Source organism: Lissotriton helveticus, chromosome 2_1 (assembly GCF_964261635.1).
Source record: "Lissotriton helveticus chromosome 2_1, aLisHel1.1, whole genome shotgun sequence".
In the NCBI taxonomy this organism is placed as follows: domain Eukaryota; kingdom Metazoa; phylum Chordata; class Amphibia; order Caudata; family Salamandridae; genus Lissotriton; species Lissotriton helveticus.
In genome coordinates, this window is record NC_136059.1 from 448,600,786 (window position 1) to 448,744,964 (window position 144,179).

Below are 144,179 nucleotides of genomic sequence, written 5' to 3' on the forward strand. Positions count from 1 at the left end.
TCATGTCACAAGGAGGGCGGAGGGAAAACTTTTGCATCACTGTTTTATTGCAGTGATGCAACAGTTTGCTTAAATGAGGCCCTATGTATTTGTGTGCGGGGCATTGCAGTGAAGTCATATAACAAGTAGAAACTTCATATCGGCCAGTGGTTTTCATAAGTACAAGAATACCGAGCTGGCGTGCCACTCTGCTAGCAGCACCAATTAAGCTTTCATATAATTCTTGCAATGCCATGTAACATTCACCTGGAACTTTTTAATGACAAGCGAATGTACCTGTTTTGTGAAATAATAGTAAAAAAACACCTTGAAATAAAAAAAAATCTGAAACTGATTTGAAGAAGTGTATTCATATCACCTAAGGTTAATAGTTTATTAAAGTCAATTTACACAACTGCTGATCATGGTCCCTTCTCTTGGGGAAGGTAGGGCCATTTAGACATTTCTGGCAGATTTGCATTGATTGTAATTCTTTGTAATGGTCACTCCATGAAATCATAGACAGAAGGGTATAATTCATTTATTGCATCTTCTGACTACTTGTTTTAAAAGTGATATTTACACATCTCACCAGTGCATATATGCAAAGCACTAGCAGAACTCAAAGGCTTGTAGGTGAGATAGAATCAGCTGAGTTGACATGATGCTCGATGAGACTGGGTTCCGTAATAAAGACTTTGGGTCGGGGTGAGTTTAAGGTGATTGATAAGAACAACCTAGCTGTGCACATCTGACAGAGAAGCTCCTCTGTAGATGCTCAGAGCGGCCATGTATTTTAAAGTTGACTTGAAGGAGTTCTTATATTTTTGGGTCTAGTACCACGTTATATTCGCTGCTTGAAAAGTGTTCATTTAGACATGGAGAACTAATAATGTAAAAAAGAGATGGTAGGGCTATTGCAAAGCTGGTTCAACACAGCATCCCATTCACTTTATTTGGGTAATTAGTAATTCCATTTTCTTAAGACAGAGTCCCCTATAAACTGAGAAAATTCTTACAAAAAGGAAAACATTTTGGGGTTTCTTATTAAACAATATTAAATGTATTTACAAATAACTGTTTACAAAAGGCCCAAATAAATGTACAGTTTGTTAACAAAAGAAAGTCTCTTTATATACAACCAAGACTAAATAGAGGAGTTTTCTGTACTGCTTAATGCAGCCCTTACTCTGCCCAGCAGAACGTTGTTGTGAGGTGAAATGAAATTACGTCAAATCTAACCTACATCTGCTGCGTTGTATCCTGTAGGGTGTGATTGGGAGCCTCAAGCCAGGCCAGGGGTTTCAAATCAGGTGGCAGAGGTCGCAACGGGATACCTATGTGTCGCTGTGGCGACCCCTAACGACATCCAAATCACATCAAACCTAAACTCGACAGCAGGACCCCTAGTAGAGACCGAACCTATCCTGTTATCCCCAATCTGTCAAGAGAAATACCATGTACCTGAATTGTGCACACAATTACAGCACCTGCTGCCAAGGTGCAGCCCCACAGGAATATATAGGTTCAAATAAAGAAAATGGTGCACCATGAGATAATTGTATTTCTTTTTTTTTTGTTTAAAAAGCTTTATTGAGTTGAAGTAAGCAATGTAAAACATCAGTACAATAGCACAAATAAAGAGCGATACGTGGTAAAACAACTGTGGGGAAAAATGTGCCAAGAAACAAGAAGGGCCCCAAAAGGGGAAAGCACTATACAAAGAAAAAATGCTTTTATAACTTTTCATTTTGTGGGGAAGGAAGAGAGAAAGAAAGAGGGGAGAAGAGGAAAAAGAAAAGGAAATAGAAGGGGAACAGCAGTAGAAAAATATAAGGGAAGGAAAGTAAAGAGGCATGAAATAAAGAGAAGTTCACAGTAATAATGATAACAGTAATACTAAATATAACCATAACATATAATCAAGAGGCACTTTTAGATAAAAATACTGTTAAAGGGGACCAACGTAAGTCACGTTTTATCAACAATGGATTAGAAGAAGCACAAGCACGATCTAGTCTGTGATGATGGCAGAGTAAATTCCACCAAGCATTATAAACCACGTTTGTAGTGTCTTTCCAATTTGTTGTTATAATTTGAAAAGCAATAGCCATGCAAAGATCAATAAATTTACGAGTATGGAGTGGGACATCCCAAACTGGGGCCAAACCACCCAGGAATACAGAAGAAATAACAAAAGGAACATTAGTAGCTAAAATCTTATTAAGTGTGGACCAAATGCGGGACCACATAAGGTGGACCTTAGGGCAAAGAAAAAACATATGAACAAAATCACCAGGAGAACATAAACAGGACCAACACTTCTTATTGTCTAGCAATTTAAATTTAAACAAATCACAGGGAGTATAATATAATCTATTATAAAAAAATAAAGGGTTTGTATGGTACTAGCGGAGCGAGAGGTGGAATGAAGTTTGGACCAAATAGAGTCCCAGGTAAGTGAAGGGAAAGTGTGATTGAGATCTGATTCCCAGAGAAGTTCAAGAGTAGTTTTGGGCCTATCAGGAAGTGGGGGAGAGAGTATTTTATAAATAGCAGAGGCCTTAAGGGGAACCTGAAAGTTGGGTGGAGAAGCAAGGAGGGGAGGTGAAGAGGACGAAGGAGTATTGTTGAGGATAATAGTGGATAGTTTGGGCAGAAGTTCATGAAAGTGTGTGCAGTATTTATTAGAGATACCAAAGGAATCACGAAGTGCTGAAAAGGTTAATAAGGAATTATTAGAAAGAAGATGTTGGTAAGTGAGAATTCCTTTGTCAATCCATTCCTTCCAAAAGAGTGCACGATTGCGTAATTTAAGAGATTTATTATACCAAAGTGGAGTATTCATATGAAGGGTAGATGGTAAAGAAAATGATCGAAAGAGGGCAAGTGTTAAAGCTTTGGAGTGTTTAGAAATAGGAGAAAGCAGCTTAGGAGGTGGTTGAGTGAGATTGGAGGCAGTAAGGAAGGAGAAGGGGTGAAGTTGAGCCAGTTCCAGAGAGCTCCAAGCCGTGGTAAGAGGAGACAAGGATTCAAGAAGAAAAGGCCAAATTTGCTTGAGAGTAAAAGCAGAATGAAAGCGTGAGATATTGGGGAAGTTAACACCACCAAGATGTTTAGGTTGTTGAAGACGGAGGAGAGAAACTCGAGCCTTGCGCTTATTCCAAAGGAATTTGGAAAAAAGACTATTGATAGACTTAAAAAAGAAATGGGGGAGAGAGATAGGAAGCATAGAGAGACAGAAGTTCACAATAGGAAGGAGCATCATTTTAATAGTGGAGAGACGACCCCACCAGGAAAGAAAAAGAGGGGACCAGCGTTCTATAAGAGAAGAGAGCTTTTTAAGGATATCAGAGTGATTAATTTTGATAGTTTCTCTAATAGTGTTAGCGTATAAAACGCCAAGACATTTGATAGAACCTGAGTTCCATTGGAAACCAGAACCGTGAAACATGTGAGGAAGGCAAAATTTATTAAGGGGAAGGACTTCAGTTTTATCAATATTTAATTTATATCCAGAAACAAAGGAGTATTGATGTAATAAAGAAAAAAAAGCGGGAAGGGCAACAGCAGGGTTAGAAATGTAAAGCAAAATATCATCTGCATAAGCGGTAAACTTAATCTCAACATCTTTATAAAGAAAGCCAGAATAGGAAGGGGATTGTCGAATTTTCTCAAGGAAAGGTTCGAGTGCCAGAATAAAGAGAAGGGGGGAAAGAGGACAACCTTGTCTGGTACCTCTATGAAGGGGAAAATAATCGGATTGCATACCATTAAGCCATATAGAAATAGAAGGAGCAGAATAAAGCAACTGAACAAATTTAAGAAAAGTGGGACTGAAACCGTGCCAGCGAAGGGCGCCAAACATAAAATCCCAGTTGACACGGTCAAACACCTTCTCGGCGTCTAGAGTAATGGCGGCCAAAGGGATATCCGTTTTAGCAGAAAGATGAATGATATTAGGAAGGGTTCTAGAATTGTCTGTAATGGACCTTCCTTTAACAAAGCCGGATTGATGAATGTTAACCAAATCGGGGACAATGGAATTAAGCCGTAAAGCCAGAATTTTCGCATACAATTTACAATCAGTATTAATGAGGGAGATGGGTCGGTAATTTTTACATAGAGAAGGGTCCTTATCTTTCTTGGGGAGAAGAACTAGCATAGCCTGCGTAAAAGAACCTTTAGATTCACCAGAAGAGAGAAAATGGTTAATTAACTGAAGAAAATAAGGAATCAAGATAGATTTAAATTGGAGAAAGAAACGTACAGCAAAGCCATCAGGGCCAGGTGTCTTATCTTTGGGGAGAAGGGAGAGAGCAGCAAGGATTTCCTTTTCCGAAATCGGGGCATCAAGAGAAGAGAAATTCAACACAGGATTGGGATATTTAGGGACAGAAGTAAAGAAAGAATCTAATTGCTCTGCAGAGGGGGAAGACTCAGGAGTATAAAGAGAGGAGTAAAATTGAACAAAGCAATCCAGAATTTTGGCGTCAGCATACTGAAGCGAGCCTTGTGGATCTTTAATCGAGACTATTTTCGATTTTTGTTTTTTAATTTTGAGATAATTTGCCAGAGCCCTGCCAGCTTTATTACGACCACCGTATATCTTCGCATTAAATTGAAGAAGCTGATTAGAGGCCGATTCCCAGGAATGTTTATTAAATTGCAGTTTAGCGGAAATGAGAGAAGACAGAGATTCAGGAGAGTTGGAAGTGTAGTAAAGATGCTCTAGTTCTTTAATGCGTTGTAGATAGGAGGAAGCTTGGGATAGCGCTTTCTTTTTTTTCGTGAAACAAAATCAATAATACAACCCCTGGCAGTAGCTTTAAAAGCATCCCAAAGAAAGTGAAAGTCAGAGGTGGAGGATAAGTTAGTAGTGAAAAAGTCATCCATAAAATGAGTGAAGTGTTCAATGAAAGTGGGATCAAGTAAAAGGGAGTTATTAAAGCGCCATCTGCGGGCCTGAGGCGTGGGAGAGGGGTAATCCAGATCCAAAATAACTGGGGCATGATCTGAGATGAGGATACAGCCTAATTCTGAGTTGGTCATAAATTGGAAAGCATGGTGGGAGAGAACAATATAATCAATACGGGAAAGGGAATTATGTACAGGGGAAAAAAAGGAAAATTCCAGAGAGTCAGGGTGGGCCAACCTCCATGAATCTATAAGGCCTCTGGAGGAGATGGCTTTGTGGAAGGACTTTTGCATTTTGTTGGGAATGTAGCGAGCTTGTGATTTGCGATCTAAAAAAGGGTCCATCAATTGATTACAATCCCCCCCAACAATCAAATCCTCATTAGCATTAGAAGAGAGAAGGGAGGAGAAATCATTCCAAAAGGAGGAATCAATGCCATTCGGACCATAGACATTGCAGAGAGAGAGATGAACATCATTAACAATGCAATCAAGGAGCAGCCATCTTCCATTAGCGCCAATAGTTTCATTTAGAATTTGAACAGATAAGGCTTTATGAAATAAAATAACAACACCATTTTTGTGATTAATAGCAGGAGAGCAAAAAACATCCCCAACCCATTGTCTACGTAACATCGATAACTCTTGAGTAGAAAGATGTGTTTCTTGTAAAAAGGCAATTTGACATTTTAAACGAGCAAGATGAGATAAAACACGTTGTTTTTTGATAGGGTTACGAAGACCCTTAACATTCCACGAAATGAGTCGGAAACTTTTCATATGAGGAGATTAAAGGAAAGTAGAAAGCGAGAGTAATACAGGTAAAAAAAAGAGAATATATAGAGAAAATAGCAAGGAGAGATAGAAAATAGCTAGATGAAGGAAAAAGAAGAACGATGGAAATAGTAGAGGAGCCCAAGTAGAGAGAGCAAAAGGAAAAAGGAGCAAGGCCATCGTAGGAAAGTGAAATGAGAAGAAGTGAAGAGATAAAAATGGAGGAAAAAAGGAATGAGTGACTAACATCACAGTGCCAAAAGAAAGGAGGAAGGAAGCAAAGTAAGGTGGATAAAGTCGAAAAAGCCGAATAGGGCAAAAAAGGAAAGAAAAGGAGGAGAAAGTGAAGCAGGAAGGAGGAAAGAGGGAGCCTAAAGCAACCCAAAAAAAGACAGCAAAAAGAAGGACGGCAAAAAGAACCAAGATGGTTCTAGCCATACAGAACATGTAACAAAGAAAAACAATGAAGTGAGAGCGGGAGCAACAAAAAAAGACGACCAAATAGAAGGGAATAAGTCAAGAACACAGTCCCAGGAACGAAAGAGAAAGAGCCTAGGGAGAGAGGAAAAAATGTACAGAGAACCTGGAACTGGGAACGACATAAGGAAAAATGAAGGAGACTTACCAAACAGATATGCAGGAAAAAACAGCATACTGGGATGACGGAGACGTACGATAAAACATAACAATGCAGAGGAGGACTATCGAGACATCAGGGAACTCACCTAAGAAGTAATGGAAACAAAAAAAATAAACGGAGGTGATGAGAGGAGAAACAACAAATCCAATCAGACAATTAAAGAAACACAGACAGGAAACTATCAAATAAATGAAATGTAGTGCTGAAAAATAAAGGGAAAAAAGAACAACACGTATCAGAGCACGAAAAGGTGCAGCAAAAATTTTTCAGACAAAAGGAAGAAACAATTAAACATTAAGTGCCGCTGTGTTTCATAGAATCCTCTTTGTGAGTATTGATGAACTTCCGCAGGTCTGCTGGATCATCGAAGCTGAAAGACCTTTCTTTGTATGTGACCTTGAAGAAACATGGATGAATAAGCCCGTATCTAGCATTCATGGCACGAAGCGTGGGACGCAAGTCCAAAAATTCCTTGCGACGGGCAGCAGTCAGCTTTGATACATCTTGGGAGAAAAATAACTTGTGACCGGACCACACCAGCTGCTTGTGCTGCTTAGCTGAATGAAGAATAGTCATTAAGTCAGAGTAGAGGAGAAAATATGCAATAATACCCCTGGGTTTTGAGGAAGCAGAAGAATTTTTAGAGCCAAGGCGGTGCGCTCTCTGAATATTAACGTCCAGATGTTTAGGGATACCAGTGATAGGCAGTACTTGGGACTTCAGAAAGTGGATGATATCAGACCCCTTCGAATTTTCTGGAACACCATAAATACGCAGGTTGTTGCGCCTATTTCGATTTTCCAAATCCTCAGAGGTCTTTTTGAGGAATTCAACTTCTTTGGTGAGAGTGGCGACCTTGGCGGCAACATCCCTGGCATCACTTATCTGCTGCTCGACATCAGTTACTCTTTTGTCTAGAGTAGACCATTTCTCGTCAAGTCTCTGAAGAGTTGTGGTAGTATCCACCATGAAGGGGCGAATGTGACGAAGTTCCTCCATAATGTCCTCAAGCGTCACAGGAGATGGAGACTTGGAAGGAGAAGGAGGGTCTTTTTTAGGGCGCTTGCCAGTAGATGTGGGGTCTTTGCGCGTTGTAGGTGCCGCAGAGGAGGCCTTGGAATTCTGTGTGGGTTCCATTGTATAGGCGTGAGAAGCTCGCTAAAAGAGATGGAGCAGGCAGCTCATATAAATGCGCCAGCAAAAAGGAGATATACAGAGGCCACCACAAAAGGTCAAAAAACGTATCAAGAAAGGCAGTAAATGCGTAGAGCAAGCAGGAGCTCATACAAAGCAACTGAGGTAGCAGGTTTGAATGTTATATTGCAAATCTCTGGAGGAGGGGTACCATAGATAATTGTGAAAAAGCCTTAGACAGCATACAGGCCAATGACATGAGGCAAGGGCATTGGACCATGTCAATAAAAATGAAAAGAAAGCAGATTAATTCCCCCTTCGCCACGAGAAAACAAAATGGCGGCCATTATCCAAGAAATTAACTCCCACATGTAAATCTGCGAAAAGGAGCACTTCAAAGGCAGCAGTCCCACAACAGTGTAGCCAGCAGCTAGAGCAGTCCCTTCTGAAGAAAAACGCCAAGAAAACTAAGTTGGTTCATGTAAAAATGCCAGCAGAACTGTAGAAAATGTAGGGGGAAAAAAAACAAAATGGCGGCCGTTCACAAAAAAGTCTGTTTTTACCTCAGTGCGCCATGAATGGAGGAGCACCAGGAGCCACAAGCATATCTTCGGACGCAGGAGAACTTCCGACGTCCAAATCTGCCGTGGAAAGAGGGAAAAGCCGACTAGAAACGGTCCCTTCGATCTCGGAGCGCCGCCGAGGTTGCGGAGCTCACGGAGGAGCGGCCATCTTGGCTGCCGCGTCGCGCGCTCTCCCAGATAATTGTATTTCTGATATCAAAATCACTTAACAGCACAATACGATTTTCAAAGATGCGTGCAAGTCTTCCCTTTATTCTGTGAAAATTCATATATGAGAGGCATGTACAGCAGAAAACAGCCAACATGTTTCGTCCAGAACACTGGACTTCTTCAGGGCGAGAATCATAATGAAGTAAATAATGGCGATGCTTCAACTCACTGTCAGAGCTGTCAGAGCTCTGCGTTGTCTTAGCGCTTTGTAATAATCGCGTCTTAGATAACAGACCCTCTGTTCAATAGTACCATAGGTAAACAATGGCGTGAGTAGACAATTTAAGTCCACCCTTGATTCAATTTAAATGTATTCTGCTGTACATGCCTCTCATACATGAATTTTGACTAAATAAAGAGAAGACTTACACGAATCGTTTGAACTGTTTCGTGACTTTAATATGAAAAATACAATTATCGAATGGTGCAAATTTTTCTTTCATTTGACATCCACGACTATCAAGCCAAAGAGGAGAGATAAAGAAGTGCAAAGATCAAGTTTAACGTATTCATCCGGAAGTCTCACCACGTCTTCCCGGGCTTCACACTGACACTTAGGTCCTTCATTGCCAGGAATCTGCATCCACCGCCCTCACGTTACCTCCAGCTCGTGTGACGCTGCAATATTTCCGTGGTACCTTCTATGATTCACGTCCTTCAGGCCCACATCAGAGCGAGAAAAAGCCACAGGGCGCGAGGCTAAGAACGAAACTGAGCACTGAACAGTTCGTGATGCTTAGCCCCCAACGCGACTTGACCAGAACCCGCACCACATCCTCCCCTCACCAATATATGTGAGGCCACCTGCCGCCCGAGGCAGCGAAGAAGAGAGGTCCGACTCCGGAAGGATGCGTCTTTCAGTCAGCCTCGCTGCTGCTTCTGCAGCCCTTGTATTTCTGCTCATTCCTGGAGGTGAGTATTTCTCGAAAACACACAAGCACGCACGAACGCAGACTGTCACACACGCGTGCATACGTACCCATGCACACTCACAATGGACACCTACACATGCGTTCTCATGCACACTCGCAGACGCGTGCATACAAACTCACAGACAACCCTGCACTGCAGACCCACTCTCACTACCACGTCTGTACCTATACGTACTATTGGAACTACACAAACGCAAGCTCGCACACCTCTCAGACACACTCTACACCTCTGCTAGAACATACAGCACTGACCGACTATAAAGTTTTCATTTAAGTCTCGCGCAGATTATGTTTTCACGTGTGACACGCTGATGCATGCAGTGCTATCACTCTGCACGGAGTAAATCAAGGTGTTTACTCTGTGTACAGGAAAAGACGTGCTTGTTTGTATAGGTGGTGTGCCTTTAATTGTAATTGTTTCCATCAAAAAAGCAGAAGTTTCATTTCTCAGAACTATATAAATACCTTAAAATCATGTTTCGTTGTGTACTGATGAACATTCTGAATTTGGTACAATTATACATAGGGATCTGGTATGTGCTTTCTTCGAAAACACCTCTACTTCTATTTTATTACTTAGTGCTATATTTATAAGTTTTGCGATTTGCAACCATTTTATCCTCAACACCAGCTGCAAACTTTGTATAACATAATTGACAGTGAGTTATGTTTTACACAGTGAACGGTCCAGTGAGTTACAGTCTGAATATGAATCTTTACATATTTTCTTTAGCAGAGGGAGTATTCAATCCCTATTGCATTTTCTTGTACTCTATTCAATGTTTACATGATCAGTTAACGCCTGTAAATGTAATCGTATGCTCTTAAATACTACAAACGTGCATTTAGCTCTGTCGATGTACATTCATTGAAATACATTGTTTTCTTCGCAGCAATTGTCATGTGCAGGTAATACTCTACTTTGTTGGTTAAAGTGTAGATTAGTTAGACAACATCTACAATTGTCTGTGGGTTAATCTTAAAAGCAAGTTCAATGTATTCCCGAGAGTTAATTAAGTGGGCTTTGTACCAACTTCTTTATGTAACGCCAAACCAATCCTGCAACACATGAGCAGGCGAATATTATGAAAGGTGATGTTAACAACTTTTAGAAAATTGTGCCTCTGAAATACCTGAGCAATGTGCAGCAAATTGCACGTGTAAAGAAATGAAGATTGTATGAGGTTATTCAAAAAAAATACCAATGAGGGGTGAGGATGTTCTGGTGGCAAGATGATCAACCATGAGCCTGAGTGGTTTGTGAATGTCACCAGCACCTCATAGCCTGTTACCCGTTATTAGATCTCTGTTATTACTGGTTTTTTTTTTAATAGGGAAATTGGATTTGAAAGTAGTACTGCATAATACTGTACATGTTGTAGTGTAGCACTACTTTCTAGGATCATTGATCGTTTGCATCCATTATTACCAGGAATAATTATAAGTTCTGAAAGACAAAGTTATGGGGAGTCAATTATTCATGAGTGTTACATCATTCTTACGAAGTTTGGTTTTGAAACCACTGCTGGCAGAATATTTCAGGTTATAATCTAAACCTGTTTTTTATGTCAGGCAGTCATGGTTGTGTATTATACCAGTATAGTTACCGTGTAAAAATGTTTAGCAACATAAACCTGACCACACAAAATATGTATTCATCAGAACTAACTCTACTAAAGGTACATAATGTTAATTTTTAGACATACCAAAGTTGGACCAAATTTCTTGATTTCTAAAACGGTTGATCCCCGGAGCATTTACTCTCCCTTACGCCTCCTCATGGCTCACCCAGGCTTCTTCGTGGTCCCTCAGATACAGAATCTTAGAGCCAGACCTGCAAAATATAGACGACGACCTGTTTATTTGCTGTATACAATAGTATATACTAATCAAGTGATCTCATTGCACATTGGTTTTCTTGTTATGCTGGTTGTTGGCAACAGCATGGAAACACTGGGGTTAAGTACAAATATCAGAAAATGACCAAACTGAGCTGAGGGCTGCATTTGGGAAGCCCTTGATGGCCCTAGCCGAGGCATTGTTCCCACAGTCCACCCCAGGCTCTTCATACATGCCTTTTTTCCACGAGTTAACAATTTAATTGCAGCACCTTGTAAAATATAGGGCTTGGTAGAGCATGTTTGTGAAGATTGCTGCTGAAGTTTAACCATGTGTTACTGGGTTGTGTTTTCGCAGATCAATGCATGGAAATCATTGGTGGGAAAGAAGTGGTTCCACATTCCAGACCCTACATGGCTCTGATAAAGGACAACAATTTCCTTATTTGTGGAGGAACTTTGATCAAAGATGAATGGGTCTTAACAGCTGCGCACTGCAATATGTAAGTAATTTAATAAAAAAATGACAATATGTTTCGGCACAGTTGATAGACATGAAAGCAATAATTGTACTTTGAAGTTTGCCTTCAAAGGTGGAAGTGGGGGATAAATGGGTTTCTGTCCTGGCTTATAGTACTTTTACATGGTACAGCTTATGCCTAGCACCCCAGTTGAACCATCACATTCACATGCAAGGGTCATACACATACAAGGCAGCGAGTATAGAGATGGGAGATACATTTTGCTCCGCCAGAGGAATTGGTGGAATTTTCGCCACTCTGCATTACACATATAACAGAGTTCCGTCCAAATTCTGCCAACCACCGCATGGTGGAGTTTTTTCTCACAAGCGACTCAAAAACAGTAGGTCGACGAGCGAGATTTGGCATCCCCTAGCATGATTTTCAGTCGCTAGGAGGACACTCGGTAGATTTCTCCAACTTGGGCAATCACGGGCAGTTTCGACCATTCATAGCCTGAAAGCTACAGCTTGAGCAGAAAATCTACTTGAGCAGCAGAAAAATCAACTCGAGACGCTGTGCGCTATGGCGCGCCACATGGTGCAGCTCGCAAAAATTCGTCAGCACGGAACAATCACCCGGCGCTAAATAACATCATGAGCAGTACGATATGTCTATTTATGCCCATTTGTGGAATTCCGCTAAATCTTGCAGAGCTTTTCTGTAACTCTGTGGAACTCCATAGAATAAAACTCTGCAAGTTCTGCCCAGGCCTAATTCTAACATAAAACGGTGATCTCCTTACTCTGCTCAGGTGGACTGGGAGTAAAACTCAGTATCAGATCAGTCCCCAGGATCGGAACTGTTCTGATAGTGCTGTCAGGTGGGGGTCAGTGAAGCCTTAAACGTGCTCTAATCCCAGTGAGGCCACCCAAGGACAGGCACACATAATCTGGGCCTGGTTTATAAAAGCAAGTACTAAGGCTCACATTAATAACCCATTTACTTAAGTCACAGGATCTGTATTTAAAGGGCAAATACGTATAAACATCAGAGCTACTCAGAAGGTCGTTAAGGGTTGGGGTGGGAGAGAGTGTGTTTGGGATTAGTAGAACAGGTAAAACCGTGGATATTGACAAACATGTTGCAGGCTTTTCCCACTGTGTAACATTCCTAGGGTTACTCCAATACCAGGCATTACCACATGCGTGTCCAGTATGGCAAAGGGAAGAGATCACCTACGAATTTCATGGGGATGAATTTATCCACAGGGAAGAATATTTCCCTCGTGGAAAAAAGGGTTTTGAAGATACACAAATCCTCTTCACTTACACATGCGGATTATCCTGTGGAGCATGGGTGGTGGAGGAGCACAAAAGGAAATCCACAATGTGCATAGATTTCTAAGCATACCAATGATTCTGTAAATATCCATAAAGGCAGAATTGCCTGCTAAAGCACAGGCACACATATTTCTAACTTTTTCAGAATTGGTCACTTTTGAGAGCAACAGGACACGGTCTTACTTACATTATACCATTGAAAGGATGAATATTTTGCTGTTAATGTGTCAAAGGAAAAAATATTTTCCAAGTGTTCTTTCCCCCTCTGTGGTTAAGTGGAAACATTATTAGTGACAACGGATCCAAAAGAATAACTCAGAAATGACATGAACACAAATTAACACGTAAAAACCACAAACTTAGCAAATAACTTCTAGACTCTAAGGGCAAACTAAGAATCACACAGGCAGCTATGACATTTTGCTTTGTCACGAGGCCAGGGACTGAGAAATGTCCTTAGCCCTGGGCTCCGAAATGTCTTCATTTTAAGGCAGGGCAGGTTGCCAGAAAGAGATTTATTAAGTTTCCACATACAAATTGATCTCATTCATGGTATGGAGCATGAACAAAGACAAGAAATAAAAAAAGAAATGTTATCTTTGCATCTCACTTTATCTCAAAATCTGTAAATATGGCTCCTGAAGAGTGCTAGACATAAGAGGGTGACATTACTTTCTGGAAAATTGTGCTCTCCACTGGCATGCTCAACTCTGTAGGAGATGGGAGTCAAACTCTTGACTAGTGGTTGAAGGAAATGATTCTAGCTATAGTGGTCAGAGTGTTGCCTTTAACCCTAGTGTGGAGAATGCCTACCAGCCCTATGTGGTAAAATTCACAACCAATTCTGCCATGATTGGATCAGTCATCCTGCCGCCCCTTTGGGTGAGATGTCTGTGGTCAGATAGCTATACTCACCCCAGTCAAGAGACTAGCTGCAATTAGGTCTGAGGATGGGCACTGGGAATGTCATTTCTGAGTATCGCATAACAATAATTTAATGTTTACCTAGAAACATTTAAAAAATAATTTCCGCATACATAATATCGGACCGCTGCCTTTTTAAGATCTTAATTTTTAATGTTTTTGCAATTTTTCATTTGCATCAACAAACTTCCTTTTTTGAAAGGCTTTTAGGTTTTACAATCTGAAAGCCTTTATTAGTGAAGTTGAAATACCTTTTATGCCTTCCCTCTGTCTACTTCATTAATGCCACCCTACTCAAGCAGCAACCACATTCCTTGTCAGGGTTAAGTCACAAACAAACCCTAAATTAAAATGTGATCAACCCTCGGGTGACTTGGTATAGAGCAGTCAGGCAATGTGAAAGTATTTGTACAACACTTCAAATATTAACACAGTGAAAAAAATACCTGGTCTAACACAGGCAAGAGGGCAGCAGGTCTGCACAGACGGGCAGCAGTACTTCAGAGCCGCAGCAATCCAGCAGAGTGGCAGTCATTTCAGCAGTACATTAGTCCTTTTTCCTGGCAGAGTATTCGCAGATCCAGAAGTTTACTGAAGAGTTGGTGTCTGAGGTCCAATATTTATGCCCAATTCTGCCTTTTGAGTGGGAGAAGCTTCTATAGGTTTCCCTTTGAAGTCCCCAGGCATCCTGCCTTCTCTGCTGTAGCTCCAGACTGCCTACAGGGGGTATGCAGCTGTTTGTGTGGAGGCAGGACACAGCTTACTGAAGTTTAGGTAGGGATGTGCCCAGCTCTGCCCTCCCATCCTGCCAGTGATAGTCCATCCAGGCATACATAAGCTCTCTACTATATGTGATTTTCTAGGAGGAATACACAAAGCCCATCTGTCAGCTACAGACAGTCATGTGATCCATGAAGAGGACACAGGCACAAAATGGCTGAGCAGGAAATGCTAACTTTCTACAAGTAAGTGAGGTCAGCCCGGAGGCATGTCCTAGAACTCAAGGTGCACTACTGAGGTGTCACTTTATGCAAAGTGTACTTTTAAGGAATCGGAATGCTTTTAGTAATTTATAGCATTTTTTAAACAAGTACTCAAAGAATCAGTTCCCTCAACAAATGTACTCAGTACATCACTGAAGCATTACAGCCCAAAGAAATGATCAATATCTACTTTTATTCAATCCGTAGGAGAGTTTCTTCAAAAAGGAAGTGATGATGCTTTTCTCAGCATAGTAAATCAGATAACAGTAATATTTTCATTTCCCAATGCATTTAGGGTGAAAATCTGCCCTTCATCAGGGAAATCTACAACATCAATAGTTATAATGAATATTAAAGCATATAATACTCAAAACTATAATCAAAATGCTCACATATTATTGTGCTCATACAAACAAGCAAACAGGACTCCAGATGTGGCTCACAGAGTAATACTAGAACCTGTTAAAGACCAGAAAAAAGTGTGACCAAAAGTGTAACAGAGTGTGAAGAAATAGTGCAAACACAAAACGATAAAGTCTGCTTTCCACATGAGGTACTTGAATCAGTAAAGGAATATGGTGATAGTGTGCAGAGTGTATAACGTGACTCTAAACACGAGTATTTATAGACATGTAGAATGAGTGGTATGATGAGAGAAAGTATGCCGTAGCCCATAGAAATCAAATCCTGCAGAGAAAAAGTACCTTAACTATTTGCCGAGAATTCATAACCAAGACCGATGTCAACTGTTGGAAATAATGATAATGAAGTGAAATGCAGTGAAATACCAAGATAGATAGACTGAGTCTCCAGGATTTAGTGTAAAGTGATTACCTTTATGTTGACGGTGGGTGGCCGAAAAACAATGTTAAATGGCTGTGAGAGAAAGGCTGTGAGGGAAAGGTGAGTATGTTTAATACAGCTTGATTGACACAGTGGTTTACCTCATGTACTGTTTTGCAGCCTTTAGCTAAAGAAAGTACACTGAATAGTTAAATACACTGCATTCCTGCCCTTTCCCTTTCACGCAGCAAAGCAAGGTAACTTGCTGAACAGCGTGACTTTGCCTTTAACATGGTGCACAGTTCAAGAAAAATGGAGCAAGTTTTTTCTGTTTACAGCTATTCTTTTGGAGTGGGATAGATTCAGAAGCGGCCGGCTCCGGTAAGCGCAGTGTGGTGGTAGGGCAGTGGAACGGGTCAGTGCGTGGCAGGGGGGAAGCCAATGGATGACAGAATAGGTATTATTTATTTCTTTAATTATACCTATTCCGTCGTCTGTCGCCATCCCCCATGCATGCCCTGCCCTGCCGCATTGTGCTTAACTGAGCCGGTCGCCTATGGATCGATGGTAAAACAGCAAAAATTGCTTTCATTACCTGACATATAATTAAACCCCATACAAAAATATCATATATTGAATCACTGTTAGAAATGGGATTTTGGGTTGGCTGGGGAATGCGACTAAGCCAGGCAGAAACCACCACTCTAGTCAGGGCAAGGGAGTTACACACTGAAGATAACCCCTGCTCACCCCCTTGGTAGCTTGGCAGAGCAGTCAGGCTTATCCCAGAGGCAAAGTGTAAAGTGGTTGCGCAACACACTCATACAGCAGCGACACACTAGGCATACCACAAAGGAATCTCCACACAAGGTTATATAAAAAATGGCCGTGGTACGATGCATAAAAACACATTATAACATAATCACATATATACACCGTTCCATCAGGCACTTATCATGACTTTACAGATTACACAAATCTTTAGGCCAACTCACAGTTAGTGAAAGCAAAAAGTAACTACTGGTGAGGGTGAACTAAGCACACCACCTCTAGGCATAACATATCATCAGCAGTGCACCATAGGAACCACTCACAGCTGTGCACATATCCTGAATACTATAAGTACATCAGGCTCCACTTAGGCGTAAACTACACAATAGGTTATGCATACACAACGTCATCAGGTAAAGAAGACAAGCCCACTTCTCAAGCTTAGGGGACGACTTGCAAAGCACACACCACGCGCTTCTAGTGGGCAGGATCCCAAACCTTCAGGGGTACAAGAATGCAGTGCTCCCCACTCTTTCTCCCTAGTGGCAGGAGAAAGGGGCTCCACTCCACTGGCTACTCTCTCCAGAAAGCGCTCCTGAGGTGCAGAACACAGCACTCGTTATGCGCTTGGCTGAGGGTCACCCCCATACAGGGGGAGAAAAGAAAGCACAGCGCTCTCCAATTTCCTCCAAGGCCAGCCACACAGCCCTGGTAAATCCCAGAGGACCGGGCTCTGGCAGGCCAGCACTCCGGTCCTTTCCACAGAGAAGCAGTCCCTTCAGATGCCAAGCAGGGCAGTAGGTCAGTCCCAAGTAGCGGTTCCTTCTGGCACACTGCAGTCAATGCAGTGTGCTCTCCCAAGTTCCAGAAGTTCTGTGAGTCCAACAGAAATGGCGTCACAGCCCCAATATATATACCACCTAGTACCTTTGTTCTTCCCCCCTGGCACAGGGCTCAGCCTAGTCCAAACCAGTTCAAGTTCACATCCACTTCTATTGTAAGTATAGGCCCTGGTCGCAGGCACACGACAGATGAGCGGAGCCCTCATTGTGGAAGGCAGGCACAGTCCTATTCAGGTTCAGGTGCTACCTCTCCCAATACTCGGAAAGCAGATGAGGCCTATTCAGCCTGGCACTGACTCACCCAGACTCTCTGGAGCCATCGCACCTCCCCAGCCCATGTCACTCCAAGGCCAGACAGTCAATACACAACAGGCAGGCACAAAGACACATAGTACACACAAATGTCTACTTCTAAAAGTGGAATTTCTAAAATAGTAATAATAAATCTGTGAACTCCAGTATGCAGCATTTATAACCACTATTCCAAACATACCACACTTGATCACGATACTCCTCTCATGTCAGGAATTACCACTGAAGCACATATCAGGGAATCTCCAATGTATTCCTATGAGAGGGCAGCCTCACAGCAGTGAGAAACAAAGTAGGCTATTTGTCACTACCAGGACACGCCATACAGTTAAGGCACATGTCCTACCTTTTACCTACACCGTACCCTGCCCATAGGGATAGCTAGGGTCTACCTTAGGAGTGACTGATATGTAGTAAAAGGGGAGTCACAGACGTGGCAACCACTTTATGTGCCACATCACAGCTGCAGTTAACTGCTCGTGCAGGCCCTGCAGTGGCAGAGGCCTGAGACAGTTTTGAAAGGCTATTTTGGTGGGGGGCGCAAGCAGTGCTGCAAGCCCACCAGTAGCATTTAATTTATGGGACCTGGGTATCTGAGATATTACTGTACAAGGGACTGGCAGGTAAATTAAATATGCCAAACAGGTGCAGACCAATCTTACCAGGTTTACCATAGAGAGCACATGCAATTATGCACTGAATAGAAGTGATAAAGTTCCCAGAGTCATAAAACCACCAACAACAGGTTAGTAATAATACCTTGATGAGCTTCCCTGCTTGGGGTGATCGAACATGGATGCAGGCCCACAACTGCAGGTGCACACTCCAGTTCTACCTCAATTTGAACCCATGTGGTTCCCTCTGTCTAAGCTCCCAGGACCCACTAAGCTACCCCACTGGAACTCCTTAGCTGTCTGTGGCCAGGCCTTAGGCCATCCAGATGGCTCTGGTCCTTGCCATCTCACAGAGTGGGGGGCAGTAGCCCCAGGTATATAGTATCGATTCTCCACTCTACCTCTCATCAGTGCAATCCTGTCTTGCCACTGATCCCTCAACCTAAGTTCTGCACCATCAGGCTGACCAGGAGTCACAGGTGAGGCTCTTCTCCCCCTACCCCTTCTACTGGGGTTCTGCACTCTCCACCTAGGAGAGGCACTCTCAGAACACAAAACTGTCAGGACGCTGGAGCCAGCCCTCCCACACAATTCTCCCACCAGTTCAGAACCTTGACCCTGCAACTGGTCTCCCAACCCAGAGACCAAACCCTCAGGTTGAACCGAGGCCAGAGACGAGAACTCCCTCCCTTTGCACCCCCTTGCAGTGTTCTGCACCCTCCCATCTGGAGTGGTACAACCAGAAGACAAAACGGTAGGGACACTGCTTGCAGAAGTCTTTCCCTCCAGGTAAGGCATAACTTCTTGATCCTGGCCTCCCAACCCAGGGACTACACCCTGTGGCTGACCACTTGCCTGGCACACCAGGACTTCCTGGGGAACACGCATGCCCCCCGCCAAGGGTAACACGTATCTCATGTGTTGCGTGATAGTCTGTCTGGCACTGATCACAACCATGCCCATCTGACAGTGCACATAGACCCCCAAAACAGAAGTAGTGTCACCATGGTAACTTCTAGAAGGCTCGGCACCTGACCCATTGGCTCTCCCACTTGTGACAGCATCCCCCTCTCACCCCTCCACCTCCACCGCCATACACCAGAACTGGTGAAGTTCTGCTTACAGACGCTCCAAGTTCTCCTGACACTAGGCGATCCCCCTCAAAGGATGGCCTACCAGTACAGCCTAGGCTCCGCACCTGGTGTTCCCTTAGGGAACCCTCCAGGCCCTGAGACTGGGTTTCGGGCACCTTGGGACCAATCCCATTCCCAATCCTTCTCCGCAGAGTCAGGATGTGAGTCCCTACACCTCTCCCACTACACCGGGACCTATCTGGGCGACTAAGAACCTATCCTACCCCTCTCAATTGGGAAATACCTGAGCCATTCCCCTTAGGGTCACTCCCAAATGCCTTTCCAGACCCTCTGGCACTCACCCAGAGGTCTGCCTCTCGTGCAAGCTCCCTGGGATCAGAGAAGTCACACTCCAGCAGGTGTTGGTGTAACCCTGGAAAACAACAATGGAACATGTGCTCTCTGACAATCATATTGAACATCCCTTCTAAATTGATTGCCATGCTACCCATCACTCAACCTTCCTGTGCACTACAACATTCATCCACAAACTACCCCCAAGACTGGTGAGACAGTTTCCTACTGCCCCTGAACCCCAACCTATACCCCTCAGGTGTGACAGCTTCTTCCTGGGAACTAGGTACCTAGCTCTGGGATCTGGGAGTGGAACTTCCTACACTGGACTCTATATTGCTGCCACCATTGGACCCCACCCTCACTGGTGAATCCAGAACACTAAAACTATACTCAGGGTACATATTCTCAAGAGCTAGCTTCTCTCTGGTGAAGGCCCTCTCTGCCTCCCTCATTCTCTCTTGCGCTAGGACCCTTTCAGTCTCTAACTTTTTCTTTTCGAAGACCAGCTCCTTGAGACTCAACTCCTGAGCCAACAAGGCCTTTTTCTCCTCTAAGGCTCACTGGGCCTCTCTTTGCCCCGCATCCAGCTGTGCTGCCCCTTGGCATTCTCCAATTTGAACTTTTCTAATTCCAGCTGGTGCTCCATTTCCTTCTGCCTGTCCACCAACTCCTCTGGGGACCACGAAAGGGACGGGCCACTACCCCTGGCACGAGACCCAGCAAAGGACTCCCTCTCACTACCTACTGGCATCCCTGCCCTGTCATTTTCTTCCTCCTGCACAGATTCTTCAGGGCCACCCTCAGACCCACCACCCTCTTGGAATGCAGACTAGGAACCCTTCCTCTCATGGTCCTCCCATGCCCATTCATTCTTTTGCCATCGGAGTAGGGTTTCCTGAAGGTCTAGTTGGGTGCCTGACCCACTCACTGCTATGCATCTCTCCTCACAGAACTCCTTTAACTCCTCCATAGTGTATGTGAGCAGATCCCTTATGATAAAGGCACATTCCATTTTGGTAAGGCCCTAAAAACACAAGTGCAGCACAGGGGACCTAGATTTAAGAGCTGCAACAGGAGTACACAATTCAAAAATGACACTGTGAGAAGAAATGAAAAAATCAGGAGAAATCCCAAAACATGTGATTGTCTAAATACAGAGTTTGTTTTGCAACCATGGGTCACTGTGGTACTGCTCAAACGCATGTCCTATCCTCACAGCTGACAACAAATGTTAGAAATGGGATTTCTGGTTGGTTAGGGCATGCGCTTAAGCCAGGCAGAAACCACCACTCAAGTCAAGGCAAAGGAGTTACACACTGAAGATAACACCTGCTCACCCTCCTGCTAGCTTGGCGGAGCAGTCAGGCTTATGCCAGATGCAATGTGTAAAGCGTTTGTGCAACACACTCACACAGCAGCGACACACTAGGCACACCATAAAGGAAACTCCACACAAGGTTATATAAAAAATAGCCTTTGTATTATGCATAAAAAAACATTAGAACATAATCACATATATACACAGTGCCACCAGGCACTTATCATAACATGTATTTGTAAAGCGCACATCCACCCGTAGGTCTCTTGGCGCTGAATAACAGATGTTTATTGTTACCCAACTCAAGGGTACTCATTTTATCGACCTCAGATGGGTGAAAGGCTGAGTAGACCCCCCAGGATTTGAACGTGTGACGATGAGGTCGAACACAGGCCCCTGCAGTGGATGCATTAGTCCACTGAGCCACCAGACCCGGCTGATGACTTTACAGATTACACAAATCATTAGGTCAATCGGGTCACTGTCATAATCATCACAACTCACAGTTAGTGGGAACCACCAGGTGAGGGTGCACTGAGCACACCACCTCTAGGCATAACATATCATCAGCAGTGCATTATATGAACCACTGGCAGCTGTGCACATATCCTGAATACCATAAGTACATCAGGCCCCTCTTAGGCGTAAACTACACAATAGGTTATGCATACAAAACATCATCAGCAATACACCATAGTATAACCCTTGTAAGGTGCACACATTACAACCACATCGGGCATTAGGCATTGCCGTCATAGTTGCACATATCATAAAAGCCTTGGTGAGAGCATTATGCAGAACACCAATAGGCTGCATATGGGCCATCCAGGGATGCACCATTACATCTGGGCATCCGGTGGAGCAGTTTGGTAAGGGAGGGAAAACAGCTTCCTCCCACCATTGGCTGGAGACTTCCCTCAGGCCCCTCCGCCTGGGCAATGGCCGAAACACCAAGATAATTCCCCCAGGAGTGGCCTCTGTGGTCTTAATGCCAGCAATACAGGGATTAATGTACTAGAGAGGGCCAAAATGCGGTGGAGCCCCTATCATGGCTCGACAGTAGTGCTCCTTTATGTCGGCCAGTAAAAACTGGGAGGCCGCACTGGGTCCCCCGCGCAAGGAGAGAATTCAGTGGATCTAGGAGCCTCGTAGAGAGGGGTCAGGTAGCAACCAACACAGTCCCTGCTCTCTCCACCCCCCTCCTCCATGCTCGAAAAACAGAGTAGAGGCAGACACCTGGGAAAGCCTCTCGGGCCATCTCCACCCATTGAGACGGTGTCGTAACAGGGCCTCGCCAGCCCCGGTCTCACTTGGCCACCAAGTGCTCCACCTTCTGACGCGAGTACCACATGCACCACCCCGCCCCTCAGGGCACCGATAGGACCATCTCATTTCGGCCGTGGGCCCCACTCAAGTCAGGGGTCGAGGCGGCCTGCTTCTTGTGGACCTTGTAGTCCCTGGCTGTGTCGGACCGTGAGACGCGGCTCCCTCCTGTTGCGCACTTGTCTGCTTCCTCCTTCCCGGGGGAGGTACGTCCACAATCAGGCTCCTTCCTCAAGGGAGCCCCACCTACAGTCAGGCTTTCCCTGCCTGACTTCCGGTTTGCGGGCTGCTTTCGCTGCATAAAGAAGTAGAGCCCACTTCTCGGGCTTAGGGGATGACTTGGAAAACGTTCACCAGGCGCTTCTAGTGGGCAGGGTCCTCACACTTCAGGGGTACAAGAATGCAGCGCTCCCTACTCTTTCTCCCTAGTGGCAGGAGAAAGGAGCTGCCCTCCACTGTCTACTCTCTCCAGAAAGGGCTCCTGAACAGAACAGCAGAACACAGCCCTCACCACTCGCTGGGGTGAGGATCACCCCCATATAGGGGGGGAGAAAAGAAAGCACAGCACTGCTCCAATTTCCGCTAAGGCCAGCCACACAGCCCTGGTAAATCCCAGAGGACTGGGCTCAGGCATGCCAGCACACTTGGTCCTTTCCACAGAGCAGCAGTCCCTTTAGCTGCCAAGCAGGGCAACAGGTCAGTCCCCAGTGGCAGTTCCCTCTGGTACACTGCAGTCCGCGCAGTGTGCTCTCCCAAGTTCAAGAAGTTCAGTGAGTCCAACAGACATGGGGTCACAGCCCCAATATTTATAGCACTTTAGGACTTGGCCCTTTTTGGTTAAAGTTCCCTTAACGTTTTGTTTTCCCCCTAGACCTTTTTTCTGACATGGTGTTGCCAACTTAGATGCTTTGGGTACTTTGCCACTGCTGATTAGCGTCAAAGTGCAAGTGCTCCCTGTGTAAAGTATAATGGTAATTGGTTGTCCATGATTGGTATGTTTGCCTTACTAGTAAAGTGCACTATGTGAGTCAGGGCTGGTAATGCAAATGTTACTAGGGAACTCAGGCCTGCCATTGCAGTGCCTGGGCGTGGTTTGTTAACCTGCCATGTTGTTCCGACAAGTTCACCCACTTTCTAGACCTTACTCTTCCCTTTCTATGCACATCAGACACCCCTATGGTAGGTCCAGGGTACTCCCTGGGCAGGGTGCAGTGCATGTGAAAGGTAGGACATGTACTGAGGTGTGTAACAGGTCCTGACAGTGAAATAATCTCCATTTCGTTTTTCGCTGTTGAAAGGCCCATCTTGCCCATAGGACAGAATGGGGAGGCTGTGTAATATGTTTCCAGCCTATCTTCCGAAAGGTTTAAGATGGAGAGGTGAAGTTTCGTATGCCTGAAATCACCATGTAATAACACATCTTTCTATGAAGGTGATTTTTGCATTGTGTGTTTATAAGCCACTCTTTTAGAAGTGGCTGGGGTTTTGTGCTCTAACATTTCTGTGTGTCCCTGCCTGGATGTGGATTGACTTTCTGGATTTGAAAGAAATAGGTTCTGGGGAATGTGTTGACCCAGGGGAGGAGGTGAGACAGCAACAGGCTGACCTGCATATGGAGTGTAGGGTGAGGAGTAGCCCCGAGAGGTGAAGAGGCCTGGGTTGCTGCCGTAAAACAATTGTCCCATCTCCTTCTGAGTGACTGAGAATCCAGACCCCCACTAATCAAAGGAAGAAGGTGTCACTGGCAGGGAGGCACCCAGAACTGGTTTGAACAGGGGTCAGTGCCCCTTTGCGCACAAAGACTTCAAAGCCATTGAGGAGTATAAATATGAGAGCTGAAGCCCCTGAACTTTGGAGAATGGCTTGATCAAGATTGAACAAGACTGGAGCTACTTCGTGGTGAAGAGGAATCTTTGCCAAGGAAGAAACAACTGAAGAGACTGAAGGAAAGGACTGACCCCTGTTGTGTGTTCTGGGGCTGGCCTACAGTTTGTTGTTTTAACCAAGGAAAGGCTAAAGGGACTTTGCTGTGTGCTATGTCCCCCTGCTTGAAAGGACTTTCCTGTGCTGTGTCCTGAAGTAACTTATCCCCAAGGGCCCGAGGTCAGCTGGCTCCCTGTTGCGGAAACACAGGAGCACAAAAGTTTCCAGGAGAGTCTCAGCCACGGTGTGTGTGTGTGCTTTTTGCCGCCTGAGACCCTTGTAAGGTGGGCCCTGTGATATTGGGCACCTGGAGTCCAAGCGAGGCTCAGCGACGCTGTGTGCGTGTGCTTTTTGCGGCCTGGGACCTTCATGAGGATTGCCTTGTTAGCATGCATACCCGGAAACCAAGTGAGTCTCAGCTACGCTGTGTGCATGTGCTTTGTGCGGCCTGGGATCTTCATGAGGATTACCTTGTTAGTGTGCACACCCAGAATACAAGTGAGTCTCAGCAAAGCTGTGTGCGTGTGCTTTGTGCAGCCTGAGACCTTCATGAGGTTTGACTTGTTATCGTGCTCCCAGAGTTAAAGTGACTCTCAGCGACGCTGTGTGCATGTTCTTCGTGCAGCCTGAGACGCTCATGAGGAGTGCCCGTTGTCCGTGCACCTGAAGCTCAAGTGAGTCTCAGCGATGCTGTGTGCATGTGCCCTGTGGCAGCCTGAGATCTTCGTAGCAGTAGCGCCCGGCAGCCCCGGAGAAACTGAGCCGCCGGTCCGAGCCCGCCGTTGCCAGTTCACAAAGATTGAATTGGAGGCCTAAGTCACTGGAAGAGGAGAGGAGAGTGAGGTCGCACCCCCCAGGTAACGTATGTCGACACCTGGGGTAGGATGCGGGCTCAGAGGGAGACACTCTCGGCCTCCCTCTCATTCCGGCAGTGCAAGCCTCTGCTTCGGTTGGTATTGTGGCCCGTACTTGCCCAGGGAGTGGCAGTAACAGGGCCGGAGTGCACTTACCATACCTGTGTTGGGGCCAAATGTTGACAGAGGTTAACTGCGAGTCAGCACGAGTGGCGGAGAGACCGCCTAAGGCACCGTGATCTGTGCTGAAGTGTATTACGCATTAATTTATTTCTGCATAACGGAGTACCTGATTGTCGTTTGGCGCATTGCATTGTTTCTGCATAATGAACTACATGATTAGCGTATTACGCATTGCATTATTCCTGCATAATGTACTTCCTGATTAGTGTATTACGCATTGCCCTATTTCTGCATAACGAAGTACCTGATTGTTGCGATACGCATTCTATTACTTTTCCATTGCAATGAGCCTGGTTCTAGCATTACAAACTGCTTAACAGGGTATTAGGACTACAGTGGAATGTTTAGAAGTGTTCAATAATATCTCTTGGGAATATTTACAAGGGCTTTATCTCTGCTTTTTTAGCTTAAAAAGCCAAAAAAGCAGAGATAAAACTATCACCCTATTTACAAGAGGGTGCTAACATGCATAATCACATGTTAGCACCCTTTTTCCCAACGCCTCCCTTTGCATCTCTAATGAGAGGCAAAGTGTGCGTCACTGGGCGTACCCCGGATGGACAACCTTGCAAATATCGCTGATGTTCACATCACGATATTTAGAAGGCTGCCCCAGCATTTTAGCAGACGTTAGTTTTTGGGGAAACAGCTGTTTTCTCCAAAAACTAACGTCTGCTAAAATGCAGGCTTACCTTTCCCCAACATTGGGGGTGGATTATGCTGATACGACCCTGTGGGTTGTATCAGGAGGGTTATCGCTGTTTTGCAGGGTACATCGCTGGAAAACCAGCGATGTTCCCTGCAAAATGGCGATAACCTCGCTATCTCTAGAATTTTTATCGCCCTGGAGAAATGCGTTGTTCATAACGCGCTACCAGGGCGATACATTCCAGAGATAGGCTGCGATAATAAAATTATCGCTAAGCACGGCCAGCGATAATTATTGCTGGCTGTCGATAATATGCCCCTCTAGAACTTAAAAGGGCTGGCTGGCCTAACACCAGCCAGGAGGAATATTACACATACTCATATGTTGGATTTATATTGTGTGGTCTTATCGTATATCTTTTTATATAAACTTTATACTTGTTTTTATAAAACTCGTGAGGAGTAACCCTGGGCAAAGCACTAGGCTACGCTCGCGTAGTTTGCAAAGTTTGCGCTACTTCGCACTACACGAACTGCAAGAAGCACAGTGCAAACACGCGTAGGGTAGTGTAGTGCAGCGGCCATTTTTTGCTTGCTCGCGGTCCTCAACGTCAAGTTGGCGACAGAGAGCAAGCAAAATGACATCCCGGCAAGACTTTTCCTCGTTTGAGATCGGCAACATCAAGTTGCCGATTGCGAGCGTGGAAAATAAACCTCCCGGGCGAGATTCTCAACGCGGGGAGGTCAGGTTTCTCATTGCCTGTGGTCGTGTATGCTCGCGACCGCTCGCGATGAGAAACTACGAGTCCGTGTTCAGAAAGCTGCCGCTCGAGTAAAAATCTACTTGAGCGGCAGAAAACTACAGCTCGCACTGTGCAAGATGCCGTTTTCAATGATTGCACAGTGCCGGACCGGATGCTTGACCGCACTATGCAGTTATTGAAAACGGCATCTTACACAGTGCGAACAGGGTACTGCACAGTTCGCGTAGTGCCACGCGTATCTTGCATAGTGCGAAGTGCACTTCGTGTAGCTACGCGTAGCACTACTACCCCCGGGTTTAGGTTGGAGTCCATTTGTGGTGTCATTGGGTTGCTGAGCTTGGTTGCAAATACTTTACACATTTACCTTGAAGATAAGCCTGGCTGCTCGTGCCAAGCTACCAAGGGAGTGAGCAGGGGCTATCTCAGAAGGTGTCCTTCCTTTCCCTGACGTGGAAACGAGGGTCCCTATTTGGCCAAATTACCTACCTCAGCCAACCAGGGAAGCTGGGTCTAACAACCCCCAAGTGCCTTTGTTCTTCCCCCTGGCACAGGGCTCTGTGCCCAGTCCAAGTCAGTTCTAGGGAGCACTTACACACCTCTTTTCAAGAGCACATCCACCTCTATTGTTAGTGTAGGCCTTGGCCCCAGACACACCACAGGGGGGGCGGAGCCATCATTGTAGAAGGCAGACACAACCTTATTCAGGTTCAGGTGCTACTCCTCCCACTACTCCAAATGCAGATGAAGCCCTTTTCAGCCTAGCGCTGATTCACCCAGACCCTCTGGAGCCACTGCACCTCCCCAGCCCCTGTCACGCCAAGGCCAGACAGTCAATACACAACAGGCAGGCAAAAAGACACATAGTACACACAAATGTCTACTTCAAAAAGTGCCATTTCAAATATAGTGATAATAAATCTGTGAACACCAGTACGCAGCATTTATCACCACTATTCCAAACATACCAGAATTTAAACCCTCGACTCCTCTCGTGTCAGGAATTACCACTGAAGTACATATCAGGGAATCCCCAATGTATTCCTATGAGAGGGCAGCCTCACAGCAGTGAGAAACTAAATAGGCTGTTTGTCACTACCAGGACACGCCACACAGTTAAGGTACATGTCCTACCTTTTACCTACACTGCAACCCTGCCAATAGGGATAGCTAGGGCCTACCTTAAGGGTTACTGATATGTAGTAAAAGGGGAGTCACAGACGTGGCAACCACTTTATGTGCCACATCACAGCTGCAGTAAACTGCGCGCACAGGCACTGCAGTGGCAGAGGCCTGAGGCAGGTTTGACAGGCTACTTTGGTGGGTGACGCAAGCAGCGCTGCGAACCCACCAGTAGCATTTAATTTACTGGCCCTGGGTATCTGAGATACCACTCTACAAGGGACTGACAGGTATATTATATATGCCAAACAGGGGTAGACCAATCTTACCAAGTTGACCATAGTGAGCACATGCACTTTAGCACTGAACAGCAGTGATAAAGTGCCCATAGTCCTAAAACCACCAACAACAGGTCGGAAAAAAATACCGGAGGAAGGGAAAAAGTTCTGGGATGACCCTGCAAAAAGGGCCAAGTCCAACAATCACCTATTGTTGGGGTTTACTCCATATTCCCAAATTGCTCAGGAATTGACTTGTGAACAAGAATTGTTAAGATGTTTGCAGAAATTCGTGGTGCCGGTCACTGTTTGCAAAGGCGTTAGCTCACAAAGGATATCCGGGTATTTGTGCTATGAAACAGAGGTTATGGGAGGAATTTTGGTGGCCGGGATAGACAAAGCAGTGGAGGTGTACATCTGGGACTATGTTGGCTGTGCTATAAGGGATAAAGCACAAGTCATGCATCACTTCCCAGTTATGCCTGTGTATTTGCCAGTGGTTCTTTGAAACAAGTTATTTTTGGACATTTCTGGTCCACATAAAGTTCTTGGTGAAACTGCTAAATATGCCATATTTAATCAAATGGCCAGAAATGGATTTTGTGAGTAACACAAATACTCAAGTTGTGATACATTTTTTTGCAGGAGGTGTTCAGGAAAGAGGGATATCCCTCAGTTCTGCTAACTGTCTATGGGACGCAGTTAGCAGCCGCGGCTCATGCAAGTAAGAGCAGTAGTGAGGTGGGGCCTGGTGGGGCAGGGTTTCGACAGACGATGATAAAAGAAAAATTAAGTAAATAATTAGTTTTCCGTCGTTCTTGTCCGTCAAAGTCATCCCACTTCCCCCACCGCCCCACCACGCTTACTTGCAAGAGCTGCGGCTGGCAGTTAGTGTCACATGAGATGATAATGTTTTTAGAAGAAATGAGAATTAAACACGTCAGAGCTCCACTTTATCATTCCAGAAGTAATGGGTTGCATACTTTGAAGGGGGCAGCTGTAGTTGGCCTTCTTTAACAAGTTGAATTGGAAGGATGTTGTTAACAACATGTTTTGGTGTGTCTTCTTTCGTTTTATTATATGGACAAGTGCCTTGTACTAAGTTGAATTAAGAATGTATGGGTCCGTCTTCCATTCATCCTAAGCTATTCCAAGATGTGGAGGATATCAGGAAATGTATTCATTTGAAATAAGGATGGAGGTGTGATCGAAGACATAATTAGGAAAGGTTGTTGGGTACGTGTTAGAAATGGGGGTCTCTAGTTGGCAGAGGTAGGCACCGTTGTCCAAATAAGGACCCTTGCTTCTAGTAAGGGTAAGGGGGATACACATTTTAGACAACCCCTGCTCACCTCCTTGGTAGCTTGGCACGAGCAGACAGGCTCATCCCAAAAGCAATGTGTAAAGTATTTGTACCAACACTCACCGTAACACAGTGATAACACCACAAATGTACACCTTACCAGTTTAGAAAATAAAGCATCTTTATCTAACCTTAACAAGACCAAAATGACAAAAATCCAACATACAAGTAGTAAGAAAAATAACTTTCAAAAGGTTTTAGCAACTGAGTCCATAGAAAACTATTGATGCGTGATTTCTTGCAAAGTAAATGTTGTTGCGACAAAGTTCACCAAGCCAAACAGCTGTAGCGATGAGAAGCGTAAAAAAACAAAGAGATGCATCGTTCCTGAGACCTTTGTGGATGCGCTGCAACAGTTCTGATGGAGCGATGCGCCGGGTCTGGTCTGTAGGGGGAAGCGATGCATCAGTTCTGAGATGACTCTGATCCGCTGGTGATGCGTCAGGGAAAACATGCGGCACAGGGACAATGCATGGAAATCCGGGATGCGTAGGCAAATGATGTAGCAGCGGGGAGCGGCACTGCATCGACCTTTCCAGCCGTGATCCCTCGATGCGTTGATTCTTGCAGCGGTGACAGGAGCTGCGTCGGTTTCAGCAGCGGCACAGCGGTGCGGTGCGATTCTTCTTGCACACGGCGTTGCGTCGGAAACTGTTGCCAGAAGAGCGATACACCAACTTCCTTGTTTGTTGCATTGCTTTCCAGCTCCCAGCCTGCAGAAACCACCTCCAGAGGCCCCACAGGCACTCTAGGCAGGTCAGAACTCCCAGGAAGGAAGTTCAGGGAAGCTGGGCTTGAAGTCTTTGTGTTCCTGAGACTTCAAAACAGGAGGAAAGCTCTACTCAAGCCCTTCCTCAAGCAGGGGACACAGCACACAGTAAAGTACTACTCCTTTCCTTGGCAGAAACAGTAACTGCAGTTCAACCCCAGACGCACAGCAAGGGCAGTACATCTCCTCAGTTTCTCCAGCTCTTCTCCTTGGCACAGGTTCCTCTTGATACCAGAAGTAGTCTAAAGTTCAGGGGTTTTGGGTGTGATACTTATACCCCAAAATGTCTTTGTTCTCTCCGTGCAAGGGGCTCTGAGCCCAGTTCAAACCAGTTCTGGAGGCCCCACTGCAAGTGCCCAACAACGTCCATTGTCAGTATGAGCCTTGGCTCCAGGCACACCACAGGGCGGTGGAGCCGGCATTGTAGAAGGCAGGCACAGCTCTATACAGGTACGGGTGGTACTCCTCCCATCAATGCATATCAGGCCTATTCAACCTAGTGCTGACTCATCCAGACTCCTGGGGCCACAGCCACTGCACCTCCCCAGCCCCTGTTACTCCACAGCCAGACAGTCAATCCACAAACAGGCAGAGGCACACAGGATGGTTGAACAATAAAATAGCCACTTTCTAAAAGTGGTATTTTCAAACCCAGAATGTAAAAATCACCTTTCCCAAAAGATGCATCTGTAGATTCTGAGGGCAGGCATACTAAACTTTATTTTCCTATCTGGTCCCAATGGTAAGTTATATTTATAAGATGTTATAAATTAACTCCCATGCTTTCCCATGGGGACAGATAGCCTTACAATAGTGAAAAATGAAATTGTCTGTATTTCACTATCAGGACATGCCAAACACATCAGGGCATGTCCTACCGTGCACATACACTGCACCCTGCCCACAGGGATACCTTGGGCCTACCTTAGGGGTGACTAACATGTAAGAAAAGGGAAGGTTAGGTCCTGGCAAGTCAGCATGCCAGTTAACAACTGCACACATACACTGCGGTGGCAAGTCTGAGTTACTGTTTCAGGACTACTCATGTGGGTGGCACAATCAGCGCTGCAGGTCCACTAGTAGTATTTGATTTACTAGCCATGGCACACTCAGTGCACTCTACTAAGGACTGCCCAGTAAATCAAATATGCCAATCAGTGAGAACCAATCATAATAACAATTTACACAGGGAGCACTTAAGCCAGCAAAAACTAAATTCAACACAGCATGGGAAACCACACCAAAGATGCCAAGTCTAATATTAAGAATTAACAAAATAGGGTTGTGTCACATATAGGGAATCAAAATGTAGTTCTCTCTTCTAAGTTGTGAAGGTGTGGTCTAGCAATGTGCATATAAGTGATGGTAGGGTGTAAAATAAAGACAGAGTGGTAAGAGTTCCTGATTACCAAGTTGAATTTGCGCATCAACAAATGGAGGGTAAGGAAAAAAAATGGATCACTCAAAATTCGCTTCCAACTCAAGTGTTTCTTTCATGAATGCTTTGAAGATTTTATGTTGAAGTGAGATTCGCATTTCTCCTTGTATGTATCTGCAAGTGATGTTGCAATTCACTTCCTTTTCTTTATTTCTTAGATTTTAATTACTTTTATGCTAAGTTTGATATGTTGATTTTGTTTTTTATATTGTTAAAGGGGGGAGTTATGTGTGGCTTGCTTAGAATGCTATGAAGATATAGAATTAATTCTCGGGAAGGATTGGGGGGTGACAGTTGGTAGGGGTGCTCCTTCATTGGAGTGGAGGAGTGTCGACCAACTTAAGTGCACTCCAAAATAAGATGGTAATTCATTAACATTTTATTTTTAATCAGCCCACCCTAAACCAAGCGTCAGGATGTAGTGGGGCCTGCTGAGTGACTGCAGAGAGGAGAGGTTTGCAGAGGGCTGCCTTTGCACTGTTTAAAATGTGCATGTCTCTGTGGCCAACCGTCTGGCAACACCATCCCGACATGCGCACTTTAAATCTCTCCTTCCAGATGTATTAAGACATGACAGCATGTGCAGGCCACCAGTGCACTGGGGCGCCGTAAGCCGTCGCTTCCACCAATCAAGGACCTACTCACAGGCTGATTAACAGCATGTGAGCAGGCCAGGATTGGTTGTCGGACTTTACCGGGGCTTGCACTGCAGTCCTAGCAAAAGCGGTCTGGAGTGAGGTGGACTTTGTCTGTCACAATCCAGTAAGTGTTTTCCTTATTTTTTATTTTGTTTTCCTATGCTCACACCCTCCTCATTTTCCTGCCGCCCCTCAGCAGATGCCAACTGACAGTTGGTGATTAATACTGTACAGTGAAGTGTTGGTGGTCACTTTGCTTGTGCTGATAATAAACTCACCTCCTAATTCACAGCTGTGGTGTAATGGTGTCACCATAATGCCGATTTATTCATATGACGATTGCCACTGATTCATATAATGGCTGCCAAATAAACATAGATTTTTATTTTTAGTATTATTGCTATTATCATTATTTGTATTGTTTGTGTATGTTTGGTATAAAAGTAGCTGTGGTTTTTGCAGTGTTGGTAACAGAAGTACCAGTTGTAGGTGTATAAAAAGAATTATAAAAGAAGAGCTCAAATAAATCATAGCATATAGTCATCCTTTTTATAATGGATGAAACAGGATCGCGGACAAGCTTCCCCACTGTGCAATCACCACAAACTGCATTTTTCTATGGAACTCCGGCACTTGCGAGCTCCAAGTAGTGCAGCAGAGTTTTTTTGCCACTTTGCGGAGTTCCGAGTAGCGCAACTCCGCGAACTCCGCCCAGGGTTAGTAATAGCACGTGGAAATGGGCGGTATCACACTGATGTCTACATGTTTATCCCACTAGAGGCCCCTTGAGGGATTATTTGTAACATGCGGTAAGAGCAGAACTGAAAACCAGCAATAGCATTACTATCACTAAACAGACGATGGGGGAGGAAGGATTGGTGTTTTTGTGGTTCATCATGCACACACATCACAGTGTTGTTATTGTAAAGTCCCACACTGTACCCAATATCCGTGTACAGAGAATCTGAATATAAAAGCAATTTTTTATTTCCAATTGTAAAACCATTGTATCTTGGGAGCTCTAGCATCTATCAGAGCGTTATTAATAAATATTCATTTCTTTTCAGATCAAAAAAAACAATCAAGGTTGTTCTTGGAGTTCACTTCCAGTTTAAGAAAGAAGCAGAGCAGCAGACATTCACAATCAAACAATATATTCCACACCCACGATTCAACTGGCCCAAGCATACCGATGACATCATGCTTCTGCAGGTACAGTTGATATCCTTTTGTTTGATACATTTTTAATCACGTTACCCAGTTTCCTCTACACTGGAGCTTGTCACATTGATCCTTTGTAATTTTGTAATTTGTAGTGGTATTTATAGAGCGCAACGGTCGCTCCGAAAGGAGCATCTTGGCGCTGACATTTCTCTGTGTAGGATCATATCAAGTAGTAGGGGGAAAAGAAATTATATGGCGGATTTGATGTAATCATCGTTGAGGCTGAAGATCCAGGTTTTGAGCAGTTTTCTGAAGGGTTTTTCGTGGGTTACGAATCTCAGGTTTTTGGGCAAAAGGTTCCAGGCTTTAGAGGCCAAGTGGTATAAGGTTTTGCCGCCTTTTGTGTTCAGATTTAACTTGGCAGGGAGGATGAGTTTGTCGTGGGAGGAACGTAGAGATCTAGATGGGTTGTAATGAGGGAAACGTTTGGTAAGGTATCGAGGGCCGGAGCTATTGAAGGCCCGGAAGGCGACAAGCAGCATTTTGAAAAATATTCTCTTATGAATGGGGAGCCAGTGCAGAGATTTTAAGGCAGCGGAGATGGACGAATTTCTAGGCAGCTTTAGGACGAGTCTGGCTGCGGTATGGAGGACACTTTGGAGTTTGTTAAGTGTGGACTTTTTCGCTCCTGCGAGGAGACCATTACAGTAATCCAAGCGCGATTTACAGGCAAGTTAAAAAATGCTGTCAATTCCATGCATAGTCATTTATGAGGAGTAGCCATTGTGTTGTAGCTAGGAAAATAACAGGAGATAGCCACAACAGTGTCCACCTGGTTTTCAGCTCAACCATAAATTATCAAATACAGGTCTATTTCGCGCCAGGATACTCCGGCAGTAATTGAGCGCGCTATAAAACAGCTTAATAATAAAGGTGTAACACCGTCATTGAAAGGTGTTTCTTAAAATTTGTACAACAAAGAAACAATGTCCTGAGAGGTAAGGATATGTAGACAATTAAACATGCATGCATACAGCATTACTTGTAAGGAAAGAAGGAGAACACTCATAGGTATGAGAAAAGATAGTCAATCATCTTTATAGTATGACATTAATTTCATGGTCGGACTTATATACAGTTAGAAGCAGCACTGCATAGATTGAATTAGTGACAACCATATATGTGGAAGAGGTGTGGCGCCGCGGCCAGGGCAACTGACGCTGGAAGCTGGGGACCACGGTTCGATCCCCGGCTACGGCGGCAGGTCAGCCCAGCACCATGTGACTCTGGGCAATAGCTCGCTTAATCTTCCCGACGGCCCCCCAGCGCCTAGAGACCCTTACGGGTGATTGTGCGCTTTACAAATGTGGACTTTACTTTATATAATACTCGGTGCACAAGGTGTTCAAAGTGAAGGTGGCGAGGGAAGTGAAGAAGTGAACAGCACGGGCGGCGCACTGTGAGCAAAAGTGCAAATATTTTACAGTGAGTGGCTCAAGACACATGTGACAGTGTGATATCACAGTAATCAGTAGATCTTTCAATTCAATGTTGAGCCACGAAGAAGGGGTGCGCCTATTGTTGGGCTGTTAGGTTGACGGCGTTTTGATCCTCATTAGTTAGGATTGTCATCAGGACTTGGTTGTCTGATTTGGGGCGTGCTGCAAGGGAAGGAGAGAGGTAGTGGGCGATTTTAAAATGTCGGGATGGGGGTCAGGGTGAGGGTGGGAAAAGAAGAGGGTTTGACACAAAGGGGGGGGAAGAAAAGGGGGGGGTGGGGAGGGGCGGCGCAGGATGTCAAGTTACCTTGATAGTAGTCCGGTAGCCCAAATGATGGGTGGCTAGTTAGTAAAACATCACGATTAAGTGGGGCCGCCTGCGATACATGGGGCCGGCCCGATCAAGGAGTATCTGGGACCTGCTGTTGGCAATGTGGGAAGAAGGAGGAAGGGAGGGCCAGTGAAACTCTATATGGCACTGCTGGACTGGCACGTCGGGACTGAGGATGCGTCCGTCTTTATATTACCTTGGACCCGGCAGAGGCTATGGGGCTTTAAACCTGCAGGGGCTCTGCTGTTAAACGATCAATTTTGGATAGGAGGTAAGCGCGACGGCTGGGGAGCGTAATCGCCACATACCTTATATGAATCTGTGCCCGAAAAGGACATCAGTGATCTGGCCGTGGTTCAGCACGTAATCTGTGGGTAAATTAATGCGGTATTAGACATCCGGTCATGGATCCGATCGGGACACTGTAGTAATGCGATCCGGGGGTGGGCTGGTGGAGCGGGCATTTACCTGAATTATTCGGCGTGCCGGTGCAGGAAAAAATCTCCGCCTGTGGAAGCCGGAATCAGTCTCCGCGTTTAAAGGCCGGTAGCGGCCGGGCGTTTGTATATTACTTCCGTGGCTGGGCGGGGTCGGCGGGAGAGCGCGCGGTGTGGGCATTCCGGTAGGCGTGCCCGGGGGACGTCAGAGACGGGGAGCCTGTTTTACTAACTAGCCACCCACCATTCGGGCTACCGGACTACTATCAAGGTAACTTGACATCCTGCGCCGCCCCTCCCTCCCCCCCTTTTATCCCCCCCCCTTTGTGTCCAACCCTCTCCTTTTCCCACCCTCACCCTGACCCCCATCCAGACATTTTATAATCGCCCACTACCTCTCTCCTTCCCTTGCAGCACGCCCCAAATCAGACAACCAAGTCCTGATGACGATCCTAACTAATGAGGATCGAAACGCCGTCGACCTAACAGCCCAACAATAGGCGCACCCCTTCTCCGTGGCTCAACATTGAATTGAAAGATCTACTGATTACTGTGATATCACACTGTCACATGTGTCTTGAGCCACTCACTGTAAAATATTTGCACTTTTGCTCACAGTGCGCCGCCCGTGCTGTTCACTTCTTCACTTGCGTAGCCACCTTCACTTTGAACACCTTGTGCACCGAGTATTATATGGTTGTCACTAATTCAATCTATGCAGTGCTGCTTCTAACTGTATATAAGTCCGACCATGAAATTAATGTCATACTATAAAGATGATTGACTATCTTTTCTCATACCTATGAGTGTTCTCCTTCTTTCCTTACAAGTAATGCTGTATGCATGCATGTTTAATTGTCTACATATCCTTACCTCTCAGGACATTGTTTCTTTGTTGCACATTACCTACCCAGTCCTGAATTGGTATATGGGTTACACTCCTGTAAAGTCTACATAATCTTAAAATTTGTAGACATTCCAAAACAGTCTGCTCATCAAGATCTGTCCTTTTATGAATCCTAACTTATTACCTTGCATGTGCCAGACCTCAAGGCCTGCACCTTCACCACTCTGCTACATGCAGCGTGACAGGTAAGAGCGGTGGGGCGGTGGGGCCGTGTGGGGGAGGATTTCGACAGATGGCGAAGGGGAAAAAGGAATTATTTTGTTAATTTTGCCTTGTGGTTGCCTGTCGAATATCTGCCCACTGTCCCACCATTCTTACCTGCACAGGCCCCGGCTGGGCCTCTGCTGACCTCAATCGCCATTCTACGGGTGGAGGTTCAGCCTGGGCCGGACTAGGGGGGGTGTTGCGGGGTGACCAAGCTCTGTGCCAGGGCTTCTTCTCGGCTCAGTAAGCCATACATCCTTCCAAACCAGGGCCGGACTGGGAACCAAAACTGGCCCTGGCAAAGTGCTCGTTGCCCCCCTTCCCCGGGGGGTTGTGGGTGCCGCCGAGCTCTTTGCCAGGGGCGGTTTTCGGCCGATTTTGTTACAGGGACGATTTTGCAGCTATGCTGCACAAACGCCCCTGTAACAAAAACGGCCCCCAGGGTCCCAAACCAGCCCCCACCCTTGCGGTGCACCGGGTATTGCCCGGTGCCCGCAACGGCCAATCCGGGCCTGGGTTCAGCACACCACGAGGCACATTCCAAAGGGATGCTTTGCCTCTTCTCTCATGAATCCTCCCCCCCCTCCGCACTCAAGAATGGTAATAAATAGCATATTAGGTTCAAGGCATCTGCATATACAGCACACACACACAAATAGAGCATATATGCAGTGGTGCAGAGTGCAATATGCTATTTATTACTATTATTGAGTGAGGAGAGGAACCATGCCTCACGAGAGGCGAAGCCTCAAATGAGTCATGATGCCCCTTCCCTCACTGTCTCAACAACAGTAATAAAAAGCAGTTTATCCTCTGTGCATCTGCTTATATGGTTCATGCCCTGGCATTTTTCCATATGTATTTGTTTTAAAACATGTATTTAACCAAAACCAGGATGCAAGGGGTTACAATTGTTCAGCAAGGCAACATAGCACTTAAGAGATTTTGACTATTAATGGAGGTATGCCCATTTTTTAAGTAATTGAAACATGCAATTGTGAGGCAGTACAATGTATTTTACTCAAGTCATTGTTGCTGTACATTGGTAATAGACTCAAATTTGCCCTTTGCTCTGTAGTAATAAATGTATGACTGTGTGTTTATTAGTACAGCTGCTCTAAATAATGGATTATTAGGCCACATTTATTTTAATTGTGGATGGATGGGTGGGTGTATGTGTGGATTGTCAGATGAATGAATGGTTAGATGGATGGATGGGTGAATAGATGGGTTAGATGGGTTAGAGGCTATGGCCCACGGTAGGGACTAGCACAAGATTTACAAGCAATGAAAGGGAAATCCATAGAAAAAGAATCAAGCACATGAATGACAATAAATCCAACCAATGGTATTCATTGGACGAGTTTGGAAGCCTATGTATATTCTTGGTAAGCCCGGAATAGGTATTTTGCAACCAGATCATTTGCACTGTTTTGAAAGCTCCATCTAACAAAGTTATTCTTACTGTAACCAAATTTCGTTTACCCGCACAAGGCTGTACCATGTTTTAAGAAGGAGTTTTCAGCATGTGTAATGTTCTCCCTCTGGACAACAGACTGGCAACCGTAGTTCCTGTTTCAAGAAACTGCACTAGACTAACTTATTTGGCTAGGAATGTTTGCTGTGATTGGCTCTAAGAAACCCGGCTACCTAGTGTGTGCTATAGAATTGTTGTGGTCAATCATCAAATGGCCATAGGCGCTGGAAGTATTGCTGCTGGGGGAGCTGCAGCACCCCAGAATAGCCATGCGGGAGTTCAGGTGGAAAATGAGCAATAAAGATGCTATTGCATATGGATTTTATGGTGTCACATTTGCTATGCTTCAAAGACAGAGGTCAAAAGTCAGGGAGTGTTTTCTGTCAAATTACTGCTAGTTATTTTAACTTGGAGAATGGTGTTTACTTCTCTTTATCTGACTACAAAGTGAAAGGATTTATTGAAGTAAACTATGTGACAATTTACTGGTGTACAGTAAGTAAGAAAGGAAAAGATATAGGATGTCTATTTTTTCCTAACACAAAATGTGAATTACCAGTAGATGAACTCTACAACTATTTCAAACTGTATCAGCAGTTAGAAAAGCACAAATGAAACACAGTTTTTTGTTATTCTGAAGTGTGATGGGAAAGAAGGTTTTACTACACCCCCCACTTTTATTTGTTGTGTGTTTCCTAAACAGTTTTATGAGTAAAGTTCCATGTCTGTGCAAATGAAGTACCCATTACAATGAAAGTATGTTATTTGTAAATGACAGTGCACTACCCCACTGTGCTTTAGTAATATATTGCCAATAGTGTGCTCCAAAATGCACCACTGTCTACGTACCACACCACTCTTCTGCTTAATGGGTGTGTTCATTTCCTACCCTTGTTCTTTGTGTGTGTTGCAAAGTCATCCTTTTGCCCTGGGCACCCCAATTTTGTTTGACGACAGGTACTGGTGGTAGCTGACTCTGACTGTCCCTGGGCTCTGCCTAACCAGGCCCAGGGCCAGTGCTATGCTGAAAAGACACTTAGGATACTGTGAAAACACCTACATACGCTAGGGTACACTATAGGTTAGGGTACCTCTATGATTGTGATTGGCATGATCTCCTCTAAAAGGCCCTAATACATACGAGTGCAGGGAGAGCAACACTACTTTTAAGTAACTAGTATATAATAAGGCATCGAAGTTGAGAAGCCAGAAGCCCTTTTTGCACTTGCATGTGTGCACTGCTGAGACCTGAGGTCTTTTTGAAAACAGCCCTCTGTCGCCGAACTGCTTTTAAAATGCAAATGTTGCCCATCTTTGACATTTGTGTTTGGGGCACTTAAAAATTAATAAACTACACTGTTTTTGCAAATTCCTCTAGGTGTCGCAGTGGTTGGAGCCAGGTATTTATAAGAAGAACCCTTATAAAATAGATTTTATATGCCTTCGGTTTAGTGAAATTGCACATTATACTCCCACATTGTAGTAAGGTGCTTCCCAAAATCGGCGTTTGTGCTAGGAGCACTGTGAAGTGAGGATCTGCAATATTTTTACATATTTCAGAACTGCCAAAGTCTCCCCTAGGTATCCCAGGGGTCTGTGACCCTGTAAATATAGGCAGGGCCCTTATAAAAGATGTTCTATAAGCCCTGATGTTGGAAAAAGTGCCCAAGTCATTTTCCTCATTACAAATCCCCAGCCACACAGGTTAACATGGCAAGAAGTTATTCTTTACTAATCCCTGCAGGAGAATCTGGAAAATATTATTCAAGGACTCACTAGAATGTTATTGATAAATGCAATAATATACTAATGTTGAACTTATGATAAAATGTACAGACAAGAAGTTATAAGACTTTCTTGTGTGTTAACCAAAATGCAGCCTTCCAGTGCTCTATCCTGATTGGCCATTGTTTAGTGGATCGGCCAGGCTGCTTTAAAGAGGTGATAAGTAGCCCGTGGGGTTCAAGAGCTATTCCGGGAGGAGAGGTTTCTGCTCCATAGGAATGCCACAGCCAGGGGGAGGGGTCATAAACAAAAATCTTCAGTAGAAGGAGGAGACAGGCAGGATAAATCAGTTTCTTTTACACCCCTACTCTTGGAACCCAGTCAGATGGCAGGCTTAAGGAAGGAAAGTGCAGAAGCCAGGGGGGAAGGAGAATATGGAGACTAGCCATCCTGGAAGTTGGTTTAAACAGCTATTTCCTCTCTGCTGGAACTTCAGCCATATTGAATTTTGGATAAATAGTGCTTTCTGGGAGACCATTGTGCCACACTTTGGATGAAATGATCATACTGTGAGGTGTCGTCCTGCACCTTACTGGACAGAAGTGCCCTCCTGTGTGACCCCGGAGAACACTGAATATTTATCTGAGAGGGGCAGTGCCTCTCAAATCTGCTGCTTGAAACTAGATGAAGAAGAACAGTCCATGCTGGAAGTTTGATTTGCATGAACCAGGCCCCGCACTCTGACTGACTGCGCCTGCTACTCAATCTGGAGCTACAGCCCTTTGGATAAAACCTGCTTCAAAAGGACTAAAGAGTGGACTCCCTGCAAGCAACAAGTTAACAGAGCACACCTGGACATCACCACCAAGAATCCCCAGCCTGGAGTACTACCAGTGGATTTGTAAGGGTTTTGTCCAAGTGGGTTGTGGGAATTGAAGTCCCAAACTTTCAATGACCCTCTTGGAGCTTCCAGACCCTAGGAGTACATTTTGGACACGTTAAGACCCCCAAACGAACTTCAGGAAGAAGTTCCAGAAGTTTGAAGAAGTTTGGAGCAACTTTGGAAAAAAAGCTCCATCAGTGGACCTACGCAACTTGGCCAGCCAACATGGCGACCCTCAACCGCGAGCCAGCCTGCCGTCCAGGTTCGTCCCGCTGAAAAGTACTGCAGGTCCGACTTCCAGAGTTTGACCGGGATTTGGTGGACACCCATTTCTGCAAACCCTCACCGAATCCGAGCTGTTGAAGAGCATCAAGGGACAAAATCAATCAATCAATCAATCAGAGTACTTGTAAAGCGCGCTACTTACCCGTGAGGGTCTCAAGGCGCTGAGGGGAGGAGGTGCTGCTACTGCTCGAAGAGCCTGGTCTTGAGAGTATTCTGAAGGGGAGTAGGTCTTGGGTCTGCCGTAAGTGGGTAGGGAGGGTGTTCCAGGTCTTGGTGGTGAGGTAGGAGAGGGATCTGCCGCCAGAGGTTGTACTTTGGATGCGGGGGACAGCGCCGAGGGCGAGGCTGGCGGAGCGGAGCTGGTGGGTGGGGGTGTAGAAGCTGAGTCTGCTGTTCAGGTAGGCTGGTCCGGCGTTGTGGAGCGCTTTGTGTGGTGGGTGAGGAGCTTGAAGGTGATCCTCTTGTCGACGGGGAGCCAGTGTAGGACTCTCAGGTGGGGGATGAAGTGGCTGCGGCAGGGGACGTTGACTATCAGTCGGGCAGAGGCATTTTGGATGCGTTGTAGTCGTCGTAGGTGTTTGGCTGGGATTCCTGCGTAGAGTGCGTTGCCGTAGTCCAGTCTGCTGCTGACGAGGGCCTGTGTCACCGTTCTTCTTGTTTCGGTCAGGATCCACTTGCAGATCCTGCGGAGCATGCGGAGCGTGTTGTAGCAGGGAGGAGTCGAAGATGAATCCTAGGTTGCGTGCATCGTCGTTGGGTGTTGGTGCTGTTACCAGGGTGGTCGGCAACCAGGAGTCGTCCCAGGCTGAGCGGGTGGATCCGAGGATGAGTACCTCCGTCTTGTCCGAGTTTAGCTTCAGACGGCTGTTGCTCATCCAGTCGGCGACAGCCTTCATTCCCTCGTGGAGGTTGGTTTTGGTGGTATGCGGGTCCTTGGTGAGGGAGAGGATGAGCTGGGTGTCGTCGGTGTAGAAGATGATGTTGAGGTCGTGTTGGCGGGCCACTTGTGCGAGGGGGGCCATGTAGACGTTGAACAGCGTCGGGCTGGGGGATGAGCCCTGGGGGAAGCCCCAGATGATGTCGGTGGCTTCGGATCGGAAGGGCGGGAGGCAGACGCTCTGGGTTCTGCTGGAGATAAAGGATGTGGTCCAGTCAAGGGCCTTCTCTTGGATTCCGGCTTCTAGGAGGCGTGTCTTTAGAGTGCGATGGCAGACCGTATCAAAGGCGGCAGACAGGTCCAGGAGGATGAGGGCTGATGTTTCGCCGTTGTCTAGTTGGCGCCTGATGTCGTCTGTGGCGGTGATGAGGGCTGTCTTGGTGCTGTGGTTTTGTCTGAACCCGGACTGGGACAGGTCCAAGATGTTGTTGTCTTCCAGTTGGCGGGCCAGTTGCATGTTGCCGATTTTCTCGATGACCTTCACCGGGTACGGGAGTAGGGAGAAGGGCCAGAAGTTCTTGAGGTCCTTGGGGTGCGCCTTGGACATCCTGAGGAGGGCGTTGATTTCAGCGTGTTTCCAGCTTTGCGGGAATGTCGCTGTTTTGAAGGAGATGTTGATGACCTTCTGTAGTTGGGGTGCGATGGCTGCATCTGCTTTGTTGAATACGTGGTGTGGGCACAAGTCTGACGGAGATCCTGCATGGATGGAGTTCATGACCTTGCGTGTCTCGTCGTCGTTGCCGTTGGACCAGAAGGTCAGGCGGTTGGTGCTGGTGGTGTTCACAGGGGAGGTGGGGTCTGGCACAGTCGGGGCGGTCATGGTGTTGAAGCTGTCATGGATGTCAGCGATCTTGCGGTGGAAGAAGATGGCTAGTGAGTTGCACAGTTCTTGTGAGGGCGGTATGTCGTTGGTGTTGGCACTGGGTTTGGAGAGTTCCTTTACAATGCTGAAGAGCTCTTTGCTGTCGTGTGCGTTGTTATCCAGGTGGTCTTTGAAGGAGGATCTCTTGGCTAATCTGATGAGGTGGTGATGTCTGCGGGTGGCGTCCTTGTGGGCTGTGTGGTTGTGTGGTAGTGCGTTCGTGGAGCCATATCTTCTCCAGTTTCCGGCATGCGCGTTTGGAGGTCTGCAGCTCATAGGTGAACCAGGTGGCTCTCTTGCTGGCGGGGTTGTTGGAGGGTTTCTTGAGTGGGGTAAGGGTGTTGGCACAGTCGTCGATCCACTGTCTGAGGTTGCGGGCCGCGGTGTCTCGGTCGGTGGGGTCGGTGGGTGGGTTTTGGGTGAGGGTGGTGATCAGCGGGTCTTCGGTGACTTTGTTCCAGCAGCGGCGAGGTAGCTGTTGGGTGCGGTAGTGCGTGGTTGGTTTTTTGAAGGTGAAATGGATGCAGCGGTGGTCGGTCCAGTGGAGTTCGGTGGTGTGGTTGAAGACGACGTGGGTGCCTCTGGAGAAGACGGGGTCCAGCGTGTGGCCGGCGGCGTGGGTGGGTGCGGTGACGAGTTGTCTGAGGCCGAGGTTGTCAATCAGGTCGGCAGAGTTGGCATCGTTGTTGTTCTCGAGGTGGAAATTCAGGTCCCCGAGGAGGATGTAGTCCGTGGAGGCAAGTGTGTGGGTGCTGGCGAGGTCGGCGATGTAGTCGCTGATCTGAGCCCGGGGTCCGGGGGTCTGTAGATGAGTGTTCCTCTGAGGGTGGTGTTAGGGTTGGTGTGGATCCAGAACTGCAGGTGTTCGGCGGTGTTGAGGGTGTCGTCTGCGTGGGTGGCGACCTTGAGGGTAGACTTGTAGACGATGGCTATTCCTCCTCTGATTCTGTTGGCGCGATCCCTGCGGGTGATCTTGTAGCCGTCCGGGATGGCTATGCGATGTCGGGCACCGAGGAATCGTTCCACCATGTCTCAGTCAGGAAGGCGTTGTAAAGTCAAAGGGCGATCCCTGGACAAGTTAATATCAGACAATTGTATAACCCTCACTAGCAGTATATATTCCAAATAATATTGGGATCACTGATCACAGACTAGTTTTTAACGTTCACAGTTTTTTATTAAAAAGACAAATGTATTAAAATTTCAGTATGAAAACATTTATACTGAAAACATAAAATATAAAACTATTTTTTACACCAGCACAACACAGTATACAATAAAATTAAAAACAGGAGGACATTGTCATGTTAAACTATACAGCACAGAAAATATAAACAAATACACATTTTCTAAATTAGCAGCACACTTTCGTCCTCAAAGAAAAAGATAAGCAAAGGAAAGGAGAAAGACCCCACATACAGGAAAAATACCTAATTTTTCGACAGATAATTCAATCCAACCGCCTATAAAGTAATATACTGAGATTTCTGGTATTACAGTATGCAAAATATCCAGAATCCCAGGGGCTTGAATTCATGTAAGGACAAAAAGCGTCGACGCGTTTCGGTGTATCCGACCGTAGATATGGTCACACCTTCGTCAGGACAGTTTCATTTGGGGTCATCTGGTTCAGTTAACTGATATCCTTGCGTTTTCAGATGAAAAGATTTTGTAAATATTTCTTCATTCACTTATTTTCTCGAATTTTAGGCTCCCTGGTAGTGGGAAATTTCCTCAGTTTGTTGCGTGCGGGAACCCTTAGAATATTAGTGGTGTCCCCTTCCCCGTGGTTCACTTTGTATTTCAGACTCGTCTTTTACCTCGTGATAACGATTTGTAGATATTCACGTATGTCTCTTAGTTCTTCATGCAGCGCTCGCCACGGGTACATCCGTTCTTGTATTTTCCGACCAAACGGAAAATACAAGAACGGATGTACCCGTGGCGAGTGCTGCATGAAGAACTAAGAGACATACGTGAATATCTACAAATCGTTATCACGAGGTAAAAGACGAGTCTGAAATACAAAGCGAACCACGGGGAAGGGGACACCACTAATATTCTAAGGGTTCCCGCACGCAACAAACTGAGGAAATTTCCCACTACCAGGGATCCTAAAATTCGAGAAAATAAGCGAATTAAGAAATATTTACAAAATCTTTTCATCTGAAAACGCAAGGATATCAGTTAACTGAACCAGATGACCCCAAATGAAACTGTCCTGACGAAGGTGTGACCATATCTACGGTCGGATACACCGAAACGCGTCGACGCTTTTTGTCCTTACATGAATTCAAGCCCCTGGGATTCTGGATATTTTGCATACTGTAATACCAGAAATCTCAGTACATTACTTTATAGGTGGTTGGATTGAATTATCTGTCGAAAAATTAGGTATTTTTCCTGCATGTGGGGTCTTTCTCCTTTCCTTTGCTTATCTTTTTCTTTGAGGACGAAAGTGTGCTGCTAATTTAGAAAATGTGTATTTGTTTATATTTTCTGTGCTGTATAGTTTAACATGACAATGTCCTCCTGTTTTTAATTTTATTGTATACTGTGTTGTGCTGGTGTAAAAAATTGTTTTATATTTTATGTTTTCAGTATAAATGTTTTCATACTGAAATTTTAATAAATTTGTCTTTTTAATAAAAAACTGTGAACGTTACAAACTAGTCTGTGATCAGTGATCCCAATATTATTTGGAATATATACTGCTAGTGAGGGTTATACAATTGTCTGATATTAACTTGTCCAGGGATCGCCCTTTGACTTTACATTGTCCCTAGTACCCTGTTCCCTGGAACTTGTGGGGTCTTCTCTCAATTTATTGACTCAGTCAGGAAGGCCACATCTGGGGCGGAGGTGTCGAGCAGATCCCTGAGCTCGACGGTGTGCGGAGCGGGTGTTGAAGAGTATGAAGTGGTGGTGGTTGGGTCCAGTCCTAGGAGGTTTGGTGGTTCTGTCGCAGGTGAAGCTGCAGGTGTGGCAGGTGAAAGGTCCGTGGGTCTGTTTCGGGGCGGCTTGGAAGCAGGTGTGGTTTCGGCCTGTGTTGAGTGCATAGAGGGTGCTGGTGTCGTAGCGGAGTCTGGTGTTGTGGCGTTCGCGGGGTCCAGGGGTTCTGGCACTGGGCGCGGTCCAGGCGCGGACGGGCGCAGAACGGCTTGCCTTTGGCGCGCCGGCGGCACGCCAGCGGCGCGCCTGCTGCTCGGCCTCCATAGGGGGGAGATGAAGGGAGGAGCAGCTGGGAGGCGGGAGCAGGGTTGCCAGTGGGAAGCAGGAGGGTGGGACTGCAGGGACGCAGCGGCGGGAGGAGCAGGAACAGCGGGGAAAAAAGGTGGGCGGCAGAGAACAGGCACGAAGCAGCTAGCGGCTGTGGGGTGGCGTGGGGAGCGACCTGCCTGCAAGCAGGGTCGCTCTTTCACCACTGCACGGCCTCCTTAAGAGGGGGAGAGGGAGAGAGGAGCAGCTGGGAGGTGGGAGCGGGGTGGCCAATGGGAAGCAGGGGGGCGGGGCCGCAGGGACGTAGTGGCCGGAGGAGCAGGAACGGCGGATCAAAAGGCGGGCAGCAGAGAACAGGCATGAAGCAGCTGGCGGCTGTGTGGTGGCATGGGGAGCAACCTGTCTGTGAGAAAAAGCTCAGTAACATACAGGAGGTGACCAGGACCAACCGCCCACCTTCAACCGAGAGCCGGCCTTGATCTCTGGTTTGTCCTGCTGGAAAGCTCCTCATTCCAGACGTTCACAAGTTTGACTGGGGGCTTGTCGCAAGGCAAGCCGGCTAACCCTCACTGAATCCGAACTGGCTGAGAGCTTTGAGGGACCCGGGAAGAGAAGCTCCAGAAAAGTTTCTAAGTCTGAAGGTAAAAACTTTGACTGAAACCTACCATCGCAGTCAGCCTGAGACTTTGACATTGTCCCAGTCTAATATGACCAGATGTCCCAATAGGTGCTATAGGTTTCTATGTGCTATATAGTACTAAACCTTTAAAGAATCATATCTCCGGTAACCTACATTGGATCTTTTTCATTTTGGTGTCATTTTATAGATAAAAATATTTTCTATTTTTATAAATTGGTGTTAGATTATTATGGTGTGTTGTGTCTTAATTATTTTACTGTATTAGTGTTTTAGAATGCTTTACATACCTGTCTTTGAAGTTAAGCCTACCTGCTTTCAGCCAAGCTGCCAAGGGTTGAGCATGGGATAATTTTCTAAGATCTATTCTGAGCCCTATATTATGTTATTGGTCTTATTGCCAGTGGTAGATGCATATTTACCACTACTAATATCCCACTTGCCAACAGCGTGGCAATGAATCTTTCACAATCCCTATTTTTGCAGTACTGTAACATTCATAGCTGCAACCACACTCTAAAAATTGTTCCAACACCACTGATGTGGCATCAAATGACTCTGCAGCTATATGGAGGAAGTGTTGCTTGTGACCTAGAAGACATCATGGCAAATGAATCCATCACATAAATGAGTTCCTTTAAAGCACTAGGACTGGTGATTGCAACACACTGATAGTCTTCATCAGCAAACATGTATGAGTCGCCAGCTGATTACTACAGCTGCTGCAGGAAGGCATGCATTGGAAAAGGACCGTGCAGCTTTCAGAGGGTTGTTGGCAATTCTCTTTCTGCAGCAGCTCAGCTTAACCTCTTAAAAGGTTCAATCCAGATCTACAAAGAAGCAGTAGGATGACTCCAATAAATTTGGGGTTTTTAGTTTTGCATAAAACGCAATTCTCTACCTTTTAAAAGAAAATGAAATTAAAAGTACACAGTCCATACAGTGTAAATTATTGTATAAATTGAAATCAGAGAAACACATCTGTTTTCCATAACCATGTTTGAATTTCATGGGTTTTCATTGCAGCTAAATAAGAAAGTGAAGCGCAGTAAAGCTGTATCTCCATTTCCACCACCGGGGAAAGCTGCTGATGTCAAGGAAGGGACAGTGTGCGAGGCAGTAGGATGGGGTCGGAAAAAAAATATGGACAAAAATCCTTCAAAAGCGTTAATGGCAGTCAATGTCACCGTCATAAGTAGAACCACCTGCAAAGACCACTACAATGCAAAGCCAATCATAACAATAAACATGCTGTGCGCGGGTGACAAGCAAGGTGGGAAAGACACATGCAGGGTAAGTAATATTTATACAATGTCATTTCGCATAAAACAGTCAAATAAAATACTTCAAATGTAAATGCATTCTACAGTTAAATCTTTTCAATATTGTAATTTGGATATGGAAAACAGCAATTGTCATGCTGTACAAAAGCAGCAGAGTGTGGCAAATGGGGTATAACATCCGAAAAAGAAGCCAAGAAAAAAAATGTGTGTGAAAGGTTTAATAAACAAAGTGATAGCAGGAAGGGGGGATGGGGTAAATTGAAGGCCCTAAGGTGGGATAGGTTTGTGGCATTTTATTTGGTTTAAAAAAGGTGTAAAACATCAATCTTTTGCAGCGCTGATACGTTTGCCACAATTAAACGGGAATTAAAATATTAACACTATCCATGACTGAAAATCTCGTGAATATAAATAAACTTGGGGTGTGAAGAAAAATTTAAATTTTAGAAAAATTCGACCTGATCTCTGAGTTTGAATTGCTGTGCGGATGTATGTTGAGATATGTTAGGAAGCTGTGGTCCAAAATGATGCTCAGCTGCAAAACAAGGGGGCAGATTTATGTTGGGAATGCGCCACGTTTGCATCACGCAACTGCGGCGTAAACGTGGCGCATCCCTACAACCCATTTACAACGTGACGCATCCAGGCAGATGCGTCACGTTGTAAAGCCCTGCGCCACTTGTGGGCGTTCCGGCGCAGGGTGGGCGTTCCGGGGCAGGTGCGCCTCGCAAAAGTGGCTGAGTGAAATCTATAAGATTTCACTCAGTCACTTTCAGGCCAACGCTGCGTCAAAACCCTGCGCCTGCTTGAAGCAGGCGTAGGTCTTGACGCAGCATTGTAAAGATGGGCCACCCCCGAGCCTTGCTGGAAAGATGGGCCACCCCCGAGCCTTGCTGGAAGTGCGTCGCGCTTGCGACGCAACTCCAGCAATGCGCCACCTTTTTGCCCCATGGTGCGCCGCATTGTAAATGCGGCGCACCATGGGTGTCGGAGCAGCGGCGCAAAATAACTGGCGCATCCCTGGGGATGCGCCAGTTATCATAAATGTGACCCAGAGTATTTTTCCTCTTGGGGCGACAAACCAGTGGCTTCAGTTAGGGCTAAGCGGAGTGTGGAACTCAGTAAGCCATAAATCCTTCTGAACCAGGGCCCGACTGGGAACCAAAACCGGCCCAGGCAAAGTTCTCGTCAATCCCCCTAAACCCCCCCCCTCTTCCCCGGGGGGTTGTGGGTGCCACCGAGCTCTTTGTCAGGGGCGGTTTTCAGCCGATTTTGTTACAGGGCCGATTTTGCAGCTATGATACAAAAACGGCCCTGTAACAAAAACGACCCCCAGGGGCCCAAAACCGGCCCCCAACCATGCGGCGCACCGGGGGATTGCCCGGTGCCTGCTACGGCCAGCCCAGCCCTGTTCTGAAACACCCAACCCACGGTTTTCCGGCTCTATTTAGTGTTGGGGAACTACAGGGTTTCTGTTTCGCGGCTGCCACCGAGTGGGGGAGACTGAAAAATAAATTAAAATATACTTACCTTGCTGCCAGCCGCCAGACCGCAGCCTCGCCTCACGTCATCCTCTGAAGCGGAAGTACAGGCTCCCTCCCCTAAGCCAATCAAAATGCTGAAATGCTGCAATGTAGAATTGTGATTGTGATATGTCTAAGCACCGCGGATGGGCGCTCAGACAGGTAATGGGAGCCTGTACATGTTCCTCACCAGGCTGCATAATGCAGCCTGATGAGGCCAAAACAGTCCACACATCAGCCAAGACAGTCCCAGCCATCAGGCAATGTAAGGGTTTCTTCACACGTGGCAGGCATGTTAGTTGTGCACTTTCAATGTGCTGGAACATTTTAGCCTGGAGACACCGGAATCAGGTGATGGGAAGCTCACCATTAGCTGTGTGCCATAATAATATATTCCAAGTGGCCACCTATTTGGTCTCTGTAATGTGTCGGGGGCTGTACTAAGTATGGTAAGGACACCATGCTTACTCATGAAAATCTACCCTTTCCTTGGCAGTCTTTCTCGGAGGTAGATCCACCAGAAAAGTTGACTAATCAGATTATACCTACTGAGCAGCTGTTCATCACCATCCATGGCAGTTACCTCCTAACCTTAGCTTGATGATGGAGCTGGAGGAATCTGCGCTACAGATTCCATATATAGGTAACTCCATATTTGGGCAGTTGGACCACTAGTGGAGCAGAAGGAAAATCTGCTGCTTTTAGACTGGTGTGCCATTACAGTCCACCTGTGAATCATTCTGCAAATCTTCTCTGACATGCAAACTAACTTTGGCATTCATGCCAACATTTTAGAACAGGAATGTGGGACATTTTTTCAAAATATAATCAGGAAGGTGTATTTTCCCCATAAACTTCTATTGAAACAGAGACCATTTTAGGTGGGAGACAGCTGAAATAAAGCCATTTTGGCTTAAAAAAACGTGAGTCTCCCATCTAAATCGGGTCTGTTGTGCAGTTTTGTATTTTCATATATGCATCATAAATCGGGAAAAAGATGGTTGCCTAAAACAATAGCTGATTAAGTTGCATTTTGAAACAACATTTGAAGATAAGTAAAATGTATTAAAAGTATCATATATTGAAACTACTTAAGACAAATGGTAGCAGAACGATTGTGATATAGCATTACTACGCTCTGTATCGTTCCCACAAACAATATGTGCTCACTCTTAGGGCCAGTCGTCCACGAGATCCTAAATTTAACAAAAATAGAAACCGGGTGAAAAGCACACGCATATATATGAGTCAAAAATGTGAATTTCTCATGCAGGAAGAGGATCCCTCCTTGGAGGAGTTACATCAATAGTGCAACCAAGGAAGTCAACATCACTAAGCATTTAGCTTTTTTCTGAAAATTGATATTTTATTTTATTTCATGCACTTTAAAAGCAAGGACAAGGATACAGCCAACGGATTTAGGGGCAGATTTACAAGCCCCCTGCGCCACTTTTACGCCGCCGTTGCGTCACTTTTGTGATGCAGCGGTGGTGCAAAAGATGCGGCATGGTGTAGGGTATTTACAACCTGGCGCATCTCCCAGATGCGTCACGTTGTAAAGCCCTGTGCTAGAAGGAGGCGTTCCGGCGCAGGAATGCCTCCCAAAAGTGGCTGAGTGAAATCTACAAGATTTCACTCAGTCACTTTTGGGCCCATGCTGCGACAAAATCCTGTGCCTGCTTGAAGCAGGCATAAGGATTGACGCAGCATTGTGGAGATAGGGCCCCCCAAAGCATTGCTGGAGCTGCGTCGTGCTAGCGATGCAACTCCAGCAATGTGCCGCTTTCACGGCACAGATGCATCTGTGCCATTTTTGCCCCATGGTGCGCCGCATTGTAAATGTGGCGCATCCAGGGTGGCGGAGCTGCAGCGCACAATAGCTGGTGCATCCCTGCTTATATGCAGGGATGCGCCAGTTATTGTAAATCTGCCCCTTAGTCTCTAAACACCTGGGTACCCATTTATGAAAAGTGACGCATCGCTGCGTGAAAACAGCGATGCGTCACTTTTCATTGCGCCCTCTTTGCGAAATGCTGGATGCGTCATATTTACAGTTGATGTTTCACGTCACAAGGAGTTACAGATACATCAGTATTTCTGGCGTATCTGTAGGCGCAAAAATGACGCATTACTGGAGTGTGTCACAAAAGTGATGTAATTTCATCAATGGGTCATTTCACACGGGCAAGTTCCATTTCATATGTGCCTGTGTCAGTCTTACGCCTGCTGTGAGGCAAGCGTAAGATATTGACGCATTTGCCTCCTAGAAATGATGCAGTGAAATCTCATAGATTTCATCATAATCATCATTTACTTTATTTCGACCATAGGATCATAAAAGTACACACAGCATGGCAGTTAAAAGTGATCGATATGAAGTAAAGGTAAAAAAAATTAGATAATATACAAAGATAAAATAAGAATAAGAAAAATGAGTGGGCCGTCATATAGTCCGGATAGAATGATCATATGTTGCTTCAATAGGATTTAATCTAAAGACCATATCGATTTTGTCCATCACTTTACAGCATCCATCAGGGCAAACATTTAGACCTTTTCAACCACAGCGCATACCAATATCTAGACAAACCAAAAACCACAACTCTGCTTGTATCCGTGCTCAGAGATCTAAGCACCTCCAAGTAATGTCCGGTCCCAACAATTTTGCAGAGTGGAAAGATCCACTTGTCCCTCAGAGATTTATACATCAGATAAAAGAATAGGAGGTGGATGATGGACTCAGCACTTGCATTACAGGCGGGGCATTGATCATCGTTCTCTATATTCTTCCTCCATTTTTTACAAAAAGTTTTAAGGGGTAGTGTTTTATTACAGAACTGGAAAAACAGCTGCCGGGCCAAGGGAGGGGCAATTTCATCCAATGTGTCCTCAAAACGAGGAACGCATTTAAAATTGAGGAAATTAGTGGTGAAAATGCCCTCGGCGTCAAGAGCAGTTTGCAGAAGTGTTATTTTCCAAAACCTTTCCTTTAGCTGGGGTCTCAATATGGAGTTCATACTGCCTGGGTCAGACCAAAACCCCAACATAGCCTGCCTAGACAAACCTTTAGGGCTCTAAACCAACAGATTGATAAAATAGAGGGCATTTTCATGAGCTTTAAAAGTGGTTCCCAGTAGCGGCAGAGCTCTTCCATGGTCCACAATCTATACCAAAACATCAGGAGCTTATAGCTGATCTTGTGGGCCAGCTGTCTGTGTGATAAATCAAGGCAAAGGGGTATCAGTGGTGTGCTTGCAGGAAGATCTGTCAGGGATCTGAGAAAGGAATTTTCTACTAGTGAAAGGGGATTACTTGAGCCTGTGCCCCATAGTTCTGCCCCATAAAGTGCGCCCCCTAAGATTTTTGTGTTGTAAATTTTGAGGGCTGGCGCTAGCTGCCTTGAAAATGTATTTCTATGTATTTTGGCCAAGTTTGCAGCCGGTGTATGAGTTGCATCTTCACCTTTTCAATATGTTGATCCCACCTAACTGTTGGAGTTAGGCAAATGCCCAGATAGTCAAAGGTGTCGACGCGTTCTAACTTGCTACTGCCGGGAAGGACTTGTCTTTTGTTTCATTTGGCCTTGCACTTCCTAAAAATCATATATTTGGTTTTACTTTCACTCAGCACCAGGCCTTACTCGTCACAAAACATAATGAAATCATTTAAGAGCTGCTGAAGTACCTGTGGAGTCTTTGCGATTAAAATGGTGTCGTTGGCAAAGAGGAGAGCAGGAACTCTCCTACTGCCTACTTTCGGCGCATCACACCCATCCCTATCTAAACACTTGATGACATCATTGATAAAAATAATAAAAAGTGTGGGGGCAAGGACACCACCTTGTCTCACACCACACTTGACTGGGAAAGTGTCAGTGAGTTGATTGTTCCCACCCCATCTCACCTGTGCTGTGTTGAGTGTGAGGAGTCTGAATAAAATATCTAAAGATTCTGTGGCACACCTTGCTTCTTAAGAACCCTCCACAATTTTGCTCTGGGGACTTAGTCAAAAGTAGACCGTAAGTCTACAAAAGCCATATAGAGTTCCCCTTCTTTGATATATACTTCCTTTCCAATATAGACATTACAGACGAAAAGTTTGGTCTAAGGTGCTTGTTTTGGCTCGGAAGCCTGCCTGGAGGTTACTCAAAACTTCAGACTCTATGATCCATTTCTGCAGCCGAGCTAGGATCTGCTTGCAGAAGATCTTTTGTAGGGAATCAGTAAGACTTATTGGCCTGTAGCTAGATGGCTTCGCTCTGTTCCCTTTTTTGGAGATCGGAACGATCTCAGCATTTTTCCACAACGGAGGAATGGGGCTGCCTCTGAGGATTGAATTAGATAATACATTGATGTATGGACCCCAGGGAGCCACATCTTCTTTGTAGAGGTCATTGGGAATTCGGTCAGGGCCAGGCGCGCGAGCCAAGGTGCAGGAGGCAATTGCTGCTTTGGTCTCTTCTAGCATAATATGGAGGTCGATTGCCCCCACAGCATTGCTGGTCAGGCCTTCGTCTTGTCCCACAGGTACCACATAACTGGGTTCATATAAGGTACCAAAATGGGTTTCCAAGGCCTCAGGGTGTACTATAAACTCCAATTGTCGCTTGTTACCATTTAACCAATATGCTGCTAGACTCCAGAAGTTTTTCGAATCTCTGTCTAGCAATGCTCTCCTCGGAGATGACCATAGGGAACTCTCCCACTCCCTTTTGGCAGATTCGACTATTTGTTTATACTTGCCTCTGCAAGACACTATTTCATGGTGAGATTTTTGTTTGACTGCCTTTAGTAGTTCCTGCTTGGAGGGCCTACATGACTTGGTATACCATGTACCCTGTTGCTCTTGTGTCAGTTGTAGGCTGTGTCTTTCCGCCTTATGCCAGTTTCCATGGCAGCCCAGTAGATCCCTAATTTCTTTGCATAGCAGTTCATGACTAAATCCTATCACCTCATCAGCCTGCTCCACAGTTGAGCTTGCAGCTTTCTCAAGAAATGTGGAAACCTTCCTCTTTACTGCGCCTAGGGTCTCTGGGTGAGCCTCAACCCACTTCCACTTAATTCTCCTCTGATTGTTTGCTGCTGATAGTATACCAAAATCTGGCGAACCCAGGTTGACAGTCCCCACAAACGCTTGATTTGTTAGGGTGAGAGCAAGAGTGTTCTGGACCTTTTGACCACTGCCATATCCAAGACAAGGTGCCAGTAGTTTAAGGATATTAGGCAATAGTCAATTCTGCTTTTCTGAGCTGTCTTATTGAAAGTGGGGTCCCCTATAGTGTCTGATGGGGTCCTTCCATTGGTTGCCCTAAGATCATGTTGCATTGTGAGAGCCAACAACTGCGCTCCTCTCGCACTCAACCTTACCAGGAGCAAGTCTAATTGAGGGACCTGACATTCACTGTCCCATTCATCAGTCAGGTTAGGGGGAATTGGAGCCAGCAGTTCAAATGTACAATTAAAGTCCCCACACACCAATAACTGGGAATTGTTCGAGTGTTGCATTAATGCAGTATCAAGGATAAACAGAGTACCCGTTTCTGCCATACCCTTCTGTACCCTATTGTAAACATTAAAAATTCTTATTCTAGTGCCACTTTGAAGCTGACTTCCAGAGCTAGTATGTCTTCCGACTCCACCTGCAATGGTCTAGCTATGCACCCTAGTTCAACATTCACCTAGACAGCTAAACCTCCTGAGGGTCTACCTCTCTCTTTTCTATTTGCATCTTTGGCGTGAGTTGAGAAGCCAGTTCTTTTACGGGCACGTAAGGCTCCATGTTTCTTGGAATAAGATGACATTAAAGGAGTCTATGAATGTACCCCAATCTTGTTCTGCCCCACCACGTTCCAAACCAGTACCCTAAGGGGAGATGGTTGCGGCAGGACCCCTTTGGTACCCTCAGGTATTGTTGGTTGTCCTCTGCGCAAACCTGCCTCCGTCCCGGGTTCACCAATGACTACACAGTCAGTGTGCATAACTACAGATGGTTCCAAAACCCAGGATGGTCCGGGCTGGCCCAAGGTAACGGGGGGACAAGTCCTCCAGTGGGCCGAGAAAGTGTCAACACCCGATCATAACCCGCTGGAGCCACAAGTTCCCGATGCCCAGCAGCAAGGACAACAGAAACCCCACGCCGGCAGCCACAACACAGGAAAAAGGGCAGCGGGAGCAACAATCACAAAGCAAGTATGTTGAGCAGATAAATCTCACCAGATGGACAGTTCCTCGCCTTTTTAGTTGTTCCCAGAAGGTTGGCTTCATCTAGTGCGGAACCAAGGGGGGGTAGCCCTGCCCTGCCTTGTCCTGGTATGGACGGGCCCAGATGGGTCCGCACTTGGCCTGGACTTGTCCCGGACTTGGCCCGGGCACGCCCTGGCACGTGATGCATCTGGTGCTACCAGATAATGTGAGCGACCAAGCGCCGCAGAAACACAGGCAGCCTAGGCTTTGTGGTCCTCCCGGACCGAATGAGGCGAAGAACAGCAGGCGGCAGTGAACACGTGACCCACTTCTATGAAGATTACTTGTGCCAGAACACCCACACTGCATACATTATACCTGGCGCAGGTATAATGTGGGGTAGGGGTTTACAAAGTGACGCATCTACCTAGATGTGTCACTTTGTATATATGACGCAACATGGCGCATTTTCTCACCCTGCTGGTGCGTCACAAAAAGTGGCACACCGGCAGCGCAAAAGTGATGCAAGGGCTCATAAATAAGCTCCCAGGGACCTCTTCAGGGCTGAAAGTTCAGAAACATGCGCGGGTGCCCAAAACGATGATTCCAAAGGTGACTAGGTACCTCGCCATGTTCTCACACCTAGGTATGAAACCAAAGAGTAAGTTTATTTTTACAAGTAGACCAAGCTTCAGACTTCAATCAAGTCTCGATTTCCAAATCAAGTCACAAGCCCTTGGCCTCCTGAGCCAACAGGCTTCATGGACCTTTTTCCGGTCTCACCACGTGAGCCTACCCTCCTTCTCTGCCCTGTGCCAAGTCCCTAGTTGCTGAATCCCTGCCTGCACCCCATCTCGGTTCCTTCACCTGCCCTCTTCTCATCTCATCACCTGCCTTGCTTGTTTCCGCCGAAAGATTCAGGACTCCAGGTCCGACTTTGGTGTAATCGAAATGTTTTGACAGGATAATCCTTGGTCCAAACCCTATTTACTTCGGTACAGTATAGAGCGGCGCTGTTGCTGATCCAGTCCCTTGTCATCCTTCTGTCCCAATGTCATCAAAACCCCATTCAAGAAAAGGTAAATTCATCGAAGTCTTCTTTTAGTAGTGACACACTTAATCAAATGTGAGCTACCCAGGGAAGAGTTTCCCAGGCAGATCTTAATCAAACATATTTGTATTGAATTAATTACTTAAATTGTATTTCTAAAGCGCTCCTGCTACTCCAAAGGGTGTTGAGGCGCCGGAAAATCTAAAACACTCAGGGGCAGATTTACAAGCCCCTTGAGACATTTTTGCGCCGCAATTGTGTCACTTTGTGTGACTCAATGGCGGCATGAACAATGCGCCACGTTGTGGCCCATTTACAAAGTGATGCACCTAGGGAGATGCTTCCCCTTGTAAAACCCTCCTCCACATTATACCTGCATCATATATAAGGGGTGGGTGTTCCCATGCAGGAAAGCCCTAAAAAAGTGACACAGTGAAATCTACAAGATTTCACTGAGCCAGTTTTAAGATGCCACTGCGTTAAAACCCTGCGCCTGCTTAGAGCAGGCATAAGGAGTGATGCAGAGTATTGGGAAAAGGCCTCCCCGTGCATTGCTGGAGCTGTGTCGTGCTTGCGACACGACTCCAGCAATGCATGACTTTTGCACCAACAGATGCGTCTGAATGTCTGATGAATCTGTCAATCCTTGCGCCATGGTGCACTGTATTCTAAATGGGCACATCCATGGTGGCGCAAGGGTTTCGCAAGGAGGCACAGATAAACTGACGCATCTGTATAGATGTTTCAGTTTCTTGTAAATCTGCCCCCTAATGCAAATTGTGGAACTAATGTAAAGATCGATTAATGTAAAGACTCTTCCTTGTGTTATTTGCAAGAACAGTGATTGAACCCATGCACTTAAGGTGATATAGACACTTAATTGACTTGTGAAATTTCCTCTCAAGGATGAAGGAGGATGAGGAGAAAGTCAGGACAAAGAGTGATTGGGGTGACTCGGCAAAGACTTCTGCAGCTCTTGAAAATTAGCTTTGTGGGTTACTTTGCAGTGCTGTATCTTATATTGAATGTACCTTTCAAACTACAGTTATCTGAATTTTCAAGAAACAATGGCAACATATAGTGAAAAATTACAAAAAATTGTCACCCCAGCCCTCATATTTGATGGCCCGGGACTTATTTTTCAACATCAGACTTTGATCCAGGACAACAGAGAGCTATATAGTTAAGGGAGAAATAATGAGGGAGAGAAATGGAGAACTACATTTTTACAAGAAATTGGTGTAAGGCAGCACTGGAAATAATTTTGCTGCGCTCTCCTATACCAATTGGAAAGGACAGGTAGGCACCGCATTTACAAGAGATGGCGCATTTCTGTCTTTTCAGCCCTCGCCGTAGTGCATTTTGCAGCAGTGCGCTAACGCAGGCACCCTTCCACCATGGGTTGTTAGCATGATTGTTTTTATGTAGGAAGGAACACCTTCCTGCATGTTAGAAATGAGGGGCTCTAGTTGGCAAGGGCTTGCACCTTTATCCATGTAGGGACCCTTCTTCCTAGTCAGGGTAAGGAGGATACACTTCTAAAATAACCCCAGGTTACCCCGTTGGTAGGTTGGCATCAGCAGACACTCTTATCTCAGAGGCAGTGCGTAAAGTATTTGTGCATGCATACAGTAACACAGTGAAAGCACCACACCAGTTTAGAAAAATAAGCAACACTCTATCTAAATCAACGAGACCCAAAAACAACAAAAATCCAACATACAATACTGTAAAAATAGTTACTGTGCAAAATAACCATTAAATTGCAGGAATAACATGAAAAACACAGTTCCTCCGACTCAGTAGCTCCTTCGGGGGCTACCGCTATACTGAACACAACAGAGTCTAACAATTCCAGTCAACTGCGTCGGTACGGATTAGCGAAAGCGTCAACAGACTCGGAGACAGTACCTTTCTTGTTGCGGCTGACATGATGGTACGAGCTGGTCAGGGACAACCGCCGCAGTTGCGATGTGAGATGGAAGCATGGCAGCGGGTGGTGTCCTCACAACTCGGTGCAGGCAGCAGCTCATTGATGGAGTCGGTGACACCAAGGCTTGCGTTGTAGGGTGAGGTGGTTCTGGGGTTTAGGCCCCAATATTCATACAGCAAAATCCTCTGTTCTCCGAAGGCAGATAGTATCTGTGCCCACCCACAACCAGTTCAGTCCACCCTGGTTCAACATCCTGGCAGGAGGTGGAGACAGCATTGTGGAAGGCAGGCCAGGCCCATTCAGAAGAAAGGAAATCTCCTCCCCCTACTCTAAATGCAGCCCAGGTCTATTCAGCCCAGCCCTAACTCATCCAGACTCTCTGGAGCCACTGCACCTCCCCAGCCCCTGTCACACTAAAGCCAGATAGTCAATACACATCCTGGCTGAAGCACACTGGATGGTTAAGAAAGAAAATTCCTACTTTCTAAAAGTGGTATTTTCAAACACAGAATGTGAAAATCACCCTCACTAACAGATGCATCCTAACATTCTGAGTTCAGGCCTATCAAACTATCTTATTAACAGGGGTAGTTATGTTTATTAAATGTTATAAGCAAACTCCCCATTCTATCCTATGGGAATTGATAGCCTGCAATAGTGAAAATTAAATGGGCAGTATATCTTTCACAGGACATGCCACACACACAGGCCATGTCCTACCTTTCACATACACAGCACCCTGTCCACAGGGGTGCCTTGGGTCTACCTTCATATGTAAGAAAAGGGAAGGTTGGAGCCTGGCAAGTGGCTGCACTTGCCAGGTAACCATGGCAGTACCAGACTGCCACAGGCTCTGCAATGGCAGACCTGAGTTACATTTACAGGCTTCTTATGTGCTTGGCACACTCAGTGCTGCAGCCCACCAGCAGCATTGAATTTACAGGCCCTGGGCACACACAGTGCACTGCACTAGGGACTGACTAGTAAATCACATATGGCAATTATGGAATCACTAATCCATAGCAATAATTTACAAAGGGAACATGTTAGAACTGGGGATCTCTAGTTGGCTGAGGTTGGTACCTTAGTCCAAATAGGGACCCTTGCTTCTAGTGATGGTAAGGAGGGACACACCTTTAGATAACCCCTGCTCACCCCCTGGTAGCTTGGCACGAGCAGCCAGGTTTATCTCCAAGGCAATGTGTAAAGTATTTGCAGCCACACTCCCAGTAACACAGTCATAACACCACAAATGACACCACACTGTTATAAAAATAACAATGTCTTTACAAAAAAGGAATACGAAGAGATCAAACGATAGAAAAGCAACATATGCGTATTCGTAATAATTCACTTGGCCGGTAACTAGGCCAGCAATCACTTGTAGGTTCTTGCGGTATTAATGAGCAACAACCGATCTCCAATGCAGTCCTAATGTAATGATATGCAGTTTAGTATGTAATGATAGGACAGACCTTAATGTAATAATAATGTGATTCGTAATGCAAGAATCAGGCAGTTCATATTGCAATAATAATGCGATTCACGAAGCAAGAATCAGGCAGTTCATAATGTAATAATAATGCGGTTTGTGATGCAATCTGCGTGGTCAACTCGGACCCCCACTATGCCCCAACAGCAGAGACAATGGTCATAGACTTACAGGGGCGGCCCTGTCCTGCTGTGCAGGTCTGGACCGCTCGGGGGCTCAGCGCATCTAATGCGGAGCAGCGGGAAAGAGCTCTGAGCACTCCTGTACTCATCCTGCAGGCCTCCCCAGGCCACACACGCTTGCAGCTCCCGACCTGAGGAGGGGTAGTGCGCTGCCTCGCTCTCTCTCCCTGCTCGTCGGAGGTCCTGCTGGGCAACTCCCGATCTCGTTGCAGCTCTGTTGCTAGGCGGCGCTGTAGCCGGACAGGTTACGGCGCTGCCTTCTCCGTTGCTGATGATCTTGGGCCGATTCCTTTCGACGACCAACGATCACAATCCGTTTCACCTCGAAGCTTCCTTAGCTACAAGCAATCCTTTTAGCACGTTGTGGCTCGGGCCGGCGGCTGTGATCCTCACTCACAGCCTCAGTTACAATGATGGCTCGGGCCACAAACAGCAAAACAGCAGCGGGGACGATGTTTCATTCTGCGGGGGCCATGCGATCCCGGGGCACTGATGTTTGGCGTTTTAGATTCCAAATGGATTTTCCCGATTCATGCCCTTATATAGGTACAATTCATGTTGCCCTTATATAGGCATAGAAATCAAGCCCTTATTTAGGCACAGCCCATGCAACCCAATTACAGGCATGGCCATTTCCATCCGTTCACCAAACGTCACAACGATTTCTTGGAAAACCAGCTTTAGCCGTTAGGGACTTCCCCTTGCTTAAATATTGATTTTTCCAAGAACTCAGTTAGTTTAACAATGAACATCTATTACTTATGGTTCATTCATGACGTTCACATGCCCGACTTTAAGTCAAACATGGCATTTCTAAACACCTTCAAGGTGTAAATATACTTCACTTGCTATGGCAAAGCACGGTGGTTCGGAGCAGTTCGACGACCTACTTGCCCAACGCAGCTCGCTACAGCAAGTGTTGGAGGAAGCCGACTCTCCAGCTGATGCATTGATCAGGAAGCTGCCCTCCTCTGCTGAGAAATCCAGCTCCAGTGTTTCTGACTCCCCTTGCGGGGTGTTGGGAAATCGAGTCCTGAGACAGAGATACCAGACCTCCTTCATTCTAAAGTATGGAGCTGATTAGCACCTAGAGAAACCTTTGGTAGATTTGTGGCAAAAACTAAACCTATGCTAAAGACCATACTTACTTCTTCCCTCATACTAGACCTAGGTTAGGTACATTGGGGTAGGCGTATTTTAGAAGCGCCTGTTGAGTATTTTAGCCTGTGTTATTTATGTATGTATTTTTATATGGCTTAGAAACCATACAATGCTATTACAGTATTATTTTATAATACTATTCTCGCTGTACACATTATACTTTGCATTCTGTCTAACGATTGTAGCAGTTCACCTCTCTTGCATGAGAAAGAAGACTGTTCAATAAACCTTTTATTGAAAACACCCGTCTCACTATTTCTCTGCAACTCTGTAGAAACGAAGCATGCATGATTGACTGTGTGAAATACTTATCTATGGTTTCTATGACTCTGAAGATAGTTATTCCAGTCCGAGGGAAACAAAGTTGTCATGTTTATGCGGTTGTCAGAAACGAATCCCTTATTGTGAATTCAAGAACGTTTCTAGTGACCTCTGAGCAAGCTGGCAATCACAATTAAGTTTAGTATATTCGATAGAGACCTACTGACCCCCTACGTCATATCTATAGGATATATTATTCCAATGCGCAGAGCCTATTGGGAATATAGGAACTCCACTAAAGCACCTTGTAAACAGTACCACAGACCATACAGCAGTCTCTGAGACACAGTCCTCATTTCCAAGTACCCCGTAAGCACATTGCAGCTCGGGCCCGCGGCGGCGATCTTTACTCACAGCCTCTGTTACAATGACAGCTCGGGCCACAAACAACAATACAGCAGCGTGGACGATGTTTCACGCTTCGGGGGCAATGCGATCACGGGCACCTCGTCAACAGTACCAAGGACCACACAGCAGTCTTAGGCATGCAAGAGCACCACGCACACAGCTTCAATGAGACACATGTCTTAGTTTCAAACAGTCCTTTAGCACGTTGCGGCTCGGGCCGGCGGTGGTGATCTTTACTCACAGCCTCATGTACAGTGACGGCTTGGTTCACAACAGCAAGGCAGCAGTGGGGGCAATGCGATCACGGGGCACCTCATAAACAGTACCATGGACCACATGGCAGTCTCAAGCGTGCAAGAGCACCACGCACACAGCGTCAGTGAGACATGGTTGGAAACTTTTGTGTTCCTGAGTTTCCACAACAGGGGACCAGCTCTCCTCTGGCCCTTGGAGACACGCTACTTCGGGACACAGCATACAGCAAAGTCCTCACAAGCAGGGGGACACAGCACACAGCAAAGTCCCTTGTCCTCTCCTTAGTCAAATCAGCAAACTACAGGCTAGCCCCAGAACACACAGCAACGGCAGTCCTTTTCGTCAGTCTCTTCAGCTGTTCTTCCTTAGCAGAGGTTCCTCGTGATCACAAAGTAGGTTCAATCCTTTTTCAGTATGGATTGCAGTCTTGAGTTTAGGGATTTCAGCTCTTACATGTATACCCCTAAATGCCTTTGAAGTTTTTGTAATCAGGGGCTCTGAGCCCAGTCCAAACCAGTTCTGGGTGTTGTCCTGCCAGGGCAAACCTTCTTCCTTTGATAGTGGGGGTCCAGACACTCAGCAGGAGGTGGAGCCATCCTGTTGTGGCAGCAAAACAGCCCTCTTCACATCCGGGGGCTACTCCTGCCCCCTAAATCAAATGCAGGCCCAGGCTGTTTCTGTCTCACCTTCTCCTCCCAGGGGTCAGGACACTTTCCAGACCCTGTCACATCTAAACCCAGGCAGACGATACTTAAAAATTGGCATCTACTTGAGGGATTAGAATGTCCATTTCCACGCCCCCTTTTCGCATATAAGAAAAACCAGAGCATAGGGCAACAACTTGTGCGAGCAGATATCTCGCTATCAAAAAACAAAAACACCTTGTTATCCCATTGGAATATGAAACCAGTAGAAGATCACCACAAATGTGGGAATTGTGTGGCCTGCCCTAACACAGTGGAGGGGACTGAATTCGAACATAGGGGAGTTAAATGGAAACACTCTTCCTTTTCTAATTGTAAAACGAGGAATGTTGTTTACGTTGTTACTTGCCCATGTAATAAGATCTACATTGGGAAAATTACCCAGCAAGTGAATATGAGAATTACCCAGCACAGGTCGAGGCTCAAAAAGAAAGTAGCCACGGCCCCAATGGTAGAACATTTTGAAGAGAAGGGTCATTGTGAAAACGATTTTAAATGGTCTGTTCTTTTCAGTATGAATAATACCAAACGCCCTGCTGATGTAGAGAGAGTACTTCTGCAGAAGGAAGGCTATTTAATTTTAAAATTTGATACAAATCAGACTGGACTTAATAGCCTTTCTGAAATATCTAGGCTATGATTTCCTTAAAGACTGTCATGGCGCCCTTTAGTTAAAGATACTCCCGCTGTCCTAAATTCCACTCCTGAATTAGTCTGTCATCTAGATGGATTTTTTTTTAACATAAACATTAAAAACACATTGGTCTAGATAGGCAGCGCCGGGTGACAATTTATTATCATTGATATCCCTCCCGTAATGAAACTACGAGTACCATAATCCTAGTGGCTCTAGGAAGCACGTATAACGTAAAAAATCCAAGATGGCCGTTACTGCAGTGCGAGTCGAGACGGGACAGCTTCATGAGAGAGGGGTTGGGGAGAGGGGTTGGCCTAACGGCTAAGGCGCTCGACCTCGGACCTGGGGATCTGGGTTCGAGTCTCGGTAACGACGCCAAAAACCCCCTGTGATTCTGGGCAAATCACTTAATCTCCCCGTACCTAAAATGAATGTGTGTCAGTCCTAATGTAACGTAACTGGTGCTATGTAAAGCGCTCTGATAACTGATTCGGTTCGGTTCTAGTTTGCGCTATATAAAACTCCGGAAAAAAAAAAAAAGAGAGAGGTAACACGCTCCCACTCCTTTTTAAAAAACATAGATACATGGTAGCGAGGGCGCAATAGATATTGACTAAATGTGCGTGTTTCCTATTGCATTAGGACCGAATGTGACTGATACGGCTGCTCCCAGCAATAGATATACGGCCGAATACGGCATTACGTCAAGAACCAGGTATGATCCAAAAAACATAGTTCTGGCAGGGGTGGTTGTAGTTGTCATGAGATCGGGCAAAGATTTATTGTATATACGGCATTTTGCTTCGTAGAGGTAAAAGAATAATTCGATAACACAAGGAGCGGTTTTCGGATAACAACGCCCTCCCCTCCGTGCAAGGTAGGAAGGCATGCACCTTATTTTTATTTCCATGTCACAACAAGCTGGTAACCATATGTAACTGCATGGTATCGACTCCCCCAGATCCTTACGGGCTGAGTGTGAAGCAGGACTTCAACCCAGAGATCTTGTACAATCAAAGCCAGTCCCCGCCAAAATAAAGGTAGGACCACCCTTGACACTATTAGCATCACCACATTGGCATGTTTTAATCTAAATAGAATCCCCACTTGCTCAAAAAATCCTTCCTTTCTGTTACAGACAAGATTGATATAATCAAGGTGCCAGTAGGAAGTCAATTCGAGTCTCAAGAAGAGACAACTGGCCCATTCACTGCAGGTAGATACAAAACCAGTTCAGTAACTTAGGACGAAAGAGGAAAAGAGAGGCTTTTTGCAACTAACATAAAAACACCATTGTTGTTTACACCTATTGCAGATAAGTGACAAAGCCCTGATGAGAATCCAGGAAGTACCTTACTTGGATTCGAAACGCGTCGGCACAAGTTTAAGGAGTAATTAATATCATTTGTCGTAGGAACTAGTGGTTGCTAGTTCTCAAAAAACCGCTCACCATTTGGTGACTTTGACTCCTTTCTTTGACTTTGTCTATCATTAATCTTTTTGAATATTTATTGTTTTGTACGAATATATATTGTTTGTATTGCATGTAGGATGTATATATTGTATTTATTTTGTCCTTTAAAGTGAAGTATTGTGGTTGTTACATGTGTTGTATATATTTGTGTAAATAGCTCTGAATGTGTATATGTTTCTCTTTTCATTCATTAAGAAGAGATAAGTTCATAAAAAGAATTGTGGAAATTTGAAGGGGTATAAATAAAAGTACCTGGACAAAACTGAAATTTATTTGTTTTGACCTTGAAATAATTGCTTTGTAATTTTGGTTGGTGTGGGCATTTTTGTTGTATTATTGTTAATAAGGTCCAGCCCACCCCAATATTGTAGGACCTAACTCCCTAGTTATAGAAACTTTATACAGGGAGCACTTACACTTTCACACTGATCAGCAGTGGCAAAGTGCCCAAAGCATCGAAGCCAGTAAAACAAAATCCATGACAGCATCAAAAATAGAGGGGGTAGAGGCAAAAAATCAGGGGTAACCTTGCCAAGAAATGCCAGGTCTAACAGAACACTTGCACTTTGGCACTGAACAGCAGTGGCAAAGTGCCCAAAGCATCTAGACCAGTCCAACACACAGCAAAAACACAGGATGCAAAGGCAAAAAATACAGGGGAAACCCACGCCAATGGTGCCAGGTCTAACACTGCACAGGTGACTTCCTCTTTCTATGGGTGCTGCAGAATGCAGCACGTGTGGAAAGAGGAAAAAACGAGGAGAAATGTAGACATTTCTCCTTGTTAAGACTGCTCCAGGGAAGTGCAAGGTTTTGGTGCTGCCCCAGGTTTACCTGATTTTGTAAGTCTGGGGCATGGTCAATTTACCTAGTTTTTGAGTGGGAACACCCACAGTAGCACCCATGGAACGCCTCTTTAATGTAGAGTAAGGCAAGGCAGCGACTTGCACTTCCTTACCATACTCCATAACTCCAAAGCAGTGAAAAGCCATGCAAGGTGGCTTTGTCCAGCCTTGTAGATATGCTCCTGCACTGTGCCCCACCGGCACATCAAAAAACAGTGATGCTTCGGTGGCGCAAGGGGCTTGCAAATATGCCCCATAGTGTGAAAGGGAGAAAGCAGGGATGTGAAAGGACCTCACACTAGCAAGGTAGAGAAACATTACGGCCTCATTTACAAGAGGCCTGCACTGCTGGAGCATCTTTTCTTTATGATGCTCCAGTGGTGCATGCCTCTTAATCATATTTGAGGTGACACAAAGCCACTATGCTTGGCTTTACATGGCTTCATGGATATGGAGTAATGCAAGGCAATGCAACGTGCTGTGTTGCCTTATTCATGTCAAGAAGGTGTTCCATGGAGATTACTGTGCGTTTTCCAACGCAACACGCATGGATTTTGACACATTCTCAGATTTACATGAATCAGAAAACCTGGGAATTAATCAAAACTGTGCGCCTCCCCAGGGAAGGCGTAAACAGGAGAAATATCTTTATTACTCCTTGTTTTTTCATCTATGTATTGGTGTGGCATTCTGCAGCACACATAAAGGAAAATGCCTCCATTGATTGTTTTTGTGCAGGAAGGTGTCCCTTTCTGCACAAAAACAATTGTGCCAACACTGCAGACAGTCTTTCACCATGGTGCAAGGGTACCTGCGTTGGCACTAGGCACCAATTTGTTTGCTGGCACGGGCAGAAAGGACAGGAATATGCCATATTTCATTAATACGACGCATTCCTGCCCTTTTGTTTTGACGCAGGGCAGCAAAGTGACTTGCTGCACTGCCCTGCATCAAAAACCCATAAATGAGGCCCTAAGTGTAGAAACGTGGAAGAAAGAGTTATGAGGTGGAATCCAGACTAGGCTGCCTTGATATTGACCTACTCTGGCTTTTGGTAAAACTTTATTTATCGGTTCAGTGATGGTCTCCCAGGAAATACATGGGGCCTCTACACGTATTTATATTTTATAACTTTAAGAACTGTTGGCTATCATTCTATATGTCATTCTCACTGTTTCTCTTTCTCTCTGGTTTTGGTCCCCTGCACAAAATGTTTAAGAGCTCAGAGGCTAGGCATTTGGAAATGTAGGCCTACCTAGCCCAAAAGTCCACTCTCAGGCTACATACTGTGGACAGGGCTGTTGATTGTCAACTTCCTAATGTTTCCCAACCAGAAAATCTGGCAGTCCTCTAATATTTGGAGGCACCGTATTGCAATATCCAGTTACTGAATTTTCAGATGTTTTAGTCAGAATAAGACCTAAACCTCTTAGTTGCATATCTTGTCCTTTTATTATTAAGCCATTAAGATTCACTTATTGGAGTAATCACTACTGTATTCCTAAACCATTGCATATGATGTCTTAATTCTACTAGTGATAATACCAGGATAACTTAGTAAGGTAACTGAGCACTTTTGAGGCACTATTTCAGTGATTCAATCAGCATATACGTGCTTTCAATACACTTTTCATTGACTGAACCTTTTGGAGATTTAAGCAACTCCTGACTAGTAGATTTGAGACACAACTTTTGGAAGTAAAACATGTGCCTTAGCCTCTAGGTCTGCAGTGGCATTATTTATTTATAGCTTATACCTGACAGTCTTAGGGAAGTCTTCCTCCCAACGTTTTGCCTACTGCCTCCATTTTTCTGACCTTGTTTTTGTTGGCTTTAGTACTCTGTGCACTTTACCTCTGCTAATCATTGCTAAAGTGCTCTTTCCCTAAACGCAGTAATTTTGGAACCCAAATAGGCATATATAATTTACTTAGATGTCCCTAGTAAAGAGTACTATATATGTCAGTAAATTAAATGCTACTAGTGGGCCTGCAGCACTCATTGTGCCACCTACTTAAGTAGCTTTTTAATCATGGCTCAGGCCTGAAATTGCAGAGCCCCTTTTTGCAGTTTACACTGCCATTTCGACGTGGCAAAAAATAAACATCTTGCCAGGCCAAAACCTTCCTTTTATATACATATAAGTCACACCTAAGGTAGGCCCTGGGTAACCCAGAGAGCAGGGTGAAATGTATTTAAAAGGCAGGACATGTACTTTTATGTTTTACATGCCCTGATATTTAAAAACTCCCAAAGTCGTTTTACTACTGTAAGAACATTCCCCCACATGCATCATTGTAGGATTTTGCGATTCCTAAATTGCGAAAATTAAGGAATCGCAATTTAGGAATTGCAAAATCCTATGCATCAAGAAATCTTAAAAGTTTTTGGGATTTCTTAATTTTCTGTATTTGCGATTCCTTAATTGCGAATCGCAATTAAGGAATGGCATTACATTGATTCCTATGGGCCTAGAGGCCCATAGGTATCAATGCCTTTTTGCAATTTTTATTTTGCGAATCGCAATTTGTTGATGCATTTCAAGGGTGCTGAGGGGGGTCCAAAGGACCCTCCCCCTGCACCCTTGAAATTTTTTTTAAGTGCAAGTTTCACACACACATGTCCAAAGGACATTTACCCTTAGGGGCCACCCTTCAGGTAGTGCTGAACATTTATAAGTTGTGATTATTTCTTCCTACTACAATAATTTAAAATACCTTTGGGTTACTTGTACGTGATTTTTGGAAGACCACATTAGAGATTGGTGATCAACACCTTTTCTACCCCTTTTCTAAGAGGAACTCAAAATGTTTTTTATTGCGCTGTAATATTTATAAAGAACTACATATCCCTAAGTGGGGCAATAAAGCGAATGTTCAGATGCACAGCATGACACACTATGGAGGAGAGCATGGTTGGTGTATTGTGATCGCATGTGGGGAGCACTTTGGTGTCTTGTGTGTGTGAACAAGGAGGGGCTCTAACCTTGGGGCAAAGCACTTAGCAAGATGATGGAGAAGGGTGTGTGAGAGATAGACACACAAATTATAGTTGTAGTTAGGACTCAAATATATATGCAACTATACAGCACCAAGGCATTCATGGGTTCAGTGGGGTGCTGTATGTTTATACCACAAAAGGGTTAAACAAGAAAAGACCCAGCAATTCAAATAACATGTGCAAGGCAGCGATGCTGTCAAATGAGTAAGTGATGCCAATGGGCAAAAATAGAATTAATAACAAGACACTTAGGGGTGCATTTATAAAATAATGGCACAGATTGGGTCCCCAAGCCATCTTGCAGCGCTGAGCTATGCCATTAGAGAAGTGCAGGGATGCATTGTAATTATAGAAAATTACACATCACTGTGCTTTCCTCAGCGCTGGCATATAGTTGGCTGCCTAGCGTAAATGCAGGCCCCCTTGCACCATGGTGCAAAGGAGCGTGCATTGTAGGAATGGTTGTGCTTGTGCAGGAAGGGACACCTTCCTGCACAAAAGCAATCATTGATGGTGTTTTACTCCTTCTATGTGTGCTGCAGAATGCCGTACACATGGAAAGAGGAACAAAAGAGGTGAAATAAAGGTATTTCTCTGCATTCTGCCACTTGTACCCCTCCCATGGGGTGGCGTTGTCTTTTTACGCATTCTCAGGTTTACAAATACTTGTAAATCTGGGAATTCAGCAAAATCCATGGGTGCTGCATGGGAATATCTATCACAACACCCATGGAACACCCCTTTCACACAGAGTAAGGCATTTCCTTACTCCATATTTACAAAGCCATGAAAAGCTACGCAGGGTGGCTTTGCAGGGCCTTGTAAATATGATCTGGTACACTGCGTCTCTGGAGTGTCACAAAAGAGATGCTCCAGCGGCCACAATGTGCCACAGTTGTGGTGGGTATAAGTGTTCTGTTTAATTCAGATGCTCTGTCCATCACCACCCCCTTTTCTGAATCGTTTTGGCCACTATAGGAGTGGCAGGGTATACTCAGATGTGAGACCCTTGCTCACTGCACCATCCGGATTCAAGCAAGCCGGGCCGAAGATGGCTGCAATGCCAGAAACCGGTCCCCGGAAGCTTGTTTCCTTTCCAGTAAAGAATTGGCTTGGTAGTTTGGTCTGCCCTGTTCCCATGATGCACTGGGCCAGGGACAGACTAATTTGCATGTAGCCAGGTTCTGAACTGGGATGGTGCAGTGAGCTAAAAAACGGTGATGGATCAAGCCCTGATCTTTTGACTGGGTATGAGTGTTCTGTTTAATTCAGATGCTCTGTCCATCACCACCACCTTTTCTGAATCGTTTAGTCCACTATAGGAGTGGCAGGGTATACTCAGATGTGAGTCCCTTGCTCACTGTACCATCAGGATTCAAGCAAGCCGGGCTGAAGACGGCTGCAATGCCCGAAACCGGTCCCCGGAAGCTTGTTTCCTTTCCAGTAAAGAATTGGCTTGGTAGTTTGGTCTGCCCTGTTCCCATGATGCACAGGGACAGACTAATTTGCATGTAGCCAGGTTCTGAACTGGGATGGTGCAGTGAGCTAAAAAACGGTGATGGATCAAGCCCTGATCTTTGGACTGGGTATGAGTGTTCTGCTTAATTCAGATGCTCTGTCCATCACCACCCCCTTTTCTGAATCGTTTTGGCCACTATAGGAGTGGCAGGGTATACTCAGATGTGAGTCCCTTGCTCACTGCACCATCAGGATTCAAGCAAGCCGGGCCGAAGACGGCTGCAATGCCAGAAACCGGTCCCCGGAAGCTTGTTTCCTTTCCAGTAAAGAATTGGCTTGGTAGTTTGGTCTGCCCTGTTCCCATGATGCACTTGGCCAGGGACAGACTAATTTGCATGTAGCCAGGTTCTGAACTGGGATGGTGCAGTGAGCTAAAAAACGGTGATGGATCAAGCCCTGATCTTTTGACTGGGTATGAGTGTTCTGTTTAATTCAGATGCTCTGTCCATCACCACCCCCTTTTCTGAATCGTTTTGGCCACTATAGGAGTGGCAGGGTATACTCAGATGTGAGTCCCTTGCTCACTGCACCATCAGGATTCAAGCAAGCCGGGCCGAAAACGGCTGCAATGCCAGAAACCGGTCCCCGGAAGCTTGTTTCCTTTCCAGTAAAGAATTGACTTGGTAGTTTGGTCTGCCCTGTTCCCATGATGCACTGGGCCAGGGACAGACTAATTTGCATGTAGCCAGGTTCTGAACTGGGATGGTGCAGTGAGCTAAAAAACGGTGATGGATCAAGCCCTGATCTTTTGACTGGGTATGAGTGTTCTGTTTAATTCAGATGCTCCGTCCATCACCACCCCCTTTTCTGAATCGTTTTGGCCACTATAGGAGTGGCAGGGTATACTCAGATGTGAGTCCCTTGCTCACTGCACCATCAGGATTCAAGCAAGCCGGGCCGAAGACGGCTGCAATGCCAGAAACCGGTCCCCGGAAGCTTGTTTCCTTTCCAGTAAAGAATTGGCTTGGTAGTTTGGTCTGCCTTGTTCCCATGATGCACTGGGCCAGGGACAGACTAATTTGCATGTAGCCTGGTTCTGAACTGGGATGGTGCAGTGAGCTAAAAAACGGTGATGGATCAAGCCCTGATATTTTGACTGGGTATGAGTGTTCTGTTTAATTCAGATGCTCTGTCCATCACCACCCCCTTTTCTGAATCGTTTTGGCCACTATAGGAGTGGCAGGGTATACTCAGATGTGAGTCCCTTGCTCACTGCACCATCAGGATTCAAGCAAGCCGGGCCGAAGACGGCTGCAATGCCAGAAACCGGTCCCCGGAAGCTTGTTTCCTTTCCAGTAAAGAATTGGCTTGGTAGTTTGGTCTGCCCTGTTCCCATGATGCACTGGGCCAGGGACAGACTAATTTGCATGTAGCCAGGTTCTGAACTGGGATGGTGCAGTGAGCTAAAAAACGGTGATGGATCAAGCCCTGATCTTTTGACTGGGTATGAGTGTTCTGTTTAATTCAGATGCTCTGTCCATCACCACCCCCTTTTCTGAATCGTTTTGGCCACTATAGGAGTGGCAGGGTATACTCAGATGTGAGTCCCTTGCTCACTGCACCATCAGGATTCAAGCAAGCCGGGCCGAAGACGGCTGCAATGCCAGAAACCGGTCCCCGGAAGCTTGTTTCCTTTCCAGTAAAGAATTGGCTTGGTAGTTTGGTCTGCCCTGTTCCCATGATGCACTGGGCCAGGGACAGACTAATTTGCATGTAGCCAGGTTCTGAACTGGGATGGTGCAGTGAGCTAAAAAACGGTGATGGATCAAGCCCTGATCTTTTGACTGGGTATGAGTGTTCTGTTTAATTCAGATGCTCTGTCCATCACCACCCCCTTTTCTGAATCGTTTTGGCCACTATAGGAGTGGCAGGGTATACTCAGATGTGAGTCCCTTGCTCACTGCACCATCAGGATTCAAGCAATCCGGGCCGAAGACGGCTGCAATGTCAGAAACCGGTCCCCGGAAGCTTGTTTCCTTTCCAGTAAAGAATTGGCTTGGTAGTTTGGTCTGCCCTGTTCCCATGATGCACTGGGCCAGGGACAGACTAATTTGCATGTAGCCAGGTTCTGAACTGGGATGGTGCAGTGAGCTAAAAAACGGTGATGGATCAAGCCCTGATCTTTTGACTGGGTATGAGTGTTCTGTTTAATTCAGATGCTCTGTCCATCACCACCCCCTTTTCTGAATCGTAAATGTGCCACAGGGCATTGTAAATATGCCCTTTAGCATGCACCATTCATAGGCAGGATCATGCACAACATTTGCATTTGGGCTTGATGCTCAATGGCGAGGGATCCGCTTCTAGTATCATGCAAATACCACCAAGATATTTCTGGTTGTTTCTGTGAGCCAGACGAGCACATGTGGAATAAAACTAACAAATGTTATTCAAAGAGGTTGAACCATGAAGTGGTGGTATTATCATGATATAATCAAGAGGGCTCTTTCTAGTACTGAGTAGTCCCTTTGACACAGATGAATTGAGCTCCATTAATGTACCCCCTTAACTCTGCATGGACTTCACTTTAATCTTGTAGAAAATCTGAGGGACCTAGTCACAAACTGGAATTTAGAATTCATTCTATAGTTCTCCAGTAGTACTACAAATGTACTACAAAATGCTGCTCTCAAACGTACATGTGGTTGTTCCACCTCCACCTCTCTCTGTGCGGATATCTCTGTCCCATCTGCAGAGTCTCCACACACCTAAGTATACGTTTTAGTCATAAATATGGGAGGAACAGATGGAAGTAGCTGGAATTTGGGGATTTACTCACAACTAATAAGGAGGGGATTAGGGAGGAGTAAGGGGGTTTAGCAGGACAAGGGTGGAGGTTAGCAGGGCTTTAGATCCGCCACAAAGAGTAAGCCCATTGCTTTTCCTGAACTGTACTTCAAAAGTTCCTACTGCTAAAAAGGGCCCAAAACAGTAGTATATTACTCCAACTCAGAGCTGAAGTATGGCCAACCACCAGTACAGCAACACCCTTCTATTGACAATTATGGAGATAGGGACTTAAAATTAAAAAAACATAGATAATAATGCTAAATTAAATTATATTATTTTAAATATTTAAACATATAATTAAATATAATTGAGTGTTGCACAAATATAAAAATAAAGCCTGTTTATCATATACTTCTAAAATATTTTTAAAACAATTTTGATTAAAAAAAATTATGTAACTTTAAATGGTAATACAACTTGACTATATTATTTTTAATTCATTCTATACATCACTTCTAATAATTATTAATGTCTTTTTTTGCATTCAGTGAGAAAAAATATTTTCATTTAGATTTTAGAAAAATGGCGCTCGACCTTGGACCTGGGGAACTTGGTTCGAGTCTCGGTAACGACGCCAAAAACCCCCTGTGATTCTGGGCAAATCACTTAATCTCCCCGTGCCTAAAATGAAAGTGTGTCCTCATGTAACTGGTGCTATGTAAAGCGCTCTGATAACTGATTCGGTTTGGTTCTAGTTCGCGCTATATAAAACTCTGCAAAAAAAAAATATATATATATATTGAAATTAATTACAAACTTAATTTAAAATAATATTCATTTTGATCTAGCATTTTTTCTTTTGTTTTGCATTTAAAATAAATATATAAAATCAGTTTACTATAAAATTTAACCAAAATGCTTTCTATAGGTTTAATCATTTTTTTACGTTTTCGTTATACTATAAAATATGGCGATATCAGCGTCACTGCAGAGCGTCCATATTTACTTATATTTTTAACTAGTTTAAAGAATTTAACTTAACATTATTTCCTATGTGGTTTCACTATTTTCTGTGGAAGGGTGTTGCAGTATCAGTGGCTGTGCATATGTTGTTCTAGGCTTACTACTGTTTATTTTTGGTGTTAGCAATTTATACTTGTAAATTTGGCTTGGCAGCATTTATCAGGCAGCAGAGACGTGTAAGCTTCCACTTTTGACTAACTTTACACCCAGATTTTGTGAATAGTCAAAAAAGTAAAGTTATAGAAAAGTGTAAGAGTTACAACTTACAAAGTTAAATTACTCAAAGTGTAAGTGACCTTTGTGAAAAGCCCCATGGGTGTTAAAAGCAACTATTGCCACCACAACATCACTTTTCAGGATGTGGTGGCGATAGGGGATCCGCCTTGTTTACAAGGCAGCGTTAAGCCACGTAAAGTGGCTTAACGCTGCCTTGTAAAAAGGCACCCTTTCCCGCTACACTTAGCAACACTATGCAATGTGCAATGTTGTGTAAATGTTCACAAATTATAATGTACACTTCATCTTCTGGCTCCTTCATATTAATAATATTCTTATCTTTCATGGTACAGTTTAACTTTCTTAATGAAATTTGTTTAGCAAAGAGCCAATGCTCCTAGCTTCCATATTGTTGAGCCAAGGGTGTTTCTTCTTAGTGGGACCTTGGGCCTCAATTACAAGAGACCTGCTATGCCGGAGTGTCACTTTTTTTATCATTCATATCTATGAGGCAACGCAAAGCCACCCTGCATAGTTTAGCATGGCCTCATAGATATAGAGTCAGGCATACTTTACATCAAGAAGGCGTTCCATGGGTGCTGTGGTGGGTTTTCCCACGCAACACTCATGGGTTTTGACACATTCCCAGATTTACAAGGATCTGTAAACCTGGAAAAGCGTCAAAACTGTAAGCCTCCCCAGGGAGGTGTAACGAGGAGGAATATCTTTTTTCTCCTCTTTTTTTCTTCTTTCTCTGTGTGCTGAAGGTGTCCCTTCTGATTCAAAAAGGGGGTGGTGATGGACAGAGTATCTGAGTTAATCAGAACACTCCTACCCAGTCAACAGATCAGGGCTTGATCCATCACCGTTTTTTAGCTCACTGCACCATCCCAGTTCAGAACCTGGCTATATGCAAATTAGTCTGTCCCTGGCCCAGAGCATCATGGGAACAGGGCAGACCAAACTACCAAGCCAATTCTTTACTGGAAAGGAAACAAGCTTCCGGTGTCCCTTCCTGCACACAAATAATTTGCCAACAACGAAGACACATGCAAGGGTACCTGCGTCGGCGCTAGGCACCAATTTGTGCGCCAGTGCTGGCAGAGAAGACAAGAATGCACATTTGTTCATTAATACAGTGCATCCCTGCACTTTCTTTTGATGCTGAGCAGCGCAGCAAGAAACCTTCCAGAGCTGCCCTGTGCCAAAATGTGATAAATGAGACACTTTCTTTCTATGACATATGGGGGCAGCACACACAAAGTCAATCAACTATTTCACTCTTTCTCAAAGGCAAAAAAAGCCAGACTTTTTGGCTTTGGCAGTCTGTTTTTTTTAAAGTGTGTAGAAAATAGTTTATCTTACACTGGATTAATGGCAAACACTTCACAAAATTCTGACATATATGTATAGCAAGGCATGGTGCTGGTTCCTTGAAGGTAACAATGCATTTGAAAGATTGATTTTGTGTTTCAAAATTGTGATGTCCTGGAGTCAGCCTACATGTCCCTTTCGAAAATTCCCTGTCAGTCTAGAGCTCTGCTCCCTATTAAAGGTATTAACCTGCTAATTTATTTAGGACATATGCACCAGTGCTGAAATGGATTAGGTACAGAGGCAATTATGTAGTGTGTGAGATCCACACTCTGTAGTATTTTTTCATGGACTGACAAACTTCTTCTCTTCGGTCATCTCATAAAATACCCAGTTCATTAATCTGAGTAATTTTCCATTGTCCATGTCAAGCAATTCAAAATGTTGACAAATGATTGGCTTAAAGAAAAGATATTCTTTCTGAATGTTACTAAGTCTTTCCACAAACTTCAGCTCTGTGCATTTTTCTTCCTAGGGAGACTCCGGCGGCCCATTGATCTGCAATAGAGAACTCCGAGGCATCACCTCATTTGGCCATTCAAAGTGTGGCCTTGTTGGGGAGCCTGGTGTCTACACACTTCTCACAAATAGCTATCTGAAATGGATAAGGAAAATGACAGGAGGAGATTTGTGATGTTAATTTTTTGTTTTGTTTAGTGCTAAGATATAACATGTTAAGTGTGCATCTAAGGTTATATCAATAAATCTATATTATGTACATGAGTTTCAAAACTAAATAAAAGGCATGTTTGGCGGAAATGTGGGATAAAATATCTTATGCAAGTTGTTGAGGTGTGATGATGTCGTAGTTCACAAGTACAAAGACCAGAGAAGAATAGCTTCATGTAGATTTATTGATTGAAGAAAGATCCCAAGACAGCTCCTTTTCAGACACAGCTGGACCAACTGTCAATGATGCCACAGGGATGACATCACATCAGAATCTACACAGCATCACAGAGATGTGCCATTCCAGGCAGCATCTCTCAATGGAATATAACACATCACCCCCATTTGCAGTAAAATAAAATTAAAACAGGATAAAACAACAGATGATTAATTATGTAACAAAAACACTAAACAAAACTAAATCATAACAAAATGCATAATGAAGTTAAGAAACATAATCACTCAAATAGGCTGGAAGTCTTCTTTCATCAGCTCCCCTCAATACACGTGATGCATCACCATACTCATCTCCCTCCCTTGCACCCATACCATGTTCATCAGGCACGATTACCTCATCAAGGGAAGAAGAATCAACAGGCTGTTCTCTAGAAAACTCAGCCTCATCCATCAACATCCATGGCGAACAATGTTCACAATCAGACTTATCCTCTAACTTTTCCACCTGTTTGCAATCACGCCTTTGGTATAACGCCACGCGCCTCAAATTCCACATTTGACCATTAGTTAATTTGACCCAGTTACCTCCCACAGCCTTAACTTTGAAGGGTCCTTTAAATTGCTATGCCCCCCAGGTTTCACTTTGACCCAATCCCCTACATCAATGAAACATCTGTTCTCACAACTCAGCTTGCCACAATGTGAGCCTCCCACAATAGGTTTTTCACGCATCCATGAGGGAAGCAACTTAGTGCCAACCTCCCGCATCATTACAAAAGGACTCTTTCCTAAAGTAGAGTTCACAGTAGTGCGGTACGCCCAAAGCATTTCACTCACAGAATCAAGCACAGGTAAACCAGCTCCATGTGCTAATTGCATAGTACCTTTACCCATGCGGTTAATGCGCTCAACTAGTCCATTTCCCTGCGGATAATACAAAGAACAGCAAGAGTGCTTTATACCAACAGAACCCAAAAATACCTTTATTTCTGTTGACGTGAGTTGCGTACCATTGTCAGCAAGCAGAACCGAAGGAAATCCTTTCCTCTTAAAGATGTCAGACAAAACAGCAATAATAGCAGAGGTGGTAATACTACTCATGAACGCAACCTCAACCCACTTAGATTTCGCATCCACCAAAACAACAGCATATCTCTCACTGTCTTTTAGAAAAGAAAAAGGACCAATAAAATCTAAAAATACCTTTCCCCAAACTTCATCAGCCAAAGAAACATGCTGGGGCTCATCAGAAGAACCAATGCCAACCCTCAACCTTTTCTCAGATTCCATACACGCTACACACTTTTCCACCCAACCTTTCACCTGCTGATCCATAGAAGGCCACCAATAAACCTCCCTCAATCTCTTCATCGTCATAGTCTGCCCCAAATGCCCCTCATGCGCTAAAACGATCAGTCTGGCACGCAAACCAAAGGGCGGTACAAACTTATCTTGACACATAATCACTCCATCAGCAGTAACGGATAATTGATCCACAATCTTTAAAAAAGGTCTTACACCAAGTGGAAGATTACTCTCTCTCTTCTGATATTTCCCTTGTCAACCTAACAACATCCATCAACGTTGCATTCTCTTCCATCTCCTTAATCCAAGTCTTCTTTTGAATAGCATTGGCAAATCCCTCCAACGCATCACCAACATTTGCTACAACTTCCTCAGTCGAAAAATCAGACACCACTGCCTCCTTATGCAGAAGTCTTGACAGACAGTCGGCAAACCTGTTCCGCCAACCAGGAACACACTCTACCTTGCAGTCAAATTCTTACAGTTTCACAGCAAGCCTCGCCAATCTGCCTGAACAATTGCTTATACCACCAGGACCCAAGACTTTTAACAATGGCTTATGATCCGTACGCAACCTAAAATGACTACCCCACAAGAATACTCTAAAATGATTAGTAGCCCAAGCCACTGCTAAAGCCTCCCTTTCAATAACCGAGTAATTTCGCTCAGACTCAGACAAGGAACGTGAGGCGAACGCCATTGTCTTTTCATCTCCCCCACGCACTTGTGCCAGGACGGCGCCAATGCTACAGCACTGGCATCTACAGTAATAATGTTGTCAAGTCCATTTTGAAAAGGAGTTAACACCCCTGCATGAGCTATTTCCTCTTTAATTAGATCAAAGGCAGACTGTTGCATTTTCCCCCAAGCAAATCTTTTACCCCTTCTCAAAAGTTCTTTCAAGGGCTCGGTCTTCTGTGAAAAATCTAACACAAACTTCGAATAATATTCAACAAGACCCATAAAGGATCTCAAAGAATCTCTATCATGTGGCACCCTTGCATTCACTATGGCACTAACACGATTTTCCTTAGGTCTTATTCCTTCCTTTGTAACCAAATGCCCAAATACTCTACTTGTTGTGTCATGAACCTACACTTTTCTCTCCTCAAAGTTAATCCAGCTTTTGCAATTTTTTCCAACACCTTAGCAAGGGATTGATTGTGTTCAGTATCATCTTTACCAAAGACAAGGATATCATCCTGAAACACAACGGCTTTATCAACCCCTGACAGAATGGAGTTCATTAATCGCTGAAAAACACTCGCAGCAGAACACAAACCAAACGGGAGCCTGCAAAATGTAAAAGTTCCCTCACCAGTGATGAACGAAGTGAGAGACTTAGATTCAGCACTGAGTTCAACTTGGTGGTAAGCACTCCTCATGTCGAGTTTCGTGAACACTGTCGCACCACCAAGCATCAAAATTAGCTCATTAATGTTTAATAAAGGAAATTTGTCAGTTACCACAATTTTATTTAAACTCCTCAAATCCACACAGAATCTGAGAGAGCCATCCGGTTTACTCATGATAACGACCGGAGATAACCATTCAGCCGCCTCTACGGGGTTCACTCACCTTATCATCCAGAAGCTGCTGAATGATCTCCTTCACCTTTGCCCTGGCGACTATAGGAAGCCTTCTTGCTCCATGCTTAATGGGAATGGAGTTTTTCTTTAGCTGGAGGACATGCTGATAATTTTTTAATCTCCCCAACCTAGATTCAAATACATCAAATATTTCCAACAATTCATTAAAACTCTGCACCTTGCATGCATTTATACTCATAATAGGAACCCTCGGCTCTGGGATCCACCTTAATATCCAAGTCGTACTGGTGCAGCCAACCCAGAATTGGTGGTCCCTCTTCAGCCACATAAACCTTGCCATGAGTTTCTTTCCCTTCAAACACAATCTTCGCCTCCATGTACCCCACCACACTAATGTCACTCCCTTGATATGCTTTTAGAACAACATCCGATCTAGACAAAGAACCATTTTGCCAGGTTTGTTCATAAATGTCAAGTGGAATGATAGTATACAACGATCCAGTGCCCACCATCAAAGAAACTGTCTTTCCATTTATCTCAAAGTCAGCTTTAGGTCGTGTCCTCCTCTTTTCTAGACCCTCAACATCTGCAACAGTAATGTCATCATTAACAACAACGACCCTGCAAGTGGGTGTTACCTCATCCACGCATGCAACCTTTTCCATTTGTTGTTTGCACATACGTGCCAAATGTCCTTTTTTCCCACACTTTAGACATTTTTTACTAACAGCATAACACTGCTTCGAATACGCCGTATGATAAGTGCTACCACACCTAAGGCAATGTTTTCCTGCCCACTTCCCAGCTGGTTTACTGATGTTCTTTTGATACTTATTTTATTACTAGAAAAACTCTGAACCTTGTTCTTAATGGCACAAACTCCATCAGAATCATCTTCCAAGACTGCAACTTCTTTTTCTCTATTGCTGCTGGGGCTGGTCTTCATTTCCCGCATGCATTTCTCAGATTCTTCAACAACGTTTGCAATAGCTATTGCATCCTTTAACGTTGGGTTGCTAGACGCCCATAGTCTCTCTTGTGTTTTCTTGCAACTGCACTGAACAATTAACTGATCACGAATCATCTCTTCTTGCATTGCACCAAATTCACATTTCGCTGACAGTTCTCTCAATCTAGCAACAAAATCTTTCATACTCTTGTTTTGTCCTTGTGGTTGTGTATAAAATGTATGCCTTCTCATGACTACATTAACATGTTTTGCAAATCTCTTTTCCAACTTTAGTACTGCCTCCTTGTAAACATCTTCCATTTCTTCTCCAGCTGGAAGATATTTAAAAACATGTTGTCCTTCCTTGCCCAGGCAACCTAAAAGCAAGGCTTTCTTTCTTGCAGCAGGAAATTCAGTGCCATCTAAAGCAACTAAATAATTTTCAAAACAGTCTATCAGTCCTCCCATTCTGTAGGGGGTTCACCTGGTGACATCAGAAAAGCCGGAGGTATTACAATAGCAGTGCTTACATCCATATTTGAACAAGCACTACACACTTCCTCCACACGATGTCAGTATTAGCTTTGACAACGTCTTCTCAAACTCGAATGAAAGAGAGAAACGGAGATAGCCAATGAGAGTGCGCTTAACAACTTGCCATTTAAAAAAAATGTTTTATTTCACTCGTGTACAGCAGTATCACAACGCACAGCTTCTACTCTGCCGGACAAATATGAGTTTTTCCCAAAAAATTGCTTCCTTATTGTGCTACTTTACTCAGATAGCGATAAAATATCTTCGACAGCGTTGAAGACAACACGAACATTCTCTGCCTCTTCCCTATGCTGGACAGTGTTTACATGCAAATGTAGAGCGTTCGATAATGACGGTTGCGCATTACAATCAGTTTGACATAAACATAATGCTTAAGATAGCATTTCCGCTTAATTCTTGCCAAAACAGTCTTTTCTAGCGCAGAATATTCGCATAAGTCACTGCTTTTATCAAGTGTCTCTCATTCTTCGCCGAGCGCATCAATTTGAACTCCACACGATCAACGGCAATGCGATTATATCTCTCGAGCCACAGGACGATGTGTAGCTTTTACTTTTCTGCTTACTGACTGTTTTCTTTTAATTAAACAACATATGTTCAACAAACTGTTACTATATATCCCCGTTACTGGTGTTACACACCACTGACAAACGGGTTCATAATATCATTGCGCTACGCCACACCGTGTTTACATATAAATGTCAAATGCTTGACGAACGTTCATGCTGCGACCAGATCAAAGTACTAAATCAGCGAAGCACATTAACTTTGTAATCTGTAGTCGCTCCTACTAATAGCTGCAATGTCTTTTGCCCGGAGCTTTAAGTAAATTCTTTTAAATTGAAAGAGCGCACCAACAATCCTCAAACACAGCGCTCTCAACTCTTACCAGGTAACTGGTTTACTTCACCAAACAATAGTCACTTTTCAGCACGAGTTTTCCACGGTAAACTCCTAGTACTGTCTGCAGGATATCTCCAGTTTTTTACAGCTAAATTTCAGTACAGCGCTGAGCACGACGAGTTGGTTTCTCCTTTTCCTGTTTTTGGGTTAATCTATCTTCCTCAATCACGATGTCTTCTCCGGGTCTGGCAAAGATGCAAGCGTCGCCAAAATCGTAGTAGTTAACAAGTTCAAAGACCAGAGAAGAATAGCTTCATGTAGATCTATTGATTGAAGAAAGATCCCAAAACAGCTCCTTGCCAGACACAGCTGGACCAACTGTCAATGATGCCACAGGGATGACATCACATCAGAACCTACACAGCATCACAGAGATATTCCATTCCAGGCAGCATCTCTCAATGGAATATAACAGATGAGATAATATGGATGAGCAAGGTCAAATGCTAATTTCTTTTTATAAGTTAATGTAACTCTGCTGTCACTTACAATGCCCTTTTTAAGTGTGACATACGGTGTTTTGTTCAATATAGTGCATTCTAGGCCACACCATCACCTTCTCCATAACTGTAATTTAAATTCTAGCTTCCTTACGTCTCTTTATTTGAAACATTATTTATTTGTTGATAAGTTGAAAATAAATGCAACAACCTGCAGTTTGTAACTTGTTGCAGACACATGTAAAGCATTATAGGGTAAGTCACTTTCAAAACACAGATATAGGTTAGCATGTGCAGTAACACAAAGATTCTTGCTTTTTGTGCCATAAACAAACATGAGGCCCAGCTTTACAAACAAGTCAAGCACTGCCTTGTGTGACAGGTAGAAGGAATGCATCATATCTCTTAAGATGTTTGCATTCCGACTGTCTCCCTGCGCTGGCGCACTGAGTGCAACCTAGCGCCAATGCAGGCACTCATGCACCACCGGCTAGGGTGCCTGCAATGCAGTCAGAATCGTTTTTGTGAAGGAATGGACAGATTCCTGCACAAAAACAATGTTCTGAGTCTTTTCCCTCTTTCTACATTGCTGCAGAATGGAGCACATGTAGAAAGATGAAAAACAATGAGAAATAAGGATTTTTCTCCTAATTACGCCTCTCCTGGAAAGGCTGAGCAATTAGGCGCATTCCCAGATTTACTTGTGTATGTAAATCTAGGAATGCGCCTGCTAGCACCCAATGATTGGTAAAAATCAGATTTCAAATCAAACACCCCAATTTACAGCTACAATCCTGAGGCGCTTGACAGGTTGGATGGACTTTTGCCACTGTGGTCCTAATGGAGCTTAAAAAGAAGGACAGGTCATGAATATCATCAACTGTCTGATTCTTTATTTTCAGTCAATGACGTGAAGTTAAAAAGGTTTTCAAAACCGTTATTTATCTTTAAGGAGTGAGTATGGTTTTGTCATCTTTATTCAAATTAGTTCAAATTACAGAATTATCAAGAAAAAGATTGGTTACTTACAGCATAAATCAAACAGGGGAAATTGTCACTAAACTAGCTAACAAGCCTAACCTACCCTACTAAGAACCCATGAAGAGTCCCTTCTAGAAAAAAGCAAGATTTTCTAAGCATAGATAAAGTTTTGAACTTCCCACAAAGAGTCATTATGGAGACTCAGCCAAGTTTCCCACAGCTGAGGTAGCAATAAATCAGTGAAAGAGGAATGATTGCTGCAGTAGCATTGATCCAAATAGTCAGAATGAAGGAGTGTAAATTCACCATTAGCAGTAGCTTTCAGCAACGAGGTGGAAGAAAAGATTCTCATAAAGAAGACTCATTCTCGCTCCAGGAACACTCGATTATAATATGAATATGCACAATAATTAATTGAAAATTAGGAGGTGTACACCGCCTCCAGCTAATGGAAAACCACTCATCTGATGGTGTTGTCGACATCCGTTGCTTCTCCTTTTGATTCCCACGTTAAACATTCATGTCGGTACATAGTTAATTTAATGTTGCAAAAGTGGTTACATGGTGGAAGGTTCTCATGAGAACTCTCTTACTTGAGCTGTTAGCTGCGTTCAATGTCCCGTTGTGTATACAAAGGGCTAGTTAAAATGCAATGAAACTAATCTATCGACAATGTCTTGGTTATACATACATAAAATATATCTGATTTATTCTTTATTCTAACAGCCTATTCATTATAAATCCACAGCAGATTCATTGTTAAAGCAGGGTGAGCTAATGTGGTGTAATGAGACAAAAGGAACATAATCTTAAAGTCAGCATATTCTTTAGTATGATGATGGTGCTAAGCAAATAACTCTAAATAAACGTCTATTTAGTTGTAAGCAAGAGTAAAAAAAAATGGTTTGGGCCTAGTCATGGAAGCACATTGAAAATGATAACCTACTACATGTTTCCACCCACATTCTTACACGTTTAAAGCAGCAATAAGAATAGGGGGGGTCCATATTAAGTGTAATCAGGTGGACAAGGAACAATTTTATGAGGTATGTGGTGGCAAATAATCAGGCCTCAATGAGACATAGGGGCAGATTTATGAGGCACTTGCGCCACGTTTATGCCGCTGTTGCGTCACGCAAGGCGGCGTAAACGTGGCGCATCCCTACGAACGATTTACAACGTGACGCATCTAGGCAGATGCGTCACGTTGTAAAGCCCTGCGCCGCTTGTGGGCGTTCCGGCGCAGGGTGGGCGTTCCGGGGCAGGTGCGCCTCGCAAAAGTGGCTGAGTGAAATCTATAAGATTTCACTCAGTCACTTTCAGGCCAATGCTGCGTCAAAAGCCTGCGCCTGCTTGAAGCAGGCGTAGGTCTTGACGCAGCATTGTGGAGATGGGGCACCCCCGAGCCTTGCTGGAGCTGCGTCGCGCTTGCGACGCAACTCCAGCAATGCGTCACCTTTACGGCACAGATGCGTCACGCATCTGTGCCGTTTTTGCCCCATGGTGCGCCGCATCATAAATGCGGCGCACCATGGGTGGCGGAGCTGTGGCGCATGTTAACTGGCGCATCCCTGGGGATGCGCCAGTTAACATAAATCTGCCCCATAGTTTTCAACAGGAGGGCTCCCTTAGTGATACTATTAAGGCATTTACTTCTCTTAGGGCCTGTATTACATTAAGAGTAACCATGAGCAAACACCCCTTTTTAACGAAACCTGGTTGGTTTAATCATGCATATTCTCTTTCTCATAAAACTCTTAAGTTAGCATTAGGGCAAGTAATACTCACCAGAAATGCCTTCAAGCCTTTTATTGCAACTAGAAAAATAGAAATAAGGACTATAGCTTGGGAAGACCTGGAGTATGCATGGAAGACAAAGGATTCTAGCACTTTTTCGAAAGTAGTAAACCAACCATTTTAGGTCTCGTCTACACAGCGTGCACGCACTGCTTAGGGGGGATCTTTGGTAATTGATTCACTTTGTTGGTCCCAAAACCTGCACTCATTGCATTGCTTTCAATGGCAACGCGTGCACGTTTGGCGATTCCCTTGCGGGATGGTTCCTGCTCGCTCCCGCAAGGGAAACAGGCGCAGACCCCCTCCTCTCTGCCCTCCCTTTCCTGCAACGGAGATTGCTATTTTACTTTACAACATTCTTATAACAGAGAGTTGTATATGCCGTTGTCATTTTAATAACCTGTGATTTCCAGGGCTGCGTTACCATGGCACACGCAGCTGAAAGGCTATGCAGATGAAGATGCTGCGCGCTGGCAACGCTAGGTCACTGTGATTTTTAGAAAGATTAATGTGGAGACGAACAGTTCAGATTAATTCGAAGCAGAAACTGGAAAAGGGGCACATTTTGATGTTCTTTGGCGTTTTCACGTTTTTCCATTCCAGTCTGCACAAAATTAAGTAAAAATCTCTCAGGACTTGGGATGACAGCAGCAAATGAGTGCAGTACCCAGTGGCAGAACTGACATGTGTTGCTCACGTCTGGGAAGCCGCATCTGTTGTTTTCTTTTAACACATTTTTTTATTGACACCACCGGAAAAGCGAAAGTGAAATGCCTGCTTCCAGGTTGTTTAGCATATGTATGCAAACTTTCTAAGCGATTGGGCAAGGCCGGAGATCGACCCCACCTCCCCCCTGCAGGAGCGTGGCTGGGATGTACTGGCTCCGGAGGCAGGAGCAAGGGAAGAACAGACCGGAGCGCGCCGAGCAGGAAGACAGGCTACAGTAGTGTCCCAGCCAGGCTGGGGCTCACGCACACCGAGCACAATGAAGGCTGCCGCTGCCCTGCTGGGGCTGCGCTGCTCTTTGTCCTGCTAGCCGCAGACTGCGCGCAAGCCAGTGAGTATTTTCAATTTTTTTCCTGTTTTGCTCTAGCTGACGTGCTACCCTGCCACCAATGGGAGAGAGCCAAGGCAAGGCAGCAGCACAGCCGGTGCATCAGCCGGGCAGGGCTTGCCTCTCGCTCTCTGGTGCGTGCTCGTCTAGTCGGGGGTCACTTGACCGACCGCAACAGAACCACTTTGTCCCTTGTCTGCGGTTGAGGGGAGGTGGGATGGAAAAGTGAAAGGTAAAGATAGGTCAAGGGTTCCCAGCACCTACACAAGCAGAAAATATCTGTGCCTATTTCCCCCCTGTGTTTAGGAAGAAACAACTCCTCGCCCAGCACCAGGAAAATAGCCGATTTATATAAATTTCTCAGATGAGCCCTTTTAATTTCTTTTTTCCATTACTACCCTAGGACCTGCCCAAATTATAACCCTGACGTGTCCTTGATTTTGTCATTTAGTTTCACAGGGTCCATAGAACTCTCCCCATACCAGGCACACCAATAAATGTACGTGAAGTTATCTTAAAATTGAGTCGCCATGTGTGGTGCCCAGTACTGCTGATAAACAAAGGTATGATGTATTAATGTGGAACTGATTTTGTTGGGTGGAAGAAACCTTCCCTTTTGGTAAAAACTTGGAAAAAAATAATATTATTACAGTTTACAGAGAGCCATGTTCTTAATGCCTATATACTAGCATGTTGTCTTTTTAAAAGCAATGGGTTATATATGTAAGCCATTGTGTTCTGTTATTTCGTATGTGAATAGGGACGTTCATTTTATCTGAAACAGTGAGCAGCTTTTTATGCATATGCATTTCATACACAGTGGGATAGTAGCTTCAAGGCGCATGCTCAAGAAGTCTTGGAACTGTGTTGAATTAGTAGGGTACAGCAATGCAACGGTTCTTCACCAAGCTGAAAAACCTTTGGGGTGGGGCTCTTTTTATGTGTTGGTTTTCAATTAGAAAAGTGAAACGCATAGTGGTAAGCCTTTGCCTGTATTTTCTTTTACCTTACAACCGATGACATTTGCATGGTTCACTTTAGGCTTTAACCCTTTAGACTTTAGTCATTGAAGTCAAGGACCAAACAAGTAATATTTGAGGGCCGCCTACTACACTTCTGTGAACCCCAGCCGTAATACCAGATTTGTTACATTCTAGCCTGCGTGTTTCTGCGTCTGTCTCTACCATTCCCTACTGCTGGTGGCTCAAGGGCATGTACCACACTAAAAAGTGAATTTACCACCACACATGTTCCCAACATCTTACAATAAACATCAAAATAAGGACAACATGAAATGCAAATAAATACTTGCTGATAACTAAAACATAACCTACTTTGTTCCACATCACAATAGGAAACTTGCTCCCTGTTTTAATTAATTACAGATAGCTCATTTTAATCCCTTTTTCCATTTGTGTCATTTTTTTCTTTTCCACCTCCCCTCCCTTGTAACCTGTTGCCCATTTTCTGGTTCTCTAGCGCCGCAAAGCTATACAAATGGCAATAGCACTATAAAAATATGATCACTCCACTGCAAACAAAACAAGCATTGGCATAGCCAATAGGTCTCGCCTTTGGAACCTTATAAGTATTTAGCTATGCAGTACAATATCCTTGGTGCAAAACATCAACTGTTGCATGTCTAAACACTTATAATATCCCAAAGGCGAGACCTATTGGCTATGCCAATGTTTGTTTCTCTAGCTACAACAACCCTGTTTTTCTTGATGCTTTCTTCTGCTTTTGCCTAGTATTTTAGTTCTTTCTCTTTCCTTTTCCCTGTTTTTATTACTGCTTTCTCCTGCTTTTCCCAGGTGTTTTACTGCTTTTTCCTTAATTTTCCCTGTTTTTCGGAATGTCTTTTCCTGCTTTTCCCTTGTTTTTCACTGCTTTTCCTTGTTTTTTCCTCAGTTGCTGCTCCTGCCTAACCCTGCCTCCCAGTGCTCCTCCCGCCTCCCAGGACCAACTTAATGGAGGCCGCAGCATGACCCCAATCAGCAGGCCCCATGTCCAGCTCTCCCGTGCTGCTGCACTGCTCTGCTTCTACTTCATTTTTCTGAGTGCTTTCTTCTGCTTTTCCCTATTTTTTTTACAGTTTTCTCCCTCCTCCCCCCCATTTTTTCGGAGTGCTTTCTCCTGCTTTTCTCTTGAACAAGCTACCTGAAATGGTTTGGGAGGTTAGTGTGGAATAACAACTGTATTTCAGAAGACCTTGCAAACTGAAGATCAAACATCTTCCATGCAGATGTTAAGGCAACTTCCTTTAAAACAATATGGCTTTCAGTCTACTTAAAGCATCAAAGTTCAAGTTTGAAATTGTAATTGAAGGCCAAACTGTCACCTCCCTACCTGTGTGTGCTGGTGGAAAAAGCACTTGTGTAGAACAAATCACGACCCTAGAAACCATCACCAGAAACGGTATTCCCGGTTTCATCCCACAGCAATATTTGTTGCTCAACATCAAATATCTCTCATTAGAAAGAAATCTGAATGCTGGACAAATTACATCAGCTGGGGAACCTTTCTGATCACAGGACAAATTTGCCTTGGATGCATTACATGCCCCATGAAGTATAACTTCCTAGCAAACCAAAGAATGACCTATAGTGTTCTTGCAGTCCATACCGCTAAGAGAAACCTCGGTTGTACCTTTTCTACATTTTAAGTGAAAGGTAAGGCCCACACCTCATGTACAAATCCCTCCCCTAGTGCCTCATACCTGCCTACCTGATAGTGTTGTAAGCAGTATTTAAAGTGAAAAGTTTAAATCAGCAGAGAAGAAAACCTATGTATTATCTAATCAGCTGATGGTGTCTCTGCTACAGTGAAAGGAGTTTTTCTAGTTTTTTATATGTGTAACATCATGTATGTTGCATCTTTCCTGGCCATGGTTTTTTAAGTTATATGGGAAATACAAATTTGTGGCGGTTAAATGCCTTCCTGGAATGCAACCAATGCTGCAAACTCCAGCTCAGTAGCATAATAGACATATATCATAAAAGGGACATGCCACTCTGTATGATGTCAATAGCAGATTACCTCAGCAGCTTCCTGTTGTGAAACCATCCATACTTCATTGTATATTACATACAAAAAGCACTTTTGATCTCATTTTCAAGGACCTACCAAGAAATCCTGCAGAACCATGTCATCAGAAGGAAGAGACAAGTGTTGGCTCACCTCATCTGACATTGAGTGTTATAGCCAATCATAGCATAACTTCTCAATGCTAAATGGTGTTACCACTCCTGAGTTGTGTTTCCGCATACTGTGGTTCTGCCCTATTGATCCTAAACCCTTTCGCGTTGTTATGAAAACGTGCATGACATCCATTAGTAACTTTAAGGAATGTCCCGAGCACCACCACAATCATAGTCAGAAGGTCCGTCACTCTAACTGGTCCGTTCTCGTAGTCTCAGTTTCGATCCACAGAGGGTACACACAGACAGATTGTTGGTTCCATTTGTTTTTATTCCATATAAAAGTTGGGACCCGTTCAAGTGACCGACCTTCTTACTTTGATTGTGGTGGTGCTCCGGGCATTCCTTAAATATTTTGGATAGATGGGCTTTCCCCCTATACTTGACCGTATTGGGATGGTATAGTGTCTCCGTCTTCATCACACCTGCCTTACATGTGTTATTTTTACTTTCCTGAAATTGTATATGTGCTAGCACTACTCTATACCATTGTCAACCTATTGTTTGTATATTTATTAGTATCTAATGGCCACACTAGCCATCCCTCTGGACCAGAAGTCGAAGAATTGTATGTACCATTCTGAAGCATACTGTTGAATGTTTCCTCTGTGTAGTTTTCGAATTGTTCCAAATTCTCATATCCTTTATTTTGGCAAGCTAAGATGTCTGCTGCACTGTTTTGATCAGGAAAATAATTTGTTTTGGTTTAAGGCATGCTCAGAACAAATCTATAGTTCCCCAGATGGATTTCAAATCAATGTCATTTTTCCAAAAGTCATACCCTTGTATCAACATCTGTGAAATAAAAGGGTGCTGACTAAATTATCATGGTGTCTGTCAGCATATTTTTCTTTGCTGGGAATAGGAGGAGTTTATAATATTAGGACTCTGGGTCCACAGGTTTGTGTCCAGAAAAATATGCAAATTTCAATGAAAAGGTCTTTAAACTACCCACTGGCGGTGTACGGCAGTGTTTGCATTTAGTTTAGTTAAATACTGTATGCTGAGTACTTGCTTTGTGTAAATAAAGGTGCCCAAATGGTGAAAACAAAACATTTCATTATAATCATATATACTAATATATATGTCTTCACTTTCAAATACAGTATTATGTTCTAAAACATCAAGCATTTGATTCACTCTACGAATGTCCAAATCATTAGAGATGCTGCCAAGAGTGCTAACATCATTCAGTGTGATGTGAAAAACAGAAGGAAGTTTTAAAGTTTCTGTTGGTCCAAGGATATCATAGGGTGCTAAAGCCCAAACAATTCCAAGAGGAACTGGAACAGCAGGAATGTTCACAGGGGATAGGTTTCTTCACACATGTGTGATGAACAATGAGACTTTGAAACCTCATTTACCAGTTCAACAGCATATCATTCTGGGAGATGGAGTCCATTCAGAAGCAAGAAAAAGAAATTCACAAAACCAATCGAAAGGAAGAGGAAAAGTAACAAAATTGTAATCCAAATATGCACAGAGTAGGATAAAGTATGTGTTCAAAGGCATATTAAAAATGCACATCGTCCACAGTGTGGCGATGGGTCAGACGAATCTAAAGAAAAGTTATCAAAGTCGACAAAGTAGCCAGAGGGAGTTTGTTCAAATGTAAGAGGCTTGGGAAGCTGTGTAGAACTGGTAGATAACTTCACTTGTGGGATGTTATATAGAACTTCATTGTTTGCCTGCTGTGCTGAAATTCAACGTGATGATTTTGTGGTGTGTGTAGACGTAACTAGAAGTGTTGAAACTACAGTATTAGCTGTCCCCAGCTGGGGAGAACAAACTTTATTGTTAGTTAAAGCTTGCATATAGATTTCGAGCATGGTACTAAGAGGCGGGTAACTACCTAAGGAACTTTGCAGCCTACTATTTAGAACCAACCACATAAGTGTGTTTGGATGAGATCAATCAAAACAAATCTCTTGTGTCTGCGGCCCGCAAGAGGTGGTAAAAGTACATTTCTGGTACCTTCAACACCCAGGACAAGCACTGGCACTCTGTAAGATGGCCTGAACTCCATCTTGTCCAGTATTTTCTCCTGCACTAGATCCCCGATCTTTAGCATCCAACCAGGAGTTGCCGGCGTTGCCTTCACTGTACCAATGGCAGAACATTTCTGCAGTTCATTGCTGTGTCCGTCTCGGAAGTTGTTCAGTTTTTGTAAGACAGCCAAACGTTCAGTGATATCAAAATGCTTTCTCGCCACCACTGTGACTGTCAGGGTCTACATCTTAATCCCAAATAGGACTTCGTAGGGAGAAACAGATCCTGTGCACACGCTGATAAAGTAAAAGGTCCTGAAGTCAGGACTCAAAAGGATAGAAACAAAGTTCATGAGGATGAAATGAAAGTCAAACACCATGTTTCCGTAAGTGAAGAGATTTATGCGTCAATCTAACTCAGTACATATGATAATAGCCAGCCGACACGTGTTTCGTCACACTGTGAAGGAGATGTGACTCATCAGGGCGGTTAATTCTTAAATGTAGTGTGAGGCGCTGTGGCGGTTCAAAATCGCCACTGGCCACGTGTGGGTAATGAAGGGGTAACACAATGTTTAAGCCCTGCTCGGTGCCGCAAGAGCGTAGAATCCGGACGGGTATGTCCCAGATTCAAAGCAGGGACCTGAGGTATGAAAGGGGTGCACTGGTCTGTGCGGTAGTGAAACGTTCTGGATCCAGGTAGTCCTTTCTGTTCAGGACTTCGTAGGGAGTCCAACCACCCAAGTATCTTCTTGGCAGATTGTTTAAGGCTCTCTGTACCCCATACACGTGATGGACCCAACAGCGACCTGAACCTAATACTTTAGCTGGTGAAGACATGGATTTTTCTCTCCACAACCACATTTTCCTCAGTATGGTATTGGGAAGAGTAGTGCACAGTCACACCCAATGTTCCCATGGTATCTTGTGGAAGAGGTGTGGCGCCGCAGCCAGGGCGACTGACGCTGGAATCTGGGGACCACGGTTCGATCCCCGGCTCCGGCGGCAGGTTAGCCCAGCACCATGTGACTCTGGGCAATAGCTCGCTTAATCTTCCCGACGGCCCCCAGCGCCTAGAGACCCTTACGGGTGATTGTGCGCTTTACAAATGTGGACTTTTACTTTTACATCTTGGAAAGTCTTAGAGGCAAACAATAGACCCTGGTCTGAATGGAATGTGGCTACAACATATGTGCCCATAAAGACTTGCAAGTCCTTTATAACAGTTTAAGCGTCAGCTGATAATTTTGGCTAAAACCATAGGATTTGAGAGCAGGAATCCACTGTTAACATGATGTGTTTCTAGAACAATAGTAATTTAGCAGTGCACAGGGATCCAAATAGACACAAGCCAGTGGCTTGTTTGAGATCAATAGAGGTGTCAGTTATGGGCAACCTGAGGGGGGAACCTTTATTAGTTGACGGATGTCACATTTAAGGATATGGGGCAGATTTACAAGCCCCATGCGACACTTTTGTGCTGCCTTTGCATCACTTTTGTGATGCAACTGCGGGATAGAAAATGCGGCAAATTTACAACGTGACACATCTAGGGAGATGCGTCATGTTGTAAAGCCCTACGTGACATTATACCTGCATCAGGTATAATGTATGCAGGGTAGGTGTTCCCACACAGGAAAGCCTTGGAAAAGCGATGCAGTGAAATCTACAAGATTTCACTGCGTGACGTTTAGGATACCACTGCGTCCAAACCTTACGCCTGCTTCAAGCAGACCTTACCACTATTAGATTTTCTGTAATCGTGAAATTGATGTTGCTACCAATGCATGAACAGATGCTAGACACTCATGTGCTGCTGTAACCTGCGATCAGAATTAGGTATTACTCTATCCCCACTCTGGGAAGATGAAGGAATGTTTTGCACAATTGACTGGTGGAATTATTTTGCTGGAAAACCTTTTGGTATGGGGTACCACAGCACTAGGCTGTGACAGCCTTCATATTGTCTCAATTTAGACTTGTGCTGGAACGAGTCACTACAGTGACAGGAGCAGTCTGCATATTGGTTGCTCAGCGTGTGAAGAACAGGACTCTGTTGTAAACTTGTGTTGAGTTTTGCCACTTGCCTGCATAGCATTTTATGCCTAATTGTGCACCCTTCTGAATCTTTGAATTCATTCTGGCTCCTATAGTACAGATAGTCATTAAAAGACTGGACACAATAATACAAAATGCACACTGTCTGTGTGGGGAATTCAGGATCTGTATTCTCAAGTGCCAGAAGTAGAGCTCTCAGTTCAGCCAGCTGTGCAATGCAATCACCCAGTGACTGTGTGTATATGTATGAGGCTGGAATTCTCCACTCCTTGTTTTACCCTTAACTGCCATGCAAGCAGCTAAGTAGTGATATTTTGTCCTTACTGCAGACTGGGCAGAACCATCAGTATGGATTATAAAATCATACTGATCTAGAGGCAATATTTAATTGGGCATGGAATATTCAGATCATTTTGCAGGTATGCTTCTGTCTGTAATGTAGAGTCAAAGACATAGGGGCTCATTAGGATCGCGGACGGACTTGAGTCCGTCCACGACGCCAGAGTAGGAGGGAACGTCCGCATGGGTAGCGGCGTTCCCTCCGTGAAGATTAGGATGTGACCGCCAGGGTGGCGGTCACATCCTCTAACTTTAACATTGCGGCGGGTGCAGCTTCAAGCTGCACCCACCGCAATGTTAAAAATGCATACATTGCATTTGTATGTAGAAAGCGGCAGGCACCGCGCGGTGCCTGCCGATTTCTGCATACAAATGCAGGGGGGTATCATGGGTACCCCCCATGTGCACCCCCCCTTCACCCAGGGGGCCCACAACGGGCCCCCGAAGTCAAAGTCCGTATGCTTTTCCACAGCGGAAAAGCTGCCGTGGAAAAGCATCTCTTTTACACTATCCTAATATGGCTGGCGGTGTCTGATACAACCGCGGCGGAAAAGCTGTAACATGGCTGGCGGTGTCTAAGTCAACCGCGGCGAAAAAGCGTCTGACTGAAACCAGGACCCACCAGCCATCCTAATGTGGCGGTGGGTCTTAGGTGGGTCCGCAGAGGATTTTCCGCATCCACCGGGCCGGCGGTAACTTCCCACCGGCCCGGAGGATGCGGAAAATCCTCCATCCTAATGAGCCCCTAAATCTACAGCTGTTGCTGTTAGTGAATTGGCACACTGTATCCTTCTTGGATATAAAGCTTTTGTGTGAGGAAAGCCTTAGAGCCTGTGTGACAGCCTCTAAGGCTGGAAGCGGGGTCATGACAATTATTAGTTTTCCCTGAGCCAATGATCTTTCTTTCATTACAGCAATCAGTACTACCATCAGTATCTTTTCTGTTGGTGCAAAACACATTTCTGCATTTGTGTGGAGGTGTGATTTTTATGCAATTGGCACAGTGTCACCCTCATTGAATGTGACATGTGTAACCTGAGGTTCTCTCAATGACACACATAACCAAATTTGTGGTGTTAACACGTGTGTGTAAGTGTTTAGAAGCAAGTATGTTAGCTTGTACTGAGCACCGAATTGTGTGTTGTGGTGTCTTTTGTGTGCTTAAAAAGTCTCGACTAATTAAATCATGAAATGATTTTACCCTTTGTTTATAAACTGGTATGTATATTCTGCCAAAATTTTGAAAACCCAATATTGATTGGAGTTTTTTCAATGTGTTTGGTGGTTGTAAAATGTAGAATATGTAAAATAGGAAATGTGTTGCTAGACTTTTGCCTTCACTTGACAACTCATCATGATACTAAGGGGAATATCAACAACGGCAGTATCGCTGCTTTAGCGGCACTTTTTGCCGCTAAAGCAGCGATATTTTAATCGTGCTATTCACAAGGTGGTGCTAACATGCATTATCGCATGTTAGCACCCGTTTTCCCGACGCCTCGTTTTGTGTCTCTAATGAGATGCAAAGTGGGCGTCACTGGGCAGTACTTCTTGTAAATTATCGCTGATGTGCACATCGTGATATTTACAAGAAGGCTCAGGCATTTTTGCAGACGTAAGTTTTTGGCGAAAACCGCGGTTTTCGCCAAAAACTAACATCTGCAAAAATGCTGACTTACCTATACTTTATATTGGAGGTGGAATATGCTGATACGACCACAGGGTCGTATCAGCAAGATTATCTCTGTTTTCCATGGAACATCGCTGGAAAACCAACGATATTCCATGGAAAACATCGCTATCGCTGGAATAATTATCCTCCAGGCCTCTGGAGCTCCACCTGAGGCGCTGCTGCTGCACTGATTCAGTAGGGACACAGAAGCCATTCAGAAACCGCTGTCCATTAATGCAGGAGAACCTCAGCACTGAACTTCGTACAGGGGACTCCTCTGTACCGCCCCCCTTTGCAGCAGCAACCATCAAGATCACCTCTTGCACAGTCTAAGATCCTAAGGCTAAGGGTTCCTCCACCTAAATAAGCAGTAGCTGGGGGTTCAGGTGAATCTACTGTGATAGACGCAAGCAGTAGCAGACAAAGAGCCATAACTGTGTGCTGAGGTCACGGGGCATTGCTAAACTCTTGGCTGCCTTCCCTGCGCTTTGCAGCCAATGCAGGCATCAGGAGTGAACGCAGACAGAGGCGAGTGACAGTGCTTCTGGCGGACATCTTAAAAAGGATCTCGTCACTCTGCGTTTAAACTGAATTATTTATTTGGAAAAAAGGAAATGTATTATGCAATTATTACCTGTACTTACCTTTGTTATGTTATGTTATGTTATGTTAAAGGTAATCTGTAGAGCGCACGTTGACCAGGCGGTTTCTTGGCGCTGAGGGAAGACGGCAGATATGAAACAGTGAACGACTTTATTTATACGCTTGAGTAAATAGCCAGGTCTTAATCAGCTTTCTAAACTCAGTGTAAGAGCCGGCGGTGCGCAAATTGGAAGGGGGGGTATTCCAGAACTGGGGGGCTAGAATGGTATATCTGACACCTCCATGTTTCTTTTGTTTAAAACTGTGGTAAACCAGCAGATTTTTATTTGATGAATGTAGATCACGAGCTGAAATATACCTCTGTATTTTAAAAGCAGTGAAGGCAGGGCCGCATCCAGAACGGGCTTTATAGATGGTACAGGCCAGTTTGAATAAGCAGCGTTGGGGTAGAGGAAGCCAATGAAGGCTTTTCAATAATGGGCTCGTACGTTGGTGTTTGGGTTGACAAAAAATAAGCCTAGCTGCCTGATTCGGTACCAATTGCAGCCTATGTAACTGGTAAGCTGGAATTCCAGTGTAGAGGGAATTCACATAATAAATGCGAGAAATAACTAAAGCAAGCACCACTTGGGTCAAAGCAGCGGTGGACAAAATTCTGCTAATTTTCTGACTTCTCCGGAGATGGAAAAAACATGCAGAGACCACTGAGCTGATCTGGGATCTTCATAGTTAAATCATTACTGATGACAATTCCCAGACTTTTTAACAAGCGGCCTGGGAGAGGGGGACTCCCTAATGGTGGAGGACCAAAGTTGGAATTCCAGGGGTTGGCCAAACCACCCATCAAAATCAGCTCCATTTGGTCTGGGTTTAACTTAAGCTGATTGTTGTTCATCCAATCACTAATGAAATTCATAGTAGATTGGAAGCTGGACACAGATAATGTAGAGGTGTCGATGTTAAAAATCAGCTGAAGATCGTCAGCGTAATTGAGGATCACAACCTTTCTTTTACGCAAAGCCATAACTAAGGGGAGGACTTACAGAGTGAAAAGTAAGAGTGAGAGAGAGGAGCCCTGCGGGACCCCACAGGTCAATTCTATCTGCTCAGCCCTGAAACTAGCAGGACGCACCGATTGAGAACGGTTACTAAGAAATGAAGTGATCCATTTCAGAGACATACCCTGAATTCCAGCGCAGCCGACACGGTCGATCAGAAGAAGATGATCGACCGTGTCGAAGGCCGCCAACAGGTCAAGAAGTACCAGGGCCTGGGTAGAGCCCTGATCGGCTCCTCTTCTCAACTCATCCATAACTGTCAAGATCACAGATTCAGTAGAGTGTTCTGGTCTAAAACCAGCCTGATGAGAATCCAGGTACTGGGATTGCTCTACAAAAGAACTAAGACAGGTGGCATCATGAGTTTCCAAAACCTTACTCAGGTAAGGCATCAAAGAAATAGGACGGTAGCTGCTGGGTGCTAAAGAATCCAAAATGTTTTTTTTTAGAATGGGGACAACCTCCGCCATCTTAAATAAGTTAGGAACAATCCCTTGAACAAGGGAGTTATTGAGAAGAAGTAGAGGAGGGTCCGGGCAACGTAAAAAGATTTCCTGCAAAATGGGGGGAGGACAGACATCCGTAGGCGAGCCTGATCCCACTTTTTTAAGTCTCTCTGGTGATTAAAGGAAGTTGGTCTAAACATGCCAGAGTCGTACAAGAGTGAAAAGAGGCCAGAGGGGTAGAGGATTTCGGGTTGCTAGCTTTGAAGGTAACTATTTTCTCAATAAAAAAGTGTTGAGAGAGTCACATAGAGATTGGGATGGAACAGGTTTGGCAATGACTCGATCTAGCTTTGAAAGTTCATCCACTATAGAGAAAATGTCTTTGGTTTTATTAGTAGAGGCTAATATTTTAGCAGAGAAATATTCTGCCTTTGTTTGAAGAATAGTTGTTTTGTAGTCTTTTAATAAGGAAACAAAAGTGACATATGCGTTCAGCTTTCATTAGGGCCAATTTCCTAGCCTTCAGATCTGCCGAAAACCAACGTTGGGCATCGTGAGCCCTCTTTGTTCTGACTTTCATCAATGGTATTATTTTATCTCTAACCGAGGCCAACCATTTATCAATATTTTGCGCTTGAATATGAGGTACTCCACTGAGGCAGCAGGAGCCGAAGCTGTAAGTAACGAACATAATTCATTAATGTCGGCTCGGTTCCAATTCCTGGCCATAAAGTTACCAGGAAGAGGGGCACTATTTGGACGAACATTAGGAATAACAAAAGTAACAAAGCAATGGTCAGACCATGTACAAGGAAGGATCTGTAGATGGGAGATTTCCAGATTGGCCGTCCAAACCTGGTCTAAGATATGCCCTTTATCATGGGTGGCTACCTTAATATGCTGGGAACAGTTCATTCCTACTAAGAGGTCAGTGAATTCAGTAGAACAGGGACTTTCGCGTAGATCATCCGGCCAAAAATAAAAATCGCCAATAATCAAAATTCGGGAGTGATTAAGTACCACTTCAGCTATCATATCACCCAATAGTTTTGGAAATGTGGGTATATGGTAGGGAGGTCTATAAAATAAAGCACAAATAATTGAAGAATGGTGGGATTCAAACTTTAATAGGAAGCTATCAACCAAAGGGATACCTAGAGAAACCAATGCTAGAAATTTGTGTTTCTGGAGAACTATGGCTGCGACACCGCCTTCCACTTTGCCCGCGGCTCTATCTGCCTGGAGGGTGTAAAATTTGCCCGGAATTGCTGCAAGGATATCAGGGGCAGTGTCAACCGTCAGCGAGGTCTCGGAAAGAAGGAGAAAGTCAGGTTTATAGGTGTCTAATAGGTAAAAGATCTCAAGTTGGTGTTTCACCAATGAGCGGGTGTTCAAGTAATACACTAATAGCCCCTCCAGTACATGGTCTGTGCAACTAGTCAAAGGTGTCTGGCAAGGTTCGGTAGGGATCGGCCCTTGATGAGGGACATTAGGTAGATTTTCAGAATACAGAGACCCGAAAGCCAAGAGACCTAGTGTATCTAATTTAGCTGTAACACTTGTGCAGATGGGCCAGGGCCCCTGCAATGATTTCAGGGTAGATGCAGAATATGTTATAAAAGGGGCATAATGTATGGCCCCTGGTCCAGGGCGGACACGGAAGGGCGCAGACGAGCTTTCCTTTGGTGCGCCTTTGGCACGCCCGCAGCGCGCTTGCTGCATGTGGGAAATCTCATCTGTTCAAATACACGGCCGTAGCTCCACCCTCTACGGCAACCAACCCGGAAGAGGGAAAGGAACTAGAACGTTACTGATGCTTCCTCCACTCAAACGGGACAAAGACCCGTGGTGGACCGGGAGGCAGAGCGGCACAACACAGTACAAAAGGCAGCAGCAAAATGAATGTAAAAGAACCAAACTGTAAGTATTGTGAGATTTTTCTATTTTCATGAAGCGCTACAATCGTGGCTAAAAACAAGTAAAATCAAAGCATTCAGCATGTAGCATAACCTGCGTGCGTCCGCTTCGCGGGAGATCTCATCTGTTCAAATACACGGTTGTGCACCCTTACCACACATATGCCTAAACCTTTACCACGCATATGCCTTTATACTCATGCCTTTAGAACGAAATTTGTTGTAAAGGCATGCATGCATGCATGGCAAAGGCATACGCGCAGTGATGGCTTTGTGGTAACAGTCATGCGTTCTTATAACCACATTGTAATGTCTTTTTCCCAGATACATCCTGTGGTCTAGTCTTCTCTGGTTTTTTTCCTATTAACCCAGTGTTTTTATTATACGAGTCTGGTGCCTGTTTTGGGTTATCCTTTTCAGAATTACCCTTCAGTTGTGGTCTATTAGGTGTGGCTCCCAAATTATTTTGACCTATTGAGGAAGATTCAGAAGGAATCTTCTGTCCAGCCATAACACTTACACGAGGAGCGTTAGGCTTTTTCAATACAATATCTATTATTTTTACACAAAATATTAAAACCCTCATTAATTAAAGAAATGAACAACAACCAATCCTAGCATGGCCACAGCAAAGGTCAACCCATCGCAGTGGGCCTTCAGCAGCAACAAACCAATGACAGCATGACTCTGTGGTGACGTCTCAACATCAGCCGGCCAAATACAGCTCAACTTTCTGTGAATAAATAAAACAATACAAAGCCTTTCGCCACTAAAAGTACATGAGATAAACAAATACAATCTTATATGCTCAGCCTGGGTAGGAGAAAATGAGAACATTAAATTAAAAGAATCTCACAATCAATAGGAACAAGACTAGTACCTTTGCAGTGCTTATTAATCACAAATTCACTCTAAAGCAGACCCACGTCCAGTGGAAATCCACCTCTCATTAGTGTGCATACTCTCGTGCACCGAAGAAGAAGTAACAACAACCAAAAGAAGAAGTAACAACAAACAAAATTAAGCACATAAAACCTGAAAGGAAAACTAGTTAATTCTGAAAAAATCCCTGATATGTATGAATATGGCGCCATGCAAATCACATTACCAATTTGGAGACAAGTTCAACAGCACCTCAACAGCTTGGATTATAACAAATCTGAGTACCTTTACCGATAAATAACAAAACCTACTATTTTATAAGCAAATACCAATATGACAAATACATCCAAATCACATTAATCGAACCAAAAACTGAAACAAGAATCAGCAGTACAAACCCAAAAATACTCGCACACTGCAACAATTCATTACTCAACACAGATCTCACTATGAACTACAAATCCCGCAATGCATCACTAGCACACTGAGCACTCTCAATCCAAAGAATCATTCCATTCTCCTGACGCTAACAATCCTTTTGCTCAGAAACAGCACTGGAGCAGGTCAGGATTTAGCAAAGCATCCAAAGGTGGGCTCACCAATTTAGTAAAAGCCAGTCTATCAATGGCAGCCAAAATTGTCGCTGAACGCACCCCTTACCTTTGAAACCCTTTGCTGCCTCCACAAAACTGTGAAACGCATGGCATCCCTACATTTTACATCTCAATAGTGCCCAGGAGTTAGGTGGATCAGGGACAGTGTTAACCTCAAAGCACCAGTCAATATGTCCAAGAGAGAAGATGTAAAACAGCATTTCAAAATACAGTCAACTAAAGAAAGGACTGACTCAAAAAGTGTGTTCGGAGTGGAATTTAGGAAAACAATAAAGGTTAATTACAAAATGCATATATCCCCCTATGATCGATTAAAGACGCAATTATAGTTGTGTCCAACTTTAGTATGCCAGTTTCCAGTTCTCGTGAAAGCAACGAGTATTAGGCCTATGTTGCCCATGTTTTACATTATGCACGTTAATTCATCGTATTGTCCCCGTTTCTAGGCCTCAAAGGGCCTGAACACCAGATTCAAGCTCCAGTCTCCTGAAACCACTCCGAGGAGCGATGCAGCCCCCACCTGCATCCCTGACCCTTCACTTACTTCCTGCCGCGCAGCACGGTGCCCGGCCTGGCTCTGCCTGCCTGTCTGCCAAGAATATGTTATGCCTCTAGTTATCAGTTCAGCTCTCCGTCTTCACATTCCTAAGCTAACGAACCGCATAAACATCTCCAGCTATAGTCTAGTCTTTCTGTCTCCATGTAAGAGAATTACTGAATTAATATTCATAGAAGATTCATAGCACACGCAATACACGAAGAATATATGCATGCACCAGTCTTAGTGTCAAGTAGCCTTTGCTCTGATAACTTTTAGATTCTATCAACATGTACTCCAAACACAAGATACCAGATATGCTATAGGTACATGTCGTCCTGACATCGCAGACTTTCGTCTCCTCTTCTAGTGCAGAAGTCATAGCCCCCAGTTCTCCCAGTCACACGTCATAGCCCGTTTGCACGCACCACTAGGTTAAAGGTTCCAGCTGCCCAGGTAGCCCCCTCCATGAATCCACCCACTTTATGACACTTCTGTGACGTTCTCATCACATGTCTATGTGCACGCCTTCTTTTCACGCCCATGTGTTCTTATCTTACGTTTGTCACTTGTTACGTCTACTGTATGCAATGTAATTGTAACGTTTTACTATATATACCTTGTACTGTTAATGAGACGTTGCAGCTGCCAGTCCATGCCTTCCTTGCCATTCTATTTCAGGCTGTCCCGATCCTGTCCCTTCCCTTGTGCCTGAATAAAGCCCGTTCGACTCAGATACATCGGATCCTGCCTCTTATTTATTGAGCTATCTGTTTTATTAATGTATTCAAAAATAGTACCGGTAATTAATTATTTATTTACCACATAATGGCGCCCGAACAGGGACGAGCCCCTTCCCCACGCGCCGGCGATGTAACGCAGGCCCCCTGACCCTTCTACAGCCGTGACGGAACTCTCCCGTGCACGTGCAGATATTTCTGCTTCAAGTCTCCCTCAGGCCCACGGAGGAGACGGAAACTGCGGTCTGGCATCCAGACGAGGCGGTGTGGAATGCGGTTCGTCCCGACCAGAGCCCAAGCCGAGAGAGCAAGGTCCAAGGTATCCGGAGGCCCACCTGTAACCGAAGCCCGAGGTCCGAAGCGCATGCGTAGTAACCAGACGTCGTAGCAGTCCAGTCCAGTCCGAGGCCTTCAAGTTTTGCTTCCCGGTGAGTACCGTTGCTGGGGGAGTATCTAGACGGGGTCATTAGTTTGTCTCCGGTCCGATGGGTTTGGGTACACAGATCCAGTCCGACGTGTCCACCTAGGTGGATACGGTATGACGTGTCTCTTTATGAGACCGGTATGTTCTGTGCTGTTTTAGCCGTGCATCCAGTAATTCTAGTAAGTCCGTTCTCGAGAAATTCAAGTACTATGTTTTCAATGTATCAGGTAGTATTCTGTTCGAACTGTTATTAATGTATTTCTATGTCGTGGTATGAGTGATTTGTTTGCCATTTCATTACTGTGATTATTGTGTATTGTGTTTAGTTTAATTACGACCCGATTATGCCTCTATTTTCGAAATTACGTCAGATCAAAACCAGAAAAGGGTTACTCGAAGAATCAGTTCCTGTCCCTCCTAGGGACAGTCCTGGACACTTTATGTATCACATACATGGCTTAGATGCCATATTATATTTAGGCTTATGGGTGGATTACACCAAGGATCTTGAAGAAAAATATAGATGGCCTGTATCAGGTACATGGGATGCCGAGTGCATCATGCGAGTAGAAGAAGCATTATGGAAAAAGAAAGCCAGACAGTCTCAGAAAGATGCCATCGAGTTATGGCGCAAAGAATCTCATAAAAGAACCGAAAAAGAATTCAGAAAAGCAGAGTTAAGTAGGGAATCCGCAGAAAAAGCCCAAGAAAGGGAATTAATCGAAGAAGGTGAACGAGTTAGATCAGAACAGTCAGACAGACAGAGAAATGCCCTTATTAAAGGTATGTATCCTCTTCTTGCCGAGGGCTTGCCGAAGGCAACCCCGGAAGTACCCTGTAATTTACCGCCACCATTGGTCCCGATTAAGCTACGTCATAAACCGACCGCAGCTGAAATTTTTCTTTCGTCCTACTTGGACGATACAGTCCCAGAATATGCAAATCGTATTCCGCCTGCTCACCCGCAGCACCCTGTTAATAATGTAATTTCTGTTCCTCCAGCCACTGGTCCCGGGGACCACGTTAATGTGCAAGTGCCCCCGGACCAGCCCACATTAGGTGTACCCGCTTTGCCAGTCACTTTACCAGCACGTACAGTATTAACTGAAGATTCCAGTTCAGGAGGTGCGGGGGGAGGTGCTCCTATCACCCCGCCTCAAGTAAGACGACTGACGCCGCGAGAAGCAGCGTTACAGCGTACGCCAAAAGTGGCTACATACGCAGACCTCAAGCGACTTCTTACTGACTGCATATATGATCCAGTTCCAGGCAAAGATCACATGATATTATATTCAGTACGTCTAAGACGGGTTGCCAACTTTTTGGTCACCCTGCCTGACATGAAGGAACATCTAGACAGAATATATCGTTTTGTCCGTACAGGAGAGAATCCAGGAAGTATTCACGAAGCTATGGCACACAGAAAAGCCGAGATTCAAAATATGATTTTACGGTTCTTGATTAACTGTTTAATAAGAGAGCAAGATTATCCAGATAAAGACCAAGACGAGATGAAAGGCCTGACTAGGTGGAGTGACAATATAGCCGAGGGAAAACACAAGACACTAGGCAGTATAGAAAGTATGTACAAGAAAATACGTAAGGAAATTATAAGTATACACCAGAAGGAGGAAGCAAAAAGAGCAACCGAGAAAGAGAATGACTCTTCCAGTGAAGAGGTAGATAGCGAGAATCCCGCCAGAATAGCGTATGTAGGTAGAACTAGACTTTCCGACCGACATTCACGCCTAGATTACAAGAAAGTTTTTCCTCCTCCCGTACCAGAACAGTGTTCTCTAGAACAAGTATTCCAGGCTACCGATAAAATTCTGAAATCACGAATAGGTTATAGTGAGCTTAGTACCATGCATGAACAAGAACTAGCCCGATCAGCAGTCCGATGGACTAGTGATTCTACCACGTTTCCAGACAAAATAGTGGCCCAAACGTTTCTGAAACTGCCCCCAGCCGAGCAGCGTCTGGTGGGTATGTATATGATCCAGCACCTCATTACATTGTATGAGGATCAGCATTCTGATCCAGGTCCTTTACATGATGTACTGAACGAGATACTCCTAAACAGATGGAAAGGTCTAGGTACCGATTTAATTAATGTCATATTAGAACAGCGCCACAAATACAGAACGTTCCTGAATCCACATTTTGTTCCTGTTCCACCCCCAGTAAGAAAGTCATTCTACATAGACAGACAGAATCCGTTGCGAGAAGTACATCCAGTTAAGGGAGAGGGGGGTGATCTAGAACGAGTATTTGTTTACACCCCTATCACGAAAATAGAACTTCTAGAAATGAAAAAGTTAATACCCTGTCACGATAAAGATCCAGCAGGGTTCCACCGTGAATTAAAGGACATGCTCCGTATGGGAGAATACACGTATCCTGATATCATTAAAATGTTAAAGGTCCTGTTGCCTGCGGGCATATATGAAAAACTAAAAGAAAAAGAATGGGAGGTGGGAGAGAAAAAGATAGATTGGACCGCATTAGAGACTGAAGATAACACACGAGTCCCAGGTACTGGTCTTGGGGAAAAAGCTAAAGCATTGCCCGAGTTACTGATACAAGTCTTGCCAAGATTACTAGCCACGAAAAAGGAAGATTGGGATGCCATCTCAGCCTGTAAACAGAAACAAGATGAAGACACTAGTGATTTTTATTCTAGATTTGAGAAATGTTTCATTATTAATAGTGGTCTGAAAACGAGTAGTGAATCGTATCCACATCTTTTTGTTACCAAACTAGTCGAGAATTCGATTCCACAAGTTAAAAATCGAGTACTGAAAGTCGAAAGTACCTGGCAAGCTAATACTCCGTCACAAATGCTCCAGATGTTACAGTACCACCAGAACAGAATTAGGGAGGAGCAGGAACACGAAAGGAGACGCATGAAAGACACGAAAATGAAAGTGCTAGTTGCACAGTCTGTTCCACAAGACAGTCAGAAGAGGGGTACGAATCAAGCCAGTCATCCTGCAGCTCCCGTTAAAGGGACATGCAATTACTGTAAACAGCCAGGTCATTATATAAACGAATGTGCAGTTCTGAAACACAACATAGCTACTGGTAAAACGAAAGAGAGACCACGTCCGCCTAGACAAGAACAAGTTTCACAGACTTCCCAGCTACCACAGAACGCACAACAGACAGTTACAGTACCGCAGCCTATCGCTGCAACACAGCACGTTACACAGCAGATGTACCAGTATGCACAGTCAGAATATCCAGATTACCAGCAGTATTCATGAAACAGCCTAGAGAGGGAGGTTGACTTGCCTCTCATCGAGATTCCTGTAGATCAAGAGGGTCCCTATGTACACAGTCAAGTATTAGGGAAAGACAGAAAGTTTCTGATTGATACAGGGGCAAGTAGGACTACCATCAGTCATGACGAGGTTCCAGGGGCTCCGCTCTCAGGCTCTAGAAATGTTTCCCTTGGATTTTCAGGAAAGCCTATTGTTAATGAAATATCGAAACCAGTTTCCCTAGAAGTCGGTCCATTGTCCCGAACTACAGACTTGTTACTTACGAAATCATGTCCAGAGAATTTACTAGGCATTAAAACCCTGAAAGAATTAGGAGCAGTTATATGCTGCTCCCCAGAAGGGGTGCGACTGTTTTTGCGAGATTTTAAAGGTCCTTATGTATTACGTGATTTTGATCCAAGATTATTGAATGTACCTCAGCATTTATGGGCGCAAGGTCCCACTGATGTAGGTTGTATGAACATTACACCCCATCGTGTCACTCTGAAGAAAGGTGTTGTATTACCACGAATCCGACAGTACAAATTGCCACCTGAGGCTGTAGCAGCCTTATCCAAAATTATTGACGAGCTCATTGCTCAAGGAGTAGTTGTAGAAACTGACTCCAATGTATGTAATTCTCCTATCATTCCGATTCTGAAACGTACTGATCCCAATGCACCTCCAGTTTATCGATTAGTGATTGACCTTCGAGAACTTAATAAATGTATCATACCCCAGTACCCAGTGGTTCCAGATATTTCTTCCCTATTGACTGCCATTGATTCCGAAGCTACGTTCTTCACTGTTATTGATCTCAAGAACGCATTCTTTAGTGTCCCCATTCATCCAGACAGCCAGTTTCTTTTCGGATTCTGTTTAAATGGAAGAAGCTATAAATTCACACGAGCTCCTCAAGGTTTCACAGAAAGTCCTAGTATTTACAGTCAAGCACTTAAAAGACAACTAGACAATATTCATATGCCAACTGACACTGCCCTGCTCCAGTATGTCGATGATCTATTGATCACAGCCCGTTCTGAACGTGACTGCGAACGTGCGTCACTTACAGTCTTGTATTTCCTGGCCGAGATGGGGCACAAGGTGTCCCCTTCTAAATTGCAATTCTGTGTCCAGCAAGTGGTCTACCTTGGACACTTACTGTCCAAGAGGGGTAGGCAGTTGACACCTGACCGTATCCAGTTAATAGCACATCTTCCACAGCCCAAGACTCAAAAGGAGGTACGAGCTTTTATCGGCCTCACTTCTTACTGCAGACAATGGATTACTCAGTATGCATTTCTAGCCAAGCCCCTGATACAGTTAACGACACAGGAGGCAGCCGTATCGACTGTCCTCCCTTGGACCCAAGAACACACACTTGTTTTCAATGAGTTAAAGAAAGCTTTATGCCAAGCACCTGTTCTAGCAACACCGAACTACAGTAAGCCTTTTACACTTTTTGTCACTGAACGTGATGGTACTGCATTATCTGTTCTCACACAAGATCAAGCAGGACAATACAAGCCCTGTGCTTATTTTTCTAGCACATTAGATCCGGTGGCCCAGGCTCTGCCTGCGTGCCTCAAGTCAGTTGCAGCCACAGCTCTAGCTATCAGACAAAGTGATTCCATAGTGTTAGGACACTCCCTGACAGTACAGATTCCACACTCCGTGGAAGTTCTTTTAAACCGAACACAGACTCAGCACTTGACAATTGCACGTTTAACAGGTTATGAACTGACATTGTTTCAGCCACACATAGAAATCAGACGCTGCAACATTTTAAATCCCGCTACACTGTTACCTTCAGTTACTTCAAATCCTGCCACACATAACTGTGTGGAAGTTGTTAACACCATGACAAAGCCAAGACAAGACTTGACAGATATTGCATTACCTGATCCCGACCTGACACTTTATGTGGATGGTTCATGTATGAGAACAAGTACAGGAGAACTAGTAGCCGCGTATGCAGTGACTACTGAAACTGAAGTTATAGAAACACATCGTATTGACACCCTGTCTGCTCAAGCAGCAGAGCTCATCGCTCTGACCCAAGCCTGCATACGAGCCAAGAACCTGAAAGTAAACATATACACGGATTCACGTTATGCATTCGGAGTCGTACATGACTTTGGAGTACTCTGGCAAGAAAGAGGTTTTATGACTTCTCATGGAACCAAGATTCAGCATGGCCCCCTCATTCAAGCTCTGTTAGATGCAATACATTTACCGACCGCTATCGCCATCATGAAGTGCAAGGCACATACGAAAGTCACTGACATCATTTCCCAGGGTAACGATCTAGCAGATCGAACAGCCAAGCTTACAGCTCAGACTCCAGACATTCCAGTTAACACGACACAGACACACATTCCAGACCAGTCTACTTGTATGACAGTTAAGGATCCTACACAAGACGTAATAGATATACAGACACATGCTACCCCAGAGGAAATCAAGAAATGGTCTGAACAAGGAGGGGTCCAGACAGATCAAGGATGGTTGACGAAGGGAAAAGCCACATGGTTTCTCCCCGACTCTATGGTTCAAATCATTATTAACACCGCACATAGTCCAGCACACTTAGGAGAAAAGGCCATGTTAGACAGTATTCAGAACCTTTGGTTTAACAAGCATTTACGAGCAGCAGCCAAGCAGAAAGTGCGTACCTGTATGATATGTTGTCAGTTCAATCCAGGTAAAGGTGTCCCGGTGGAACAAGGTGGATTCCATCCTCCTGACCACCCTTTTGAAGTCCTCCAGATGGATTATATTCAGATGGAGCGATGTCGAGGTTTCAAGTATGTCCTCGTAGTTGTATGCGCTTTGTCCAGGTGGACAGAAGCCTATCCAGTCCCAGATTACACTGCTGCGACCACTGCCAGGCAGTTGGTTCGTGAGTATTTCCCCCGCTATGGATTACCGAGGGTCGTGTATTCAGATAACGGCCAGCCATTCTCATCCGAGCTCATGAAACAAGTATCCCTTCTGTTAGGGTATCAGTGGAAGTTCCACTGTGTACGACATCCTGAAGCAGCTGGTCTCGTAGAGAGACATAATCAGACTCTGAAAATCCGCATTGCCAAAGTATGCGCAGAGAAAGGCGTAGATTGGATGGTAGCACTGCCAGTCGCTCTTTTTTATATGAGAATGGTCGCTCACTCCCGTTCAGGTCTGTCCCCTTATGAGGTAGTGTTCGGTTGTACACCTAGACCACGTACAATAACTGATGTTGACAGTAATATGCTGACAGATTACCTGGCTTCCTTGATGTCTGCACTACTCTCTTGTCGTTCACAGGTTGCCGCTGCTTTTCCAGACAACACTCAAGTAAAACCGCACGAGGTCATACCAGGCGACCTAGTCCTCGTGAGAAATTTTGATCGTTCAAGTCCGCTGGAACCCCGCTGGAAGGAGCCCAAACTTGTGTTGCTAACAACCAGGACTGCCGTGAAGCTGGAAGGCAGGAAGGGGTGGTTGCACTCCAGTCACGTGAAGAGATTCCATGGACTTCGACCAAAAACTGTTTTCAAAGACTGCCCCGTTTTCAAGGACTGCCCAGACACTGAATCTAAGCTTCCCCTGTTAGAGAAAACTCCGCAGCAGGAGTATAAAGAAAAGTTAAGGTCTAGTAAGTCAGCCAGTTTAATTGTCTAAGTCCCTCTCGGGTGAAACGGTTAGACAGGTTCCTGACATGTATGAGATAGACCCACACAGTGAGAGAGTTAGTCAAAACTCTAAGAGAATACGTTATCAAAAGAATCTTCGAAGTCGATGTATTGTTACTTTATTTTTTATGCTATTTCTGAGTCTTATGGTTACCTGCATAAGTTATGCCTTACATTTATGTTTTCCTATTAATTCACATGTACATATGTATTCTAATGTTACAGCAGAGCACACTTTTAGTGACCTGCCTCCTCACGAGTTATCCTATCGTCTTGCTATGCGAAATAATACTTTTATCCGAATGTTACACTATTCACACCAGACCAGCAATGCCACTAATTGTTGGGTGTGTGGTCGACTCCCCCCTTTCCAGACACCGAAGGGAGTTCTGCCACTTTTTCCCTACCCGTTTTCACACAATGGTTCGTGTGGAGCATGGTCCACGTTAACGTCATCCTCAAATGATATGTCCCTTCTGAATAGAACATGTTTCCCAGACAAGGAAGGTCTTTCCCACAGAACAGGGTTAGATCTAGAAAATGAAGTATACGATCTAGGTAATTATTCCTCGAATTTCATGATTTTGAATGTTCAGTCCGAGACTACTCCAGATTTGCCTGCTATTTCAGTTCTACCCGTGAAAGGCGAATTATGTGTCAGAAAGAATGGTTCAGTACATGTAGGACATAGTGATTGTACTACTATGGTCGAGTATAGTGACAGTGGGAAATCTACTTTCAAAGCCTCACGTCATTCTTATTTTGTATGTGGTCAGACCGCATATGTACGTCTGCCCCTCGATTGGGATGGAACATGTTACATTGCCTTCCTACTGCCACCAGTTTTCCTAGCCCCATCCGATTATCACAGAAACACACATCTAGTACACGTTAGACATAGAAGGGAGATCGAGTCCCCAATTGTCGATCAAACTGAAACTGCTCTAGAACAGTATCAAGATTTCAATAAAGGTTTCTTTTTCTTCATAGGTCCTGTTCAGAATAGTAAGCTAATACGTAGGCTAACCAGAACCCTTGAAGCAGTAGTGAATGAGACTACTTCCGCTCTAGGTAACCTAACTGAAGAGCAATCTGCTATGAGATTTGTTGTGCTCCAAAATCGTCTCGTCCTTGACGTCATACTGGCCGATAGGGGAGGAGCTTGTAGAGTCATCGGATCTAGTTGCTGCATTTTCATTCCTAAAAACGCACCGTCTATTTATTCAGCTATAACCAGACTTCATAAAATTGCCCATCAGTTACACCAGAATCCAGGCACCTGGACATGGTCCGGTTGGCTCTGGAGTATAATATCTGCCTGGGGATGGAAAGTATTGTCATTCCTAGGTATAGCAGTAATGATCATATTCAGTTGCTGTCTCTGTTTACAATGTGGCCCTGCGATTTGCGGCTTGTGTGCTACCTCTTGTATTCCTAGTCCTAAGTCCCGTTCCCAGACAATTCGAGACGAGCAAATGATGCTATATGAACAGATAGATGGTATCATGAATATTGATGTTTCCTGATGGAAACGTAGGGCACAAGGAGGGAATGAGGAAAATTGAATTTTGCCTTGTCATATGTGCCTACGTGTTCCCCATCCTATGTAATATGTGCATAATCGATATGCATATATCCCCCTATGATCGATTAAAGACGCAATTATAGTTGTGTCCAACGTTAGTATGCCAGTTTCCAGTTCTCGTGAAAGCAACGAGTATTAGGCCTATGTTGCCCATGTTTTACATTATGCACGTTAATTCATCGTATTGTCCCCGTTTCTAGGCCTCAAAGGGCCTGAACACCAGATTCAAGCTCCAGTCTCTTGAAACCACTCCGAGGAGCGATGCAGCCCCCACCTGCATCCCTGACCCTTCACTTACTTCCTGCCGCGCAGCACGGTGCCCGGCCTGGCTCTGCCTGCCTGTCTGCCAAGAATATGTTATGCCTCTAGTTATCAGTTCAGCTCTCCGTCTTCACATTCCTAAGCTAACGAACCGCATAAACATCTCCAGCTATAGTCTAGTCTTTCTGTCTCCATGTAAGAGAATTACTGAATTAATATTCATAGAAGATTCATAGCACACGCAATACACGAAGAATATATGCATGCACCAGTCTTAGTGTCAAGTAGCCTTTGCTCTGATAACTTTTAGATTCTATCAACATGTACTCCAAACACAAGATACCAGATATGCTATAGGTACATGTCGTCCTGACATCGCAGACTTTCGTCTCCTCTTCTAGTGCAGAAGTCATAGCCCCCAGTTCTCCCAGTCACACGTCATAGCCCGTTTGCGCGCACCACTAGGTTAAAGGTTCCAGCTGCCCAGGTAGCCCCCTCCATGAATCCACCCACTTTATGACACTTCTGTGACATTCTCATCACATGTCTATGTGCACGCCTTCTTTTCACGCCCATGTGTTCTTATCTTACGTTTGTCACTTGTTACGTCTACTGTATGCAATGTAATTGTAACGTTTTACTATATATACCTTGTACTGTTAATGAGACGTTGCAGCTGCCAGTCCATGCCTTCCTTGCCATTCTATTTCAGGCTGTCCCGATCCTGTCCCTTCCCTTGTGCCTGAATAAAGCCCGTTCGACTCAGATACATCGGATCCTGCCTCTTATTTATTGAGCTATCTGTTTTATTAATGTATTCAAAAATAGTACCGGTAATTAATTATTTATTTACCACAGTACACAAATGAATTTAAGTGTTGATCAATGGTTCACCATGCTATTAATAATGCACATTTAGAATAAAATGCGTAAAGCATCATCACTAACTACTGCAACATAGTAGCAGTGAGTAAACAGATTCTGGAAATGATATTCACCCTGTTGGGTCTCATTAAGAGCCATACATAAGAAATGAATTACGTAGTATGCCCACTTCATACCTGAAGGAACTAGTCTGGTTTGAAAATACCAGAATGAACTCAAAGGTGAGGTGATCATCTTTTCTTAGGCTTTAACACGTTGTGGGTGCAATTTTTGAACACTTGCAAAACCGAAATGAAAATTCAACCGCTCTCATGGAACTGCCAGGACACCACACCATCTTCAGTAACCTGCTCACTGCCTTTATCACTTTAATTGCCATTAGATCCAACAACTTCCTACCTCAACATCCATCTCAATGACCCATAGGACCGAAACACCAGTGACCTCCTACAGAACATTGACAATATCATACTCACACAGCTCGTACAATGCTCGACTCACATCGTCGGACACACACTCGATCCAGTCTTCACAGCCAGCAACAAGATTACCTTCAGCCACCTCACCCCGTTCACATAGATGGACCACTCCATCGTACACTTGACAACGCACGCCACTCCAGCAAACCAAAGCCAGTCATCAACTTTACCTGCAACTGGAACAACATAACAGAAGCAGACTGGACTCACACCCTCTGATACAACCAGGCTATCCTCACAGGTGGCCTACAGAACGACCTATCCAGTTTCAACAACTATATCTCTGACTGCCCCAAAATCTTGGCTTCTATTAAGAAGGTCAGGCATACAAAATTCACGCCCAAGCATGCTGGTACATGGAAGACAAAGGAAATTCCAAGTTCTACTGCAAAAAACTAGAAAGAAGATGGTGAACCAGCCAAGACAGCACCTCTAGAGACATCTGCAAATCTGCACTCAAAAGGTACCACACCCATATCAAAGAAGCCATGAAAGCTGCCCTTGTGCGCAGACTAAAATCCTGCGCCAACTTCTGCGAAGAACTCTGCAAGATTGTCAAAGAATCCACCAATCAACAGCAGCCTCCAATACCATAATCCCTTCCCAGTTCCTTTGTGACAACCTTTTTTTTTCACAAGACAATACTCATTATCTATACCATTTTCGCACCTCAATCACTATGGAAGACATCATCACATAAACCCCACCACCACCATGCGCACCCACCTTCTAATGAACTGGTCCCCTCTCACCACAGATGACACCACCAGAATTAGGCAGACCATCCACTCAGGGTTCACCACAGACCCCATATCCTCACCACATGTACAACCTGGGAAGCACACTCATCAGTGTCAACCTCATTACCATCATCAACTCTTCCAACCTTAGCGGATACTTCACGTATATCTGGAAACATACAGAAGTAACATTTTCCCTGAAGAAACCCTCAATGACAAACCCATTTTCCTTTCCTGGCCAAAGCCCTGGATAAAGAGATCAACAAGCAACTCTCCACCAATCATGAAGAGCACCACCTCCTAGACTCCACCCAGTCAGGGTTCCACAGCAACCACAGCACAGAAACTGCACTCCTGGCAGCAATAGACAACATACAGTCCATCATGGACAGAGGGGGAAACAGACGCTTTCATCCTGCTTAACTTCTCGGCAGCCTTCAACACCATCTCCCAGGGCACCCTCATGGCCAGACTCCAGCACTCAAGAATTGAAGGCCCTACCCTGAGTTGAATCCCTTCCTTCCTCTCCAACAGAACTCAATGGGTCAGACTCTCCACTTTCACCTCGGAACACAAGAACCTCCTCTGTAGAATACCCCAGTGCTCCTCCATCAGCCCAGCCCTGTTTAAGGTGTACAATGGCACGGGAAACATCCTTTACAACGCAACTTTTACCACGCAGTGCCTTTACGACGCAACTATTACAACACATGTCATTACAACGCATTGCGCTGGGGGGCGCTCTAGGATAGGGAATAGATTTAATTTACTATCCAACACCTTCCCTACTATCCACGGGGACTGGAGTTGGAATAGTGAATTAAACTATTCACTATCCAGCACCCCTTAGCGATATGCGTTGTAACACCATGCGTTGTAAAAACTGCGATGTAAAGGCATGCGTGGTAAAAGCATGCGTTGTAATGTCATACATCCCAATGGCACCCCTCCCCTGCATCTTGGGAGCCCACAGCATCAACATTGTCTCCTATGCTGACTATACTCAACACATCCTCTCCCTCACTGACACAATACCACAATGACCAGTTTCTCCGTCTGCATATCCAGTGTGGCCAATTGGATTCGAGAGAACAACCTTAAACTCAACACAGACAAAACGGACATCCTGATTTTTGGAAACAAGAACTCCTTTTCAGACTCTTACTATTAGCCACATGGCTTAAGTCCAATATCCACCTCCACAGACCACACAAGAAACCTCAGCATCATCCTTGACAACAAACTCACGACGAATAAACAGGTCAACTCTGTGAATGCATTCTGCTATCCCATCCTCATAATGCTCCACAGTGGATTCCCAAACACATAAGACGCATGGTCACCTAGGCCTTCATAACCAGTAGACTCGACCACTGCAGTGCACACTACGTTGACATCACCAACCAGCTCACGGAAAGATTCCAAAACATTCCAAAACACCACCAATATACTCATCCTAGATGCCCCCAGAAGCACTCACATCACTCCCTACCTCAATGAATTGCACTGGCTAACCACCAAGAAAGATTGCAAATTCAAGCTGCTTCACCACACTCTAAAATACTCCACAGCATCTCACCAGCATACCTCAACAACTGACTTCAACTCTTCAAACCTTCCAGATAGCTACGCTCCACCTCTCTCTCCCCTGCACAAGTGCCCCGCATCCACAGAAGCAAGACAGGAGGGCGCGCCTTCTATTTCACCGCTACCAAGAACTGGAATGAACTTCCTCAACATATCAGGACTGCTACTCCGCTTCTCAATTTCTGAAAGAAACTTAAGACCTGACTGTTTAACTAGCACCACTACCCAGGAGCACAGTCACTGCTCCAGCACCTGGATACCCTCCCAGGTGATAAGCTTGGCCATACAAATCGATATAACATAGCATAGCATATAAATCAAAAACACCATAATTTCTCGGGCCCTGTAGCATACTTCTAGATGTAATGCATTTTTTAACTCATCTGACTAAACAACTTTTTTTTACTATCTCAAACAAGATCTATATTTTGGGATTGCAAAATGTTTTCATTTCCCAACTAAAGAAGCAGAGGTAAATATTTTGACATTATGATATTAGCATTATGATATGAACATGCTCTTGGGTTGCGTTGTTAAAGGGTATGGATCAGTGGAGTTGTTCCTCTAATAAGAAAAACTAAGGGGCAGATGTATCAACATAACCATTTGCGATTTCTAAATAGCGATTTTTAAGGAATCGCTATTTAGAAATCGCAAAATGGGATGTATGTAAAAAATCGCTATTTTTTAGCGATTTCTTAATCTTCCTTATTTGCGAATTTGCAATTTGCGAATTCGCAATTAAGGAATAATTTCCCATTCATTCCTATGGGCCAGAAGGCCCATAGGAATGATTGTGAAATTAACCTCAATTTGCGATTCGCAATTAGCTTATCGCAAATTGAGAATAATTTCAAGGGTGCAGGGATGTCTCAAGGACACCCTGCTGCACCCCTGAAATGTAAATGTGTGTGCATATGGCGCACAGACATGACCTATGGGCATGTGTGTGCGTCACATGCCACCTTCAAAAATGCCAAATTGTGCATTTTACAAAGAATTTGCAAATTACCATCAACTACAAGTTGGTGGTAATTTGCGATTTCTTAACCAAAATTCGCTAATCAAAAATGCTGTGGCAAAATAAGGAATCGCAAATGTTTGCTATTCCTTAAATTGCCATTTTTTGATGCATGCCAAAACATGCAAATAGACCGTTTGCGATTCGCAAAGGCTGAAATTCTGCGAATTTTGGCCTTTGCGATTCGCAAAAGGCTTGATACATCTAGGCCTAAGTTATCCATGGGGTGTTTCGTTCAACTCAGTGTATTAGAGTGGACTAGCAGATGACACTGTTTTTTTAAGTCCATCCAGGACTTTTCATGTTCATAAAATCAGGAAGTAGATGTATAAAAACTGGAAACATTTGAACACCACATTCTTTAAAACATCATATTAACTCTAAATTCAAAGTTCTACATTATCTATGATGTCCAAGCTGGTAAGGGCCCTCTTGCCAGATTAGGAAATGGGTGAATAGTCTGTATTGATTGTTTGACAATCAATTGTTTCTGGAAGCACAATTAAAGCAAACAGTGTATGCCTATGACACCAATCAAAGCTTCTTAGGCGAGATGAAATATTTTCAAAATTGAAGACAGAAGTATTATAGGAAGAAATTGAGGCCCAATTTTATCAAACTTTCACACAGCACAACGCAGAAAGCCACCTTTTTGCGCTGCACTATGTGAAAGGAAAATGGCAAGAATGTGCTATATTTAACATAATACTGCGCATTCCTGTCCTTTCCGTGCACAGGCGCACAATGTGCTGCCTTGCACCAGCCAAGCACCTTGCATCAGGGTTCATGGGTGACTGCGTTGTAGACAAGATTGCTTTTTGTGCAGGAAGGGATGCCTTCCTGCACAGAAACAATCCCCTGAGTAATTTTCCTCTTTCTATGTGTGCCCCAGTACGCAGTACACATAGAAAGAGGAAACAATGTGAAGAAATAAATATGTTTCTCCTTGTTGTGCCTCACCTGGGGCAGCCAAGCATTTTGACACATTCCCAGATCTACCAGTAATGTGAAACAGGGAATGCACCAAATCCATGGGTGGATGCGTGAGAACACTTATTCATGCTTCACCCATGAAACATCTCCCTGCAGCAGAGCAACACAATTGTGTGCATTGAGTTAGTCTAGATTTACCAAGTGGCTCAGTGCCACACAAGATGGCCTTGCGTGGCTTGATAAATCTGACTTAGTAAATGCATTACCCTTGCGCCCCCCTGGATGCTGTAAGGGCAATGCAACTCAATGATAAATATGCCCCTGTGTGTCCACTGGAAATGGTCATTATTATTATTGGCCTCTTATAATCAGCCCAGTAGTAAAAGTAACAAAGGCAATCCGTATGCCTGAAAGGGCCTGGGTCTGTATATGTAAGAGAAACAATGGTTCGCCAAGGTCTCAATTAAAAAAATATATAAATGCAATCAAATTATTTAAAACTATCAGTTTCACAAAATATATCTCGATACAGATTGCTTTGAGAAATCCCAAAAAGTTCATCAAACCCAGTGAATCAGTGTATTCAACAAGACAGTGAATCAGATGCTCTGTACCCCCAGTGACCACACGGTTAGCAATAAAAAAGTGAGTATGGCTATGTATACACAAAGCAACAAACTTGAGTTAGCATAGCAAAACTGTGGGGCATATTACCAACAACTAGCGATAATTTTTGTCTCTAACTTGTTTAGAGACAAAAATTATCGCTGCACATCGGCGATTTTTATCGCAGATAAACCTTGCTATTAGCAAGGTTTATCGCAAATGCGATAAAAAACGGCCGCAATGCATGAATATCGCTGAAAAGTCAGCGATATTCATGCATTATCGAGCAAATGCTCTTAGCCATGTTATCCACCTCCCATTGGATAACATGGTGAAGAACTGCTCAGGGCAGGTGTTAGCTTTTGGAGATATTCGCGCTTAGCGCGAATATCTCCAAAAGTTTGTAATAGGAGATAGCGATGTTAGTGACTGTTTCCAGTCGCTAACATCTTGGCACGCCCACTTTGCATGTCATTAGTGATAAATATCACTGACATGCAAAGCGGGGCCCAAGATGGTCGCTATCTCCTATTAGCTGTCACTAACTGGTGTTAGCGACAGCTTGGTAATAGGGAGATAATTTTATCTCCGCTTTCTTGGCTTTTAAAGCAAAAAAAGGAGATAAACCCCCTTGATAATATGCTAATGACATGCAAAGTGGGCGTGCCAAGATGTTAGCGACTGGAAACAGTCGCTAACATCGCTATCTCCTATTACCAACTTTTGGAGATATTTGCGCTAAGCGCGAATATCTCCAAAAACTAACACCTGCCCTGAGCAGTTCTTAGCCATGTTATCCAATGGGAGGTGGATAACATGGCTAAGAGCATTAGCTCGGTAATGCATGAATATCGCTGACTTTTCAGCGATATTCATGCATTGCGGCCGTTTTTTATCGCATTTGCGATAAACCTTGATAATAGCAAGGTTTATCTGCGATAATTTCTGACGATGCTTAGCATTAAAAAATTCGTTGCTAAGCATCGTTAGCGATAAATATCGCTTAACGTTGGTAATATGCCCCTTAGTATGTTTGCTCAAGTGTTGATGTTCCACCTTACACATAAGTGTCACACCCTTTATCAGAACATAAAAATGAGATGTACTCAGATCCCTAGTCTATCTAAGGGTTAAATATTGTAAGAAAGAGAATGGCATTGTGGGCAGGAATTGCATCAAACACAAGGAGGGAGGGGGGTTGGAATGTCACCCAAAGCACAAAGAAGACTCATGATTTCAAAACAATTGGTGGCTCGGCAGCATACCCAGTCACTGTTCAGGGCATATAGCATCTCAACATTTGGTAATATTCTCTAATTTTTGTCCGTATTTTGTAACATGTTCAAAGAACCGATGCGTGCTGGTTTTTTCTTAGGATGAGATGTTTAGAAGAGGGGATTATACACATTAAGGGCTTCACAAATGTACAAACCATCAATGAGGAATGAAACTTACATGCACATATTGTACATCGTGATCACAAAGTTCCGATTTTTCAGCAAGAATAATGGGGTATATTATCAACAACTAGCGATAATTTTTGTCTCTAACTTGTTTAGAGACAAAAATTATCGCCGCACATCGGCGATTTTTATCGCAGATAAACCTTGCTATTAGCAAGGTTTATCGCAAATGCGATAAAAAACGCCCGCAATGCCTGAATATCGCTGAAAAGTCAGCGATATTCATGCATTATCGAGCAAATGCTCTTATCCACCTCCCATTGGATAACATGGCTAAGAACTGCTCAGGGCAGGTGTTAGCTTTTGGAGATATTCGCCCTTAGCGCAAATATCTCCAAAAGTTGGTAATAGGAGATAGCGATGTTAGCGACTGTTTCCAGTCGCTAACATCTTGGCACGCCCACTTTGCATGTCATTAGTGATAAATATCACTGACATGCAAAGCGGGGCCCAAGATGGTCGCTATCTCCTATTAGCTGTCACTAACTGGTGTTAGCGACAGCTTGGTAATAGGGAGATAATTTTATCTCCGCTTTCTTGGCTTTTAAAGCAAAAAAAGGAGATAAACCCCCTTGATAATATGCTAATGACATGCAAAGTGGGCGTGCCAAGATGTTAGCGACTGGAAACAGTCGCTAACATCGCTATCTCCTATTACCAACTTTTGGAGATATTTGCGCTAAGCGCGAATATCTCCAAAAACTAACACCTGCCCTGAGCAGTTCTTAGCCATGTTATCCAATGGGAGGTGGATAACATGGCTAAGAGCATTAGCTCGGTAATGCATGAATATCGCGGACTTTTCAGCGATATTCATGCATTGCGGCCGTTTTTTATCGCATTTGCGATAAACCTTGATAATAGCAAGGTTTATCTGCGATAATTTCTGACGATGCTTAGCATTAAAAAATTCGTTGCTAAGCATCGTTAGCGATAAATATCGCTTAACGTTGGTAATATGCCCCTTAGTATGTTTGCTCAAGTGTTGATGTTCCACCTTACACATAAGTGTCACACCCTTTATCAGAACATAAAAATGAGATGTACTCAGATCCCTAGTCTATCTAAGGGTTAAATATTGTAAGAAAGAGAATGGCATTGTGGGCAGGAATTGCATCAAACACAAGGAGGGAGGGGGGTTGGAATGTCACCCAAAGCACAAAGAAGACTCATGATTTCAAAACAATTGGTGGCTCGGCAGCATACCCAGTCACTGTTCAGGGCATATAGCATCTCAACATTTGGTAATATTCTCTAATTTTTGTCTGTATTTTGTAACATGTTCAAAGAACCGATGCGTGCTGGTTTTTTCTTAGGATGAGATGTTTAGAAGAGGGGATTATACACATTAAGGGCTTCACAAATGTACAAACCATCAATGAGGAATGAAACTTACATGCACATATTGTACATCGTGATCACAAAGTTCCGATTTTTCAGCAAGAATAATGGGGTATATTATCAACAACTAGCGATAATTTTTGTCTCTAACTTGTTTAGAGACAAAAATTATCGCCGCACATCGGCGATTTTTATCGCAGATAAACCTTGCTATTAGCAAGGTTTATCGCAAATGCGATAAAAAACGCCCGCAATGCCTGAATATCGCTGAAAAGTCAGCGATATTCATGCATTATCGAGCAAATGCTCTTATCCACCTCCCATTGAATAACATGGCTAAGAACTGCTCAGGGCAGGTGTTAGCTTTTGGAGATATTCGCCCTTAGCGCAAATATCTCCAAAAGTTGGTAATAGGAGATAGCGATGTTAGCGACTGTTTCCAGTCGCTAACATCTTGGCACGCCCACTTTGCACATCATTAGTGATAAATATCACTGACATGCAAAGTGGGGCCCATGATGGTCGCTATCTCCTATTAGCTGTCGCTAACTGGTGTTAGCGACAGCTTGGTAATAGGGAGATAATTTTATCTCCGCTTTCTTGGCTTTTAAAGCCAAAAAAGCGGAGATAAAACCCCTTGATAATATACCCCAATGTATTGTAATGCAGGGATTGCAGAGTACTCTGTATTATTTGCTGATCATACAAGGTAGAATGAATAAGCAAGACATGTCGAAAGGCTCCTCATTCTTGCTCCCCATCCTATTTAGCTCAGAAACTGACTGTGTGAGGAAGTCAGAGAAAAATTAAAAGTGCAGGCACGCCCCTTCAGGAAACCCTATAATTACAATACTCACAGATACTAAAGCAATCTTCTCGGTATGTGCTTTCAGAATCTGGGATGCATCCCCTGATTATGAGGACTTGTCTTCTTATGACTCCTTTAAAAAACACAACTGAATGGTTTGCTGTTTCCAGGACACTACACTTTGAGGGATGTTTAGCAGCGCCAACTACCTTCCATATCTGGAAAGTACATGGCACATACAATTGACTGATAGAGAACCACAGAACTTTGCATAGTTGTTCTATTATGCATAGTATATTATACTATATATTTTTTGCATCCCAGGTTAGGCTGAAGGCCGTATAGGTATTTTATTCTCAAATTAACAAGCTGCTGGGGAGAGATCATCCTGGAACAAGAATATTTTCTTATGTTGCAGATACAGTGGTTGAAATACACTTAGTAGAGGTTTCATTGAACTATAGTTTGTGAACTGAAATAATGAGGCTATCTTATCAGAGCGTACCTTAATCTGATTGGTTCACTTCATGGGAATCGTGTAGGTGTAGGAAAATGATGAACACAGGGGCATATTTACGAGGAAGTGGCGGGCGTTAGCCACCTTGGCTTAAAACTGTACTCCGACACTTCCAAAATGCAGGGCAGCACCGTATTTCCAAGCATACAGTGCAGTCCTGCATTTCCCCCTGCGCTGGAACTGATTTTAGCTACCTAGCGCCAATGCAGACACCCTTGCAACACAGTGCAAGGGTGCCTGCGTTGTAGGGGAAGATAGTTTGTGTGCAGGAAGGTGCTCATTGCCCACCCCTTTCATGCTAAGTATAGTGTGAAAGGGCCCATAATTCACAAGGTGGCATTCAGCCACGTTAAGTGGCTTAACGCCACCTTGTGAGTAAGGCGAAGCCCCTATCGGCACCACGTCAGAAAAGGTGACGATGTGATGGTGATAGGTAAGGGTGGGTGGAGCTGGCGTAGTACCTCTACGCGTAGCCTCATGGAGTTTGAAAAAACTCAGCGGAGCTACACATAGCTCCGCTACGCTCCCTCCCCGCTCCCCCCATCAAATGCTTTAAAAATAATAAAAAGAAGGCACTTACCTATGTTTCGGCCACCTCCCCTGCCTAGTCGCTCTCCTTCCTGCTCCTCGCCACCTCCCGTCCTTCTTTATTATAAAAACACTACGTTGTACGTCTTGTGCGTTCTCATGCGCACTCGCAAGACGTACAACGTAGTGTTTTTTTATGAAAAAGGACGCAAGAGGAGCAGTAAGGAGAGCGGCCAGACAGGGGAGGTGGTAGAAACACAGGTAAGTGCCTTCTTTTTCTTATTTTTAAAGTATTTGGCAGGGGTTAGGGAGCGGCTAACTCCGCTCTGCCATGGAGAAGGAGTTTTGCCTATCTCCGCGTTCGCCACAGAGCGCGGAGTGCGCAAATCTCTGCAAACGCCGCTGGCAGAGCAGAGTTACCCGCCCAGGGTTAGTGATAGGAACTTGTAAATATGTCCCATTGTGATTTTGAATTAATGCAATTTAGTCGTGCATTTTGCTGCATTTCCAGCTTCCTTTAGAACATATATACTATGCTGGAAGGAGTTAGACTTTTTGACAGACGTCATCCACACTTGCTAGATGAATTTCTATTTGATTCATTGATATTGCCTTTTAGAGGTTTTATATGGTGACACCTTGGGCCTGACATCTGACCACCTTTTCTGACTTTTTCCTAGCTTAGCCGAGTAGGCTTTACCCTTGAAGGGAACTGGGGGGCATATTACCAACAACTAGCGATAATTATTGTCTCTAACTTGTTTAGAGACAAAAATTATCGCCGCACATCGGCGATTTTTATCGCAGATAAACCTTGCTATTAGCAAGGTTTATCGCAAATGCGATAAAAAACGGCCGCAATGCATGAATATCGCTGAAAAGTCAGCGATATTCATGCATTATCGAGCAAATGCTCTTAGCCATGTTATCCACCTCCCATTGGATAACATGGTGAAGAACTGCTCAGGGCAGGTGTTAGCTTTTGGAGATAGCGATGTTAGCGACTGTTTCCAGTCGCTAACATCTTGGCACGCCCACTTTGCATGTCATTAGTGATAAATATCACTGACATGCAAAGCGGGGCCCAAGATGGTCGCTATCTCCTATTAGCTGTCACTAACTGGTGTTAGCGACAGCTTGGTAATAGGGAGATAATTTTATCTCCGCTTTCTTGGCTTTTAAAGCCAAAAAAGCGGAGATAAACCCCCTTGATAATATACCCCTGAGTCTTCTTTATGTTATATGAGACAACTTTATAGTAGTTTGTCTTTCATTTAAAATTTGAATTGCTTAGAAATGTATTTATTAATGCATGTATGTATTGGCTATTGATTTACAACTAATTTGATAAATTGAGTTTGTAACATTGCTGATCTTTTAATAAACCTCATAGTTTCCAAAACTAATATTCTCTGTCATCCTAGTGAGACCTAATGTGCTACAAGGTATTGAAATGTATTGATTGTTGTGTCAATCTCGGTTGGAACAAAAGATCCATCCCCTTGAGTGCAGCCTTTATTTAAGGTTGCACCAGAAATGTGCACGGTGTAGAGAGCTACATCAACCACCTTAACCAGTAACCCCAAAGATGGCCACATGTGAAGTTCTCTGACTTTTGGGTGTGTCTACGCAATACAACCTGCCAACAAATAAACAAATATGAACACACTGAAGTACCCATTCTGGTGGCAGATTTATGAAGGCCTTGCGCCGCTGGTGCGTCATTGTTAACATGGGAAAAAGTGACGCACCGACGGCGCAAGGCCTTCATAAATCTGCCCCCTGGTTCTTAAATTAAAAAACGCTAGCTGCACTGGGATTTTTTGAGAGGATTACTTTCCACATTCATAAAGTCAGAGTATATTAAACCAACTGCATGGATAAATTAAAAAGATCCATAATTTTATGGATACACATTAGTAGCTTAGCATGGGCAAATATCCAATGTAGAACCACCCTTTCTTTTTATTTGAGCTTTAAGTATGGGATCCTCTACTGAAAAGAGTTGGAATGTTGGGGAGATTACAGTGCCTTTTTTGGAAGTCATTAAGTAAACCGAACGGTGCTGGCATGGCGGCAATTGGGATGAAATATCACCCAATGCTGCAGGAAAATGTACTTGAAATCCAATAGTATTCACAATTCGGGGCATATTTACAATAAAGTGGTGGAGCGTGTCATTAAGCCAAGAAGGCTAATGGCACGCTTCATCACTTTAGAAATACAGGGCTGCACCATATTTACCGGAATATGGTGCATCCCAGTCTTTCCCCCTGCCCTGAAGCTAACTTTAGATGCTAGTGCCAACACAGGCACCCTTGCACCATAGTGTAAGGGTGCCTGTGTTGAGGGTATGGTTGTTTATGTGCAGGAAGGGGGACCTGCACATAAGCAATCATAGGCAATTTGCTGTTCTATGTGTGCTGCACAACGTAGCACACATGTTTTGCCTGTTTAAGACCAGGCTTTCCCTGGACTTATTTTGTCAGGTCACTTTTTTGCACATAAACAGTCAATGGCTTTTTGCTGTTCCTATGTGTGCTGCACAACGTAGCACACTTGGAAACAGCAAGAACAAGGAGAAATTAACCATTTCTCCTCGTTGGGCCAGGGTAAAACAAGGTTTTCCCCGGTCTTAATTTTGGCACTGCCCTTATTTACACCACCCTTGTAAATATGGGGCAGCGTCAAAATCAATGGGTGTAACAAGGGAACGCTCAGCGCATTACAGCGTGAAAGGGTGCTTTGTTTACAAGGCAGCGTTAGGCAATGTTAAGTTGCTTAACGCTGCCTTGTAAATAAGGCGAAGCCCCAATCGCCATAAAAACGTCATGTAAAGTGAGGTGGTGGTGGTGATAGGGGCATGTAAATATGCCCCTAATTATCTTTAGCAATTAGTGCTTGACTTGATGAAAAGTATAGACTTTAATTACTAATAACAATTAGGTAAATAAAGCAAAAGTAAGATATGTTTATTGTATTGTAAATTCCAGAATATAGGCTGTAAAAATCACGCTTCATGGCTTGAGAACATCACTTACAATAATTACATTTTTTGAGAGAAGTAAAGCTGATGTTCAATTAATTTAAGCTTATTTTGTTATACCTAATGTGTATTTTCTCCAAGTGCTATACTAGTATATTTAAAACAATACACTGAATAATTTTACAAATTTTAAGACATCATCGAATCAAGAAGAGGTAGACAAATGTATTTCCGGAGACAGCCTTAGGAGAGTAATGTGAAGACAGAACAAACAGGTAAAAGGGAGTTCAAGTACTTAAGTTGCAATAATGCAAATGACCTGTACACTGGGAAAGTAACGCAATAGCGGAAGGATCAGTTAAAATGCAAGGCTAAGATTATTGATAGGAACTTAGGGCCTCATTTATGAGGTTTTGGTGCAGTGTAATATTGCAAGGAAACTTGCTGCACTGCCCTAGATCAAAACAAATGGACAGGATTGCACGGTATCTATGAGAGACTGCACATTCCCCTGCGCCGGCGCACAATGGGCTGCTATGCGCCAACACCATGGTGCAAGGGTGCCTGCATTGCGGGGCTGATTGATTTTGTGCAGGAAGGAACACTTTCCTCCACAAAATTGATCAATTAAGGCGATTTCCTCTTTCTATGTGTGCTGCACAAAGCAGGACACATAGAAAAAAGGAAAAATTGGGGAGAAATGAAAACATTTCTCCTCGTTGTGCCTCCCTAACACCATCCCTGTGGTGGCGTGAGATTCGGAGGCATTCCCAGGTTTAGGATATTTCGTAAATCTGGCAATGCTGATAAATGAGGCCCTCAGTGTGCAACTAGCAGTGACTTACAAACATGGGTAAAACGGTGTCTACTTTTGAAAGTTATGTACCGCAATTGAAAGGGAATACAAGAGTGAAACTGAAGCCATGAGAGGGAAGAAAGGAAAGAGTAGTTTGACCTGTCAGAGAATGCAGACAAGTAAGTTAAAAGTTGAAAATGTGTAAGAGAGTAGTCTGTTAGAATAACAAGAAGAGAGGAGCATCAGTTAAGATGATAAATTTAGGGTAATGATAAGAATATTTATGGCATAAAAGGTAAATAAGAATGCATTTTGCTGTTATCAATCAATCAATCAATCAGGGAATTGTGAAGCATGCTACTCACCCGTCTGGGTCTCAAGGCGCTCGGGGGAGTAGCTCCGGTCAGGTGAAGAGCCAGGTCTTGACTGTCTTCCTGAAGATGTGCAAAGTGGGTGCGTGTCTGATGTTATAAAGTTAAAAACAAGAGGAAGCACTAGAGGAGATGCAGTTCGAGAAAGAATGGACAAGTATTTTGCTCAAAATGTTCCTAGAGTAAAGGATTCGATGACCAAATTCTCCAAGAAACTAAATTAAGCAAAGGCAGAATTTGTTGTTTTGTACTCCAGCGAGCACCCTTCTCAAGTGCAATCATTAGTAACTTAACATCTCTCTTTTACTAACACTTTCAGTAATGTACATATGCATCACTTTGAATTCACAAAGCCCTAAAAAAAACATTCTCAATTAAAGTGAATAAGTAAAATGCCTAACGGCCATGTGGAAACTTAAACCATTTAAAAAAAAAATGTTTATTTTCAATGTAGCATAATTCATAACTTTTCCTTCTTTGTAAAAAAAAAGTTTTCATTGTGTCTGCAGACATTTACATAAAGTTCAAAATTCCTATGGTTAAGAGATGCATAAGCATAAAAAGTGCACGCATAATTAATCACAGGTAGTAAAGTGCTTAAGTTCATCTTATGTAAATCAAAATCCTCAAGTGTTTTAACCCACCACTCAAATCAATTTTTTCCAATTCTTCCATATTCTATTCAGCTTCACTACTGAACCCACCCCTTTTGAATAGGTAGTTTCCCACCTAAAAACTCTTTGCATTTTGATTAACCATTAGGAAAGTGTCAGTATAGTCATCGATTTCCAATTGGCAAGAATTAATGATCTTGCTATCAAGGTGGCAATAAAGATAAATTGTCACTGATCAAGAGTGAATTCATAAGGAACCTCTTCTCAACCCTAAAGGGGCAGCAGAAGTATTGGGAGGGAGATTGACTGACATACTTCTTCCAATTTCCAAATAAACACTCTTCCAAAAATGTATTAAGTGGGTACATGTGAACACCGGATGTATGACATTACAACGCATGCTTTTACCACGCATGCCTTTACAACGCGGTTTTTACATAGCAAACCTTTACAACGCATAGCGCTTTGGGGCGCTGGATAGTGAAAAGTTTAATTTTCTATTCCAACTCCAGTCCCCGTGGACACTAGGGAAGGTGTTGGATAGTAAATTAAACGTATTCCCTATCCTAGAGCGCCCCCCAGCGCAATGCGTTGTAATGGTTTGCGTTGTAAATACCGCGTTGTAAAGGCACTGCATGGTAAAAGTTGCGTTGTAAAGGTTGTTCACCGTGAACACCACATGTATCCAGTCCCCAATTGCTTGTTGACATCTGAAACACTAAGGGTCAACTGCTTTATAGATTTTATGAAGTCTGGCGGAGTATAGTAAATAATCCAGTTACTGAAAAATGCCATCCTCCTTAGATTAGCAGCTCTTACTGCCTTGCAGCTCATTTTGTTAAATCATTACCATTGTTGGAAATTAAGGCAGCAGCCAATAGACTCAAAAATTCTACCTAAATGATTTAAAAATATTTGTTTATTCTCTGCAGACTTAAACAGTCTATACCGATTCCCCAGGCCTTTACTTCTAAGTATTAAATAAGCTTTCTCCAGTTGAGAGCCGTCGCTACTATCTGAGTTTATTAAACCTGAACAGAATGTCTTAATATGAATGTAGCTGAAAAGAAAGGAGGTATTTGTATTAATGCTCTGCTCTATCATTTCCTGCTAGGATATAAAACTCTCACTTTTGAAGAAGTCTTGTAACTTATGAAATCCAAGTTTAGCCCATTGTCCACAAATCCAAATAGACATCTGGAGCCCCAAAGGGATGAATTCTACTAACATCAGTTGAGGGTGTAACCAGGGGATTCCAATGGGCCTCCCAGTGAGATGATATAACCCTGGGTATTTTATACATTTTTTTTTTAGAAGTTTGGGAATTCGCATGAAAGGAAGAAGACCGATCACAGATCCCTTGAGCATTAAAGTCAGGCAAAAATTAGCAGAAGACATTGCTTCTGAATTATTGTAATTCAACCAGTTAATAAGTGAAGCTTGATAATATAACCGAAAATTAGGTAAAACAAGGCCTCCATCTTCCTTATCTAATTGTAACGTTTGTAATTTCAGTCTTCGTTTCTTTGTGTACCACATAAAGGGGTATATTATCAAGGGGTTTTATCTCCGCTTTTTTGGCTTTAAAAGCCAAGAAAGCGGAGATAAAATTATCTCCCTATTACCAAGCTGTCGCTAACACCAGTTAGCGACAGCTAATAGGAGATAGCGACCATCATGGGCCCCACTTTGCATGTCAGTGATATTTATCACTAATGATATGCAAAGTGGGCGTGCCAAGATGTTAGCGACTGGAAACAGTCGCTAACATCGCTATCTCCTATTACCAACTTTTGGAGATATTTGCGCTAAGCGCGAATATCTCCAAAAGCTAACACCTGCCCTGAGCAGTTCTTAGCCATGTTATCCAATGGGAGGTGGATAACATGGCTAAGAGCATTTGCTCGATAATGCATGAATATTGCTGACTTTTCAGCGATATTCATGCATTGCGGGCGTTTTTTATCGCATTTGCGATAAACCTTGCTAATAGCAAGGTTTATCTGCGATAAAAATCGCCGATGTGCGGCGATAATTTTTGTCTCTAAACAAGTTAGAGACAAAAATTATCGCTAGTTGTTGGTAATATGCCCCAAAGTGTCTTATTTTGGAGTTTATCCGGTCAAAAAAGAACTAGGGGACCTTAACCATTAAATATTAAAATAGGATTAAAAAGAGAGGGAGAATGTTTATCTCAACTAATCACCAATACGCTACAATCTTCTGCACCTCATCTAACGATTAACAGTTTAATCAAATTTGGAGCTTCAGAAGTAGATACGGTGTCAGTAATGGTAGACTCTGGAGCTAACGGTTATTTCTGCGATATAAAATTTGCTGAGTCATTAGGAGTTAGATTTCTGAAGAAGGAGAAGCCTAAATCAGTTCGAGCTGTAGATGGGACCAACCTCTCATCTGGACCAATTGTCTTTGATACTGAAGACATTTCTTTATGGGGTCCTGGTCAACATTTAAGTATCTTGAAGTTCGGTTTGATTGATGCACCTCAATTTCAGCTCATTCTGGGATTACCTTGGCTCATGGAGCATAATCCGAAGATTGATTGGGCTAGAAGAACAATGGAGATGAATTCAGACTACTGCAAGGAAAATTGTAACAATTTGTGTTTGTCCGCGCACCAGACCTCGCTCAACAGACCAGGTAGATTTGTGCCACAGAAACTCAGGAAATTCCACTAGAGTACCAGGACGTAGCACCCGTCTTCGATGAACAACAGGCTCAGAGATTACTTCCACATCAGTAGTACGATTGCAAGATAGATTTGGAGCCAGGAGCATCATTGCCCTGCAGCAGAATTTATGCTCTTCCAGAAGCGGAGAATCAACATCTGAAGGAATATTTGGACAAATATCTTGCCAACAGATTTATTCGTCCTTCCCAGTCTCCTGTCTCATCTCCGCTATTCTTTATCCCAAAAAATTATAGGAATGTTCGAATGTGCATTGACTATCGTGCCTTAAACCAAGTTACCAAGAAGAACCGATACTCTCTGCCTTTAATTTCAAAACTTTTGGACCACGTGAAGGTGGCTCGAGTCTATTCAAAATTTGATTTAAGAGGGGCATATCACCTGGTGCGCACAGCTGAGGGTGATGAATAGAAGACGGCTTTTCGAACTTGTTTTGGTCTGTTTGAGTATCAGGTCATGCCCTTCGGCCTGTGTAATGCTCCAGCTGCATTCCAACATTTTGACAATGACATCCTAAGAGAATTCTTGGATCGCTTCGCTGTTGTATACATTAACGATATTCTCATATTCCCTGCGAACATGAAGGAACATGTCCAGCATGTGCGAGCGATTCTTAAGAAAATGCTGATTAATCAACTTTATATCGAGTTGGAAACATTCGTTTTCACACTCCTAAGGTGGAGTTTTTGTACTTCGTGTTTTCTCCTGAAGGAGTATCCATGGATGACGCAAAGGCAAAAGCAATTAAGGATTTGCCTTCTCCACGAACATCAAAAAAGTACAAAGTTTCCAAGTCATAGCCAATTTTTATTCCCAATTTTTTTGAGAAGGTCCGTCCTCTTACTCGTTTATTGAAGAAAAACTCAAGGTGGAGTACAGAAACTGAGCGAGGATTCAATTCATTTTTACTTCAGCTCTGGTTCTGCTACATCCGAATCCGGCAATTAGTGGAATCCTGGTGCAGAGACATAAAAAAACTGTCCAACTTCATTCAATTGAATATCGATCTCGAAAACTGACATTGGCTGAGATAAATTACTCTATTGCGGCTAAGGAGTTATTGGCTGTGAAATAAGCCTTTGATGAATGGACACACTATTTTTTGGGTGTCAAGCATGAGGTGACAGTTTTCACTGATCACAGAAATCTTCAGTTTTTAAAATCCGCTCGAACACTTACTCTAAGACAACTGTGGTGGTCACTTTTCTTTGCAGGTTATTACTTTGCCCTAACTTACAAACCTGGATCTGCGAATAGCAAAGCAGATACTTTGTCCCATTTAAGCACTGGAGAAGATGAAATGATGGCTGAAAAAGGATTGATAATCCCCAAGGAAAAGATCATCGGATCCATTCAGTTTTCAGACCTGGAAGCTAAGCTGAAGAATTCTCTATCTGAAGAAGAAATGCATGAGTGGGTCAACGGAGGTTCAGGAAGAGAGATAAAAGATGGAAAACCTTATCAAGAAGGAAATCATTATGTTCCCAGCAAGGATCTTTATGATCAGGTTATACAACATTTTCATGATAATCTGTTAGTAGGTCACAAAGGAGTGAAGAAGAGATTAGACCTTATAAAATGAGAATGTTGGTGGCTGGCAGTGGAGGCTCAGGCGAGACAAAATGTGGCATCTTGTGAGCAGTGTATCAAGGCAAAGGCCACTGGGCAGGCTCCACAGGGTTTTTGCTTCCTTTCCCCGTTGCTTCTTATTCTTGGCATCCAATTTCTATGGCTTTTATTGTGGACTGTCCCTCTAGTCAGGAACACTCAACTATTTGGGTGGGGGTTGGTCATTTTTCTAAGAGGAGTCATTGTGTTCCTTTGAATTCCATTCCCAATTATATGCAGTTAGCAACACTTTTCACTTTACATATGGTAAGAGCACATGAAATCCCAAAAATGATCATCTCTGACCGACACCCACAGTTTGTTTCACATTTTTGGAGGGCTTTCTTAAAGAGATTAGGAATTGATTCTCGGCTGTCCACTAGTGTCCACCCGGAAATGGATGGATGGACAGACTGAGAGAGTGAACCAAGAGTTGGAGCAATGTCTGCGTCTGTTCTTGATGGATCAAGAGGGAAAATGGCCAAATGTAATCTGGGCAGCAGAATTTGCCTATAACAATGCAGTGTACTCTTCCACGGGGTTTTCCCCATTCTTTTTTAACTCAGGTAGACACCCAAACATGTTAGTGGGAATGCAAGAATGTGATGTCTCCGCAGTAGAGGCAGTTACAAAAGATTTACAAGAGGCATATCAAGTAGCCACTTACAATTTAGTTAAGGCCAAGTGTTCCTACACGAAGCAGGCAGACAAAAAGAGGAGAGAGAATCCAATTCATGCGCCAGGTGATAAGGTTTGGTTTTCCACTCGAAATATGTGCCTTAAAGGGAACAGAATGATCCAACCTCATTTCGTGGAGCCTTTTCGAGTGGTAAGAATGATAAATCCAGTGAATGTAAAGGTAAGACTCCCTTTTAAACTAAAGATTCATCCAGTGCTCTGTGTATCATTGATAAAGAGAAATCCAACTCACTTTAGAAAAGTAGTTCCACCAGCCCTAGTTTTAGTTCAGTCTGAAGAAGAATTTGAGGTGATGTGAATTTTAGATGCAAGAATGAAGAAGGGAAAGCTATTTTATTTGTAGGATTGGAAAGGTTTTGGTCCTGAGGAGAGGTCATGGGAACCAAAGTGTAATGTACATGCTCCCAGGTTGATTAGAGAGTTTCACAAGACTCATCCCAACAAGCCTTAGGAAGGAGGAGAGGGGGTCTTGGTGGGAGGTACTGTCAGGTCTGGTAAGGTGGTACACAATCTTCCCCAATCCATCTTCACTCCAGGAATAGATTCAAGAAATTAGCTAAGTACCCTCTAGGTAAATGCTTTCGTTCAATCTCTTGAAAACTCCTATTAGTTCTGCTCAAAATGATTCCCAGACATGAATCTCAGGAATCCAAGATGGCTGCCGTAGCAATGCGGTTGGGTAGCCGGTCTAGTGTTCAGGCGGAATGTTGTTGCCTTTGCGCTCGCGCTTAACGTGCTCTGAGCACTTCAACTGATTTCTCCTGACGAGAAGCAGTGTTTCTGGTTTCTGCGCATGTCATTGACAGTGTCCTTCCTGAAAAGTGGTGTTTGTTCCAGTCAGCCTTGTTTATATGTCAGCGTGTCCTGCAGACATGCCATCGGAAAATATTCTCTGGGTTCCGTTTTCTGTGACAGAAGGTCCAAGAGTTCTTGGTAACCTTCGTGAGTAACCAGTTGATCCAATTAATGGTACAAAGACTCATAATATTTAGAAGTAAGTAAATACTTTAAATTATTTCAATGCGACCACAAGTATTCCTTCTTTTCTTGTAAGTTACTTAGTAGATTGAGTAGTTTCGTGTGGCAGCATATAAAAAGTCTTACAGAGAATTATAAGGAGCAGTGTTCTACATATTTCAGAAGCAGCTATAATTCAACTAATCCAGAAATTGACTGTATCAAGAAGCTAATTGCACAACTAAGGAGTCAATAATAAGTAGATATGAATATGTATATATATAAAGATATATATAAATTAGGTAGTTATAGTTAGGACCTACTTTCCATAGGAAATCCACAACATTCTATTTGGAATAACTTTGGCGCTAGTGGACGAATCTTCGCGAATTTCTCCAAGAAAATGGCCTGCTCCGCTCCGCTACTTCCCTGAACGTTTGGGGTTGATTCGTCAAGTGGGGGCCGTGAAAAAAGGAGGGTCCCAAAATGTGTTTTCCCCATGCAATTTTCCATAGGGACCTTTATCCAGGGCTACAGCCCGAACGGCTTAACGGAATTACACCAAATTTGGCAGAGAGGTAGAGTTCGGTTCGCAGATTGTGCTTTTTGTTAAATGGTGTAAATCCGTTTAGTAGTTCCTGAGAAAATCAAAAGTAAAATCATAGTGATATCTAGAGACAAAGTACTACACGCGTACGGAAATCCATACAATTACGAGCACGAGCTGCATGCTGATTGGCTGACAACTGTCAATTGGGGGCTGCCTTGCAGACACCTGTAAAGAGGCCACGCCCCTTTTTACACCTCTCTGCAACGCAGCCCCCTGGCGCATACTGGAGGTTCCTGGTGGGCTAGTTGGTCCCTAGGGACCCCCAGTATTGAAGGGGAATTAGTTCCTCCTCTGCAAATACGCCAGGGGGCTGCCTTGTAAAGAGCCCCCCCTTTTTTTACACCTCTCTGCAAGGCAGCCCCCTGGTGCATACTAGAGGTTCCTGGTGGGCTAGTTGGCCCCCAGGGACCCCCAGTATTCAAGGGTAATTAGTTCCCTCTCTGCAAACGTACCAGGGGGCTGCCTTGCATAGACGTGTAAAGAGGCCACGCTCCTTTTTACACCTCTCTGCAACGCAGCCCCCTGGCGCATACTGGAGGTTCCTGGTGGGCTACTTGGCCCCCAGGAATCCCCACTATTCATGGGGAATTAGTTCCCCCTCTGCAAACGTGCCGGGGGCTGCCTTGCAGAGACGTGCAAAGAGGCCATGCCCTTTTTACACCTCTCTGCAAGGCAGCCCCCTGGCCCATACTGGAGGTTCCTGACCCCCTAGGCCTGCTCAGGGCGTCCCACAAGGACCTCCAAGCCCCCCCATCTTTTTTTTCTTTTTTAAATCTCGGGATACGCGCAGGGTACGCGTACCCTGCCGATCCCCCCCAAAAATTAAGGCACCACTCTGCAAATGCGCCCCCTGGTGCGTTTGCAGAGGGGGAAACAATTCCCCTTGAATACTGGGGGTCCCTGGGGGCCAAGTAGCCCACCAGGAACCTCCAGTATGCGCCAGGGGGCTGCCTTGCAGAGATGTGTAAAGAGGCCACGCCCCTTTTTATACCTCTCTGCAACGCATCCCCCTGGCCCATACTGGAGGTACCTGGTGGGCTAGTTGGCTTACAGGGGACCTCAGGATTGAAGAGGAATTAATTCCCCAATCTAAAACGCGCCACAGGGTGTGTTGGCACACATGTCACCTCAGGCCCCGCCCCCTTCCTTCACTATTGAGCACAATATTCATCTAAAATCAGCGGAACTACGAATTCCGAATTACTCACCTGTTATCACGAGAGACGTCAGTGCTGCATCTTTGAGCCCAGTACGGACCCTGAAAAGTAAATTTAAGCGTACTTACCAGTAACTTTTATTTCCTTCCATAGGAATCTATTGTGTGGTTTTCACCAGAAAAGTTTCTAAGTGTCTATTTTTGAAACGTACAAATATTCCTCTAAAATCAGCCGAACTACGAATTACGATTTACTCACCTGTTATCAGGAGAGACCTCAGTGCTGCATCTTTCAGCCCACTATTGATCCTGAAAAGTAGGATACTCACCTTGTTTACTCTCTGCCATCCTGCTACCGGGGAGCTGTTTTTTGAATTGCCACACCTTGGAGGCTGCTGTTTCGCCCGTACTTTCGCCGCAAGTGACGGCTGTCTGAGGGGCACCAGGGACTTCCTCCCCCAGCACCCCCTGGACCGCGCACACGACGGCGTCATCCCAAAGTGCCCGGAGGCGCTTAAATCACCGCTGCGTCTCCTGCGGCGCGGGATACTCACCTAGTTTACTCTCTGCCATCCTGCTACCGGGGAGCTGATTTTTGAATTGCCACACCTTGGAGGATTCTGTTTTACCCCGTACTTTCGCCGCAAGTGACGGCTGTCTGAGGGTCACCAGGGACTTCATCCCCCAGCACCCCCTGGGCCCCGCACACCGACGGCGTCATCCCAAAGCGCCCGGAGGTGCTTAAATCACCGCTGCACCTCCGTGGCGTGGGACGCGCACGGGCGTGCCCGGGCACTGCCCGGGCGAAGCACGTGCCAAGGGTGGGCCCGTCCGTGCCTGTCGGAGACCAGAGGAGGCTGGGGCGGGCCACCCCCCTAACAATTAAGTATGGGTAAGCGAAAACAACTTTGTTCCCAGGAACAAGGGGGCCTAAAGGCAAAAATACCCTGTAAGTCTGCCTCAATAATTAATTATTTGACATCAGCGGTGGGGGCATTAGATAAAGAGATCGAGAATGCTGAAAAGGAATTGGGGCTGGAGGCAAGTAAGGCACAATTTGATGTTAGTTCATCCCCGGTCCCTGCGCTTACATTAACTGTCCCATTGGAACCCACAGTCGTGATCTCCACTCCCTCATTACTGACCGAGACTTTGACCTGTGACGGAGATCAGGGCAGTATAATTGATTTGACATTGAGCGCCGCGATGGGCGAGGGGGGAGTGGCATTAAATGGGTCCTTGGCAGACACCCCGGGAACGAGGAGACCCACCAAAAAACTGTGCAAGCGGGATAGAGCTAAAAAAAAGATGTTATCATCTATACAGAGGAAGACCTCTGGAGTGAACTCTGATGCACTGGTACAGAATCTAGTGGAGGACATTTTTTCATCAAGGCTGGAGTCTGTTTTAACCATCATAGCAAAAGACATTATTGATACCTTGAACACTTGTGTTGCAGGGATCCTGAAAAAATGGGAGGGCTTGGATCGTTTTCTAGTCGCATCAGAAACGCTAACGTGAACGCAAACCTCATTTGTAAATCCTACATTAGCCCTGCCCCTGAAGGCCCATTTAGTAGGGAAGGCTAGTGAGGGTATGGAAATCCAACTCTCCCGCTCACATTTTAGTGGTAAGACAGCTGATTGTGTGACCCCATTGGACTCCTGGAAGGGGGGTAAGGCTACTAGTTATGCTATCCCAAAACCTTTAATCAGATATCTGGAGGGGACTGTTAGAGTTTCATTACCTTCTCCAGTTAAGATTAACACACCTGAGGAAAGTAGACTTGACCTTCCCCCAGAAGCTACCCCCCGGTCGTAATTCTTGTAGGTGTTCCATGTTTAAGTAAATAGGAGGAGGAGTCCACTATGGCCCTTTTTGCTAAAGCTGAAAAATGGTGTGATGCCCATTGTGTGTTGGGAATGCTGATATCTCATCAAATATTAATATGGTGAGACGGGTGGGATGGGTAGGCAACTGTACAAAAACTATTGATGGAGACTGTATCATAGTAAATTTTAATAGTAGGAATATTGCAGACAGGCTACTATGGAACGCCTCATAGATACAAAAGGTGAAGGGGCATCAGGGCTGTGCCGCTAGGCTTTTTCTATCAACCAGGTAATAGGCCAATTGTACCATGTAGGCCCCACTCAAATGAACTCCACCAGAGACCATGCCAACGCCGTCAGGGTTTGTTTAAAAACTTCGGGGGAGATTCTAAATGGGAAATTATAAATAGGAGAAATAAATGGGCATTGCCTATTCCCCCTAAGGTACGAGGAACAGAAGGATTTGATTTACCTTTATCAAATAGTTTCTCTCCATTATCTCACATAGATGAGAATGATTGACTCGAGATGCTAACTGAATGTACTCCTGAAGATCGCCACATTTCCCAGTTAGTGGCGGTAGAAGCTAGCCTTAACCTTAACCCTAGGATCATTAGCTGGAACTTCGCAGGATTGAGAGCGAAAAGAGATGTTCCTAGCTGGCTAGCCTTTATAAAACAATATGATGTGTTATCTCTACAGGAAACATGGGAGAAGGAGAGTAACTTTTGCTGGATGGGTTTATATCATATTGCCTACCAGCCTGCCCTAGTATAGCAGGGAGGGCGAAGGGGGGTCTTGTCCTTCCCTTCTCATTAAAACTAAAAGGTTCCACAAAGAGGCTGGAGGCGGCCTCCGTTAATTGTTTGTTTGTTGAACTATGTACCCCAAGTCAACCTAAAGTGTTATTTGTAAACTTTTATAACTCAGGGGAAGGCAATTTTCGCAATGAACATTTATCTTATTTAAAGGCTTTTTTAGAAACTTATAGGTCAAAACAAACTTCTTTTTATCATATTATTCTCATGGGCAATTTTAATATTCACTTATGTAATTCGAAGTGTCATGTTGTTAACCACTTGAGTCCCGAATATTCTGTCCTACCCCCTTTTGAGCATACGCAACAGGGGGAGGTTATGGAGGATCTTTTGGCTGGAGCAGACTTGTTTGAACCCCTCTGTAACGAGTTAAGAAAACAGTGTCCAACCTTTAAAGCCAGAGAAAGGGACACTATTATTGATTATATATTTGTGTCCCCCACATTATTATCCAATGTTGCTTCTTATAATGCCCAGTTTTCCCCGTTTAGTGACCATAACCCAGTAATTATGGAGTTAAATAAGAATGTGGGCCTTCTGGGTTTAACAGAAAGGCTTATAGGATTGAGGAGTTTACAACTAAAGGATCAGGGGAGGAGACTCAAGTGGTCAAAAGTAGTCCCTGAATCTTTCCATAATGATCTGTGTGAGAAAGTCAAGGACAAATTTGATTTATGTAAAGAGCCTAGTACACCGGGGACTGAGGTGATTAAAGCCTTTAAAGATATCTGCAGACAAGTAGCTATGGACCTGACTGTTACCTCTAAACCCAAACCAAATAGAGGGGAAAGGTGGTTCGATGCTGATTGCTCTAGAGCTCACCACATTTTAATGTATGCCCTTAAGAAAATGCCTAGAGATAAGGAGCATATAGCCCAAGCGAGGAAGTGTTATAAGCTAGCACTATCCGCCAGACAAAGTAAGAATAAAAAAGAGGCATGGAATGCACTCATGTCGGTTGAAGTAATCAAGGACAGCTCCAGGTTTTGGGCCATTATTAACGCGCCTTTCTTCTCGGGTGTGTAAAATGACAGCACGGTAACCAATATTACAGAAACTCAATGGATAGACCATTTTGAGAACATATATGGTCTATTGGAGGGGCTAGAGTCTGCTCTGCCCCCAGGAAAATATGGAGCTTCTTTAGGCTTCGTTTTTTTAGAGGAGGACGTTGAATTAGCTATTAAAGAGACCTCCCCCAATAAGGCTCCTGTCCCTGATTGTGTCCCCTCAGATTTATATATATGTGACCCAAAACTATGGGCAAGGATTCTGGTAAATTTATTTATTGCAGTAGTGGCTCATGGGGCTCCGGTGTCTTGGTCCAGGTCTATAATTATACCGATATTTAAAAAAGGTAATAGAGGTGACCCATGTTGATATAGATCAATTTCACTGATTGATTCTGTAGTTAAGATCTTAGGCAAAGTGATATTGGCTAGGGTTTCTGATTGGGTCACGGAAAACTGGGTTTTATCTAACTTGCAATATGGCTTCAGAAAAGAGAGAAGCACTATGGACCAATGCCTGAATCTACATCTATTAATAAGTAAATATAATGTAGCTAAGGAGGGTTCCCTGTATATGGGTTTTATGGACCTCACATCAGCACTCGACCTGGTTAACAGATCGAAGCTGTGGTCCATTTTATGTGAAATAGGCATTGATCAAAACCTAGTATATTTTTTGGCTGATTTACATCAGGATTTATCGGCTGTAGTTAGGGTCACTACTACTAATTGTATAAGACCCTTTAAATCTTGTAGAGGTGTGCGACAGGGTTGTATCCTGGCCCCTCTGCTTTTTACCCTGTATATAAATGCCCTAGATAAAAAACTGGCTCAGGCAACTTTGGACACTCCGCGTATAGGGACACTTTCCATCCCAGTTCTCCTATACGCGGATGACGCTGTTTTGTTGTCTCGAACTGCCGTGGGTCTCCAGAGGCTATTGGATGCCTTTAGAAGTTTTATGCGTTCTCTAAACCTTATAGTTAATATTGCCAAGTCGCATGTTATTATTGCAGGGCATCGAAAAAGAAAGATTAAATCCTTTACTTGCAATGGAGCTGTGGTGTCTAGAGTACCCTCTTTCACTTACTTAGGGGCACTCTTTGATGAGAGAGGTTCATGGGTCCCTCCATACAAATTTAAAAAAAAAAGCGATAATCAGATCTACCTCTGCATTAATGGGGTTAGACCCTTTGAAGCAATTATTTCCATCTATAAGGCGAAATGCCTGGCAATTGAAACGCATGGCGCTGCAATTTGGGGCTATAAACAAGTGGATGGGGTGCAGCTAGCTAAAAATAGTTTTTTACGAACCCTTTTGTCTGTCCCCCAATCAACGCCAACCTTTGTCATCCATAATGAATTGGGCCTTGGTTATGTGACTGATTTATTAAAAATTGCACCTCTAGTCTGTTGGCTTAAGACTTGGCTCAATCCGGACATAACATTCAATCATTTAATTTTACGTGATTGTGTTTCATTGGATAAGGCTTCTAATATTCAAAGAATACTATATGTAAAATCCATGTTCATTAAGCTGGGACGCCCAGACCTTTATTATAACCTGGAGGGGATTAGAAAAGCTGAGATGTCATCAGTGATGTTATGAGTGATGTCACTGACCATGTACATGAGTGATGTAATATGTGATGTCATCAGCAGTGCATTGCGGGCGCGCAAGTTATAGTTAGCTGAACTAACTATAACGGGGGAATTTCAATAGTTTTGTATGAGTGAAATGTCCAGCTAACTATAAAATGTGTGAAACCTATGGTTTTTTCAGTGAATTTTTAAGGTTTTTTAAATGCTAATTCCTAACTATAACGTGGCTGAAACCTATGTTTTTTTCAGTGAAAATATATATATACAGATTTGAAAGAACGTAAGGGGAATACCATGCGGATGACTGCAACTGACGCCCTCACTGGGAGAGACCTGCCTGCAATGGAGTGCCTGGAGGAATTGAGATCTGAAACTGGTGGTGAACCACTGCACGGAATTCCAGACTTTCCAACAGAAGCGGCAAATGTAGGTGTGGAACAGGACAGAGAAGAGAGCCCATTCAAACCAAAGTCTCTGTTTAACCCACAAATGCCACCTGATGCTATTGAAATTTTTTCTGGTGCGATGACCAATGACCTCCTCAAGTTCAGAAGGAGACCCAAACACCATCTATTCTCGGGCAATCTAACAAAAACGGAGAAACAAGCATTACAGCAATTAGTACAAGACCATAAGATCGTCATAAACCCCTCAGACAAGGGGGGTAATGTAGTACTACAAACAAGGGAGGCATATTGTGAGGAAGCATTTCGCCAATTGAATACAGACTGTTATTTGAAAATCACAGCCCGGGGAGGAGTTAAGATGGCGGGCTGAAGCCGCCAGGTGAAGGCAGCAACATGGAGCTGCTCCGCCGCTATACTGATACGATATGCTGAGATTTGTTTGTTTTGTTTTGGCGGAGAACGATAGCCACTAAAGAGAGAAAGAACGCTGGGTCTACCACAGCTACTGCTAACCGCCGCCACCGAATACTAGCTGGACGAAAACTGGGCTTTTTTTTTCGCAGCAAGACCTAATGCTGCTGACTGTGCTTCGCCAGACCAGAGGGTTTCTGCGGCCTTGGATACTCGCCAGGGGGTGCTCCACTCGAACGCCGAGGAGGCTGTTCAGCGGGGCGGGTCTCAGTTCCTGCTCACCCGTTTTGCAGCTGTGTACACGCCAGACGCCGCGCACTGTGTTTCAATCGCCGGCTAGCTCGGAGCTGCTTACGGAGCTGATAACATCGAGGCAGACACGCTCCACAAGAACTCGGAAGATTGAAAAATCGGCGAAACAAGATAACTCAGGTACGATGGCAGCGCTGGTGCTAGGCGGATCTAAAACGCCATTAGTAGAACGCTCTGCGAAGTTAAAATCAATTACGGGCATTAATCATGCTGGTAAAAGCTCACATAAAGATAAAGATAAAGACAAAGCAGACAAACAAAAATACCCTGACACGATAGATGAAGATACTAGCAAAACACCGGAAACAACGCTTGTGCTTGATTTGAGGGGAGGAACCACTCTAACCGGGCAAAAGGCATTAATAAGGGAGAATGTGACGCTTGTTGAGTGCATCAACCTGGAAAAAACGCAAGACAACATACCAAAAATGGGTGGGGCTACAGTTAAACCTAGCACTAAGCCCGACTATCAGAATGAAAAGTGTATATTGGGGGAAATAAAAGCAGGAGAAGGCTCGCCCCATGATAATATTGAGTTTGCAGATGAGGGCTCCAACCCTGAATACGAAGAAATTTCTGACGAAGATAAAACAGATGGAATTCCCAATAATAAATCTAATCTTGGCAAAGCATCTGGATTAAGGAAAACTAAAATGAAGGCTAAAAACAAACAAAAAAACATAACCCGCAAACCAATTACTAAAGAACCGGTTGGAAATAAGAAAAGTCGTTTAATTGATGATAGTCCATTGAGAAGATGGATTGAAGCTAAGGGTGGAGTAAAGAACATGGCTCTAAGATTATCTGGCACAAGTCCCGAAGAAGAACTAAGTCTTCAGGGAAGAAATAAACCACTCATAATGGAGTCTATAAAGAAGCCAACATTGGCGAACAAAGACTTAATAACTCCTTCAAGTAAAGCTAATGCAAGTATAGAAAATAGAGATGCTGTTTCCTTGATGATTATCTCTAATGACAATATTGAATCAGACGAATCTGTGAATATTAATCCTCATGATACAATCACTAACTCTAATACGATAGGTGAGGACCCGGCTCGCCTACTATCAAATCTAACACCAGCTAAAACAATTCTAGTGGATAGTCCAGTGGAACAACCTGATATTGCAAACAACGAGACTGAGGGAATAGATAGGAGTTCTGCTCCATTTGATGTCAATAAGTCGCCTGCACTGATAACTCAGATGGACCTTTTAAATCAAACACCACTTCAAGGTCAAGGACAGATACAGGACACAGTTCCATTACCAGACCTCTCCAAAACTATATCAAATACTATATCCATGGAGCTAATAATGCAAACTCTTCTATCACAAAGAACGGAAAGCCAACAACAATACCTACAACTAAGAGAAGACAACACCAAAATACAGGCTTTTATGAGTGAAATCTGTCAAAGTCTTGGAGGGGTCACAAAAGAAATGGAAGATTTAAAACAACGTATAGTAGAAGTGGAAGAAGGTGCATGTAAATCAGAATCAACTGTAAAACAGAATTCCACAAGGGTTTCTAAACTGGAAGCCAAAGTGGAAGATTTGGAGAATCGCGCACGGAGACAAAACCTTAGACTTTTTGGAATCCCTGAAGGCATGGAGGGGGCCGATCTGAGATCTTTTATTGTGAAATTATTTCAAAGAGCCTTTAGCGATTTATCCGACTGGGACTGGGACTCCCAACTCCAGAGAGTGCATAGACTGCCTTTGTTCCAAAAAAACAAAAATAACAAATTTCCTAGACCGTTTTTGATTTACTTTGGGAACTTTCTATTGAGACAAGCAGTGTCACTCAAGGCCAGACCTAATAGCCCTGTAACTATTGATAACCTGACCTTTTTTGTGAAGTCAGATTTAAGTAAGGGCACAATGGATAGACGATGGGAACTTCGTAAAATGATTGACTCATTTAAAGATATAGGGTGCACGGTTTACCTTCAAGAACCTGCCCGTCTCAAAGTCATACGTAATGGGCAAGCTTTATTTTTCACAGAACCCGAAGAGGCAGTCCAGGCTCTAGAAAAAATCACTTTAGAAAAAGGACAAAGGAACTAATAGCTAGATTTATGTCTCTGCTCTACGGATACAATGACTTAAGAATTCTGGCTTTTTTTTTGTTTTTTTTGTTTTGTGTCTGCTTTTACTTTCTTATTTTTGGCCAAACATAGATGTACTTAGAAAGCGGTAGGGGTATCCTCCATGTATGCTTCTTCACTGTGCTGCCCTTTCAGAGGCAGCAAGAGATAGAGGGGTGCTCCCCCCGAAGGGACGTGAGGGTGCGAGGGTGGAGGTGGGGTGACAACAAGGGTGGGGGTGCGAAAGGGTGGGGGAGAAAAAGGGAGAAAAAGCCTATTGCAAGAAATGAATTTGTTTTAAAGAACAACAGAAAATATCTGCACAATAAAATATACAAACAGAGGGAAACTAATTACACAGGAGAGACTATAAGATGTAAAAATGCTTAAACTAAGATTACTAAGTTGAAACGTAGATGGTCTAAATAGTAAAATGAAGAGGAGATTAGTACAAGAAGAGATTAAAATGTATAAACCAAACTTCGTATTACTTTCAGAAACTCATATCAGGTATCAGGAAAGAAAACTGCTATCCCAAATGGGATACCAATTGGTGGTTTGCTCTACATTAAATGCTTCTATTCGAGGGGTTGCCATTTTAAAACAAAAAGGAATTCTGATGGAAACAATCAAAACAGCTTCAGATGCTCGGGGCAGATGGGCAATTGCCCAGATACAATGTGATAACAAAAAATTTGTATTCTGTGTGGTATATGGACCCAACATCGATGATT

At 44.2% G+C, this 144,179-nt stretch overlaps 1 protein-coding gene across 1 annotated transcript; it reads left to right on the forward strand.

Annotated features, from left to right (window-relative positions):
• The first annotated feature begins 8,990 nt into the window (after positions 1-8,990).
• LOC144818041 (granzyme A-like) lies at positions 8,991-76,667 on the forward strand. Its single transcript, XM_078675077.1, has 5 exons — positions 8,991-9,150; positions 11,367-11,511; positions 33,157-33,301; positions 47,683-47,949; positions 76,384-76,667. The coding sequence occupies exons 1-5, from the start codon at positions 9,087-9,089 to the stop codon at positions 76,540-76,542; spliced, it is 780 nt and encodes a 259-aa protein (XP_078531203.1). The 5' UTR covers positions 8,991-9,086; the 3' UTR covers positions 76,543-76,667.
• Positions 76,668-144,179: the final 67,512 nt, after the last annotated feature.

Excerpts from the sequence above, each read along its gene's own strand:
- LOC144818041 (XM_078675077.1), top strand. The coding sequence starts at position 9,087 with ATGCGTCTTTCAGTCAGCCTCGCTGCTGCTTCTGCAGCCCTTGTATTT. Across the intron at positions 33,302-47,682 it reads ATGACATCATGCTTCTGCAG|CTAAATAAGAAAGTGAAGCG; the intron begins GTACAGTTGATA and ends TTTTCATTGCAG. Across the intron at positions 47,950-76,383 it reads GTGGGAAAGACACATGCAGG|GGAGACTCCGGCGGCCCATT; the intron begins GTAAGTAATATT and ends TTTTCTTCCTAG.